The sequence below is a fragment of the Schistocerca serialis genome, chromosome 2 (assembly GCF_023864345.2).
Source record: "Schistocerca serialis cubense isolate TAMUIC-IGC-003099 chromosome 2, iqSchSeri2.2, whole genome shotgun sequence".
NCBI classification, from domain to species: Eukaryota; Metazoa; Arthropoda; class Insecta; order Orthoptera; family Acrididae; genus Schistocerca; species Schistocerca serialis.
The window spans coordinates 69,065,105-69,209,283 of NC_064639.1; the positions used below are offsets into that span (position 1 = coordinate 69,065,105).

Sequence of the window (144,179 nt, forward strand, 5' to 3'; positions counted from 1 at the left end):
AGTGTACCTTGAACATCAGGAAGCCGGGAGAACATCAAATCTCTGACATCGCTGCGGCCGGGAAAAGATTCTGCAAGAACAGGACCAATGACGACTGAAGAGAATCGTTCAACGTGACGGAAGTGCAACCCTTCCGCAAATTGCTGCAGATTTGAATGCTGGGCCATCAACAAGAGTTAGTGTGCGAACCATTCAACGAAACATTATCGATAAAGGCTTTCGGAGCCGAAGGCCCATTCGTGTATCCTTGATGACTACACGACACAAAGCTTTAGGCCTCTCCCGGGCCCGTAAACACTGACATTGGACTGTTGATGAATGGAAGCATGTTGCCCTGTCGGACGAGTCTCGTTTCAAATTGTATGTAGCATGCTGATGAACGTGTAGGGGTACTGAGACACTCACTCATGAATCCGTGGACCCTGCATGTCAGCAGGGGATTGTTCAATCTGGTGGAGGCTCTGTAAATGTGAGGGGCGTGTGCGGTTGGAGTGGTAGGGGACCTCTAATACGTCAATACACGACTCTGACAGGTGAATCTACGTAAGCATCCTGTCTGATCATTTTCATCCATTCATGTCTATTGTGCATTCCGGCTGACTTTGGCAATTTCAGCAGGACAATGCGACACCACATACGTCTAGAATTGCCTTAGAGCGGCTCGAGGAACAGTCTTCTGAGTTTCAACACTTCATCTGGCCACGAGACTCCCCAGATATAAGTTTATTGAACATATCTGGGATGCCTTGCGACGTGCTGTTCAGAAGAGATTTCCACCGCCTAGTAATGTAACGGATTTAATGACAGCCCTACAGGATTCATGGTGACAATTCCCCCCAGCACTACTTCATTACTTCATACATTCGTCAAGTCTACGCCACGTCATGTTGTGGCATTTGTGCGTTCTCGCGGGGGCCCTACACGATGTTAGGCAGGTGTGCCAGTTTGGCTCTTCAGTGTATAAGGTAACATTCAGTTTTTGGCTGCTTGTCTCCAGTTTCAGAGCTAAAGGCCTTGAGGAAGACGGTTTCAGTGTCACTACAGACATTATAAATAACAGGAGACCAAGTCCATTAATGAAAAGCTACAGACGTAGTTCACTATGTGTGTGGAGCTGACCAGCAGGGTGCTGACAGCATGGCTTAACTGCTACGAAATAACAAGATAGTGATCATACACTTACTGGCGTCACTATTCCCAGGTAAATAATTATTTTTGCTCCTAGGCATGTTTACATAAATTGGCTAAGCGTTGCGAATGCTTCTATCCCGTCACTCATTGATCCAAATGAAGAGGCAATACAAGATAGTAAAGCGAAAACGTTTAAGAAATTGTTCGTGTAGAAGGATAATGCAAGCATACCATATATTGAGCATCACACAGACTGCCATATGGGCTACAGTAACAAGCATTCCCGATACAAAGAAGTAACTAATGGGAGTCGATAACGAATGAATGGCGATGTCCGGAAGAAATTGATGTTGCTTTATAGAAGGAGCATTTAGAGGCACTTACCCTTTCTTACTTTGTATTTATCGCGAATCTCTGACCCAGCAGAAAGTTCCAGACAAATGGAAAATAGCGCAGATGACTCCTGTATATAGTAACAGAAAAGAGCTAATCCGCAAAATTACGTACCAATATCCTTAAAAGCTGTTTGCTGCAGAATTGTCAAATTGAACGGAATAATTTTGCTTGAGACGGAAAACTTCTGTCCACGAATCACCACTGTCTTAGAAAGCATCGCTCTTGAGAAACTCCACTTTTCCTCCACTTGCACGATATCCTGTCAACCATGTATGAATGGCAGCAGGCAATTCCTTATTCTTAGAATTTAGAATGCGTTTCACACGGCGTCCTTCTGCTGACTGACGACGAAGGTCCAAGCATACGGATAAGCTTCACACATATGTGAGTGGCTCGAAGACTTTCTAAGTAATAGAACCCAGTACATTGTCCGCGGTGGTGAATATTCATCAGAGACGAGCGTATCATCATGAGTGTCTCAGGGATGCGCGACAGCACCATTTTTATTCCCTATATACACAAATGATCTGATGGAGAGCAATATGCAGCTGTTTGCTGAGGCTGCTGTGGGGAGCGGTAAGGTGTCGTCGCTCAGTGACTGTAGGGAGATACAAGATGACTTAGACAAAGTGCACAGTTTGTGCGATGAATGGAAGATGGCTCTAAACGTAGGGAAAGGTAAGTTAATACCGATGAGTAGAAAAAACAATCCTGTAACGTTCCAATACAGCATAATTAGCGTGCTGTTTGACACAGTCAAATCTATTAAATATCTAGGCGTAACGTAGAAAAGCGATATGAAACGGAACTAGCACATAACTACAATAGTAGGGAATTTTCGGTTATTGGGAAGAATTTTACGAATGTGTGGTGCATCTGCAAACGAAACTGCATACAGAACTCTACTGCTCGAGTGTGTGGAATCCTACCAGCTCGGATTAAAAGAAGATATAGAAGCAATTCAGAGGCGGGTTCTTACATTTGTTACTGGTACGTCGGTCAACAAGTGAGTGTTATGGAGATGCTTTTTGAATTCAAATGGAAATCCCTGGAAGGATGACGACGTTCTTTTCTTCAAATACTATTGAGAAAATTTATAGAAACGGTATCTGAAGTTGACTGCAGAACCATTCTGCTGCAGCCAACATACATTTGGCGTAATGACCACGAAGACAATGTAACAGAAATTACGTTTCGTGTGGAGGCATATAAGCAGTCGTTTCCACCTCGCTCTATTTGCAAGTGCAACAGGAAAGTAAAAAGCCATTTTTTTGTACAAGTACCTTTCGCCATGCACAACTAGACGGCTTGCAGAGTATGTGTGTAGCTGTAAATGTAGTAGAGGAGCCAGGTAAAAGGAACAGTAAACATGACAGAAAGTGAACAACACAGTGGTGTGAAACTGTGAATATGACAGAAACTGAACTTTAGAGCATTAATCCAACCATAGAAACATGGTCGCTGATCAGGTTTAATAATGAATGGAAGTTTCAGTATTTGACCTTATGGTTCGCAGAAAGTTGTGCAATCAGCAATCATTATGTTGGCTCACGAATATGCGGTTGTGATCCTTAAAGGTAACAAATATTTTCTTTTCTAGGGGAGTGCGGTGATTTACTAAGCTGAAAGTACTGTTGAAGTACACGTTAGGATTTGTTTTAGGACAATATTGGAGTTTGGCAATTAGTTTTTAATACAAATAGAGACATCAGTAAAATTGCTACTAATATAAGTTTTAATATTTAATAGGATACTTCCACACGTAACTTCATGTGTTAATGATAAGTGGCATAAACCGAAACATTTACCTGATGAAAAGGTCACGATTACACTGGACGTGACTTGCATATCTCAGTAATACGCCTACATCGAAGTTTCCTGTGAAATACCATATGATACTGTTAGTAATGTGATAAAGCTTGTTCTGACACACTTTTTATACCAAATTGATATGCTAATTAATTAAACAACCACTCCCCCTCATGCCTCCCACAACCTTGTGTAATTCTAAATGATTTATATCCCTCTGGGAGTTGATCCCCTGTGGGTTGAGTTTTGCTCTGGGGATAATTTGTCCTTCTGAGATAACTTCACCCCTCCCCCTCACCACGACCCCCACCCTCTGGCAAAAGGGACACATTTTTATCACCTCTCACCGGTTCAGTTACGAGCATCTTTTCCTTCTCCTGGGAAATACCCCTGCCCTCCCCTCCATCACTTCTCCCCTCCCATACTCCATTAGGAAAATTGCGGTAAAAATGTCTGTGCTGAGCTGCTGGAGAGGAAGGATGTAGGGTAGTGGCTTTATTTACGTTATTTATTTCTGAGGATGTTGGATTGTCCTACAGTTACCTCCACACTCCGCCGCCCCCAACTCCCAATTTCCGCCATCTCTCACAAAACTTTTTCTGATTGTGTGTGTATATGTTCGCCTCGAAATTTGAAAACCGACTGGTCTAGCCCACAATGCCGCCACAAGAGAGTGCTCGAAACTGTCCTAAGGCGACCACAAACCGCCCCCACTTTCCTTCACCCCCCGGCCACACTTGTGAATTGGTAGGAAAAAGAGTGGAGTGGAAGGTAGTGTCTTTATTTTTGGTGGGAAATGTGTGTTCAATTGGTGAGGTGTTGCTGTTGAACAGAGTGGAGTTTAGTAACTGTATTACCTATAAGCATACAACTGAGGACTGCATATATAGTCTCCTACCTGAGGAATGGAAGGGGGTGATAATGGACAAGCATAAGGGAAATAATTTTCAGCAAATAATGGTGATATTGGAAGATGGACTGGGGATGTATTTCGCAGCTCATAGAGGCTACTGTCTATGCTAGAGCTGTTTGTGTCTTTTGAAATTGCCATTCAATCAAGTGGTTCAAATGGCTCTGAGCACTATGAGACTTAACATCTGTGGTCACCAGTCCCCTAGAACTTAAAACTACTTGAACCTAACTAACCTAAGGACATCACACACATCCATGCCCGAGGCAGGATTTGAACCTGCGACCGTAGCTGTCACGTGGTTCCGGACTGAGCTCCTAGAACCGCGATACCACTGCGGCCGGCGCCATTAAATCCACAGGACAGGAGACAACTTTTTGCGGTTCCACTACCCAAGATTGAATGAGCCAGAGGTGCTCATCTTGCTGTATGGGACTCAAGTGAGAACATTTGAAATTTTGGTCTCGTTTCTGGTTATATGTGTATGCATATGTTTACTACACTATGTGGTCTAGTCCATAATATCCCTCGAAATTATCAGGGAACTGTCCAACGATTGCTGCAACAAGAATTGTCTCCTACCAATCTACAACTGTACAGCTGCGGAGGAACTTGTAAACAGACACATGGTGAGAGGAGACAGGAGCTCAAACTATCACTGAAGTGAAGGAAGAGTGGCCTTCTACCGACTGCAACCGTACAGCTGCTGAGAATCATGTACACAAATACATGGTAAGAAGGGATAGCACAGCAAACTATCACTGAAGTGTAGAAAGGAGAATGCACGCTATCACAAGTGATGGAGAATGTTTCACTGCTCTAATTACACATCTAAATTGTCATGAAAAATAATCAATGCTCGTAAACAATGGATCATAATGCTACACGCACAACTACTGCAAAAACTGACGTGAAAAGTTCCCACGAGGAGAGAATGGCAGCAGCAGCAGCAGCAGCAGCAAGTGTCTTCACCTCAATGTACAGATTCAGGATATCCATCTTAGAAGAAGTCTTACATCCCCTCCTACATTGCCACTTCCTATAGGTAGGGATACTGCTTTCCAGGGCCTGTGCTATACTGTCTGATGGTACACAGAGAGATCCATTAGCTCCCAATGATGTGCTGTTTCCGATCTGCGGAAATCAGTAACATATGGGCAAAAGACTCAGGAAAACGACTCTTCCTCCAAGCAGTTAAACGTATTTCTCGAAAAGACTGACCTCGCAGGAGTAATAACAAAATATCTGGTTTGATTCTTATGCTCCCTACAACGAATATTGCACCGACAGACCTCACCTCACATCGTGTAAAATGTGTAGTCTTGTACTTTTAAAAACGAATGCTGTGATTGTGCAAATAGTGGATATAGTACAAAAACCAATGAAATCTCTAGCTAATTTAGTGTAAACTTACTCTCCAGGTGTGTTTCCTACGCTAGCTACAACGAGGATTGTACCGACAGTCTTCACCTCACATCATGTAAAGGTTGTATTTGCATGCTTTTGAAACCGATACTGTGAGAGTGCAAACAACGGATATATTGCAACAAGCAATAAAATCTCCACCTAAATAAGTTTAAAATCACTCTCTAAGTGTGATTCTTATGCTTGATACAACAAATATTGTATCTATGGGCCTTACTTCACATCGTTTAAAGGGTGGAGTCTTATACTTCTAAACGAATACGGTGACAGCAACAGTGCAAATAGCGGACACAATACCAAAATCAATGAAATCTCCAGCTAAATAACTGCAAACTTACGTTTGTGGTGTGAACGTATGGCTTGCTAAAATGAATATTGACCCAAGAATATTTATCCAGCGTTGAATATACAACAAAATAAATAGTGAACACCATCCAAATGTCATTAAACATGCATTCAGCAGGCAAATTTCATTCACTATAGTGAGCAATTCTGGTAGGACCAAACAACAGCTTGACAACCAATATCGAACATTCTAGGTTGGATGGAGGTGTTTTTCTTGAAAGTGGTACCAGCTTGTTTTAGGATGAGAGAAATATATTCCTCTTATAAGCGAACAACTACACACATCAAAAAAGGTTTTGCACCACCCCGGTTCCCAGAACTCCTGAAGGTAGACGTTGACTGTGGATATTGTATCGCAGACACAGTCCCTTTGACTGTTCAGAGATGTCACTAAACCCGCCCAAAGGTGTAAACAACCATGCATGAGCAGCGCCTATTAGACGGAGGAGGACCGACAACCGATCGGTTCCAGTCATTCCATCAGGAAGGAGGTATACGGCTCGTGAAATTTGTAGTTCAGCCATGCCTAGACGGTTAATACAGCGGTTCGATCGCGTTCGAATTGTTATTTGTTCCAGGAAGAGCTCTCAACAAGGGAAGTGTCCAAATGTCTCTGAGTGAACCAAAGTGATGTTGTTCGGACATGGAAGAAATACACAGAGACAGGATCTGTCGATGATATGTCTCGCTCAGGCCGCCCAAGGTCTACTACTGCAGTGGATGACCGCTACCTACTGATTATGGCTCGGAGGAAGCCTGAAAGCAACGCCACCATTTGCGTGCTGCCATAGGACGTCGTGTTACGACTCAAACTGTGCCCAATAGGCTGCAGGATGCGCAACTTCACTCCCGACGTCCATGGCGAGGTCCATTTTGCAACCACGACACCACGCAGTGCGGTACAGATGGGCCCAACAACATGCCGAATGGACCACTCAGGATTAGCATCACGTTCTCTTCACCGATGAGTGTCGCATATGCGTTCAACCAGACAATCGTTGGAGACGTGTTTGGTGGCAACCCGGCCAGGCTAAACGCCTTAGACACGCAGTCCAGCGAGTGCAGCAAGGTGGTAGTTCCCTCCTGTTTTGGGGTGGCATTATGTGGGGACGACGCCGACGTACGCCACTGGCGGCCACGGAAGGCGCCGTAACGGCTGTATGATACGTGAATGGCATCCCCCGTTCGATAGTGCGAACATATCAGCACCATATTGATGTGACCTTCGTCTTCATCGACGACAGTTCCCTCCCCCATCGTTCACATTTTGTGAATGACTTCCTTCAGGATAAAGACATCGCTCTACTAGAGTGGCCAGCATGTTTTCCATGCCTGGGATGGATTGAAAAGGGCAGTTTAAGGACGATGTGACCCACCAACCAGTCTGAGGGATCTACGCCGAATCGCCGTTGAGGAGTGGGACAATCTGGTGGGATTCCACGACGAATACAGGCATGCATCAATGCAAGAGGTGTGCTACTGGGTTTTAGAGGTACCGGTGTGTACAGCAATCTGGACCACCACCTCTGAAGGTCTCGGTCTACGGTGGTACAACATGCAATGTGTGATCTTCATGGGCGATATAAAGGTCGGAAATGATGTTTATGTTGATCTCTATTCCAATTTTGTGTACAGATTCCGGATCTCTCGAATCCGAGGTGATGCAAAACTTTCGAAGTAAAGAAACACACAATAGCAACAACTTTGTTAGGAGACAAAAAATAAAAACACCAACAACCGTCCTTATGATTTTATTTTAATTTGTCTCTACCAGTTTCGACGCTTCACTGCGTCATCTTCAGTCTGCTTTAATGCGGTGCAGGTTGATACGATTCCATGCATAACCCATCAGTTGCCAGCATTACTGGATTCGCAGATAGTGTGTCAGCACTCCAACCATCAACTGTCAACTGACACGAGAACCATTCAAATACTAATAATAAAATAAAAAATAAAAACACCTACAGCCGTCTTAATGCTTTTGTCACTATAGTAAACGGCCGTCATCCCATAGACGTCCTGCTAAAAGGATGGACATACAAAAACTTTGTCAGATTGTGGGTGCATCTCAGCCTTGGTTTTACAGAAAGACGAAACACTGGAATAACATCACACAACTATAGAAAAACATAAAAGATCTGATTGGACAGACTGGCGATCGTGAAATGTGTGCTGTCTACTGACAGCAGGATTGCTGGAGAATCGTGGCCACGCCGCCCGTATTGGCAGTCGTCCTCCCATCTCCAGCTGCTCATGGGTGATGGCAACAACAGTCTCTCCAACCTAACCATCAACTGATCAATTTACATAAGGGCATAACTGTCTAGCGCAAACACTCGCCATACTGAATCTTCTCAAATTTCCACACAAAAATTGGGGAATATATACGACACACACACCCGCTTCTGCCGCCACTCAACCAGCATACCGGCTAGTTCGCTACACAGCAACCAGCCAACCAGCTGGAATGTATCTTTGTACCCGCCAGCCATGTGAGGTGAAGCCATGGCTTCCGACCAGCTTTGTGACTACTCGTGCCACTGTCCACAGCACATTAGGAGACAAGCAGGTGCGATCTGAAAGTATAGTTCTAACTGCAGTCCAACCCGTGACATAGACTCCCCAGTTTAAACAATCCACTTCACCCAATCTGAAATGGGGATGTTGTCCACACACCTCGAATTTCTCATGTAAAATATAGATTTATTCCATTTACAGCGGTTATTTTCGAAGACACAAGAAACGGATCCATACACACGTTTTCGCGTCGCTTATCTGAGAAATAAAACCATCATGTGGATGTTGCTAGGACTGTATAAATTGGCATACTGCATTCGAATATTTGATGGGGAAAACACATCTCTAGGAAATACGACGTATTTCTCTCGGTAACATGGTTCGCAGGAGAGCTTCTGTTAAGTTTAGCGGTAGGAGACGAGGTACTGGCAGAAATAAAGCTGTGAGGACGGGGCGTGAGTAGTGCTTGGGTAGCTCAGATGGTAGAGCACTTTCCCGCGAAAGGCAAAGGTCCCGAGTTCGAGTCTCGGTCCGGCACACAGTTTTAATCTGCCAGGAAGTTTCATATCAGCGCACACTCCGCTGCAGAGTGAAAATTTTACCCTGTAGTCGGTACTGAGTTTGCTTCTAAATAAATAACTAGCACTGTGGATATGCGTACTACTCATGTGGATGAACTCTGCTCTACACAGAATAAATTACCATGGTCAGTTCACTATCGAGCAACATGTGGAGGCAAGATATGAGCTATGTTGAGATTTAGTCCCGAATCTATCTCCCCCTGGTCTTGCAGTGGCTCTGAATGATGCATAGTGGCGTCAGTCTGTTACAGCAGTGTAAATGATTCAGTGGGACGTGATTTGAAGCTCTATGATATTCTAACTTCGGTGTTTGGTCTGATTTGCCTTGTATTCGAAAATAACACATATAAATGAAAGAAATCTAGAGTCTGCACGATAAATTCTTAGTGTATGGACCACAGCATCCCCATCCCAGTTTGGGTAAAATGGATTTTTTAAAATGGGGTGTATATGATAATGGTGGAATTGAAGTTGAAACTATAATTTCAGGCTGTGCCTGCTTGTCTCACAGTGTGCCATGGCGAGCAGCAAGGGCTGTCATAAGGCTTTGGCTGACCAGAAGCGCAGCTTAGCCTCATGCGACAAGCAGGTACGAGGAAAGACCGGCTACTCGGCTCTAGCTCGCAGCCGTGCGCCAAGTCCGAACGTCATCGCTCTGGGTGGCTGAATAGTGAACGAGCCAGTATGCCGGTTGAGCGGCGGCAGAAGCCGTCGTTTGTGTTGCGTATATCCTCCGATTTTTATATGGAAATTTTTTCCCCATCAAACATCTCTAGGGAACACGACGTATTTCTCTCGGTAGCCTGGTTCGCAGGAGAGCTTCTGTTAAGTTTGGAAGGTAGGAGATTCAATCTGACGAGTGTTTGCAATGGATGATTATTCCCCTCATTCAAATAGATCGATTGATGTCTGGACGGTCACGACCATTCTCTCTCTGGTCTTTAAGCACCTGGTAGAGCTGGAGATCGGCGCAGAACTGCCACCATGGATGGCTTGGCCGTGCCTCTCTGACAGACCTGCAGATTATATATTAATACCTTCAGCAGTTGACCGGCGTTGATATACAGGGTGAGTCACCTAATTTTACCGCTGGATATATTTCGTAAACCACATCAAATGCTGACGAATTGATTCCACAGACCGAACGTGAGGAGAGGGGCTAGTGTAATTGGTTAATAAAAACCATACAAATATGCACGGAAGTATGATTTTTAAAACAAACCTACGTTTTTTAAATGGAACCCCGTTAGTTTTGTTAGCACATCTGAACATATAAACAAATACGTAATCAGTGCCGTTGGTTGTATTTTAAAATGTTAATTACATCCGGAGATATTGCAACCTAAAGTTGACGGTTGAGTACCACTCCTCCGCAGTTCGTTTGTGTGTGTCGGAGAGCACCGAATTACGTAGGGATCCAAAGGGAACGGTGATGGACCTTAGGTACAGAAACAGAAGAGACTGGAACAGCACATTACGTCCACATGCTAACACATTTTTATTGGTCTTTTTCACTGCCGCACATGTACATTACCATGAGGGGTGAGGTAAACGTACACACGTGGTTTCCGTTTTCAATTACGAAGTGGAATAGAGTGTGTCCCACTGGAAACGCGTCGACGTATGTGGTATCAGCATGATGGTGCACCTGCACATTCCGCAGTTAACACTAGGCTGACCCTTGACAGGATGTTCGACGGGCGTTTCATAGGACGTGGAGAACGCATAAATTGGCCAGCCCGTTCTCCTGATCTTACACGTCTGGACTTCTTTCTGTGGGGTACGTAATAGGAGATTGTGTACCGTGATGTGCCTACAACCCCAGAGGATATGAAACAACGTATTGTGGCAGCCTGCAGCGACATTACACCAGATGTATTGCGGCGTGTACGACATTCATTACGCCAGAGATTGCAATTGTGTGCAGCAAATGATGGCCATCACATTGAACATCTATTGGCTTGACACATCGGGACACACTCTGTTCCACTCCGCAATTGAAAATGGAAACCACGTCTGTACGTGTACCTCACCCATCATGATTATGTACATGTACGTCAGTGAAAAAGACCAATAAAAAGGTGTTAGCATGCGGACGTAATGTGCTGTTCCAGTCTCTTCTGTACCTAAGGTCCATCACCGTTCCCTTTGGATCCCTACGTAATTCGGTGCTCTCCGATACACACGATCGAACAGTGGAGGAGTGGTACTCAAGCGTCAACTTTAGGTTACAATATCTCCGGACGTAATTAACATTTTACAATGCAACCAACGGCACTGATTACGTATTTGTTTATATGTTCAGATATGCTAACAAAACTAACGGGGTTCCATTTAAAAAAACGTAGGTTTGTGTGAAAAAACATACTTCCGTGCATTTTATTATGGTTTGTATTAACCAATTACACTAGCCTCACTCCTAACGTTCGGTCTGTGGAATCGATTCGTCAGTATTTGATGTGGTTTACGAAATATATCCAGCGGTAATGTTAGGTGACTCACCTTGTATATCAACGGAGACAGGTGAAAATGGCCGGCCGGAGTGGCCGAGCGGTTCTAGTCTGGAACCGCGCGACCGCTACGGTCGCAGGTTCGAATCCTGCCGCGGCCATGGATGTGTACGATGTCTTTAGGTTAGTTAGGTTTAAGTAGTTCTAAGTTCTAGGGGACTGACGACCTCAGATGTTGAGTCCCATAGTGCTCAGAGCCATTTGAACAGGTGAAAATATGTGCCCTGACCGGGACTTGAACCCGGGACTTCCTGCTTAAATGGCAGACGTTCGATCCATCTGAGCCACCGAAGGCACAGAGGATAGTGCGCCTCCTGCGATTCCTGCATTCTCACCTTATATATCCACACACTACATTCGTAGTGTCCCACCCCAACACACCTATTACTCGTGGAAGGCATTCTTACCAAGGCCCGTAAGAGTTCGGGTAATATGTGTGCATCCGCACGGAAGAGGAAGGTCATGGCCGGTATTGCCAGACCTATATACTTACATGGATATGGTGTCTGTTCTTTGGGACATGTCCGTTTTAAAAGCATAAGGCCACGCCCTTTACACGACGTGAGGTGAGGTCTGTCAGTAAAGTATTCGCTGTAGCAAGCATAAATATTACACATGGAGAATGAGTTTACAGTTATTTAGCCCGATTTTTCAATGATTTTAGTGCATTACTCACAATATCAGTTTCAAAAAGCATAAGCCTACAACCTTAACACAATGTGAGGATGTCCGTCGGTTCAATATTTGTTGGAACAAGCATAAGAATCTCACCTGGAAAACGAGTTTCAACTTCATTTGCTGGAGATTTCGTTGATTTTTAGTACTATATACATTATTTTCATTGTCACAGTATTCGTTTTTAAAAGTGTAAGACTACACTCATTACACTATGTGAGGTATGGCCTGGCACCATATTATTCGTTGTGAGAGGCATATCTCACCTGGAGAAAACATTGTGGTAACACCTTATGCAGCAAAAGAGTTTTCGTGTTTAATCAGTCACTTTTTTAATAGTGATCTGACATTACAGCAGCTGAGCTGCTAAGGACGTCAACGCTTTAGGCAGACACCCAGTTTCTTTACTCCAAGAAGAGCAAGTGAACTGCGTAAAATTTCTCCACCATCTATCCCTCCGCCACCTTAACAGAATGAATCTCATCCTTCCACAATAAACAAGAACACACACGCACACGCACACGCAGCGCTTATTCGGTACAGTGCAGCGTCCCAAATCCCCACCAGACAACCTTTGGAAACTCTACCTGAAAAAGCAGAATAAATGCGAGTAATGATGGTCTATAAACACCAGCAGCAATGGAAGCTAGTGGCTGCAGGACTGCTCTCCACCTGTCGGGCAGACTGGCTTACAGTGAGCTGAGTATTATAAGGATCCGTGTGTGTCTCATTTTCATGGGAAGTATTATTTCAACGTTCTCGCTGCACGAGCCTGATTTTACTTAGCCGAGTACAACTTTCAGACAGTGACGACATATCCAGAAAGTTTGAAAGCACACTGCTGTTGACCGTTCACTTCATCAGCCATGATGGATAGTGAGGTATTTCGCTGTTGTTCCAAGGTGGTCAGTCTTTCTGAGAAATAATTTTGCTGGGAATGTCCTTTCTTGAGACTTTTGTCGATGTTTAACTGGTTTCTGCAGGCTGGAGGCAGTATATCACGGCCAGGAGATAGATCTTTATGTGTACCATCAACACAGACTAGAAAATGCCTGAAAAACCGGTATCCCTATCTGTGGGACGAATGAAGGTAGTAGGGCTTGTAAGACTGATTCTGAGCTGGTTAGTCTGTTTCCACATATCGAGGTCAATACAGGTGCAGCTGCCGCTGCTGTCTCCCTGTGAGACCTTATGGGGTCAGTGTTTGAGGTAGTTGTGATATTACAATGATTTAACTCAATTCTCAGTCCGTGTGTTCCATTATGACACATTGTTTACATGTGGTGGGCTTTTTAATGACAGTTTCGATGTGTAATTAGAGCAGTGATTCCCTCAGTTGTGGTAGTATGATTTGGCTTTCCCACACTTCAGTACCAGTATGCTGCCCTATCCCTTCTTACCAAGTATATGCATACAGATTTCTCAGCACCTATGCACTTGTAGATCGGTAGGAGGCAATTCTTCCAGTAGTGGCTGTGGGGCAGTTCCCCACCAATTTAGGGTGGAATTTGGTGCAAAACTCGTTCCAAGCGTCCTGAGTTGAGCGCTATCCACCAAGGCGAGCATCTCTGGTTCATTCAGTCTGGGATAGTGGTCAGTCAATCTGTGGCGTAGAGACAGCTTTGTACCATCCCATTTGAAAAAAGATGAACAGTTCCAGCACAGGCAATAGTCTCCATGATTTTTGAAATGTATCCTCAACCCAGCCTGCTATTTCACCATTATTTGCAGAGAACCATTCCCCTTTCGCTCGTTCATTATGACTTCCTTCCTTCCTCATGTAGGAGACTATGTATGCAGTCCTCAGTTGTTGGTCTACAGGTAATACACTTACTAAACTCCTCCCTGTCCAACACCAACGTCTTATCAGTTGAACACATTCCCACCAAAAATAAAGATAGTACCTTCCACTCCAGTTTTTTACCCACCAATTCATAACAACGGCCTGATTGGCTAATTTCGAAGCTAATTTGCTCGGAAATGGTGCAACGTTTCAAGTTTTATTTCTTAACAATTATGTCTCTGCACATACTACTCTGCAACACCATTACAAGCTTTTCACTCTGTTTCTGACCACACTGCATGAGATCGCTGCGCAGTACGCGTTTCTTTTCATAAACAGCTTTTTGCTCGTTTTAAATGCACTGACAAGGTATTACAATTTATTTGGTTAGATGCAATTGCTCATATCTCTTCGCTTTCAAGTAACATTTTTCTGGTGTCTCAGTTTCACTTGAGAAACATTACACCACTAACAATTATTGGCTGGCTCTGAGCACTATGGGACTTGACATCTATGGTCATCAGTCCCCTAGAACTTAGAACTACTTAAACGTAACTAACCTAAGTACAGCACAGAACACCCAGTCAACAGTTATTATCGGCAGTATTATGTATCAAACATTTCACTCATATCTTAATGATAATCTTCCTTGTTACCTTTGTTGTGTATACGTTAAAGATTTCTTATGAGTACCATATAGTGTCTGGTAGATACGTACAAACTATTGGTTACATAAACAGTATAGTCGTGGAGGGACTGTAGTGGAGTCATAACAGACTTTTTTTTATCTGCAACTATACAGACCAAGTGAAGACAAACAACGGCCTTCCGTCCCGTCTTATCCGTTTACGAATTTTCCTGCCGTAAAGTTTCAATCGTGCTAACAGAATTTATTTCAATGCCCATAGTTTTGTTTCGATTCGCAGCTTCGTGCTGGCGACACATCGGAATTGTCTGTCTTGGATCCGCACAGGGTAGAAACAGAAGCAAAACTGAACACGAGAGAACCAAATGACGCGTGCATCCATCGTCATAAATGAAGTAGGTGGGAAGGGAAAGCGGTTTTCAACTGACTATATTCGTCGGAAGATCGACCAAAGTGCTGCATCGACAAAATAATTTACCACTCTTAATATTTTCGTTGAAATTCCATTTCCGATCTGGTTCATTTAGCAAGGCGGAAATCAAAATATGCTAATGTAGCCTGTAGATGAAACTTATCAGTGTTAAGTTAATTAGGTGGATAATGGAAGCTGCAGGTGATTTTACCGCACAAACAGTTTTACTTAGGCTTCTGCTCTTTGCTGTTTTGTTCAATCCATTATGCTATCGATTTCAAGGTTGTATCCCTAACATATTCAGAATTCCACAGCTTGCATGCGGAATATCACATCCATTTCTTACCGAGCGAGCATTCGGTACGACGACTGTTCGTACCCGCATCCAGCCATCCTGATTTAGGTTTCCCGTGATTACCCTACATCACTTCAGGCAAATACCGATTTCCAGCTTTCCCCAATCAGAGCTTGAGCTCTGACTCTGATGATCAACTTGACGGACCGTTTAGCACTAATCTCTTCCTCCTCCTCCTCCTCCTCCTCTTTCACTCTTGATTGAGACTACTGATTAATATTAATTGTAACCGTTTACTTCATAGTATTGGTATTTACCGTCACTTTGCACTGCTCCTGACCATACGAGCACAGCTTTTGTGCCTTTTAACTAACGAAACAGCGCAGGTTGACCCGTAATGAATGAGCTCACTTTTCCACGGCTTCAGTAGACTTACTGAGGCAGCAGAGTGGTAGCAAGTAAATGTTTATCAAACGATTACGGATAAGGTGATTAAGTATGTTTCCCGGGACCTGGGTACAAGATGCATCTCTGGCAGAAGCCGGAGTAGGCAGTCATATGGCACCGAAATCTACAATACGATACATACAAGAACGAAGGACATAGGTGTAAGGAAAATTGATTACACAGTGCGGCATCGAATATTCCGTCAAACTGTCGACCATATAAAATTGATTAGGCAACAGATATCTCGAACAGCCACGGAACAGCGAGTTGTAGATTTGGCTATTACAAACATAAAGTAAATGAATGTCATTACTTTCCAAAAATGAAACGACAGTGCTCCTGAAACTGTGGCGCAGCAGCGTGAAGGTTACGCCGCGCGGGCACCTGGACACGTACTGGCTACAGAAATGTATCCACAGATCAGCCCGACCATGCCATCGGTTATACTGAATGGGGCGATGGTGAACGCTGCCTCTTCCGAAGAATTATTCCATGTGTGTTTCCCGGTTCGAATTTTCAAAAAGGACAAACGAGCGCTAATAGCTTTTACTCTCGTAAAGATTCATGTGGGAAATATCAAAGTTAAGCTACTTTTAGCATTCGGATATACTGCAGTTAGTTTTTGTTGTCAAGACAGCCAGAAATGCTTAAGCATATTACTAAACAGTCAGGCGCGCAATAGCGTTAAGCATATCTCTGGTTCGCGTAACGTAACTATGAAAATATTCCACTTTTCAGTATCGACTTTGACTAAGTTTTAACTGTTCCCACATATTCCTAAACAATGAAAAACTCATAATCATGAGAACAAATTAATCACGTCTTTCCAATATTTTTTGGTTGCGTGTTATTCAATCCTTTATCTCTCCTTTGTAACTGATTATGATCTTGGTTCAGTTTTGATAACCAGCTTCAAGCATATACACTGCCAAACAAATATTATCCACAGCAGGTTTTTTATTTTCGCAGTGTTTATCTTCTCCGCTGGTTTACTGATAATTCTTCAAAATATATATAGTATGGTATATATTTCCATCAGACTACTGACTTCAGTGCAATACTGAGATGAACTGAACAGAATTACAATAGTAACAAGTCCTTTTCTGTATTAACTGTGTTATAAGTTATTCTGTGTCGAATCTGCTGGCCCAACGACTTCGCCCTCTGGCGAGGCATGCGTGTCGGCTCGGCGCGTGCAGCGACCAACTTCCGCAGCTGCGTTACCGTGCTGGTACCAGTCCGCCGTCGCTGATCAGCGTCCTCAAACACATGGAACATAAAAGCACAGAAAACACTACACACAGTACAGTTTTTACATAATTTACATTCATCACTTTATGAATATTAACCACGAAATTTGTTGACTACAAGCTACTTCATATTCTTACGGCATGACCATACATCGAACAGTGTTCTTGAAGGAAGCCAGTGCTTATCTGCAAAAAATGTGCGATATACACTCAAGAATACAACGTCAAGGTGGAGAGTGGATCACTAGAAAACAAGAGGAGGAGTAAGTGATAGCAGCCGACATGAAGAAATTTAAACATTTTTAGGACAGAGTAAGTATGAAATGAGAAGGTAATGGGAACACAAGTGTGAAAAAGCGAACATACTATAGTTGAAAGAAAAGGCTAGGATCAATGGCGCCTCTTCTTGAACTGATGACACAGAATCTTCAAACTACTTCAATGAGTTGTAAGGGGAATCCACACTCCTTTTTAGAACTACGTGAAGTACTATGCTATATCTGGTGACAGTGACAATGTTTTTACTATACAATTAAATTATTGCAACAACTGAAAGCTATTGAAACGAGTTCACTTCAATTTTGAACAGAACGAATGAAATACAAACGATGTAATAGAGATTCAGGTGAACGGCATTCATTCTCCTTGGCAGCGCTGTATATGTTTTAAACTGCACAGTAAAGCAAAACAGGGCGTAAAAAGTTTTTGAAAACCTTCTCACCGAGAGTCACTTAACGCGAATGAAACTTACATCAACATGAATGAATCGTTAAAAATCTAGTCCACGTATGATGAACAGAGATGTGAAGGAATGATCAGACAAGCATTTTAATAAAATATTTAACAACAGATTGGAATAAAGACTCAAGATTTGACTGATTCTTGCGCATTCAAATCGTAGATGTTTCTGATGCTCGTAACTTCGTTGCCAGACTCGAACTGACAAACTTTGATGCGAGATCAGAGCAGAATAATTCTCTCTATTCGTTACCGTAATAAAGCTGCAGCAAAATATTCTCATAACCTTTACATTTCTGAGGAAATCCTTCTATATGGTCCTTACTAGTTTGACCAGAGCAGACGACTGCAGACCACTGTCTGCTTACAATCAGGTCACAAGCTTAGTCTTCAATAGCGATAGGAAACTCCTGCAGTACCGAAGAAGAACTAGCACAAGAACTCATAAATGCGGTGATTTTAACTTAAAAAAATGGCTCTGAGCACTATGAGACTTAACTACTGAGGTCATCAGTCCCCTAGATCTTAGAACTACTTAAACCTAACTAACCTAAGGACATCACACCATCCATGCCTGAGGCAGGATTCGAACCTGCGACCGTAGCGGTCACGCGGTTCCAAACTGACGCGCCTAGAACCGCATGGCCAATTTTAACTTAACTTCACAAACTAATCTGAGAGCGAAACACACTGCCTGACAATATAAGTGAAGTATACAAGAGGGGAGGAGGAAAACAAAATTAAACTCCACAGGTTGGGAGGATACGTAATGTTCCTTCAGTGATTACAAAGTCGAGTAAAATTTACACAGAACTTGGCAGTATGAGCCCATTTAACAGTATGACTGCCGGCCGGGGTGGCCCAGGGGTTCTAGGCGTTACAATCTGGCACCACACGACCGCTACGGTCGCATGTTCGAATCCTGCCTGGGTCATGGATGAGTGTGATGTCCTTAGGTTAGTTAGGTTTAAGTAGTTCTAAGTTCTAGGGGACTGATGACGTCAGAAGTTAAGCCCCATGGTGCTCAGAGCCTTTTGAACCAGTATTCACTAGTTCGGGTAGTAATTGTTCCATAATGCCGTTGTAGCCTCTCCTGAGGCACGCTGGTCCACAATTGTTATACCTGCTTCTCGATACCTTTGATACTGGCACTGGGACAGAGTTAACATCAGAACCGGGACACACATGTTGTGTAAGGGACAGATCTCGAGACCCTGATGGCCACGGGAATACCTCAGCTTCACGCAGACAGTTCATAGAGAAAGGTGCCACATGTGGAGCAGCATTTTCCTGTTCGAAATTGGCACCACGGTACTGTCGGATGAAGTGTGACACTTGAGTACGCAGACTGCCCATGATGTACCGTCATGCCGTCGGAGCTCCCTCAGGTGCTACCTTCCGTGACCAGAAGTCAGACCGCTGTTTCACCTGGCGTCTTGATGTGGGAGTCACCAGGTATGCCTCATCAGAGCATTCGAATAATGGAACCTCTCCCAAGGTCGCAGCCTGTTCGCCGATGATAGTCATGCGGAGCAGTGTAGAACTGAATTTCATTGCTGAGCACAGTGGTACGGCAATCATCAGCAGTGCACGCTTCCTGGGCACGGCAGAACTTCAAAAGCCGCTGTTCATGCAGTGGTGAGTAGGGAACCACTACGAGCTCCTGCCGAGATAACGATCTTATCAAATCCAGCAATATGTTACGCTTTGGTGTCAGGCTGCCCAGTTGGGATCCTTGGTGTCTCCACTCCGTCTCACCCAGGACATCAAAGCAAATTAAATTTCATTTACTTTACGACTAGGGTAACAGAATTTTTTGTCAACAGATTACCGGTTTCGGTCTATAATGGTCATCTTCAGATCTGCCACAAAATATGGGCTTAAAACAATAAATAGACCATAATGAAAAGTACTACAGATGTACGTTTGCATTTGTGCACTTTACGTATGAAGAGGCATACCTGTTTTATGAAAACAATGACCTAATGTCCTGCGGCCATAGTGGCATCATCAAATGTTAAATGCAAAAGTTCACCATACGTCATTTGTGCTAGCACCAGATTGGAGACGATAACACATACAGTGTGCAAATTTCTCTACCACACCTGGGGAGGTGATCTGGTTTAGTGTTAGGAGGACCTGTGGAGCTCTCTCGTTCGCGACAAGGTCGTCATGATCACAGGGGGAGTTGGTGCACTTCATTGACTCGTTCGACATGAGAGTGCTGGGGAGAGTTGCTCCTTATGCATTGGTGGTAACATCAAAGACTGGTACATACCTACATGAGGATGAGCTTGCCGTTATTACTGCAGGTGGGCGATCTCTCTGCCAGAACTGATACAGCAGCAATCTTAGGGACCAGCCTGTAGAGCACTGTGCCGCAACGTTTTCTTCGGTCTGTGTGTAGTGCGATCACAAGCCTCGACACTCTCGACTGACTACACTGCAACACGTCGGAGTCTGGGGGGAGGGCTACCCTGCAGGCTACATGATTTTCACTGCTCATCTCTCTAGAGGCGTACGTATTAGCGATGTGCTACACACATATGCCGAATCTTTTATTTGAAACATCAGAATTTTATCATGATGTCACATTAGCTAGTATTGCAATGTAGATTTTTTACACAGTATCTTAGGTTAGAATTCTCTATTGTGTCTCAATTTCTACCTATGTCTTCGTTTCTAACAATATGCTGTCACCTACTACTAATGGAGCACTGGCTTAACAATGATACATAATCGGTACCGTGCTGAGGGCATCATGTTTTCTGAATGATGCAATGTGATGTGCCACAACGAGACATTGTGATGCGGCGTTATGACACGATGTGACGTGATGTTCATTTGCTGTTGATACATAGCTCCAGTTACTAGGTGCAATGCATAAAAGTGTGAATGAGAGTACTTACCTATCCGTCTAAGTGAGGCCTCTGCTAGTGTCTGTAATGACGCAACATTAAATTATTAAGAACAAACGGCCCATATTATCACTTGACTCAAAACGAAAATATCTGCAGCTCAACTTCATGATGTCATTTGTGCCAAAATTCCTAATGCTGAATAAGATCCATTGCTGTTCGATATTATGATGAAGAACATGGTGCATGGACCGCGCAGAGCAATTTATCCACCGTCTCCTTGCATGGTACATAACAAATACACGAAAAAGTATCCCAGAGACTTAGTTCACGAAATACGCATTGGTGAAGTCGAAAACCACAAGATGGGACTCATAACGATCAGAATGAGAAATGTTGACGCTGTAATGGACAACAGATGGATTGTGCCATATTGTCCTTTATTATTGGAAACGTTTGAAACTCATATCAACGTCGACTACTGTCATTCCGTCAAATCGATCGAATACATATGGAAATACGTCAAGAAACGCAGCGATATGGCATGATGCACACAACGATGATGTGAGTCAATTTCAAACAGGTCGATGCGTCAGCAGCAACGAGGCTGTTTGGCGTGTTTCAAGTTTCCCAATTCACAGTCGCCATACCAATGTCGTTCGCGCTAGCGGTCACTCGCGGCCAGTCCGAACATTTCTCACAATGATTTTGACCACATGTTCACCATCCAACCCGAAATGTTTGTGGGAAAATGTCAGAAGACATTTTGCACCGTGTTCCTACCATTAGCAATCGCAATTGCATCGATTTTTCGGTCAATGTTTTCAATCAAGCTCTGGTTTAAATCGAGCACATATGCTTAATCATGGACAACAAAGAACTCATTCATCTTGCCATGATTCCTCTAGAATGTTCCGCACTTGATCTTTGTGATAACGATTTAGTGAGACAACAGAAGTACAATGCCAATGATTTGCGTTCATTTGCTGAAGCTAACGAACAACTTTCCCTTGCAGAACAAAAACTGGCCTACGACAACTATAAATGCCGTGTGAAATGGCAGAGGAGGTCTGCTCTTCCCCGATGCGCCTGGCGGCACTGGAAAAACGTTCATTAGTTTGCTGTTGGCTCCGATTCGATCTCAAAATGGAATTGCTTTGGCTCTTCCTTCATCGCTTATTGTGGCTGCATTATTAGATGATAGACGAACAGCGCATTCGGCGCTCAAATCGCCATTGAATATGCATTTCTCGGAAGTTCCAACATGTAATAATTCATAGCCTGAGTTATGAAAGTTTGCAGGGTAATTGTCTGGGACGCATACACCATGTCTCATAACAAATCTCTTGAAGCGTTTGATCGTATGCTCAAAGATTTAGGATTAAATGCCCAACCGTTCGGTGGCACTCTCATTTTACAAACTCTTCCAGTGATACCTACATTAGCGCCAGCCGATGCGCTCAGTGCTTGCCTCAAAGCATCGCATCTTTGGACACATGTGCGTAAACTCACACTGAAGACGAATGTGAGCGTACATTTTCAGCGCGATGCGTCGGCAACCACATTTTCGAAACAGCTATTGAATGCTGGTGAAGTAAAAATGCTACCGCAAAATTTCATTTCCATTTGAGTTCTGCGTCACTATACCATCCATGGAACAACTCATTCAGAAAGCTTTTCCACAAATTGTCACCAATTATAAGAATCGTACATGGATTTGTAAACGTGTTATTTTGGCAGCAAAAAACACTGACGTCAGTGCAATCAAGCACACAATTCAATAACAAATCTCAGGCTATTCTGCTGCCTACAAGTCGACTGACAACGGACGAAGATGTTAATTATCAAATCGAGTTTTAAAATTCGTTTCATCTTCCTGCTGTGACACCGTATAAATTGCCACTCAAAGTCGGCGTACCAGTGATTCTCTTGCGGAACATTAATCCACACCGACTGTGTACTGGAGCAAGACTTGCCGTCAAGAAACCGATGCCGAATGTCATCGAGGCAATTATTCTTAGTGGAAAGTCGGATGGAGAAGATGTGCTCATTCCACGCTTTCCCCATCATTAACACCGTTCGGTAAATGTACACATTATCGACAATAAAATAAATATTATTCTTTCTATCATCCCTAATTGAACAAGATCACTCTTAAATTTCAAGCCGTATTTCCACAATTATTTCTCCTGCAGCAGCAACGCGCCGGGTATCAGGTAGTAACTATTAAATCTGTTTACTTTAGAATGTCATTTACTTGCAATTAAATAGCGTTCTGTCGCGTACTTTTTTTAACGTCGCAGAATTATATGGCTGGCTATTCACTTCTTGAGACATACCGAAACACGAATTACATACGTACGAAATTCAGTTCCTTTACAGCAATGCTCTTTGAAAAAGCGAGCCTGGTATTTTTACTGCAATATAGATGTGCAAAACAACAGACACCACATATGTAATTCTTTTTCTTAAAATTCTTTATTTTATTTAAATGTTTTTCTTTCTTTCTTTATTTCTCTGTTCAAATGTGTGTGAAATTTTATGAGACATAACTGCTGAGGTCATCAGTTCCTAAGCTTACACTCTACTTAACCTAAATTATACTAAGGACAAACACACACACACACAGACACACACACACACACACACACACACACACACACACCGACACACACACACACACACACACCGACACACACACACACACACACACACACCGACACACACACACACACACACACCGACACACACACACACACACACACACACACCGACACACACACACACACACACACACACCGACACACACACACACACACACACCGACACACACACACACACACACACACACACCGACACACACACACACACACACACACCGACACACACACACACACACACACACCGACACACACACACACACACACACACCGACACACACACACACACCGACACACACACACACACCGACACACACACACACACACACACACACACCGACACACACACACACACACACACACACACACACACACACACCGACACACACACACACACACACACACACACACACCGACACACACACACACACACACACACACACCGACACACACACACACACACACACACACACACACACACACACCGACACACACACACACACACACACACACACACACCGACACACACACACACACACACACACACACACACCGACACACACACACACACACACACACACACACCGACACACACACACACACACACACACACACACACACACCGACACACACACACACACACACACACACACACACACACACACACACACACACACACACACACACACACACCGACACACACACACACACACACACACACACACACACACACACACACACACCGACACACACACACACACACACACACACACACCGACACACACACACACACACACACACACCGACACACACACACCGACACACACACACACACACACACACACACACACACCGACACACACACACACACACACACACACCGACACACACACACACACACACACACACACCGACACACACACACACACACACACACACACCGACACACACACACACACACACACACACACCGACACACACACACACACACACACACACACACACCGACACACACACACACACACACACACACCGACACACACACACACACACACACACACACCGACACACACACACACACCGACACACACACACACACACACACCGACACACACACACACACACACCGACACACACACACACACACACACACACACCGACACACACACACACACACACACACACACACACACACACCGACACACACACACACACACCGACACACACACACACACACACACCGACACACACACACACACACACACACCGACACACACACACACACACACACTGACACACACACACACACACACCGACACACACACACACACACCGACACACACACACACACCGACACACACACACACACCGACACACACACACACCGACACACACACACACACAGACACACACACACACAGACACACACACACAGACACACACACACACACACACACACACAGACACACACACACACAGACACACAGACACACACACACACACACACACACACACAGACACACACACACACACACACAGACACACACACACACCCACACCCTAGCCCAAGCCCGAGGGAGGACTCGAACCTCAGCCGGGACCAGCTGTACTTTATTTCTTTCTGTCTTTCCTTTAGCAATCAGTAGGTGGGATTCTGTTTATTGATATGTAGAAAGACTTTCTTTTCCACTATGAACACAGCAAATATGTATTGATCTTTTATAGCACAGTTGATCGTCTTTATGTTACGAGGGCAGGCAACTCCATAGTGAGCAAACCGGATACTGAAAAAAAAAATGAATCAAACATAAACCACTGAGGCCACCGCTACTTGAGCTCTGGTATTTAAACAACGTGAGCTACCGATCTGCTCCAGGTGCTGGACTGACATACTACGTGAACTAAAGGTGCTATATTGACAGGCTGTAATCTGCAACAAATGGTTAGCACATTAGCACAAATTCGGCCACCAACTTCCGACTGCCTGCACTAATATATGCTCTTTGTTCGATTCTAAACTGATATCAGCTCGAGCGCAAACGGTATTAATCTGCACTCGAGTCAAAACGACGCTCGCAACTACTTTTCCATGCAAATGAGCATCGTTCCCTCCATCGTTAACAACAGAGTAATAATAATAATAATTATTATTATTGTTATTACTGTTCGCCGCTGGTCGCTGGTGCTGGGGTGGACAGCTGCAGTCCTGGCTATTGCTTTGCCGCCAACCGCCTCCTCGCTGCTACACTTCTGCATTACATTTGTCTCCGTTGCAACAACATTAAAAAAGAATAAAAACCAAACACACAACATAGTTCTTTACAGACAACACATTTATTGGACTAACTGTTGACACCTCAACCGCACTGACATTCATCTGTAGGTAAGGTGAATTAAATTTGCACTAGAAAATTTGGATCCTTCCAAATTTTTTTATAAAAACGAATGTTTTAGTGACTTTTTAACCGTTTCAAGGGCCAGGGCCAATAGTTCCTTCTTAAGACTCATTTTCAAATGAATTTTTAAGTTATTAATTGTTTGATGGTCACACTCATTGTGCTGCCACAGGATTTGTTTCAATATATTGAAGATCCAACTGAATCGTTTGTTGAAGTACGAATGTATGCGAAATTTTTAGCCTTGCTTGTCTGACAAAATAAAATGTTAAATAAAAGGCTTGGTTGCTAAATGCTGAAGGATCCCCTGCATCCACGCTTACCTACTCCATAATTAACTACCACCATTCAAAATGTTGCACAGAGTAGTTGTCGCTAGATACATGAGTGTCTTGGTACAGAGTAATCAGTATCTTGTAGGCCTGGTAGATATAAGAATTTATCCTGTTGTATGCTTGTTAATACTGTACTTGTCACTGCAGCTTACTGGGTTTTTGCAGTATTCTCTTATTATAGGAGTAAGAAGCGTTTTGGAGCTGATGTATCTGAGTGAAGCATTTGTTGCAAACCGGGCAAGGGTAATGTGGCTGAGTTGCGTCATTAGATGTGGGAGATTTTGGACAGGCCATTAACCACCAGGTCACAAACAGTCTGGGAGGTGAGCACCGCATGCAGTGCAAGTCATTCTTACCTCAGTGTGGTTCAAGAATGTATTGCTTTATTGGAAGCTACTTCCCGTTCAAGGGCACAAATGTTGCTTTTTCATGCTCGGTAGACCATGTTGCTAACAGGGTTAGTGATGTCCGTTTACGTAATAAGAAGCCTAAGCCTACATCCGATGTACAAGCCTTGGACGACGAAATTCTTTTCATTCAACAATGTGTTTCGTTCCTTAAATGGCAGGAGGGGTGTGAAGTAGGTGAGGTCAAAGCTATACATAACTTGGAGAAGTTAAGTAAGTAAACTTCAAAACCCTCTCCTTTCTCTTGTCCAAAATATGCTACAGTATGGAGTCTAGATGAAAACAGTTGTTGAAATTACCCAAAGAACAAGTGGCTGTAGTCAGGGCCATGATATTGGGTTTGAGTGGAACCATAAATTCGATCGATATGAATTTCCACATCTCAAAAATGGAATGATTAAACTAGAACAATTGATTACATATTCTCTGAGGACTCCATATCGTGGTCTAAAGAGGACTGCCTCATTCATGACGATAGGTCAACAACTCTTGCAATACAAATATTATTAAAGGTATTATGTACGGAACACGAAGAACTAGTAAATGTGGTAATTCACGCCCAAAAGGGCGTTTTTGCCCCTCAAGTTGTATATCCAGTTCAAACTGTCAAATGTCCAGGACAAATTCAAAATGAATCAACAGAAGGAAAGTTTCCAATACCGCTAACAGAAGAACATATTGGTTACATATTGTTAAAGATTATGGATCTTGACTTATTTGTAACCAGTGACGTATTAGGATGTGTAATTATTATACCACTAACTGAGGAGATTTCAGTTTGTATATAAGATGTTACAGTTAGCAAGTAAAATCAATCCTGGTACAGACCAATATGCTTACATACAAACAGAAAAAGAATATTTGTTGATAGATAGCTCTAAGAAACTGTACGTTCAACCGTCACCTGGTCAATTAAACTGTAAAGAAATGGACAAACGAAGAAATATATGTAAAAAACAACTTGGGTTAATTTCAGTGCGTAAACAGAAGGACTGTGAAGTAAAATTAGTATGTGACACTCACGTATGTAGAAATTATGCCAAGAAAATTGTCTCATTATAAAGAAGTTTAGGGAATAGTGTAAGTACTAGTGAGCGGTGGTAGGTAATAATTAAGGAGGAAGACATGACCGTGTTGTGCAACACGTACCTATCTAAGGATATTAAATTAAATGGCATAGGAACAACCAAACTTCGGAAAAACTGTAGAGTACACATATCACACCTTATATTCAATCAGACAAAGTGATAGAGATGAATTACACGAGGGGAGGTGTAATACAAAATGTAGAAATGAACTTAGATTGCTGTGACGAAAAATCAGTATACAATATGAATTACATCACCACCAACTTAGACGACTTACGAATAGTGGATAAGCGATAGGAAGAGGTTGATAAATTCATAGATCAAGAACATCTTGAATTAGAACTGGAAAAGAAGGTCCAAACTTACTCCATTGTTACATAAGTTCAATCATTTTTGTTGTTGTATTGCTATACCGCGCAATTGCTATAAGTGTTTGTACAATAAACTGCTTCTGAGCCTGTAGATGGGAACTGCCACTGGACTATTTGTGTAAATGCGACTGTAGTGCAACCACCTGAATCAAAAGGAATACCCTTACGCTCAGTAGACACAGACGAGGAAATTGTAATACATGAAAGACATCTGAGCAAAAAGATTGACAGAGTGGTAGTAACGAATAGACGTTAAGATATAAATAGTCTTCAGGGGTTTCCCGTCGAATGACGTAGCACAATTTCCGACAAGTGGAATTTGCACAGCGTCATCCGGTGGCAAACCCGTGAAGACATTTTACAATATATCTGCCTGTAAAGCTTGAAGAACCAGACGTTAAGATGTTTTCCTTCACGTGTAGTATAAGAGAAAATTTATGTAAAAACTTTGTAACTATAGTTTAAATGTTTTAGCAGCACTTTAGGTAGTGTACATTGATTTACTTTTGGAGGGAGGCGCTGGGATCTTAGAAAATTTCATAACGTGTCAGATCGTAACGAGAATAGTACGCATGGTTCCATGGTCAGGCCAATCTGCCAATGTGACAGATGGAAAACAAACAGGATATCGGGTGAAGATAACGTTTCCCGAAGGAAGGTTGGTCAGAAACGCAGTAAGCATTACGTTTGACACATCGCCAAAGGCGCCGGGGGACAAGGTCTGTGCAATAAGAGAAAGGGTTTCGACACCCGTGATGGAAGAATCTCGCATGGAATTTAAGAGGATAATCAAACATTAAGGTGATCACCTGTCGTGGCATGGTGGCAAGGGAATGTTCCAGACAGATACTGAAGAGGGCTGTGTGCATCCAGAATGGATTAAGAAGAAGAAAAGAAAAGGTTAGCCTGCGGCAGATGAGGGAGTCAGTGGCCAGTTTCAGTGTCGAGTATCCAGGTGAGAGTGACGCTCCGCTGCAGCATCTGGTGGAGCAACAGGCACTTCAGCTACGAGAATACTGTGACAGGCTGTGGTGGACTCACAGCAGCTGCAAGCTAAGTAGCGTTTTACAGCATTCATTGGCATAGTGCTGAAGGGGGACTGCATGTCTCTGTCTCAAGAAGCTAGAACAGAGGAGTTCCAGAGAATACCAGGAACAGGTTGAGGCCTGGTACTTGTCTCTTGTAGCTGTCCTTGAGTACTAGTGAATTACTGTAGAGTGCTGATGACTGGTTTTGGAAAAGCGCTGGTAAGTTCCAAGCCAATTCGTATACACACACAAGAAGGTAGCATAAATATTCGGGGAACGAATACGAGCAGGAAAAGATATGGACAATATTAGTGTTATGTACCTTCTGCTATGCACTTTAATCTGGCTTCCTAACATGGCATTTTGTTGTAAATGTACAATTATCCAGTAACATCTAACTTTTTGTTATGCAATATCTGATTCATAGAAATGAGTGAGTAATCATCTATAAACGCCAGGTCCCGGGTGTTTCCACACTCGCATAACCTGTACTTAGTTGCCACTCTGTGTTATCTCTTCATACGTCCACCACTGCGCAAAATAATTTTTCAATGCACTATGTGCAATGAGAGACGGCGATGCGACATCGCCGTGTACAGAAAAAACATTCGAAACGATATTACTCGCTCATGTATGTGTCCCAGCTAAATGAGAATGGTTCCACTGCGCATAAAATAAAAAAGACTAAATAAAGATGCATGCGCCACACCGGATATTGAAGCATAAGGACAATCCGCTTATCAAATACGGCAGGGGTGTCCAGGTTGGAGTGAAATTAAAATTTAATTTATTTGATTTATTTCACTGTCTCTGGAGTTAATTTCGATGGATATCGATACTGGTATTGTCCGCTGTCGATACTGTAGGGACCCACATGAGCTGCCAGCCGCGTACAGTATCGAAACTCCGCGATCAGCAAACATACAAATAATCTGATTTCACTGCCTGCGCAGACAGTTATCTGTCACTCAAATACAGATAATGGATTATCGCTATGAGTAAATAAGCAGCCATTCAGCTGAAAAGAGGAAAAAAATGCATACGGACAGCCTCAAAGAAACATGAAAACTGAGTAAATCTACTGACTTGCCATACACACACAATATTTACTTTTGACCTTGACAGTCGCCAGTACGGGAAACCACCTTAAATCACCTCGGCGTAGAAGGCGTACTGAACGTGTCGTCACAGAGCTGAACACGAACGCATTAGACTTCTGATTAAAACTGTGTGCGTCATCCGCATTCAAACCTAGAACCCTGCCCATCGCGGCCGTACTCTTACCGGCTCAATTTTTAAATTTACTGTAGTGTATAACTGTGACAGTCACACTGTCAGATTATTGTCTATACATAGTCATTGACGATAGTTTCGACAAAACTGTGCTTGGCCTTTAAAGTGAGAATGTTACTCTAAGAACATATAATCGATTAACTGCTTACTGGCGGTTAAAATTTTTTCCATGTTTAAATGATCAGTCTGGTGTCTGGACTGCTTTTCCTATTCCTTTTCTTATAGTTTCGTGTTACGAGTAAACCTACTGTTACGCTACACAGCGTTCCAATCAAAAGAAATGCCGTATGCAGGTATACAGTTGTGGATACTGACGAGAAAGAGAGGTATCATTCTAGATATTTAGCCAAAGTTTCATAGAAGAAAATCAAATATATATATATATATATATATATATATATATATATATATATATATATATATATATATTTGGTGTGTGTGAGTGTGTGTCGTAACACTGTCCTCAGTATAACAGCTTCGGAGCCAGTGTGTGGGCTGTAAACGGTGTGACGGGACTAAGATTTGCCACTGACTAAAGCTACAGCAGGATAGGAGCAATTTTGAACAGTTCAGTGATAGGACAATTCTGATCAGAATCGATGGCAAGGCAAGTTCTACAGCAATACTTGAGCTATACATGCTGACATCAGAAGCGGAACATGAAATGACAGAAGACATGTATGAGAGTAGTGTGTAATTCAATGAGAAAAAATGTAAATGTCATATAGCGTTGTCGGCTGGGAGATCCCGCGGTGTGGGTACAGCCGGCTGTGCGAAAGGCTGCCATCCGCGTACACGGGGTTCTTTCCTTGCAGATACGTGGGAGATGTGACGTACATGTATTTGTGGAGTGCTGCTAAGTGTAGTGGTGCGTATGTGGTGTTGCGTTATCTTTAATATCGTATGGTGATGATGATGAGACAAGAAAGAGGGTGAAACGCAGTGCGAGTAGTAGTCCTCTCTTCTCGAGTAGTACCAAAGAGACCGCCGAATTTGAGGTCCCCATCAGATGAACGGATCACCACCAACACTGTGTCTGATTAAGTGAGAGCTGCGACAGAGGACAGGTTTGGAATTTAATTCACGACATTGGTGCAAAAGCTAGTGATCAGCAGTTCTGAGCCGCCACCTCTCCCCCTTGCCAGCCAAATACTGGCAGCCAAAACTGTCCTCCACCAGGATTCGAACCGGATTATCATTCCCAGTCGATCACCACTGCAAAGGTATGCGTTAGCGATTTTGGCTACTTTCTTGGTTGTTATTTTTTCTTATAGTTCACTTATTCTATTTCTGTGTGTGTAAAAACATAAACGCCGTTGCTAAAAACATTAAAAACATCATCTTCTCGCGGAGGGGGGGGGGGGGGGAGTCATGACTCCCACTCTCTTCCCCCTGGGTCCACACTTGTTCTTCTGTGGGCCTGCTTCCTCTAACACCTACTACAGAAGCAGCAGTACAAAACAAACACTAGTGCCGAAAGCGTAATAGGGGGAGAATGGTTACAAGAAAATAAGACCTTGGTAGTATGAGAGAGGAGAAACGCTAATTGATTTCTGCAACAAATTTCAGCTACTAATAGTGATTACATTGTTCAAAAATCGCAAGAGGAGGTGGTGTTCTTGGATAAATTATCCATAACCGTTAGGGCAACACTGGCTGATTCCATGTTTGTGGTTCTTGGAGTACTTCATCTTTTTATTTTTTGATACTTTTCATTTTCTGGGGAAGGTAGGATATCCGAGCAACGACCCATTGTAGATTCGGGAACTTTTCACCCACTTAACAGAGGACAGCTGATGGTGGGGAAGAGGCAGTCCCAGTTGGGAATATTCAGGAGAGTATTTTTCAGTTCAGACGTTTGCCTTACCGTTGAGAGAGACCTCCCGATCACCTTGGTGAGAACGGCCGGATGTGGACCATTTTGAATTTAGTCCTAATAAATGTCTTCCACGCAAAAATATAAAATCTTAGTTCATGTGCTGTGTAATTGTTTGTGTATGCACGGAATGGAGTCAGTGACAGGCTCGACATGTGACGCGTACCTGAGCAGCTACCGGTCGCCGATATATGTTCAGAAGATGTAAGTGTGAGATATGGGACTGTCTGGTACTGATTACTGCGACAGACATGAAGAGCATCCATTGATATCACAGGTTACAGAAAAACAGACTTAGGCAGCATACAACACAATAAGTTAGTTAGTGGTAGCACGAGTGGGAAGAACCTACCAAAGGAAAGGAAGAGACGAGGTTGATCTTTAAAGGCCTGTCGACTTCGGGATCGTTATAGACGGATCGCAAACCTTGGTTCCTATCCTGCGTGATTTTCATCCATATCCTTCCTTAATCATTTTCGCATTTGCCTTGAGCGACGTAGGGAAATCATGGGAAACCTAAATCAGGATGGCCGTACGTGGTTTACTGTCGTTCTCCACTGTGCCAACCACTGCAGTATCTCTTGTGGTAACTTACCAGTGCTATAAGAGTTCATCACATATTACGTCATATCAATAAAGGATTAAAACTGAAACACTTTAACCAAAGTCAGAGCACGGTGGTCCTACTTCTCGTTTATGATCGTGGTCGCTATTAGCAGTGGAATGGTGTACTGATCTTTGTACATAAAGGCAGCGTCTTGGGCGACTGACTCGTCACCCCCCAGCCCAAACTGCTGAGGACAGAAACTTGAAATTTGGAGGAATGATGATCTTTCATTGTAGATATCGTTAAGGGAAAGACCGTTCGAAATACCACTCCTAAAAGGGTGAGATGAAGGGGATGAAAGGCTGCTTAAAAGCATGTCACGGTTAAGACAATTTTGACGCTAGAACAACGAAAATCTGTTTGTGTTCTTTTTTGTCTCACGGAGAAATCACACACTACAGTACATATGTAAATCCAGCCTGTAAGGGGCAAAATAGTGGGTGAAAGTTTTCTTGAAAATAAATCGTTGTTAAGGAACTACTTAAGTGTTTTTAAAGGTATATTTAAGAAAACCAGTATTTCACTTTAGCGTTGGAAATTTAAGAAGTATGTGTTTCACTGTTTTCGGAAACTCGAGACAATAAAGGAGTGTAATACGAAATAAAAAGTTTTATGAAATTATTTCATTATGAAAGCATTTTCAAAGCTATGGACCTTTGGCTTCTTTGACCTAAATTAAAATATACATGTTTTATAGTTTTTTTGTAAATTCGACACCTATTGTGGTGAAATAGGGGACCAAAATTCTTAAGAAAGTGTTTCGTTACATTACAATAATTTTAAAACAGAATCTGTGAAAATAGGTGTATATTATGACATGAAGTTTTCTATGGAAGTGTCACCACAAGATCACAAAAAACATAATTAACAAACACCGTGGTCTACAGCTACCTAAACTAGTTTTTGATTAGAAATACATTCGGAAAACACCATGCTTCTCTGTTCTTAATCAGCGCGAAAATCTTAGACGCTGTTGCAGTTTGTGCAAAACAAAAACAAAAGAAGTCTGTGTGAGAAGCAACGAGGACTAAGCTAACAGAATGCTGCCTGAAAAATTACTGCAGTTCATCAGATGTGTCTGTTGAAGTTAGTTTGTTCCTGTTCAGTGTGCAGCATTCATTTAATGTTAGTGCTTCTTTAACACAAATTTTAAGTCCATTAAATATTTATATAAGTGTAATAAAAAATTTCCATTCATGATGGATGCACAATAGGTTCTATTTCTTTATTATTCAAAACCGCTATTTCTAAACAGTGCCCTCAACTGAGGATGCTAGGACTAGTTTTTTAAAATGTCATGGGTCGTTAAATCATATAGATGGACACGGAAAGGGACTTACGTGAAATCTTCACGGGTTGTCAGCCGAGTAGTGTCGTCGTCTCGTAGCAACGTTTGAATGGAATGCATCTCCATTATATTGAGGCGAAGTGTCGCGATATCGTCGGTCGCTGGCTGATCTCTCTCTCCACTCATTCGCATCTTATACTTTGCCCTCTTTGGGGAAGCATGTGCGGGAGTTTGTAGCCTTTCGGCTTTTACTCCTCTGTGTACTTGTGTGTGTGATTTTATCTGTGGTTGTTTGGTGTCTGTGAAATGTGATGAATGTTCTGTATGTGTCTGGTACTTGCCTGAGGTTGGTGAGATGATTGGTAGTATGTGGGAGGGAGCAGGATTAGGGATTCGATATTCGGATTTTCTCTTCGACTTCGTCGTCGAAGATCGTCATTGGGCGTTTGTGATTATCGTGGGACATGTCATAGCGACCTAGGGAGTGGATGAGGCCGTTTCCTGATCTGGAAGAGCCTTCATAGAAGGCCCTCGCCAGATCTTGGAAACGCTCTCTCTGGAGTGGGGTTTCAGCTGCGGCGTGTAGGTAATCGGTAGGGAATCCGAAGGGTAGATGCAGTGCCCTCCTGAGGGCGCGGCTCTGCAGCCTCTGGAGTTTGTCCAGGTGCTGCTTCGCCGCATATCCCCAGACAGGGCATGCATATTCCATTACTGGCCGGATCAGGGCCTGATAAACGTTCACTCCTACAGAGCAGGGAAGGGAGCTGGTTGAACGCCAAGGTACTTGGCGGTTCAGCGCCAGGGGAGTTCGGTTCCGTTTAGGTGAAGGTGAAAGATGAAAGTGAAAGGGGGGCGATGTGGACGTTTGCGATTCCGAGCATTCGGGTTATCAGCATAGCGTGCATCTTTTCATTGATGGTGATGCGCCAGCTACGAGCCTAAGTTTCTGTGTCATCTAAAACCCTTTGTAGCCTACGGATGACCTGGTTCTTGTTCACATTTCTAATGTAGAAGGCTGTGTCGTCTGCTTACTGTGCGGGGTGCACCAGGGGGGCCGTTGGTGGGCCCGCAGTGTAAAGACTGTACAAAATGGGCCCCAGGACCGATCCCTGTGGCACCCAGATCGAATACGCCTTTTGGTGGAGGTGGCAGTTTCTACTTTGACGGAGCAAGTTCTATTCATGAGATAGCTTTTGATCAGCTTAATTATGCTCCTGGGGAACCCTTGTGTGTACAACATGTAGAGTAGCCCTCTATGCCATACTGAGTCAAAGGCTTTGGCTACATCTAGTGGCACTATCCCACAGTAGCCTCTGTGGTTGAAGCCCTCTGTGGCTGCTTCAACCACTCTCATGACCTGTTGTGGGGCAGAGTGGTTCTGCCGGAACCCAAATTGTCAACCCGGCAGAAGTTTCTCCCTGGTAATGTGTCCCTGTATGGTTATTAGCAGGAGGCGCTCATAGATCTTGCAAGAGGCTAATCGGCCTGTAGTGTTGCGGGAATAGAGGATCTTTCCCTGGTTTATGTATAGCGACCACTTCCGCATGTTTCCAGCAAGCTGGAAACTCACGGGAACGAGTAATCTCGTTGAAGACGTTCTCGAGGAGTGTGATCGCCGAGGGTGGGAGGTTTTTGAGGAACTGATTAGTGACACTGTTCTGTCCTGGCGCCTTTCTTGTGGGGAGGGACCTAATCACTTTTGCCACGTCTTCGGGGGCGAGAAGTGGGTTCGTCTTCTGGGTCCTCCTCAGCAATGAGGAAGACAGCCAGTTGACGACGGACCACAACTTCATGCTCGTCAGCCTGGGGTTCTGCCGCTTGAAACTGTTTCTCGAAGGAGTCGGCCAGGGTATTGGCCTTTCTAGCATGGCTGTAGGCCAGACCCCACTCGCCCTGCAATGGCGGCATCCTAAAGCGTCTTTTTGTGAATTGCTTGGTGGTTTGCAATAGTATGTGATCGTCAACTTTGAGAGCTGTGAGGCGATTTTGCCATTGCTGGTTTCTGCGCTCATTGCACGCTACCTTCAGCTCTCGCTGTAGATGATTGAGCAGCTTCCTAGTTGCCTGATTTCTGGTGATCTTCCACTCCTTCTTGAAGGAGAAACCACTTCCGCGTATGTTGCCCTTGGTGTGTCTGGTCTTAGTTTTACCCAGCCCTTGTCCATGTGTTGTTTCTTTGTGCGACTGCATGCGTTGGTGGTATTTCTTTTGCATGTGTCTGTGTGTGTGTGGGGGGGGGGGGTGGCCTTTGCGCCCTATGCCTGCTGTGAGTGTCTTTCGTGGACCTCACAACCTTGGTAACCCGCTGTGGGGTTTTTAGCACACAGCGCCACCTTATTTGTGGGTTAATGTGTTTCATTGCCCAGGACCTCGTGTCATGGGCCTCGGCACACTTTCTGCATCTTATCACCGTGGTGCAGTGTGTGGTGATACGATTCAGGCCCTGACACATTAAGCACAGCACTGTCTTGTTTTTGCGGCGCAGTGACTCAGTGGTGACAGGCACAGCAAGGACCATTTTTAACTCCCGTTTGTTATGCGGCATATCTGGCAGTGTGGCCTGAAATAGCGGCCACTTGCTATCTATGTTGCCCATCTATCCGCGTTGACAACGTTCCACTGGGCATTCAAGTCTGTTTTGACTTCCTGGGGGGACAGTCGTCTTGGAAGATATCTGATTACAATATTATTGTTTCGAGTTTTTGTTGTGGGGAACGTGTAGTGGGGTATGTTTCTGTTGTTGAAAAGTGTTTTGAGTGTGGTGTAGTCTTCTAGTGCTCATTGAGCGCTACCTTCAGGTCTCTCTGTAGACGATTGAGCAGCCTCCTGGTGGCCTGATTTCTGGTGATCTTCCACTCTTTTGCTACTCTGTTCTTATGTCGAATTTGAGCTAGCAAGTGTTCCGGGAGCTGTATTTGCGGCGGTGGGCCATCCCTTTGTGGAGGGGTGGCTTCTTCCGCTGCTTGCAAGATGGTGCCTGTTAGGTCTTGTAGCGCTTGTTTTACTGTTTCGGCAGTACGTGGCGAAGCGATATCAGAGGCGACAGTTTCTTGGTATCGCTCCCAGTTTGTACGTTTGTACGACGTCTGGTACCGTGGGAGTGCTACCCATTCTCCCACATCGACCTCCAGAATCTCTGGGTTGTGGTCGGAGGACATTCTGTTGATTGTCCTTGCGGCCACAAACCCTGCGATCCTCCTAGTGAGAGCTATATCTATCACGTCGGGCCTGCCTCCATTTTTTGGAAAATGTGTGGGCTCGACTGGACCCCATGTTTCGAAGTGGTGTGTGCGCGCTAGTTGTTGCAGTTTGGCGCCTGCTCTGGAGGTTACTCTAGAATTCCAATCAGGATGTTTGGCATTGAAGTCTCCCCCTATTACGAGTTTGCCTTCAATTTGCCCTAGAGCAGCTATGTCTCCCTCATCTATCTGGTCATGTGGGGGTCGGTAGACTGCAACAATTGTTAGGGGTCCAGTGGCAGTGGTTACTTCCACCGCCAATGCTTCGATTTTGTTGGTAGCTGGTAAGAATAACTGGTGGTGGGGGATCCCTCTTTTTACATATATGGCCACTCCTCCGCCTTGGGTTGGCCTGTCTTTACGGTAGCTAACATAGTTGGGAACTGTCGCTCTTATTCCCAGTTTTAGGTTGGTTTCCCCATCATGCATATGTCGATGGAGAACTCCTTCATGAGTTCTCTGAACTCGACCTCTTGATTAACAATGCCGTCTGCATTAAAGGCGCACATTGTCAGGCCTTGAATATTTGGTCGTCTATTCATGATGGGGTTTTGATACTACTGAGGAAGTCGCAGAGGGGAGCGACTGCTGGACTGTTTCCTGAAGGGCGACGAGGATCTGTGTGTTCTGCTTCTGGGCTTCCCTGAATTCCTTCATCATTTCCATGACGAGGTTCATGGTCTGCACCATTACACCTATCAACTGATCCATGGGGGGGGGGCTGTGGGGTTCCCTAGAGCTTCCTCTTCCTCCATCATGGTGGACCTGGTCGTTGTTGCTGTGTGTTTCCCGGTGTTGTTCTCGTGATAGTGTCTGGTGTTGTGATGATTGGGCCTCGCTTTCATGGTTCCTTGGAGGAGAAACCACTTCCGCATAAGTTGCCCTTGGTGTGTCCGGCCTTGGTTTTACCCAGGCCTTGTCCGTGTGTGTTGTCATGTTTTGTTTTCTTGTATGTCTGGGTGGGTTTATGGTGTTTTGTTTGTGTGTGTGGAGGGGCGGCCTTTGCGCCCTTTGCCTGTTGTGTGTGTCGTTTGTGGACCTCACAGCCTTGGTAACCCGCTGTGTGGTTTTTGCCTCACAGCGCACACCTTATTTGTGGGTCCATGTGTAGATGTGTACATGTTCTTGTGTCGTGGGCTTCGGCGCACTTCCTGCACCTTACTGGCATGGTGCAGTAGGCGGCGATGTGATTCAGGCTCTGACACCTGAAGCACTGCACGTTCTTATAGCGCAGCGGTTCAGTGGGGACAGGCACAGCCGAAACCATTTTTATCTCCCTTTTGTTCTGGGGGATGTCTGGGAGTGTGGCCTGGTATAGTGGCCACTTACTGTTGATGTTGCCCATCTGCTGGACCGCCTTGACGGCGTACCCCTGGGCAGTCAAATCTGTTTTGACTGCCTGGGGGGACACTCGTCTTGGGAGGTCTCTTATCACTATGTTTTTGTTTCTTGTTTTAGTTGTGGGGAACGTGTAGTGAGGTATGTTTTTTGTGTTGAATAGTGTTTTGACTGTGTTGTAGTGTTCGGGTGTGTGTACTGTGACTTTTATTTTGTCTCCTTCGGTGGGTTTTGCCTGGAAGCTGGCTCCCCCGATTTCTGGCTTGAGCAACTCGAAGAGGTCCTCGTAGTTACGAGGAAACTCTGCGAAAATCGGGGGGAGGTGGTGGGCGACTTGGTTCTGTGTTTTTGATGTGTTTTCTGTTGTCTCTGGCTCATCAGCAACCGCCTGAAATCTGTTCAGGGTGGGTTCCACTCCCTGGGCTGGCGGAAGCCTCGGCTGGCGAAACGTTTTCTTCGCCAGCACGAAACCATCCGAGTCCTGCACGGTTACACGGTTCCCTTCCAGTGCCGGTGTTTCCTGGTCCCCTCCCAGTGCGACAGCAGGTGCTGTCGGGGGCGCAGGCTCCTCAGAGGGTGTGGAAGTGGTTGGGGTGGGGGTGGTAGATTCCTTCTTCCCCTTGGAGTGCTTCTCCTTCCTATCCTTCCTTACACGCCGCTGCTTGGATGTGGTGGACTTGTGTGTGGGGGATTTTAGATATTTGGATCTGGTGGAGGGCTGGGACGAGGTGGTGGGTTTGGGGAGGATTGCGATCGGCTGACGGGTCGTCTGCTTGCTTTTGTTCAGGGAAAGAATGAATGAGGAAACGGTTTTGGTGGCGCTAGCAAGCAGGAGAGGACTTCGGAGAGGGGAGGGAAGGGTGGGATTACAAGTACTGACGACGTATGAGGTTGTTGGTGTTCTGTGTAGGATGGCATTATTTGCTGTGTTATTTTCCATGTCCGGAGCGGGGAGGGAGGGCGCTGCCAGGGGGGTGCCAGTTACAGCCTTCGTTGACACCGTTAGGTTTCCCGACTGCATTGCTGGCCCTACTGTGTTCGTGGACGCGGACGTCTGGACGGCGGCGGCGGAAACCTTTTCTGCGGTTCCGCGGCCGGCTTCCAGGTCCTGGCCCACAATTTCCCTACTCTTGGGGGGAGCAGAGCCTGGCTCTGCGGCAGCTGGGGCGCTCGAGACGGCCGACGGCGCGGTCCGCGGCAACAACAAGACGCGGTTTTTGTCGACAGCGGTTGACCGCTTCGACCCCAAAGCACCACTGGAGCTCGACATCCCGCAGAACGAAAAAGGACACGACAATTCTGCTGTCGGGCGTCGCAATACAATGAATCCTGCCCGCCGTTGCTTGCTGTAGACCCGTACGCGAGTTACCGCCAATGCTTTAATAAAAGCAGAGCCGAATAATCTCCTGTTTTGTCTCCCGTGCAAGCGGGGGCCTATGGCTGCCAGTGAGCGAGTGAGAGGAGCGATGCTCAACCTTCGTCTGCTACTCAACGAGTGTCGGGATATCGTCGGCCGCGGGCTGATATCTCTGTTGGACCTCTCTCCGCTTCCCGCCTCCGGCCAACCACGCGTCCGCGGAATCGCGCGATGCGCCTGGACTGGCCGGTGGTTCGGGGGCACGCGTGTGCGTGGTTCGAGTCCCGGCGTCCGTCTCTGTCTGCTCCGTCCGTGGCCCTTGGTCGAACGGAACGTTCTTCTCTGATTTTTCTGATTGCAGTCCACTGTCGCGGTTGATTAGGTTGTTGTGTAACCGTATTTCAATGGACTCTTTGATTACGGAGTCCCAAAATCTGTTTGTACTGCGTATTTTCTTTGTGTCCCTGAAATCGAAGGTGTGCTTCTCGTCAGTACTATGTCCCTCCACAGCAAAGTTGTTGGTCTGACCCAAGCGTACATGCCTTGATGTGTTCATTGCGCCGCTGTGAGATACAACGTTGCGTCTGTCCTATATATTGCATCCCACATCCGCAGACATAGTAGGTCCTTGGTTGAACCGAGACGGTATTTGATTTTTCCCGCTGCGCGGAAAACGGTCTTCACTTTGTTTCTTGAGAATTCTCGCGATCTTGGCCGTTGGAGGACCCGCTTATGGTAAGAACGCACTGCCCATTGCTTAGTCTTCATCCGGTATCTCTTCACTCTTCTTATGGTCGATCTTCAGAGATCTTATCTGTCTCTCACTGTAGCCATTATTCTTGAAGGTGTCCTTGAGGTGTTGCAATTCTCCTGGCAAATTTGCCTTATCGCAGATGGACCTGGTCCTGAGTGTTGAGTACAGAATTGCGCTGCGCAGGGTGGTGGCAGCTATTGGCATTAAGATAGAGGTCCGTGTGTGTTTTCTTTCTGTGCACTGTGTCTCCCAGCGTGCCGTCCACGTTTCTTGTGATTAGAAGAGAACAGAAGCTTACCATTTCTGGATATCCTGTCTCCATAGTAAATTTGATATTTCCATGTATACCATTGAGGTGTTGATGGAACTCTAGCAGTTTGGTAGTTTGGCCACATGGCAGGGACGAAGTATCATCACCATACCTGTAGAAGGCTTTTGGATTGTTTTTAGCAGTGTCCAATGATAGCTTTTCGAAGTGTTCCACGTAAAGGTCGGCTATGCCTGGTGCTAGGGGGGAGCCCATAGCTACACCATCTATCTCCTCGTAGAACTTCCCTCCACATTTGAAATAGATTGTGGTCAGCACGTGGCGGAAGAGCTTGATGATATCCTCCTCAAAGTGTTCATCGGGTAAAGCCAGGGAGTCTTCTATTGGTACTCGTAAGAATAAGGATGTCACATCGAAGCTGACTAGTAGATCTTCATTTTCCAGCCGCATGTCCTGTAGTACCTTCACAAACTCAGCCGAGTTTTTCACATGGTGTGGACCATATCCCACAGAGGGTTTTAGCATCTGTGATAAGTGCTTAGCAGGCTTTGCAGCAGCCCCCTTTTCCGCTCTGGACATGGAGAAAAAACACTAAATGCTGTAACACACGAAACGCCGACATCCACATACATCGTCAGTGCTTGCGATCCCGCCTCTCCTCCCCTTGTCCTGGGTCCGCTCCTTCTTGCCAATGCCACCAATAACCCAAATTACACAGCATACTTCACTAAAGAGAAGCACAAGACCCGTTAGGAGATTGAAATCCTCCCCAAACACACCGCCACAACCCAGCCCTCCACCCAATCCAAATTCCTAAAATCCCCCCCCCCTCCACACACACACACACACACACACACACACACACACACACACACACAAATCCACCTCATCCAAACAGCGGCGATCAAGGAAGGACTGCAAGGATAGGCACTTTAAGAGTTAGAAAAGGTCCACCACCCCCACCCCTACCCCAAACACTCCCACACCCTCTGAGGAGCCAGCGCCCCCGGCAGCACCTGTTGTCGCCCTGGGACGGAATCAGGAAACCACCGTCCTGGACGGGAACTGCGTAACTGGGCAGGACGCGGAGGGCTTCTTGCTTTCGAAGAAAACCTTTCACCATCCGAGGCTTCTGGCGGCCGAGGGAGCAGAACCCACCCCGAACAGTTTTCAGGCAGTGGCTGATGAGCCAGAGACATCATACAACACAACAGAAACACCTCACCCACCACCTCCCTCCGATTGTCGCTGAGTTTCCTCAAAATTACGAGCTCTTCGAGATATTAAAAACAGAAATCGGGGGACGCAGTTCTGAGGCCAAAGGTGACAAAATATAAATAACAGATCTGAAGGTAGCGCTCAATGAGCACAGATACCAGTAATGGCAAAACCGCCTCACAGCTCTCAAAGTAGACGATCATACACTATCGCAAGCGACCAAACAGTTTACAAAACGACGCGCTAGGATGCCGCCACTGCATGGCGAGTGGGGACTGGTCTACAGCTATGATGGAAAGGCCAACGCCCTCGCCGACTCAGAGAAGCAGTTTCAAGCGGCAGAACCCCAGGATGAGGAGCATGAAGAGGTAGTCAGTCGACAACTGACTGTCTTCCTGAACGCCGAGGAGGACCCAGAGGACAAACCCATACTATTTGCCCCCGAGGACGTGGCAAGAGTAATCAGGTCCCTCCCTACAAAAAAGGCACCAGGGCACGACAGTGTTACTAATCAGTTAGTCAAAAATCTCCCACAACACCAATCACACACCTCGCGAACGTCCTCAACGAGATTACTTGATCCCGTGTTTTCCCAGCTTGCTGGAAACATGCAGAGGTGGTCGCGATACACAAACCAGGGAAAGACCCTCTATTTCCGCAGCACTACAGGCCTATTAGCCTCCTGCCAACTCTCAGCAAGATCTATGAGCACCTCCTGCTAAGACCCATACAAGAACATTTTACCAGAGAGCAAATTCTGCCGGATATCCAATTTGGGTTCCGGCAGAACCACTCTGCCCCTCAACAGGTCAAGAGAATGGTTGAAGCAGCCACAGAGGGCTTCAACCACAGAGGCTACTGCGGGATAGTGCTACTAGACGTAGCAAGAGCCTTTGATTCCGTATGGCATAGAGGGCTACTCTACAAGTTGTACACACAAGGGTCTCCCAGGAGCATAGTTCAGCTGATGAAGAGCTATCTCACGAATAGGACTTTCTCCGTCAATGTAGAAACTGCCATCTCCACCAGATGGCGTATTCGTGCTGGGGTGCCACAGGGATCGGTCCTGGGGCCCGTATTGTACAATTTGTACACTGCGGACAGTCCAACGACCCCCTGGTGCACACTGCACAGTACGCTGACGATACAGCCTTCTACACGAGAAATGCGAACAAGGACCTGGTCATTCGTAGGCTACAAAGGGTTTTGGACGACACAGAAACCTGGGCCCGTTGCTGGCGCATCACCATCAACTCTGAGAAGACGCAGGCAATGCTGATTACTCGTAGGCTCGGAAGGCGCGAACCTCCTCAACTTCCCCCCCCCCACCTCCACCTCCACCTTCACCTAAATGGAACCCAACTCCCCTGGCGCAGAACCGCCAAGTACCTTGGCGTAACCTTGGACTCTCGTCTTAAGTGGAAACCCCACATAGACGAGCTCCACAGGAAGGGCTGCGCCAGAATGTCCATCCTATACCCTATCCTGAACACAACCAGCTCCCTTCCCTGCCCAGTAGCAGTAAATGTGTACCCGGCCCTGATCCGGCCAGTAATGGAGTATGCGTGCCCTGTCTGGGGATACGCGGCAAAGCAGCACCTGGACAAACCAGAGGCTGCAGAACCGCGCCCTCAGGAGGGCATTGAGTTTACCTCTTGGATTCCCCATATATGATCTGCACGCCGCAGCCGAAATCCCACTCCTGAGAGAGCGTTTCCAAGATCTGGCAAGGGCCTTCTGTGGGGGAACTTCCAGATCCGGAAACGCACTCATCCACTCCCTAGGTCGGTATGACATGTCCCGCGATAAGCACAAGCGCCCTATGGCGATCTTCGACGACTAAGTCGAAGAGAAAATCCCAACACCCAATCCATAATCCTGTTCCTTCCCATATAACACCAATCTTCTCGCCTACCTCAGGCAAGTACCAGACACACACACAACAATCATCACAAAACACAGACACCAAAAACTATAGAAAAATCACACACACGTTCACAGGGGAGTAAAAGCCGAAAGGCTACAAACTCCCCCTCACACTTCCCCAAAGAGGGGAAAGTAATAGATGGGAGCAGCAGATATCCCGACATTCCCGCTCAGACTGCGGAGGTGAGCTGTTGCTGCTCGAGACACCGATCGCTGCTGTCGCTGTTGCTGCTCGAGATGTCGGGACGCGGAAGGGGACGCACAGCTGCAGTCCTGGTGGAGTTACTGCTCACGCTAGCAGGAACGTCCGGCAACAGGAAGAAGAAGACCGTAGTGCAGTGCGTTCGCTGCCAAAAACTTGGCCACGTCGCCAAGCACAGTAGCGGCGCAGTCGCGTGCCTGAAGTGTGCGCAAGCACATGACACACGCAACTGCAAGAAGGAGAAGAGTACTCCATGTACCTGCGTCAACTGTGGCGGCGCACACGCGACGAACGCCCGTTCCTGCGCCTACAAGAGGAATTGGCGCGGACCGGACAAGAAGACGACGCAGAAGCAAGTGGCCACCACACATGAAGAGGGGGTCTCTCCTACAAAAGAAGACGTCTCCAGGCGTCTAAAGGACGCTGTACAAGAAGCCATGCCCGCCTTCAAATCCGCCACGGCGCAAGAGAGGACGGCCATGTTGGCGAGGCTCGGTGTCAGATTGCTGTGCTGTCGTAGAACTTCGCTCAGCCAAAGAAGACTCCGCCACCAGAGAAGACATCGCCACCCAGACGACTCCTGCTCGAGAGAACGCAACGGTGGCCACGCAAACCGACGAGCCTGCTGAAGGGGAGGCGACACAGCAAAATGACACCGAAGCAGCTGCACAAGAGGAAGAAGAGTGGGAAGAAGCACCACTCCTCCCGCTTCCGGACATGTACAGCGCAAGTGCTGTTCTGAGGAAGATTGCTAGTTCGCTTCGCTACGGTACATACCCTCAGCACGAAAATCCCTATCCTTTTGTCCCACAAAACCACCCAAAACCGCCACCACCACATCAGGGTCTTACCTATCCAGAAGGTCATATTGGACTCACCAGGGAGGCTGATGAGCTCATTAATTCCTACCCTGTCATCACCACCCTGCAGATGAAGGGTCTAATCTGTTCTCTGCACTACAGAGAACAACTGAAGACAGACTACGCTACGTATCAAACTAACACCGAGGAACAGTCCTCAGTCACCAGTAAGAAGAAGAAGAAGAAGAAGTAAAAGCGTCACATGGACAAGGACAAGAAATGGATTATCGGCACTCCTTGCCAGTTCCAGATATTACCAAAAAGTCCAAGAAAGAAGTTTCATCAAGATTCTTAGGGGAGTAAAGGCAAACAGGTCACAAACTTCCACTTGAACTTCCTCACAGAGAGGAAAGTCAAAAAGCAGCAGAGAGACGGTACCCCGACACTTCGCCTGAAGATGATGGAGACGCATTCCATCGAAATGTTGCTAAGAGACGACGACGCTACTAGACTGAAAACCTGTGAAGAGTTCATGTATGAAATCCGCCGAGAAAACCTGCACTCAGAGGGAAAGGGGCTGTCAATAAATGAGCAGTTATCATTTATGATTTTAGAATAAGCAGCTTAAGGCCTTATGAAAAAGAAGTTAATACTGGTGTACTAGTAGTACCGCTCGATGCTCAAGATGCAGTCGATGACGAAGGGATTGGTGATGAAGAGGTGGTAACAGCTCTTGTTGGTTATGTTATAGGTGCCGCCACGTGTGCATGAAAATGAAAAAGATGAGAGTTCAGTAAAGGTGCTTGCTTACCGGAGACAAAGTCTTCATAATCATAAAGTCAAAATTCCATAACCATGAAAGAAGGCAGAAGACAGTCAGAATTATACAGTCTTGAAAGAGTAGAGAAGACAGACAGCTGTCACATATTTGAACAACGTTGTTGGTACTCAAATGACTTTACTGCGAAGTATAAAACACGACGGGAAGGTGCACCTTACATGTAGACGAGATAAACAAAGAAGACGTGAAATAAAACATTGCACAACCAAACCACGAACATAATGGTAAATCCGAAGGCTCTGTGTTGTGTGTTTTCACACATTACATATCCAAATGTAACCAAAATTTTTATTTTAAAGATTTTAAAAGATTTCTGTAAGCAAATTATTTCGATTGCAAGTATGTTAGAAGAGTCTTTTTCAATGTTGGTATGTCTTTATTTTCAATTGCTCTGAAAATAATAACAGAAAACAGAACTTTTCACAGGTTCCAACATTCTTTCAAAGTCCTAAAATTCTTTTCACCGAATTCCAGCGTCCTCATATGAGGACGGCCTCTACCTTTTAATCTAAGAGCAAAAATCAAATAAACAAGATGAAATCTTATTAGAACGGTTAAGATTGGATGTTTAATTTATAGCACAAAATTAAATTTTACATTGATTTTGAACTCAGTAAGGTAATCTTCCTCGCGTTCAGTTCTGATCTGTAAGTGTGGTTTTCAAAAGGTCGTCTCTTTCATTGAGGAAAGAGTCCGCCATTTACGTAATAGGAGCAGACTAAGTTATGTTTCGACAACCTTCAAGTCGTCTCAGATTCACAAAACACCATGATATTCACTTTTCTTTGTCTCTCAAGGTAACTCACAGAATCAAGTCTTGACTCCCAATTCTTGCGCAACCTAGATAAAGTTCCCGACATTGACGCTCTCCATATCTGCGCACCCATTCTGGCCCGTCAATTTAAACACTCTTGTTTTTAACAAAGTGATACTCTTGTTTTAATATACATGCTACAAATGTTATTAATATGCCTAACTGTGCCGGTGCATTTCATAAAATACCGAGCACAGTTTTTGCACCGTACATTTCATATATTCATAAAATGTTACATGGAAACAGACAATATACAGGATAATATTTTACAGTTTGTTACCAATTACGTATCGACGTAGGTGATACTCCATGTAATGAAAAGAGAGAACAAAAGAGTAAGATACATCAACAGACAAAATTTTAATTAAACACAAATGTACATAAAAATACTGCGTTATAATATGTCGCACAGTAATCGTGACGATAAGATAAAAGTATTTTGGCCACGTACAGAACAGTAATTGTAGTCATTTTTCACTCGATCAGTACCTGAGTACAGTAGGGCAGAGAATCGGTAACGCCAGCCTCCTCCTCCTCCTCCTCCTCCTCCTCCCTCCCCCCCCATGTACTGGAAGCAATTCTATATTGTACAAAGAATGTGATGAGGGGAAACGAGGTGGCACAAGTAGAAAGCGGCAGCCAATCCGCGAGAAAGCTTTGGATTTGCAGCGCGACTTCCAAGGGGCTGTCACATCTGCTGTATTGTGCCTTGAGACATTCATTTCTTTGTGGACAGGGAGAAACAGGAGTTTTCATCCCCATTCGGAGTCGCCTTTGTTGGTTCTACTATATGTGTGTGTGTGTGTGTGTGTGTGTGTGTGTGTGTGTGTACCCGGGCGTGCCTTCGGTTGTCGATTCAGAGAGTGACTGTAGCTACACGTCTGCAGCATTCATCAAGATACTCCCAACCATATCCAGGAAAATTAGGTTCAAACGTTTACAGAAACATAAAAATGGGGCCGTAAAACGTTTTACCCATTACTGCTACGACGTATACTGTGGTTTTCTACACGATATTTCCCAACGAACTCCCATATCAAGCGCATAGAGACATCATTCAACATTAAACGTAAAGAGAGCTGCCATTCCCAGAATAATGTAAGTATTTCAGCCAGCAATATCAAACGTATGCCGTGGTACAAATATCTACTGTAATGGATTACATGGCTGTATGCATACTGTTTCTACACCAGATATGCATTCTCCTTGATTATGGTACGTGGCGCCTGATTTGGCCGACTGGTCTAATCGTGCATTTAGTTCAATTCGTGGGGCAACTGGATGTCACATAGGCCTCATGTTGGACTGCATAATCGTCGTAAAGGTTCCAGGCAAACACGACCTAACGACCTATCAGGACACGGGAGAATCGCAGTATCGTGCACCATGCGCATCATAACCCTCCCGCCGGGTTGGGGGAATTTCTTTGCCCGGGGACTGGGTGTTTGATGATGAAATGATGAGGACGACACATTCTTTAACGCGATGAGTTTGGACTGTATAGGGACTGGGTCTTTGCTTTGTGCGGAACTCAAGTGCGCGGTAATCACCACCTGTACAATCATCATCATTATGGTAACCCTTTCACATCCGCGTCAACCATTCGAGTAACGGACTCCCCGCAGCATTCTGTGTCGTCTCAGATCACTGGTCGGAAACTAGCAGTAGCCTGACTAGGGAATCACCGTCACACGTGTAGGCTGCCGGGAACTCCAAAAGACACGAACGGCTCAATTTTCTGTGGTACCCTGATCGGGAAACAAGTACTGCTGATGAATCACCCTTATGATGTGTGCGTGACATGGAGGTACTCACGAGGCCTGCAAGATACCCAGACCTGTCGCTGATAGAATACATGTGGGACAGCTCACACGGCAGCTCCGTGCAAGTGCCTACATCCAGGATTCTGTGGAGCAGTTACAATAATTGTGGGACAGTTTGCCTCAAGAGAGAATACAAAAGCAATATGACATCATTCCGAAACGGATTTTTGCATGCATCCAGGCCACAGGGGTGCAACGTCATATTGATAAGTGGGCTCGTAACCCCAAGTTCGTTGTAATTTTGACCCCGTTTTGCAGTCACTGAAGAACGTCATATACGCTCTTAGCCAGTGAAGTTTTATTTCGTTTCTTTGTATCCTTATGGGACCTTCACTGTTTCACGCAGTTCATCCTGCAGTGATGTGTCCACTTTCTTCATATAGGAAAGGTTTCTGATCACGCCATCCTGACCTCCAATTTTGAATTTCTCGCAATAACTTATTTCAGTCATAATTTTAGCCATCGTGAGTGCCCCATTTCCATCAGTATGCAATTTATCCACGCCTGAAACAAAACCACGATGGGTCATGTCAGAGTATAACCGCTCTTTTAATTAAGAACAATATTATCAGGGATATTTTCACATAGCGGAGAGGTGATCGATAATATCGGTAGTAATTAATAGCATTGAAAAAGTTTTAATTAAAATTATCGATATATAATCTCTCATCAGAATAACGCCCACAGCAAAGTAGCGCTTCAGGGAAGTCAAAGAGGGTTCAACGCGGCTACTTTTGTTTCTAAATCCTACCATACAGAAACCATGTGCAGGTATTGTTAGTTAGCTCTCTTGTCTTGCTTTCTACGCTCTGAATAAGTCTACGTAATTGCGGCGTACGATATAACTGGTGTTTCCGTGTGATATGCTACGGAAGGGGTCAGGGCACTTCTGTTAAACTGCAAGATAGTTGACTATAGTTAACCTTTACGGTACAAAAATTTGCCGTAAGGTCACGGATTAAGAATATGTGAGAAAATGTATGCGCGAGAGAAAGTAGCGCTCAGTATTAAATTATATTACGTGCCGACTATACAAAGGGATGTTAAACTGAGTATATGAACGGAACTGGACACTTAGCTTCGTGAGAGTAAAAGCGTACGAAGTTCGAATGACTGTATCGATGTATAGTCCTTGCTATGGTATCTTTGAGTTACAAACTATAAAAATCACGGACATTTTAGCTGTCGTAATTGCTGAGAATAATTATAGGATCGAACCACCTTTTCCCTCTATACAAAACGCAATCATTCATGATCATTTAATTGTTATTGAATGTTGTTAATAAAAACCTAAAGTGATTTCCATAATTACGCGTGCGTTAGTAAATAATAAGTAACATCCAAAGACGTTATTAACTATGTTGTCTTCGGTAACGCAGCAACAAATGAATTGGATCGACCGAGCAAAAAGTTAACATTGATTACTAGTATTAAAACCAGAAATTTTGTCGCCGTTAAAGTGAAGATGTTTATGACTGCTCCATCTGAGATATAGATATAACGAACAGTCGGACGTATACAGTAGATAACAACAAGATCTTACGTCAGAAAAGTTTACGGCTGCAGATCGACCTAGGGCAGCTACAAGACGAAGGATTAAGGGGGAATCTCTCACCAGTGAAGACCGTACACACTAGGTAGGTATGATACAACGTCATAAAGTCAGGTACTTCCTCAGGAATCACTAGATATAGATTCTGAGGCATTTTACTACTTGGTATAAACTGTAATGTTATTACCTTACGCCACTTTCATTGAATACTAAACGTGAGTTCAGTCTTCGTTCGTATTTCTACACAGGATATTATTCAAACATAAGTCCTCTGTAAGTGATACGTCTCGTGACAAAGGTTCAGAGTACCAGCGATGTAATCTTTGGTTGTCAGTAGCAAGGTCGTTGCTAGTGTAGCATTCAGTGAGAAGTAAGCGAGGAAGTCGGGTGTTGGTGATGCGGCTGAGCGGTTTGGAAATAACTAGCAGAACACAGAGATGCAAAGGCAAAGGGTGTTGCTTTTTGGAAATATGATTTTGTAAATATTGATTTGCTCCATTACTTTCTCGCACCTAATTTATCATTACTGAAACAGGCAAATATTCAGCACGAGTTTCTCTTTATTCATTCGGCTCAGTTTGATCGTCGATACGTGGTTGAACAAGGTTATCTGCTCACATAGTTTGGACTCATTCCTATATATTCATCACTCCTTTACGACTTCATTAACTAATTTCATGGCAGGGCCATGTTTGTAAAGATGGTTGTAACTTTTAATGAACGAGGTTCGTAATACAGTCTTGAACGCTAGTCTCTTTGAATTCGTTTAGTAAGTCGAGTTCCTTCCACCATCTCCTCAAGCAAGTTTAATTTTCTATTTCACAATAAAAACAGTCTTGGTTGCGAAAATAGTTAATATCAGGTGGTTGTAATTAAACTTTGCCTATTGGTCACATTATAACACAAACTAATTACGTGTCCCAAACTTGGTAGCATTAATATCCAGAGTATGGGGTGCATGACTTCCATGCGTGACAGCGCCACCGTCCAGTTCCACCTATGACCACCAGATGCCGTGATCAGTCATCATGATTCATAGTCTCACACATCTGACCAGTCGCAGAGCACTTGTTGACGTGACGACATGAGCTTGGACAAATGGAGATGGGCATTATTGGTGAAGTTCTATTATCAAAACAACAGGAATACTGCAGCTGCTTTTCGAGAATATCGCTGGGTGAAAGGATTACGGAAGGGTCTTCTTTCTCCACTTGCTGTGCAGAGCGTGATGAAGAAGTGCGAATCAACTGGAGAACTGGGCGTCGCTCCGGGAAGAGGCCGACGACCGGTTGCACCAAAGGTGATTGACGATCGGTTATTGCGCACAGCGTTGTCTACCATAGCAACAGCTATTTCACCAGGCAGTGCGCTGGCTGTGCCACGACCACTGGACACCCAATTCTCAGGAGGTATCCGCACAAGATCCATATCTTACAGCAGCTTGTTCCACAGAACGCACAACGACATGCTGACTTCGCTCTTGACTTTCTCGAAAGGACTGATGTTGACGAGGGCAGGCGCTGGACCATCGTATGGACAGACGAAGCTCATTTTTCTCATATGGGCGAGGTGAACTCTCAGAATTGACAAGTGTGTGGATATTCACCTCCAGTCACTGTGCATGAAGTTCTTCTGTGTGGTGAACGTGTCACCGTATGTCGTTGCCTCACGGTTGGCACTTAAGGACGAAAGACGTGCAGTGTGATTGGCCAGCATTACTTTGACATGCTTCGCCAGCATTTCATGCCCACCCTGCAGGACAGAGACGCATTGAACTCAACAGTTTTCATGCAAGATAGCACATCACTCGTGAAGTTTACCTGCTTCTCTGAAACAGATAAGTAAACGATCGAATTATCAGCCGATCGTTTCAAAATGTTTCGCTGGCACGATTAGCTGATCACACTCACTGTGATTACGGGTTGTGGGGCTACCTGAAGTACAGCGTTTACCAGGGGAACATTCACACATGTACTAATCTGAAGTGCAGCCTATAGAGAGGTAGCCAGCATACCGACGGACATGCTTCATTCTGCTGTGTCGAATGCAGTCCTGCACTTTCAGATTCTTCTGGACACTGATGGGCGCCATATTGAGAAACGTTTGTAGCAGTAATGGTACCGGTATGTAATGGTGTGATATACTGTAGCAGCACAATGCAACGTAGCTACAACTTATATGCCTATGTTCATTTGTGACTGTAGACTCGATAAGCAACACAGAATCTGACATTCACGCAACACGCACACAGTGTCGTTTAAGCTGTCAACAGATCGATACACGAAATACTTACAACTAACGTTTCGATAAGTTATCTGATTGCGTATTTGAATATGAAAAACTACGGGAACAATCGAAGATGTAACAATGAATACCTAAGCTATCTGACTGCGTTTTTGAATAGGAGTTTACAAGTGATAGAGAATCTGAGTTCTGCAACGGAAGTTACTGGATTAGAGTACGTGAGCTGTCTTTGCAAAGCTTACGGCCAAAACCGAGACACTGACTCACTCACCTCTTTAGATGACTGCCTTTTTCCTTTTGGCTCACAGGAATTCGTAGCAGCATGCAGCTAAAGAGTATTGTTACTATGAATGAATTTAATAAAAAGGAGTTTCCTTGGGTCATGTTAACTGCTAAATAACTTGTTAGAAGATATTTCATAACTTAAGTCTATTTAAAACTTTAGAAATCATCATGACCAATAACAGACAATGACAGTGACATAGCAACCAATAATGGCTGAGTGCCATATTAACAAATTATTTCAATTTCAAACTTACTTCAATTCAAAGTTACATTAATATTTAATAACCACAGCATACTTATTAATTAGATGTGGAGAGTAACTACTATTATTTGGAGGATGAGGAGGCTTCTTTAACTGAGAAGGAAAACATGGGATTATTGCAAACTCGGCTAACCCTGCAGTTGCGCTTTACGCTATGCTTGCGAACTTTACCTGGGTTCTGAGCACTATTGGACTTAACTGCTGAGGTCATCAATCCCCTAGAACTTAGAACTACTTTAACCTAACTAACCTAAGGACAGCACACGAACTTTACCTTGAGTTCCATCTTCAAGGTGGCCGAGCAGTTCTAGGCGCTTCAGTCTGGAACCGCGCGACTGCTACGGTCGAAGTTTCGAATCGTGCCTCGGGCATGGATGTGGGGCGATGTCCTTAGATGTCGAGAGTAAAAATCTGAGCGCAAAACATGGGAGCACGATTCTAACCATTGTTGTGAGACAAGGTCTGCCTGCGAGACTGGAAAGAAAATGGTTCAAATGGCTCTGAGCACTATGGGACTCAACATCTTAGGTCATACGTCCCCTAGAACCTAGAACTACTTAAACCTAACTAACCCGAGTGCTTATTTATCTCCTATTTTACACAATGCAAAAATATAGCGTTACGTTGGCTATATTGTTTTTAATGTAATAGAGAGTTTTGAAAATCTCCTTACAACATTCAAAGTGTTACAGTTGAACAGATTCCACATTCTTTCTCTTCGAAATATCCTTGTCATTAACGCTACCAAGTTTGGTACACGTACGGTAATTAGTTTCCGTGTTATAACGTGTCGAATAGGGAAAGTTTAATTGTAATCACCTGGTCTTTATGACCCATTTCATGACTTTGGGGCATGATCAGACTGCCTATAAAACCAAGAAACCAATCAATTAGAAACAAACAAAGGAAGGAGAGTGGCCGTATCTTGTACGACTACGCAGGGGAATGGATTAAATGTATTTTATTCAGAAATAATTGGAAACCGGTTACTGCAGTTCCCTGTCACAATTTTTATATGAATTTGCCTTTTCAGGCAACCAAGATGGTGGTGGCCTCCTTTCGGAAAGCTGTTAGTTTTACATAGTTTTTGTATTCTGTAAATTGTGCGTTACGCTGGTCATGCTCGTCACCTGAGTAACTCTTTCCTTACTATGTGCGGTGTCAGCATATCGATCTGTAACAAAATTATTTGTGTGCACGCCGAACGGAGACGGTGTTTAGCGGGGTTCATACTGCGTTTATTTTTGTCACCGTGGCTCTATTTTGCTTTGTAACGTCAGAGTCAGTTTTTGTGCTCAAGGTAACATGGGATGGTCGCTGAAATTTGTCCGCCACCTTCCTGTACCTTTCTGATGTTACACTGACCGTTTCCTATTCTTTTATCTAGGTGCACGTTGCATTTTATACGCTTTGTGGCGGACTGATTACAGATCCATTTTGCGTTTCATATGGCCTTATGACGGATCGGTTATATATCCAGTCACCTCCGTAGTCGTAAAAGACAGCACCATGCCTCTTCCTCTATTTCTCTATTAAACGAGAAACCAATAAATTAGAAAGAATCTCTTGATGCCCCAAAAGGGTGAAACGTGACATTGATATTAAATAATTTCGCAACAATGGCTGTTTTGTATTCTGCAATAATTCGATACTGGTTGCTGTAGCACACTGCCACAATCGGCTGGAATAATTTTTAATTTTCTATTTGTGTGTCGCCGCACTGCACTCAGCGGAACACAGTTGCATAGAACATGATGTGGATAGCATGGTTGTTTTTTGTTGCATTCCACTTGGCACAGTTCTTTCATTAGCTGATTTGCTGTGTCTTTGTATTTTAAAATCGTCATTTTCGGGCAGTACCGAGTTTCCCCTGTCACCAGGTAAATCATGAAAATTTATTAGAATCAGTTTAACATCAGTCAGGAACAGCCAGATCTTACACAGGCAAGCACAGCATTTCAAAATTATCTTCAGGATCAGCCTAGGTTAAGTTCAGTTTAGATTTCATTTATTATGCAGTCATTCTTATTCTTACTGCGCAGTTTTACATTCGGATATATTTATTTGCCGTTTAAAATTTTATTAAATGGGGTTGCTTGCATAAATTTACTGGGTATTTTCAGAGAATCGTTTAGGATAATTATTCATTCAGAGTTTAGTTTGTAATTTTATGCGCATTTTTTTGTGTGTTGGTTTTGTGTGTTGGAATTGTTAATCACTTAGTGTGGCGTCACGCGATGTACCACGGTTCACTGTACTGCACGATACAGAATTTCACAGGACAGTTTCTTTAGTATTCGGATTTACTTTTCCTAATTACTTTATATAACTGTTAACCGCAATACGCTTACACCGTTTGAGATGGGTTCGGCGATTCATTTCACCAGACACACTTTACGTTAGAAAACCAGCAACATTACTCAGAGTCAACAGTACAACACACATACTCACTAAAGTAAAGGGTAAGAAACCAGTTTTCATAAACAAAAATATAAACAAAACAGCTACATTATGGCGAACGGTCTGCCTAGGATGAGAGGTTTTAGGAATATTCTGTGATTATCGTTATCAGTTGACGGTATTGTGTCGATAGTGAAGCTAAAACTATCACTTTTACACTTACTATGAACAAGCAAAGCAGAGTGCGTGCATGTTGTTGTAAAGAATTATGTACATTTTTCTTGATGTATTATTATTTGTATTTTCATAGTTTGTACTATTTTAGAGATTTGTACGGGTTTTTACGTGACATTTCGTAAAAAGAAATTATGTTGTGTGAGGTCACTGAAGTGGTGATCATACGAATTTCTGTTTCATGTACGCAGGATGTTTATTAGTTATCGGGTTTTTAATTAGTAATTCATTATCTGGAACAATTTATCTTTGCGTGGACAGTTCGCAATTGAAAGTTTCATTTTTGTGGATAATAGAAATCTTACTTCATTTTTGTGACAAAGGCACTAAACACTAACAGTTAGCAACACTACATCCAGTGCTCATGTGAGAGGAATGACGGAAGTTCAAAAACGAGGATTATGCACTGGGTAAAATTAATTTTGTCGAACAGTTATCACAGATCAGTAACGATATTGAAAATTCCAAAAACCTTATAGAAGTGCAGGCTCAAACTAATTCATTAATGAATCAAAGTAATAGATTGGGCACTGGTACTGGAGGTTTGGATTTGAGGAAGAATGAGTGGGAAAATGAGACGCCAAAATACAGAAGCATTTCACAACAAACTCAGGCGCCAGCTGTAGATTCCCTCTTTTGCGTCAAGTTCTTTTGCGCGACCTGTACCGGTGTCGCCTTTTGTTGGCAATAATGTAGAATAAGGGAATATCAGTATAATAGGACTGTTGCTGTCGATGGAAGGAACAGGAAGAAAAGAGTTGATAGAGGTGAAAAGAAACAAGTCGCCATGTCCGGATGGAATACCAATTCGGTTTTGTAAACTGTACTCTACGTCATTGGCCCCTTACTCAATCTGCGCTGGTCGAGAGGTTCACGATGAATGCAAAATGCCAAGCGACCGGAAAAAAGCGCAGATGACTGTATATAAGACGGGTAAAAGACCGGACCCGCAAAATTAGAGAACTATATCCACAACATCGATTTGCTGCAGAATTCTAGAGCACACTGAGATAGATTATAACGAATTTCCAAGACCGAAAACGTCATGTTCACAAATTTACACGGCTTTAAAAAGCATCGCTCGTCCGAAATCTACCTTGCTCTTTTCTCACACGGTATACTGCGAACTGTGGATGAAGGGCAACAAGCTGATCTCCGAAAAGAATTGGACACGGTGCCGCACTGCAGACTGTTAACGAAAGTACGTGAATACGGAATAGGCCCCCAGATATGTGAATGGCTCGAAGACTTCGTAAGTGGTAGAACCCAGTGAGGAAGGTGTCTAAGATAAGTGGCTGTAGGCTGACACAAAATTACCTATACAAAATTTCTAGTTGCTGTGATGAATGGCAGCTGTAGAAAAATGTGTGTTAATGCGAATGAGTAGGAAAAACAAACATGAAATGTTCGGATACAGCATTAGTAGTGTTGTTCTTGACAGTCATGTCTTTCAAAGGTATGAAATGGAACGAGTTTGTGGGGACTGTGGTAGGCAAGGCGAATGGTCAACTTCGGTTTACTGGGAGAATTTTAGGAAAGTGTGCTTCATCTGTAAAGTAGACCGTATATAAGACGTAAGTGCGACCTGTTCTTGAGTACTGCTAAAGTGTTTGGGATCTGTATCAAGTCGGATCGAAGGAAGACATCGAAGCAGTTCAGAGACGAGCTATTAGATTTGTTACCGTTACGTTGCATCAGCATGCAAGTGTTACGGATGTGCTTCGGGAGCTCAAGTGGGAATCCCTGGAGGGAAGAAGACATTCATTTGGGAGAACATTACTGAGAAATTTTACGAACCCGACATTTGAGGCTAACTGCATAACGATCCTACTGACAGCAGTATACATTTCGTATGGGGATCACGAAGAAATTAGGACTCATCTGGAGGCATATAGATAGTCGTTTTCCCTTCTCTGTATCTGCGAGTGGATCAGGAAAGTAAACGACTAGTTGTGGTACGGGTACCCTCCGCCCAGCACTGTGCGGTGGCTTGCGCAGTATGTATGTAGATGTAGATGTAGATGTAGGTAAAGAGAAAAGTGGCAGGAAATACTAGGAAACAGGAAAAGCCACAGGAAGAAATAAAATCACGGATACAGAATTTGTCAGTTCAAATAAGGCAAGAGGTTAGTGATGAACTCTACCCTAGTCATTCTATTATTTCTTTAATGTTGAGACAGAACTGCGGTCACAGAACGAAACAAGCTTACAAATAGATAAAAGGGTAGATAAGATGATTTCAAATATCGAAACTAATCACCCTGCGGATAAAGAGGATTTGTTAGTTAAGATAAGTAGTGTAGTTCCGAGTCCCTTGATGACTCAAGTAAAAGAACAGAACGAGAATCTTGATACCACGATTAGCGTAATAGGTGAACAATAGAAGCACAGTAATTAAAATCAGGAGTAGGGAAAGGACAACTGGGTACAATTTGTAAGAAAGTTGACGAACCAACTACAGAAGTAACAAGTTTGCTGACCACCACAGGCATTCCGACAATACTTTACCAGTTCATTTTTCTTAATATGTGTGAAATTTTTATGGGACTTTCATTTTTCTTAAACAGAAGAATACCAAGCTTTGAAACAATTTATATTTGGTAAAATGAACGGGAGTTAAATATGATACGTGATCAGCTATCCCAGATAGAAAGGAAACTTGCTCGAAGCGACGATGGTAGTGATTTTATCTAGTTGTATTCAGACAACTTAGATATTCATGGAGACTCTGGGCGTTTAGGTGGACCATCTCGGAAACAAAATTGCTTTCGGAGACAACATAGTGGTCAGCTGGTGTGATGTAAGAAAGACCATTCTAGTGCACTGAAGAATGACGATTTCGATTACTATCGTTTCCTGACGGTTACAAAATGTGAAGTATTTCGAAATTCTGGCAGTAGAATTCATTTACAACCTTGGGTGAACCAATTCGCATTTTCATTAACACCTAACCAGCAACCTGGTCATAAACTGGAATTCATGTGCGGATACCTAGGAAGTGAACCAGCCACAATGATGCGCTCTATACAGAGAGAAGGTTAATTTATGGAGAATTTTATCACCCATTCTAATCCGCATATTTGTCATAGGCTACACAATACCTCGTGGAATTATTATGCTTAAAGACGTTGATCAATAACTAGTTTCAATCCCCGCGTGTTATTTTGAAGACATTGTGTGGCGGAATCAATATCTGTGAAACAATCTGCGTTCATGTGTATTTGTTTGACAAAACTATAGACACATTCAAGACACGTTACACTTGCATCCACATACAAAGACGATTTTGAAAAATTTCTAGGTTTTCAGGAGGAACTAGATCTAGATAATGATGATAGCTTGGTAATAAACAGTCATGGTACCTACAAACAACACATCTTAAATGTAAGGTCCACTGTTCAAAGTGCCGTCAATGCGAACAAGAGGTGACCGAGACGTGTAATCAATGGCACCCCATACCATCACGCCGGGCGATACGCCAGTATGGCCATGACGAATACACGCTTCCAATGTGCGTTCACCGCGATGTCGCCAAACACGAATGCGACCATCATGATGCTGTAAACAGAACCTGGATTCATCCGAAAAAATGACGTTTCGCCATTCGTGCACCCGGGTTCGTCGTTGAGTACACCATCGAAGGCGCTCCTGTCTGTGATGCAGTGTCAAGCGTAACCCCAACAATGGTCTCCGAGATGATAGTCCTTGCTCCTGCAAACGTCGTCGAACTGTTCGTGCAGATGGTTTTTGTCTTTCAAACGTCCCCATCTGTTGACTCAGGGATCTAGACGGGGCTGCCCAATCCGTTACAGCCATGCGGATATGATGCCTGTCATCTCGACTGCTAGTGATACGAGGCCGTTGGGATCCAGCACGGCGTTCCGTATTACCCTCCAGAACCCACCGATTCCATATTCTGCTAACAGTCATTGGATCTCGACTAACGCGAGCAGCAATGTCGCGATACGATAAACCGCAATCGTGATAGGCTACAATCCGACCTTTATCGAAGTCGGAAACATGATGGTACGCATTACTCCTCCTTACACGAGGCATCAAAACAACATTTCACTAGGCAACGCCGGTAAACTGCTGTTTGTGTATGAGAAATCGGTTGGAAACTTTCCTCATGTTAGCACGTTGTAGGTGTCGCCACCGGCGCCAACCTTGTGTGAATGCTCTGAAAAGCTAATCATTTACATATGACAGCATCTTCTTCCTGTCGGCGTGCTACAGACGCGAAATATAACCATCTTCGTGGTATAACAATTTTAATGGCCAATATATTATATTTTTTCCTTGTGTCTTCTGTATATTTTCCTTATATGTACCCGTACTGGACGTGGTTTAACATGCCGCTGGGTTTTATTAGTATTAGTCAACGAAATTACACAGTACATTCGTAAGACAGATTCGCGGGTATAATTTGGAAAATATAGGGTCATTACCTTCCCCTTCTCCCCTAGGGTAAAAATTCACTGCCTTTGGCTGCAGATTTAGTAGACCGGATTCAGCTAGTCAGATAATTAAATTCCCCGTGGGATGCACCACATGCGACAGATGACAAGTTTTACGCTTCTTGAATGATTCTCGTTGATTTCGACTCAACTCCCAGTGAATGCTTTCTGTTGACAGTGGGCGATGGTGCGTCAGCTATGGCTGGATGTTGACGTCAATCACCTGCACTTTGTTAATTTTCATTGATGCTGATGGTCTTTTTTTTTTTTTTGGGGGGGGGGGGGGGGGGGGTCAGCAGTCTTCTGACTGGTTTGATGCGGCCCGCCACGAATCCCTCTCTTGTGCCGACATTTTCCTCTCACAGTAGGACTTGCAACCTACGACCTCAATTAGTTGCTAGATGTATTCTAATCTCTACAGCTTTTGCCATCTACACTTCCCCCTAGTACCATTGAAGTCATTCCCACATGTCTTAACATATGTCATATCATTCTGTCCCTTCTCCTTATCAGTGTCTTCCACATGTTCCTTTCCTCTCCGATTCTGTGCAGAACCTCCTCATTCCTTAGCTTATCTGTCCACATAATTTTCAAAGTACGTCTGTAGCACCACATTTCAAATGCTTCTATTCTCTTCTGTTCCGGTTTTCCCACAGTCCATGTTTCAGTACCACACATTGCTGTACTCCAGACGTACGTTCTCAGAAATTTGTTTCCCAAATTAAGGCCTATGTTTGATACTAGGAGACTTCCCTTAGCTAGGAACGCCGTTTTGGCCAGTGCTAGTCTGCTTTTGATGTCCTCCTTGTTATGCCCGTCATTGGTTATTTTACTGCCTTGGTAGCTGAATACCTTCACTTCATCTAATTCGTGACCATCAATCCTGAAGTTAAGTTTCTCGCTGTTCTCATTTCAGTTACTTCTCATTACTTGTATCATTCTTCGATCTACTCTCAATCCATATTCAATAGGCCTACTCATTAGATTGTTCATTCCGTTCAGGAGATCAAAAAATTCTTCTTCACTTTCACTAAGGATAGCACTGATATCCTTCCACCTCGAATTTTAATTCCATTTCGTATCATTGATATACTGTCACCTTGAATTGTAGTTCCACTTCTGAAGCTTTCTTTTATTTCCATCATTTCTTCTTCGATGTACAGATTGAACATTCATGGGGAAAGGCTACATCCCTGTGTTACACCCTTTTTAATCAGAGCACTTCGTTCTTCATCGACTACTCTTATTATTCCCTCTTGGCTCTTGTACATAGTGTATATTACTCGTCTCTCCCTATAGCTTACACCTATTTTTCTCAGAATTTCTAACATCTCGCATCATTTTACATTGTCGATGGCTTTTCCCAGGTAGACGGATCCTATGCACGTGTCTTCATTTTTCTTCGGTCTTGCTTCCATTATCAACCACAACGTCAGAATTGCCTCTTTCGTGACTTTACCTTTTTTAGAACCAAACTGATCGTCATCTAGCACATCCTCAGTTTTCTTTTCCATTCTTCTGTACATTATTCTTGTAAGCAACTTGGATGCACGAGCTGTTAAGTTGATTGTGCTATTGTCTTCTTCGGAATTGTGTGAATGATGCTTTTCCGAAAGTCAGATGCTATGTCACCAGACTCATACATTCTACACACCAATGTGAATAGTCGTTTTGTTGGCACAGCCCCCAATGATTCTAGAAATTCTGATGAAATGTTATCTATCCCTTCTGCTTTATTTGATCTTAAGTCCTCCAAAGCTATTTTAAATTCTGATTCTAATACTGGATCCCTTATCTCTTCTGATTCAAATCCTGTTTCTTCTTCTATCACATTAGACACTTATCCGCTCTCTCCTCTGCACTTAACAGTAGCCGGCCAGGGTGGCCGAGCGGTTCTAGCCGCTACAGTCTGGAGCTACGAGACCGCTACGGTCGCAGGTTCGAATCCTGCCTCGGGCATGGATGTCTGTAATGTCCTTAGGTTAGTTAGGTTTAAGTAGTTCTAAGTTCTAGGGGACTGATGACCTCAGCTGTTAAGTTCAAAAATGGTTCAAATGGCTCTGAGCACTATGGAACTTAACATTAAGAGTGCAACGGGAGTTCTACTGTTATCATCCTTCCTTTTAATCTCACCGAATGTTGTCTGTCCTTCTGACAATCATTTCTTTTTCCATGTCTTCACATTTTTCCTGCAGCCATTTCGTCTTAGCTTCCCTGCACTTCTATTTATTTTATTCCTCAGCGACTCGTATTTCTATATTCATGAGTTTCTCGGAACATTTTTTTTTACTTCCTGCTTCCATCGTTCAGCTAAAGTATTTCTTCTGTTATCCATGGTTTCTTCGCAGTTACCTTTTTTGTACCTACGTTTTTCTTTCCAACTTCTTTTCAGATATGTCCATTCCTCTTCAAGTGTTCTCTAAGGCTATAGATACAGCAATAAGGAAGACTCCAGTAGGCTACTGGAGTCTTCCCTATTGCTGTATCTATAGCCTTAGAGAGCTTCAAGGGTATCTCTTCATTCCTTAATACTTCTGCATTCCACTTCTTTGCGTATTGATTTTTTCTGACTAATGTCTCGAACTTCAGCCTCCTCTTCATCATTACTATATTGTGATCTCAGTCTGTATCTGCTCCTGGGCACGCCTTGCAATCCAGTATCTGATTTCGGAATATCTGTCTGGCCATGATGTAAACAAACTAAAATCTTCCTGTGTCATCCGGCGTTTTCCGACTACACCTACCCCTCTAGTGATTCTTGAACAAAGTATTCGCTATTACTAGCTGAAACTTGTTACAGCACTGAATTAGTCTTTCTCCTCTCTCATTCCTTGTCCCACGCCCATATTCACCTGTATCCCTTTCTTCCCCTACAACTGCATTCCAGTTTTCCGTGACTATTAGATTTTCATCTACCTTTGCGTATTCTACTACCCTATCAGTATCCTCATATGCCTTCTCCATCTCTCCATCTTCAGCTTGCGATGTCGGAATGTATATCTGAAACATCGTTGTCGGTGTTGGGTTGTTGACGATCCTGATAAGAACAACCGTATCACTGAACTGTTCACAGCAATAGACACTTTGCCCTACCTTCCTATTCATAACGAATCCTACTCCAATTATATCATTTTCTGCTGCTGTTAATATTACCCTATTCTCATCTGACCAGAAATCCTTGTTTTCTTTCCATTTTACTTCACTGACCCCTACTACATAGCTTGAGCCTTTGCATTTCCCTTTTCTGATTTTCTAATTTCCCTACCACGTTCTAGCTTCTGACATTCCACGCCACGATTCGTAGAATGCTATCCTTCCGTTGATTATTCGAACATTTTCTCATGGTCACCTGCCCCTCGGCAGTCCTCTCCCGGAGACCCGAATGGGGCATTATTCCGGAACCTTTTGACAATGATGAGAATATCATGACACTTCTCAATTACAGGCCACATACGCTGCGGATACAGATTACGTGTTTGTAATGTTATAACATACACAAGCACTTGCAGGCGCAACCAAGTGGAAGTCAATTCATCAAAACAAACAGAACTTGCTAGAGACTAATGCGAACCTTCTTCTGCAGAGGTCTCCTCGCAGATACAGGTAAAGTTGAACTACTCCGCAAGCCTCCGCTGGCTCCATAAGGCCAGCGCAGCCGCAGTAGAGCCAGTTCCTCGCCAAGTTAGGACCAGCTCTGACGGACCTCACCGACGCTCATGATGAATGGTCGTCTACAAGTTATTTGTTTTTGTGTGTATATAGTGATTGTTCGAGAAGTGTAGTTTAGTTTCAATAAACGACAGTATACTGAGTGCTCTACAATACTGAGTATTCTCCAAATGTAGTGGTTTCCATTGCCTTCTGCTTCCTCATGCCGTTGATCACTACCGAGTGCCCTGAACCTCTGCCCACTCCTTCACCCTCTTTTTCTTTTTTTGCAATCTCATTTTGTTCGTTATTGAGAATTTCTCTCAAGGCATGTCCGAATTTGGAACTCATTACAAGCACATCTGCCGACGGTAGGCTATCTACAGAATCACAGATTTCATAGTTATTGCTCAGCACAATATTCTGTTCAACATTCATCTAAGACAGGAATTGGATTTTCGTACTCTGTAACACCCCAGACACCAGTTGAAGACCGATGCGATGAGCTCGTCCTCTAGCTCTTTATCATTCGAAATGAGCACTCTTTGCAAATTCAAAGTTATCTATCAAAATTGTGCTAAAGGAACATGCTGAATTATTTACAGAATATTAATAAATGAAGACAGCTTTCCAAACAGAAACAAAGCTGTAACCATTGTCCTTCACAAGGAAGTGGACAGACAAGTGATTATACTGCACGCGTGTCAGGCTCTTCTTTGTAATGTACAGATATTTACTACAATTATCAACAAAAGCATAAAAATGTGACCCATCAGCCAACGCAACAAGTAGGATTTACAAATGGATGTAGTACAATGTTGCAAATCATTAACGAAATTAGAGAGCGGACTCGTGAATATGAATATCATTGAAGATAAAGCAAAAACCACCCATGGCAGACAGCAGCGATAATTTCTCGTAATAATTTCACACTTTTGTCCTACAACAGTACATTCATTATTTTCTCATACAAAAAACTCGTACATTACCTAAAAGGTCTTTGCAATTTACTCACTTCAGGAACGGTTTTCCTCTATACACTACAGCATCATAAATGTGAAATGTTGAGCATGAGCTAGAATAAATTAGAATAAATACAAGATGCCAGACATGAGTTTACATAGGACGTCAGTAATCAAGTGATTTTGTGGACTGTATCATTGAACAACATGGTACATTGATAGAATATTCACAATAACATTTGTTGTAGCTGTTGAAATATTCTAATGCTTAGCCTAGATCTTGTTAGAAGCTATACACTTAAATCTAAAGAATTGTAGCAATGTACAACCAAGGTTTCTTCTGTAGTAAAGTTTCGTTTTTCTCTTTGGTTAGCCAAGTTAACTATGACGGTGTACGTATTCTTTCGATTGGTACAAAATTTCATGTACCTTTGGCTTCTTAACTCTACTTCGTCATTGTAGGGAGGAATAGAAATATTCAGCCTCATTCATAACAGAAGTGTCTGCACCTTCAATGCCATCGGAACACTTCTCGGGAAAATTTAGTGTTCTTCAACGCTGTTCTCTGGGTCTTCATATTAAGCTAAGTGAGGAGCAAAAGCTAATTTATTTGAGTTGTTTAGCCGGAATGCTTTCATGTATTCTCTGCATATTTTTAAACCATTACCAGTTTGGGCAGTAGGAAATTTGCTGCAAACGAACGGCTAAGCTTATGAACACCAAATTTATTGTGTGCTTAATCTTTGTTTAAATAGTTAATTTTTTATGTGTCTTTCTATTATTTACGAAGAAACTAATGTGGATTTTGTAGTACTGAGCAGGATCGGAATTTGATACGACACCTTCCAAATGCCGACACATTTCATCGGTTTGTGGAAGGAGGTGGTGTGGGGGGGGGGGGGGGGCGCAACTGTGCTAAAGTCGGTTTGTCTAAGATATTATTTTTATTAATGCTGTTGTGAAGAAATTTAACGAGGATAATTTTTTCCTTCAGTGATGTTTACCAAAACAATCAAGGTGTTCTCAAACTATCATGGACAAAACAGTGAGGTAACGTCTATGAATCCCACAGTGGGAATAGACATTCATGTCAGTTGGCCTTGTGGATTAATGCACTGGCCCATCCTACGTCAGTGCTGCAGCTACCTTCAAGTTTCATGAAGGTTGTCTGACAGTAACAGAATCATAATTTAGAGATAACACAAACTGCATTCCGCGTACATTATTTCCACCACTCTTACAAGTTTTCTCGTCCTTAAAAAGGGAAAACGGAGAAGAAATACGTGTTGATGGAACATGTGGAAGGAAGGAACGAAGATTGGGTTTAACGTCTCTTCGACATCGAGGTAATTACAGACGGAGCAGAAGCTCGGATTATGTCAAGAATAGAATGGAAATCAGCTGTGCCTTTCAAAGGAACCATCCCGGCATTTGCCTGGAGCAATTTAGGAAAATCACGAAAAAATTGAATCAGGACGACCGGACGCAAATTTGAACCGTCGTCCTTGCGAATGCGAGTCCAGTGTGCTAGCCATGGTGCCATCTCGCTTGGTGCAACATACGTAAACAACTAATGTCTAGCTGTTGACATTCTACACATTCAGTTTGTGACGGAAATAAACTGAAAACACAAACGGAAGAAATTCATAGTTTAGGCTCCACGTTCGAAAGGAGGTAAAAAGTGAAATGCAACAATATAAAAATAAAGGCTAACCAAGGTACCGAATAGCAAATAGCAGAACTTTTAACAACGAGCTTCACAGATCCAATTTATGAGTCCTATTTATTGTAGGTCGTTGAAAACGATGTCTGGATAGAGAGCAAAAAGAAACGTAAGTGCAAAACTGGTGGTAGATGACGTTGGGAATATGGAGCAACAGCACCGATGCACACGGCTGTAAATATTTTGTGGATAGAAATGTCCAGACGACACTTTTATCAACGTCGAATGCCAGATGGAGGACGAATTTTCATATTAAGCAATTTATTGACTTCCATCACATTCATTAGAAACGAAATTTTGTTTATTTCTGACATTTCAAACGTAGGACTGTTAAGGTAAATTGCACATCACTTGTAGAATAGGGGGGACTGATTATTACCGGTATCAAAATCGTGACAGACAAAGCTAACGAAAACACCACTCACGGATTAGAACTTGGGCGTGTTGGCCGGTTGCTGCCTACAAGGCAGTGCGAGGGGGCGGTCTATGACGACATAGTGGTCACGTGTCCCCCGAACAATCACTCCAGCCGCTACCGCCAGTAGATCACTCCTGGTGATGGCGCTGCTTCTTTATATAAGAGGCTCTTTTGGCCTCAAGAGGCTTGGTGGGCTCTTGTTCCACACCTCACCACCTCAGAAAAAAAAAAGAACTCTGAGAAGCTACAAGAGATCGAATCCTGTTCCTTCTGCTACGAACGTCATTCCCCAACTTCTTTTTAGCTCTGTATGTTTCTTCACCGCTTTTCTCCTGCCGTTATGTCACATGACAACTTTGAAATTTCTTGGATGAATATTTTACTCCGTTTTTTAATACAAAAGTGGCCAGCTGCCCAAAGATGCAGAGTTACCTTGTCTGCTGCGGGCGATTACATATATATCTTCTTCTTATTCTTCTTCACCTCTCCTGTCAGCCTTTGTCCCACTTCAATGGGGGGTCAGCCGTGCTACAACGGATTTGGCAGTGGTTGTTGCAGAGGGTGTCCGGATGCCCTTCCTGCCGCTGCCGCCACCCCCCCCCCCCCCCCCAGGACGAATCAGTGTATCCCAGCTGTCTGCATTTAGTGTAAGCCAAGAAATAGTGCAAACGTTTTCAAATGTCTGCGAGTCATGTAACTGAGGCGGAACGTTGGGACCAGCCCAGTATTCACCTAGTGGGATGTGGAAGACCGCCTAAAAACCACATCCAGGTTGGCCAGCATACCGTTCCTCGTCGTTAATCCGCCTTGTGGTTTTCATCTGGGGCCGGCGCCTACCTGTGTTCAACGTATTAGTGCTCTCGCCTACCCTGGCACGTTAATATGAGTTTTGTGCAGATACATACAGTTAGTTAGCAAAAACACTTCGTCATTCATCATCGTCTTCATTTCCCCTCTATTCAACAGCTGGTCCGGTTGGGGTATCAATGGTTCTTCACTATTTTACTCGTTCTTTCCACCATTCTTCTTCCAGAATTGGGTTTCATAGCAGCTTTCTCCTCCTTAAACTCATCTTTATTCTATGAATACATCTTGTTCCCGGTTTTCCTCTTGGCCTCTTGCCTCAGTCTTTAACTCCATCATTCTTCTTGGTATTCTTACCTCTCCCATCCCCTTCACATGCCCAAACCATTTTCATCTATTCTTTCAATTTTCTCAGTCAACTTCTCCAGTCCAGTTTCCTTCCTAACATCTTCATTTTTCACTGTCTCTCGTCGTCTTACCATGAAATGAGATGGTATTACGTCATTAACGTTTATTTTCATTTTACGCTGAAGTTTGCTTTCTTTATATGCCGCGATCAGTAACATTAATGTGGCCATCGTGTATGTTCGACGTCAACGTGCCATGACGACACACAGAGGGCAGGCGACAAGACTGGCGTTGCGGGGTATGCAAAGCGCTTCGGGAGGACACGGGAAAAAAGTTCAGTAGTTGTGATGTTGAAACGAACCGATTTATCCAACTGCCAAAACAGCATGATCACTGGTTTTCTTGTTAAGAGTGGAGGAATTTCCATCTACTTAGTAGGACCGTAACTATACCTCGCAGACAGGTGCGTGAAAAAAACACACAGATATCGGCAATTGATAATGGACGTGTAGTTCGACACAAAGAGGCCGGTCCGAGTAATCGACGAACCGCTGGACATCTGACTTGGGGCAATGCCACTATACAACGATGTTGGAATGAATTGGCGAACCATGACCGAACGCAGCGTTGAGAAGGAAGCGGTCGACCTAGAGAGACAACAGAACGTGAGGGCCGAGCAATCGCCAGAGAGGCACTCAGCACCCCGATTACATCCACATAATAGATCCGACGCGCAACTGGTGCTTCAGTAACAACAAGGACCATTAATAGACGGTACACAGAAAGTGCGCTGACCTCTGAGCGCCCCTTTTGCCGACTACCATTGACCATCACCATCAAGCCCGTTTACAATCGTGTCAGGCACATTCGGTCTAAAATCTCACTGGCTGGAGTATAATTGTCTTCCGTGACGAACTCAGCTTCCAGCTAACCCTCGAAGAACAGCGACGACGTTTTCTGGAGACGTCTTGGACAGTGGAAAAACGTTGTTTGGAGTGACGAATCACGGTACACAATGTAAACCGTTTGGAGTTTTATGGGCAGGACCCTCTAAACAGCTAGAGACTTTTACGATCTAGCGCGCCGACTGGACAGAATTTGGCACTATATCCCTCAGGACGACATCCAACAATTCACTTAATCAATATCAAGCTGAGTAAGTGCTTGCATAAGATGTCGAATAATGCTTTAATGATTTGCTCAGTTTGTGAAGCTCTCTGTCTTGAATCAGTCATCCAGTTTTGTGAAACTATTATCATTTGTTTCTCAATACTGGCACATAACATCTACCAATTTCCGCCTCAATCAGATAATTCCTTTCTGGTGCGTCGTTTCTTTCCCTTGTCTTACAGTATATTGCAGCAAATTGGAGTCGGAATAGGGCTGATCATATTTAATTCTGCATCAGACATATTGACACCCTCCTTGTCAGATGTGCTGCGGATGTACAGTAAGTGGCTACCCTTAGTGCAGCCCACATTTGAAGTGCCAGCAGTTCCTGAAAGGAACAGATTAAGCCGTCTATCATTACCATTTAATAGTGAAAGAGATACAGTACTTTTCTGGTCTCTCATTAATTCACCACTAGTAACTACAACACATCCACACGGCTTTACAGTATGCTCTCAACTACAGACCGAAGCAAGACAACACATTTGCCGATTCACTCTCAATCTCAATAGGTCACTGACTTCATCACACGAATTAAGAATTCTCCGCTATTGTTTATAACAACGTATTTTACATGAAAACTCATTTAACATTGAAAGGATCCTGTAGCCCCCTTTCATTAGTCCGGTAGCCCATTTTCAGTAGTATTTCTCTATCCTTACTTGTTTCTATTTTCTCATAATTATCATAGTGGTGTGATTGAATGAATGTGGTTGTGTGTCACGTTGCTAGACCGCGGCGTAGTCTGCTGCAGAAAGTCTGCGATAGTCGTACAGATTCAGCAGCAGTTGTACAGAATAGCCAACTCTCGTAGTGGTCAAGTAGGCAAAGAGGTTTGCGCTACTGGTGAGAAATCCACCTGCGTTAGGTTGCTGGAGGAAATGGCATCTTTGGGTTTTCCGGGCCACGCGGAGCGCGGAAGAGGCTGGAGAAGAAGCGGGAGGCAGTCTGCCGCCGGTACGGGAAGCGTCCACAGCTGTGCTCCAGTCGAGGAAGGGTGAGTTAGACTGACCGCGTGGCGCGTTGTTACTTGGCGAGGGGAGAGCTGTTAGCTTTTGGTCTCGCTTTTCACCTCTGAAAGATTGCTTTGCCTTGTCACAGCAAGGAATGCAAAACTTTGCTATAGAAATTTACTAAAGCTAAAATCTGCCAGACTTAGAGCCACCGGAAGAGCGCCACACAAAAGTGTCGATAAGAAGTGAGCACTCGCTTCTGTATGAATGTCTGTTTGCCTTCAGCTGTGCCTGTATAAGCTTTCACCTTTCTAAATATTTATGGCTTCGCCTTCTCGTAAATTTTCCTTGCTTTGTGTGTCGTTCTACCACGTGGTTGGCTCCCCTCGGACGAAAATCATAGTTGTTGGGCTACCGGCATCACTAACTGTCCGATCTCATGTTTGTCTTAAGTAATGTTAACTGTTCATGACTCTGTGATGTGATAGTTGCAATTTGGGCACTATACCTAGAAATCGTGTCTCCACAAACCATGTGGGCACGCGGGTGTACTGCGAAACGTGTACCGTTTCACGAGTTATTGCGATCATTTATCAGGCAACAGCAGTTGTATGAATGATTCACACCAATGATTTTAGGTGTAGATTATAGCGGTGAACGTTTCGACGCTTTTCTTCAATGTTATCAGGAATTGTGTACATGCCTCACATCCATGTCTTACGAATAAATGATGTTATCCGCAATTTTCTCTTGTTTTCCGAGGTTACGTTTTTGCACCTAAGCCACTCACCTCGTAGCTTTCCTGTTAGCACATACAACGCGTTTCCTTACGCACAGTTCCTGTGATTAGTTTCCCTTTATTTTAAAAAAATGGCTTAGATTAAGTCCTATTTTCAGGTGTGTTGCTCGGAGCTGATCTTCTGCAAAGTGTTCTTGCATGTGCTATTTTATTTTAAATGGTTGATTCTCGTGAACAGTGCACGGGAAATACTATTAATTACGTCGCATCCTCTGTGAACGATATCACGACGTGCGTATTTTTATGAGTTTTTGGTCTGTGATCAAATTAATTTATTTTCCGACTCGGCCAAATCTTTGATTAACGTGTGAAGATTAGGGTCACCACCACTCTACCCATACAACTAATTTCACAAGCAATAAGTATTTACATTCCCAATAATAACGTAATAACCCGTAGAAACAGGTTAGTTACAACATCTCTAAATAAGTACTCAATAAACTGGCAAACCCGCTATATAAACACGAGCTCAGTGAAGTTCTAGAAAGGTATAGTCTGTAATTGAAAAGCTAGCAGCGCATGTGGTGGACGAAGTCGCGTATCCCATGATGAGTAAGTCAGTTTCCCTTCAGAATTGTAGTAGAGTGTGGAGAAATGTATGTGGATTCTATCCATACACTTCCTTTGCGCCAGGATTTTTAGTAATTCATATCTCTGTCTTCCACATAGTGCACTAACACTGCCGGCCGGAGTGGCCTAGCGGTTCTAGACGCTACAGTTTGGAACCGAGCGACCGCTACTGTCGCAGGTTCGAATCCTGCCTCGGGCATGGATGTGTGTGACGTCTTTAGGTTAGTTAGAAGTTAAGGTCATCAGTCCCCTAGGACGTAGAACTACTTGAACCTAAGTCCCATAGTGCTCAGAGCCATTTTGCATTAACACTACATAAAATAAACAATCACAGGCATGTCCGCACACTCCGTGACCAGTCACTCAAAAGGCGAGTTGCGGAAGGATCGGATTAACTTTGTGAAACACCCTGTAGTTGTTTTTTGTGACGTAGTACGGTACACAGAGTGGGAAACTGGCTGTTCGCTCTTCATTTTGCAGATCTATCAATGCGTGAACTGCATCACTATAATTTGGTGAGGTAACCTCCGTCACGCTTCTAACCTTTACCCACGTCTTGCTATACTGTTACACCGTCAGCACACAATTTATGCCTGTATGGAGTTTTACTACACTTTTTAGATGTTTTACACACTTAAGTAACTTTTCTTAACCCACTTCATTTAAAAATAAACATCAATTTGTTACCATTAAAGTACTGTTTTTAATAACCTGCAATTTTTTCATCCCCTGCAACAAGGACACTATATATCCTGTAGAAACAATGAATGAGATTGTTTTTGGAGGAAATTTAATTCAGTTTAATTTTGTACCAGGAAACGTTTTCGCTAGAAGCCGCGGTTTTCGATATATCCATGGAAAACCTTAAACACTGGCCTTTACACATCCCCCCACTCCAACGGCCCCAACCCGTCGCTCAGGATTTTTAGAATGTTATTCATCACACTCGCCCCTACCACTGTCGAAAAATTTTCGACCACATGAATTTTTTCCCTGTCGAAATTTCTTGATCCTTGTTGACTGGGCTATGAAATTAGGCGGCGACTTGTCAGTTGCTGTCCACGAGAACAAGTTTACATCTTGAGGCGTCACTGAAGCCTCATTAGAACATTAGTTTTGGAGGTAAAACTGCTGAACAGGAGGGACAGTGTCTAACGTCGTTCACTGAAAAACATCTCCGTGTCGGCTTAAAGATGTTCTCCCAGAGCCACAATTCACAGTGGCTTAGTGATAATGAAATACGAATATCATTTATTACAAGAGAAGTGTTGGAAACGGAAGATAGACACTGTTAACTTCTCACTGTAATGTCACCTCTCTAGTAACTTCACACAAGGTGTTCATTAAAAAGTTGTGGGAATATTTAATTTTGCACAGGTGCCACTTATTCTTGCCTATCTGGTATAACACCAAAAGCTATGGTCATCATTGTTAATTACTATAAATAGTACGACACAATTAGTAGTTACACTGAAAATAATCATTATATCTGTAGTAAATTCATGCATTTCAGACGAATGAGATTGTAGCGGAAGAGCGCTCTAATAATGTACAAAAGTACTACAAGAATTAAGTTCGAAATTTCTTTTGAAAACTGCCTTAACCTGCAGTCTGCTTAACAAAGGAAAGACTGTGTTAAAATAACGCTTAACTCTAAGAATGATGTACTATGCTATTAAATTTGTAATTATTGCAGTGCAGCGATGCATGTTTGACTATATTTCTTATCCAAAAAGTTACATGTAGTCTGGCTATTATCTGACCTAGCTGCGGTTTATACTTTTACGCCGTTTTGACAAAAGTCATGGGATACCTCCTAATATCGCGACAGACTTACTTTTGGCCGACGTACTCCAGCAACTCGACATGGCATGGACTCAGCAAGTCGTTGGAAGTCGCTTGCAGAAAAATTCAGCCATGTAGCTTCTATAGCCGTCCATATTTGCGAAAGTATTGCCGGTGCAGGACTTTGATGGGACAGAATCGAAAGGTCAGATCGTGCACAACGTTCGATGACATTCATGTCGGGCAATCTGGGTGGCCAAAACATCCGTTTGAATTGTCTACAATGTTCTTCAAACCAATAGCGTGCAGTTGTAGCCCGATGGCATGGCGCACTGTCACCCATTAAATTCCGTAGCAGGTAGCCGAACATAGCCAGTTCCAGGCGATGATCGGTTCAGTTGGACCAGAACACCCAATTTATTACAGGCAAACACAACCAACACCATTATGGAGTCACTACCGGCTTGCCTTGTTGACAACATGGATCCATGGCTACGTGAGCTCTGCGCCACACTCTAACCCAACCAGTCGCTTTTGTGTGGTGTCACCACCAGACAGCACACTTGCTAGGTGGTAGCCTTTAAATCGGCCGCGGTCCGCTAGTATACGTCGGACCCGCGTGTCGCCACTATCAGTGATTGCAGACCGAGCGCCGCCACACGGCAGATCTAGAGAGACTTCCTAGCACTCGCCCCAGTTGTACAGCCGACCTTGCTAGCGATGGTTCACTGACAAATTGCGCTCTCATTTGCCGAGACGATAGTTTAGCATAGCCTTCAGCTACGTCATTTGCTACGACCTAGCAAGGCGCCATTATCATTTGCTATTTATCTTGTAATGTATGTACCGTCAAGAGCTATGTTCACCACTTCTGGATTAAAGTTAAGTGTTCCAACAGCTACGTACGTTATTTGCTAGACTCAAATCCTTTAACTATTCCAGACCTCACGCCAGCCTGCGTGAATACCTCTCGAACTTCGCACTGTTATATTTGTTCTAAATCTGATTCACAGGAAATGCCTGATTATCACACAGGGTATTTTATTCAAGATTTCTTAACTTTCCATTATTATTTAATATTTATTATTGTTATTTGATTGCTTATATATGCATTTATGATTGCAGAGCTAAATGTGTGCAGAAAAGGATTTTCATGTCCACCCCTTCTCATCACCATTGCAATGTAGGCTTTGGAAACTAGATATTACTATCTGATCCGTTACTCAAAACTGTTTTTCGGTTGCCTGTTTATTTTCGCGACATGCCGGTATACGTCTACTGCACACAGGGCCTGTTTAACACCCGAGCGATACAGGCCTGCGCTTGGAGCGCCAAGCTGAGAGGGGCGCCCGAGGGTTTTATTTTTTTTTTAAATAAATAAAGGCACTAGAGGCTCCTGTACCGGAGTACAGGACGTACTGCAATTAGCAGGAGCTGCTTAGGGCAAGAAGCTTATAGGGGCACCCAAGTGCTGGATTTGTGTTCAGTGCTGGAACAGGAGGGAAAATTATGACTGTGAAAGTGTAAGAGGAGAAAGGGGTGAAGGGAGAGTAGGGAGGTTGTGAAATAATCAGTCGCTTGCGTGGAAAAATGTTCTAGAATCGGTCTTGTACGTGGCCTGTACTTAACTGATATAACAAGGCCGCAAAGCTTAGATAGCCCCACAGTGGTACACAGATTCCTCGTTCGAAAGAGCAGTGGGTGCCTTCTATGTATTGGTGCCTGTCACCAGCATTTTAATGTCCAATGGCAATAAAGCAATTCATTTATTTGCCTTTCTACGTTGAGACCTGTGGTTTGCGTCCCACTGCGCTCCTCTTGAGCAGCCTGTTGGCAATCTCAGAATCTAATTAGAAAATTCTGCTCGATATTCACCGGCGTGTCCCTCCATAAGAAGTGGAGGCACTGCGGCCTCACTTAAAACTTTCCCCTCCTATATATTGTCTCCCAGCAGCCCGCGGCCACCGAAGGGAGCGGGCTGCGGCCCCAGCTGACGTCGTTCGCAGAACTTTGGAAGCAGCTCAGCGGGCGCCGGTGCTCGTTGCTCCATGGCCGCCGGTAATCTGCAGCTGAGGAACATTTCGAAGAGGAAGGACTGAGCTACTTAGAATTTCTCATTTAGTTAACAGTTCACCGCATTCACCTAGGACTAACTATTGTTGCCTCGGGTTTTAAGGGCCAGTTTATAATGTGCGCTTGAATTTTTTTCTTTGTCGTTTAATGCAGTTTTTGATTGCCTTCGCTTTAATATTGTGGCCTGTTTGCGACAAGTGGCGAAATTTGTTTCTTCTTTTAATACAATGACACGGGCATATTAATCAACTTTGGGTGGTTGGTTGGTTGTTTGTTTGAGGTTAAAGGGACCAAACAGCAAGGTCATCAGTCCCTTGTTTCAAATAGACTCCATTCTGCTAACGGGACATCTCAGAAAAGTCAGAACAATAAAACGGAAAAAGGGGAAACGTAAAAGGGCAGTCACGTTGTCAATAGTAAAAACAAATGAGGGAAGTTGGCAAGAGAACGAACCCAACACTATGCTGAAGCAGCATAGGCAAGACCACCTGTGACTTAAAAGGTACAACTGCTATAATGCAGAAAGTACGTATGGGAATAGAAAAACCAACAAAGCCTTAAATAGAAGGGGTAAAAACAGAGTAAAAGGGAAAGAAAAGAGGATTCCGGTCAGGGAGGTGAATCAGGAATCTCTGAACACTGCCTACAGTGGGTGACACCCAAACACTCACCGCCCTGCCCCAACACCAGAGGGAGATTAAAAACTTTAAAACTGAGAATAAAAACCACTCTCCCGGAGGAAACCTAGAACCAGAGAGACCGTCCGGGAATCGTCAGCCAACATCAAAGGTAAAGTGTGGGGGAGTCTGTACTTAGCACGCAGAGCCAAAAGAAGGGGGCATTCAACCAAAATGTGGGCCACTGACTGGAAGGCTCCACAACCACATAGCGGGGGTGGCTCATCACGCAAAAGGAAACCATGGGTCAGCCTGGTATGGCCAATGCGGAGACGACACAGTGTGGTCGATTCCTTGCGGGAGAGGCGAAAGGAAGAACGCCATGGGCCTGGATTCACCTTAATGGCACGAAGTTTATTAGACAGTGGAGTAGCCTCCCAAGAATTGGCCCATGACTGTGCAAAGTGGGATCTGATGTGAAGCCATAAATCCGCTGCAGGAGGGGTTACAGAAAACGGGGGGTAAGTAACTGCTCCCCCAGCCAAACAATCAGCGAGCTCATTACCCGGGATACCCACATGGCCCGGGACCCATAGGTAGTCAATGGAACAAGCAGCACGGTGAAGAGATGGTCATGGATGGCAGAGACCAAGGGATGGCGCGAAAAACACCGGTCAATAGCAAGAAGGCCACTCATCGAGTCCGTACATAACAAAACGCGGTTGTGTTGGGATTGTTTAATAAAGGTAAGGGCCCGGGAAACTGCCATCAATTCCGCAGTAAACACCCCACATGAGGGTGGCAGTAGATGATTTTCCGTTCCAACAAAGGACGTGAAGGCATACCCAACATGATCAGCAGATTTAGAGCCATCAGTGTAAAATACAACAGCATCCCGAAACTCCCATAAAATTTGGCGGAAAAAGGAATGGAACACCACCGGGGGGATGGAATCTTTCGGACCGCGGCGGCGATCCATCCGAATTCGAGGCCGAGGAACTAACCAAGGAGCGGTGGAGGGGAGGGAGCGAGGAAGACAGGACAAAGAAGGAAGCCGAAAATCACGGTTAAGAGACGCAAGGCGCAGTCCAACCAGTAAACCCGCCCGAGGGCGGGAGTCAGGCGGGCGACGTCCATGGTCTGGGAATAGGATAGAATAGGAAGGATGAGCGGGAGAAGAACGGATAGTAAGGGCATAAGACACCAGAAGCTGGGACCGTCGAACAGAATGGGGGGGATCCCAGCTTCAACCAGAAGACTATCAACAGGGCTAGTAGGGAAGGCACCGGTGGCCAAACGGATACCACGATGGTGGACCGGATCCAGCACTTGCAGCGTGGAAGGAGCAGCTGAACCATAAACTTGACAACCATAGTCCAAACGTGACAGAACTAGAGCACGATAAAGACGGAGGAGGAGGGAACGGTCCGCACCCCAAGAGGAGTGGGCAAGGAAGCGAAGGACATTGAGTTTACGGAAACATCCTACCTTCAGGAGTCTGATATGGGGCAGCCAAGTGAGCTTGTTGTCGAAAAGAAGGCCTAGGAAACGAAACTGTGGAACCACAGGCAATCTTTGTGCAGCGAGATAGAGCTCTGGATCAGGGTGGACCGTAGTACGGCGAAAGAAGTGGACCACCCGCGATTTTAAAGGAGAGAATTGAAACCCGTGTGAGAGGGTCCATGCAGAGGCACGCCGTATAGCCACCTGGAGCTGCCGTTCTGCAGATGGCATCGAGGAGGAACTAACCCAAATTCAGAAATCATCCACATACAGGGCAGGGGCGACCAAGGTACCGACAGAGGCCACAAGTCCATCGATAGCAATGAGGAAAAGGAGGACACTCAAGACAGAACCCTGTGGGATGCCCGTCTCCTGGGTCCGTGGAGAACTAAAAGCAGTACCAACTCGAACTCTGAATGACCGATGGATCAGGAACTGGCGGATAAAAATGGGGAGTGGGCCCCAAAGACCCCACTGATGAAGGGTTAGTAAGATGTGATGGCGCCAGGCCGTGTCTTAGGCCTTGCGAAGGTCAAAAAACACTGCAACCAAATGGCGGCGCTGGGAAAAAGCCTGCCGAACTGCGGATTCGAAGCGATGTAAATGATCGATTGGAGATCGTCCCTCTCTAAAGCCACACTGGTAAGGGGACAATAGATCCCGAGATTCGAGGACCCAAGTGAGCCGACGGGCTACCAGCCGTTCAAGTAACTTACAACCAACATTGGTCAAACTAATTGGCCGATAGCTGTCAACAGATAGGGGGTTCTGACCAGGCTTAAGGACAGGAACCACAATGCTATCCCTCCACTGAGAAGGGAAGTCACCCTGGAGCCAGATACGGTTAAACACCCGAAGAAGATGGTGCCGTTGTGGAGCACTGAGATGTTGAAGCAGCTGGTTATGAATGGAATCTGGGCCAGGGGCCGTATCGTGAGCAGAAGATAGAGCAGAAAGAAATTCCCATTCTGTGAAAGGTTCGTTGTAAGATTCTGACTCACAAGTGGTGAAACATAAGGTGACAGCTTCAGCCTGCTGTTTTTGATGAAGGAAAGCAGCTGGATAGGAGGCCGACGCTGATGCCACTGCAAAATGGGTCGCAAGATGTTCTGCGAGAACTAATGGGTCCGTACAAATGCCATCTGGGAGGTGAAGGCCTGGGAGGGTGGACTGCCGATGGCAACCTTGGAGAGAGCGAAGTGTAGCCCATACCCGTGACAGAGGGACAGTGGAACCAAGGGAAGAAACGAATCGTTCCCAACATATCCGCTTGCTCTGTTTGATTAAATAACGGGCTTTAGGGCGAAGGCGCTTAAAGGTAGAAAGGCTGGCTACAGATGGGTGCCTCTTAAAGTGTTGCAAAGCTCGACGGCGATCACGGATGGCAATGGCAATGGCCGTACTCCACCACGGGACTTGCCGACGACGAAATTGTCCAGATGAGCGCGGGACAGCAAGGTTAGCAGCGCGAACAATCGCGTCAGACACGTCACGTAGGACGTCATCAATACAACCCGACAAAGAGGGAGGAAACTCGACCTGTGCAGTATATAGAGGCCAATCGGCGCGGTGGAAAGACCAACGAGGTAACCTCTCCATCGGGGAGCGGGAAGGGAGCGTGATAATCAACGGGAAATGGTCACTATCACAAAGGTCGTCGTGTGGCGACCAGTGTAATGAAGGGAGGAGAGAGGGAGAAGAAAGAGAAAGATCAATGGCAGAAAAGGTACCATGACCAGCACTGAAATGAGTAGGGGAGCCATCACTAAGAAGGCACAGGTCGTGGTCTGCAATAAATTGGTCTATAAGAAGACCTCGTCTAGATGGAAAGGCACTGCCCCACAAAGGATGATGAGCATTAAAATCCCCAAGGAGGAGGAAGGGAGGAGGAAGTTGCTGAAGAAGGGTGGTTAAGGCAGCAGATGTAAGAGTCCTGTCAGGAGGGAGATAAAGATTGCATACTGTGACTGCAGAGTCCAAGTGGACCCTAACAGCAACCGCTTCCAATGTAGTTTGGAGAGGAATCCACGTGCTAGCAATGTCTGTACGGACCAACGTACAAACGCCACCAGAAGCCCGCAAGGGTCTGACCCGATTTCGACAGAAAACACGGAACCCACGGAGGGTCGGTGAGTGAGCATCAGTAAAATGAGATTCCTAGAGAACCACACAAGCTGCTGAGTAGGACGAAAGAAGGGATTTCAATTCCGGAAGGTGACGACAGTAGCCATTACAATTCCATTGGACAACCACAGAACGATGGTTTAAATGAGGGCTGAACACGCTAAATCCAGTCATACCGCCGGGTCCCCACCCGTCACCGACAAGGAGGGGGCGACATCCATAAACGACAGGTCAGAATCCGGTTGTGAAGTCGAGGAAGGGACCTCCGGTGACACCAGAGGCTCTTTGTCCCGGGACTTATGTTTCTTCTTCTTTTCAGGCTGAGATCAGGAACAGAAGGAGACCGGGTGACCTGGGTGCCGATAGACCGCGGCTCTCGCGGTCGCCGCGCTGCAGCAGACCTTTGACCTGGAAGGTGCCGGGAAGGGCCATCCCGGGAGAAGCGCCCTTGACCGGCAGACGCCGAAGGAGTGGGACACTTCTCCGGCTGGGGAGGGGGAGCAGCGCCCAGAGGAGAAGGTGTGGGAGCCGCAGCGGAGGGGGGAAGGAGAGGGGTCCGGGATGGGGGTAAGGAAGGGGGAGGAAGGGATGAAGATGTAACCAAGGCGTAACTAGATGTCATAGACACAGGGTGCAATCGTGCATATTTCTTACGGGTCTCTGTGTAGCTTAAACGATCAAGGGACTTATACTCCTGTATCTTTTTTTCTTTCTTATAGACTGGGCAATCTGCTGAACGTGGAGAATGACTGCCATGACAATTTACACATACAGGAGGGGGAACACAGGGACTCCCCTCATGGAGTGGACGTCCACAGTCACCACAGAGAGGGTCCTGGGAACAGCGAGAAGACATGTGGCCAAAACGCAAGCACTTAAAACACCTCATAGGAGGTGGGATGTACGGCTTCACATCACAGCGATAGACCATAATCTTAACTTTCTCAGGAAGGGTATCCCCTTCAAAGGCCAGGATAAAGGCACCAGTATCAATACGATTATCTTTAGGACCCTTCTGAACACGACGAACAAAGTGAACACCCCGCCGTCCGAGATTGTCCCGAAGTTCCTCATCAGTTTGAAGGATGAGGTCTCTGTGAAAAATCACACCTTGTACCATATATAGAGACTGGTGAGATGTAATGAACACGGGAATTGTGCCAAGATGGGTACAGGCACGAAGGGCCGCAGATTGGGCAGCCGAAGCAGTTTTTATCAGCAACGAACCCGACCGCATCTTGCTCAGGGAGTCCACTTCGCCGAACTTGTCTTCAATGTGTTCCACAAAGAATAAAGGTTTGACACTGGTGAAAGTATCTCCATCAGTCCTGGTGCAAACTAGATAACGGTGGAAAGGTTTTGCCCCTAGACGTCCGCCCTGATACCACCCACTCCGATCAGGGGCTCTCCTCACGGGCGCCACCCAGCCACAGCAAGGGCCGTCTGGCACGGCGGCCATTGCCGGGAGTTCCGATGCTCCAGGATGACGAGCAACCACTCCAAGGCATGCATGAGGTGGTCACAGCTCAGGTATCAGAAGTGTGATCCCTGTGTGTTCAGGGGGCTCAACCAAAAGGGTACATAGCGACCCCACCACACGGGCTGGCTACCGTGCTGGCTATGCACCCTAGCATCAGACAACGACGTAAAAGAAAAGGTGGAATGTACTAGGAGGGCACACGTCGGAGACACTAGGTAAGGTGCTCTTCCCCAAATGGCTCACACTACGGAAGAGAAATTTTGGAATGGAGGTCAAACCCCAGAGGGGGACCAAGGAATGCCAAAAGGAGGAGATGATTACGCAACAAAGCCGGAGTGTAAAACCAACAGAACCAGGAGGATAGCGGGGGCCAACATAAGCAAGGACACCAATAGAGGGAGAGGAGAGGGCGAGGGGAAAGGGGTATGGAGGGGAAAGGAAGGGAAGGGAAAGGAAAAGCAGCCCGGGAGAGAAAGAAGGCTGCAATGGCTCGGGGCCCCGTGCTCGCCACGCACGTATCCACAAAAGAGTTGTGGACCCCCTGGGGGGTTAATCAACTTTGTGTTGAAACAGTTCCGCCATATCATATAAGTCTGATTAAGCTGTCACAACACCTACTTAAGCGAAACCATAGTAAACAGCGGTGTCACAGTAGTCTCGCAACACCATACTTAAAACGCTCCTCATGGCAACATCACAACTGGTCGTTGTGTTTAAATTTCGGTGGTAGCAAATTGCTTCATGTGAAACATTCTAACAGGCTCTAGGACCGCCAACCAGAACACCAAACCTTTTGTTAAGATCCGTTTCGGTACGTTTCTGTTGAAGAGACATGACAAAATCTGAGAGAGAACAAGTCCAGCTTCCATTACAGCTATATGCAGCTAGTTCCACAACTATGTCAGCAACTTGTTTCTAAATTTTCTTTCTGCTTTTTTTTTTTTGCGGTCACCTTATTCCTACAGCCTTAAGTAAGGAAAAATGCGCGTGTGTCTTCCTCTTATTCTTCTTTCCCAGCGTTACATCCAGAGAAAGGCCCGGGTCTTGCCCATCACCTGTCACCTCCAATCCTCTCTCTACTTCGTCAGCCTTCTCTACTTCGGTACTCCTAAACTTTCTCAGATCTGTCTCTACATCATCCAACCATCCCAATATTTTCTCCTCACTCAGCAACTACCCTCTATCTTTCTTCCGTTAGCCCCTTCTTTGGCACTCGCTGTTCTTCCATTGTCCGCGTATGCCCTAACCACGGTAACCTTCGTGCCTGTACATAAGTGGTGATTGGAGAATTTTTATAGAGTTCATGCAGCGCTGCATTGGTCCTAATTCCCTAAGCACTGTTTTCAGACAATGCCCGACATATCTTGCGTAATACTTTGCGTTCCCATGGCAAATCTGCACGCAACTGTTTATAATGATTGAAATACAGCTAGCTTTTTGCTGTTGCGAAAAACACGACGACACTGCATTCACTAGTTCTTTTAACAGTTCCATTCCCTTTTCTGACATGTGGACCAACCTCCGACGGCTCTCTCGGAACAAGATCCATTCCCCAATTTCCGGCATGACCGTAGTAGACGATGTCATACTGGAAGGTATTGCTATCTCCAACACATTGGGCTGCCATCTTTCTGAGATTTCGAGCTCCTCCAACTATCACTGTGCCTTTCTCCATCGGGTGATACCTTTCTCCTCTCAGAATCGTGAGTGCTACAATGCCACCCTTACTATGAGGGCGATAGATCATGCTCTCTCTATCGTCTGGCCCTGGGGTGGAGGATCGGGATGAGCACACATTCAGATCTTGCAGCACCTTTCTCTATCGGGCAAGCACTTTCTACTTCATACGTACAACCGCATCTGGGCCGAGGGCACGTCTCTCAGACGCTGGCGTGAAACTACTGTCATACCCATATCTAAGCCCAGTAAGTACAAACAACTTCCTTCTAGCTGCCGCCCCATTTCTCTCACCAGCTGTGTTTGCAAGGTGATGGAACGTATGATTCATACCCAGCTGGTATGCTGGCTCGAGTCCCACAATTTACTAAACACTGCGCAATGTGGATTTCGAGCGTTCTGTTCTGCAGTTTATCATCTCGTCACTTTGCCCACCCATGTCGTGAATGGTTTTCTTCGGAAATCCTAAACTGCGGCCGTGTTTTTCTATCTGGAGAAAGTATAGAACACCTGCTGGAGGACTGGTATCCTCTGTACTCTCTACACGTGGGGCTTCCATGGCCGCATTCCCTGTCATCTTCGGGAATTTTTAAAAGACCGTATGTTCAAGGTACGTGCGGGTTCTGCCTTTTCAGAGACCTTTATCTAGGAAAACGATGTGCCTCAAGGTTCTGTCCTGAGCCTCGTCCTCTTTGCTGTCGCCACTGAGCCTACAATGGCCTGTCGGCCAGCAGGCATCTGCGGCTCTCTTACGCCATCACTTGCAATTCCCCCAAGGACTTCTCATTGCGGGGCATTTTCAGCGATGCCTCTATCGTCTTCACTCATAGGGCATCGACAATGGCTTTGGTTTTTCAACGGAAAAAACCGTTTCTATGAATTTCTGGCGGCGGAATTGGTTTCTTCCACCGTCTTTACATCTTGGGATTGTTGCTCTTCCGTTCCTCGAAACTACGAAATTCCTGGGGCTAATGCTCGATAGGAAGCTTTCTTTGTTCTCCCACGTGTCTTACCTTGCAGCCCGCTGTACGCGGACTTACAGTGTCCTATGTGTCCCCAGTAGTACGTCCTGGGTAACCGATGGAACCACCCGCCTTCACTTCTACTGGTCCCTTGTCTGTTCGAAAATAGACTACGTATGTTTCGTTTATGCATCTGCACGTCCGTTCTCCTTATGCTGTCTTAATACTATCCACCATCGTGGCATCCATTTGCAACTGGATCCTTTTACACTAGCCCAGTTGAGAGTCTGTATGCAGAAGCTGCCGAACTAGCGCTGTCCTACCGCCATGACTTTCTCCTCAGCAGATATGCATGCCGTTTGTCTCCCATGCGTGGCCACCCATCCTATTCCTCCTTTTTCGATGACTCGCTTCGATGAGTTCGCTTTCGGCTTTTCCTTCGGCAGATTGACTTCAAGCTACCTGTAACTTTCCCGATGGTTGTGAACCCTTTACCACATTGGCTTCGTGCGGCGGCCCGTATTCACTTTGGCTTTCATTTACTTCCTATGGACACTACTCCATTTTCGCTCTATCGCCTTCAGTTCCACGGCCTTCACACGGAACTTCAATCAGTGTACACAAAGGTACTATCGCGCTGTCGGACTGACCGTTGTGTCGGGTGTGCCTTTGTCTTAGCCGCCGACGTTTATCGGTATCGGTCTCCAAATCACTGCCCAGTATTTACAGCAGAGCTCTTGACCCTGTATCAGGCCACCCCATACATCCGAGGACACAATGCCCTTTAAAGTCTGTGTGTGCTGTACACCATCCATCCTTTAGTCCAACGCGTCCAGGAAAGCTGTCACTTGCTCACTCTTTATGGAGCCACTGTGATGTTTCTGTGGGTTCCTGGTCACAACGGTCTGACAGGAAACGAGGCTGCTGATGGTGCTGCCGAGACTGCAGTCCTCGTACCTCAGCCCGCTGGTTCTTCCACTCCCTCCGATGGCGTGTTGCCGTCTGTCAGCAGGAGGTGTCACCTTGGCATCACTACTGGTCCTCCCTTCATGGGAGCTCTGGGTTATTAAGCCTCTCTCAGAGGCTTGGACGACCTCTTCTACTCCCTCACCCCGTGAAGAGACCATTTTAACGAGATCTCTTATTGGGCACTGTCTTTTTAGCCATCGCCACTTTTTAAGTGATGCTCCTCCACCACTTTGTGCTCAGTGTTAGATGGCAAACACAAACGAGAACGCAAGTGGAGTAAAAAAGCATTCCGTCAGGGAATGGCTGACTATCAGAATTATAGGCCGTTTTAGGGATAGACGCGCGGGCTGTCGACCGCGATTTACTTTTTATCCGTCGTAGCAATATGGCGAAGGACATTTAATTTTTAGTTCTGGAACCCCGTATCTCTATGCCGTGTCTTATAGCCCTTTTTCCACGTCCCTATTATTAACTGTCTTCTCTTCCGTATATTGGGATTAAGGAGTAGTCGTTTTTATGTCATCTCTGTCTTCGTGTTCGTGTTCTACAGTTTTGACAAGGTCGCGTATGACCCTAGCTGTTTTTGAGCCCTAAAACAATCTGACTGGCTGCTTTACATTCATTACCTGTATTGCACGAAGCACTTTACAAAAATTCTACATTCCCTGACCAAAAAGACGTGAAGCACCCAGAAAACACGGTCGGACGTCAATGTAGTTTTCTAAACGTACACAGCCGTTGGTGGGTATGTAAATGTGTAGAGTTGCAGTAATCTACGACAGGCACAACGTCTACCAGAGCGCATTAGTGCTCCTCGTGTTTATTGTTGTTACTATGCCTCGTACTTCATGTAAAAAGCGTGAACAGGTGTCATATTTTCAGTGATCACTGTGGCGACCCGTATTCCTGTGTGGCAACGTTATAAATACCTGACAGTGTTTGAAATGGACCTGGTTATGGTCTGTGTTTCACCATCTGGTCAAATAATGCAGTATCCTGATTTTTGGGGCGTACGTATGCGACAGTAGCCGATGCTGGACACCAGGGAATGAGAGCTCAGAAATACTCATATATTACCTCTCGTGATGACATTTTTCAGCAGGACAATGTTTGTCAGCACATGGCACGAGTCTCCATGAACTGTATGTGTGATGTTGGGGTACTCCTGTAGCTAGCGAGGTCCAGATGTCTCTTCTATAAAACACCTTTTTGACAGCTCGGACGTCAATTCCCGCCCAATGCCAGTATCTGGCTTATCATAGACCAGTTGCAACAGTGGTGGGCCAGGCTGACTCAGAAGAGGATACAACGGCCTTATGACAACCTCGGCAGCCAAACTGTGCTCGCATCGAGACCAGCGGATCTGCACTGGTAAGTGGGTTCATACTGTTAAGTGCTTTGTAAATTTGAGTAGTTTTTGTAATTTCAGATACGAGGGCTGAATGGAAAATGTAGGGATTATTTCTGCTTTTGATTTATTAAAATATTTCCACCCAAAACCAATTAACGGAAGTGGAGGCATCAATGTTATTCTTAATTACCAATATTCACTATTGCATATAATCAGAGCCGTCAGATAAGAAGTCGACACTCTCTTTTTCGCAACCAAACTCTCTTAGTTCTCTCAAAGTCTTCATCAGAAACATAATGATGTCCCCACAGATCATCTTTCATTATTGGGAACGGATGGAAGTCCGACGGTGCTAAATCTGGACTGTATGGAGGATGCTGAACGGTGGTGAGATTCAGTCTCTGAAGTTCTGCTGTGGTGTCACATGAAGTGTGTGGTTTGGAATTGTCATGCAGCAGGAAAACATTTCCCTTTTCCTTTCGGACCCAACGACGCACAGTACTCACATCAACACAATCACCATAAACTGCATTCATTCTCTGATGGATCTCCTGTGTGGTGAGACCTTCTGCTGTCAATAATTCAATGACTGTACATTGCTTAAATCTCATTGACTGACCGTCTGTGTAGGGTTCCATACTTAACACTGTGATAACACAACGGTTCAATGCTAAGGCTTCCCGCCAACTGGAGCTCTAGAGAAGAGGCTACTGAACAAACCAGTACCTGGGGCATACCAACGCTGCCGACTGTTTAAGAGTTATGAAGGAGGAGGCAGTACTTTTCAGTCAACTCTCTTACTACTAACTTTCTCAGCCCACGAAATTTCAGTCCTCCTCTTTGGCCGCTTCACTTCTGTGGTCGGGCAGTCTGTTTCAGCATCGTGGTACTCTAATTATCACTTCAAAAACAAAATCTTGGTTGAATACATATATCGCGTTTCACCTCTCCAGTAAAAGTATTAAAAAACCACGCTCCCTCCCGATTTCAGAAATTATTCTACAGAATTTTATTTCAATATGAACAACATCTGACAGTCGCATCAGTTACCCAAAAATGATTAGATGAAACGCCTTATCGTAGTCCATAAACAGTGGCTTCAAAATATATCGGCAGCCAACAGGTATCAGAAAGCGCAACAAGACAATTTTTGTTCAGAGGGAACCTACGAAGATGATAAAAAGGAAATTGGAACTGAAGTACAGACTTTCATATTGTGTAGTATTATGTTCTCTGCAGAAACTTAGATTGGAATCAAGAGTAACGACATACAGCAAAATTGCGTCACAGGTACTTCTATATTACATCTGATGCCCTCCAACTGCAGACATTTACGATTATAGTAAGTTGTAACATACAATAACAGTGTTACCATTTTGTGCTGCTTCCCCGTTGCAACGATAACGAAGTAAACCAGGATGATTATCTGTTTCTTTTTATTAATTAAGCCATTGAAATTTTCAAAACAGCTTTGTTACATTTTTTACTGTGGAAATAGAACTAGCTTCGAACCAAACCAAAGTAAAATAACGAAAAACTGTATCGACATTACCAGCTTCCTTTATTTGGAATGCAGGGTCCGAATATCCTTGGACTAAGCAGCATTACATTACTCAACAGATTTCGTGGATTACGATGTCATTATTTCCTAGTAATGGCCAATACGCAAAAGAGGATATTCGGCAAATTCTCTGAACCCGATAGCAGTGTAGGTGCTAGATAAACCTAAACTTTAATACTAACGCCATGAGAAGCGTTCAGAGAGATGGCGAACATTGTTACAGTTTTGATTAGGAAGAGAAAAAGACGACAAACACAGCAGTATCAATTTTCATACGTGCCTATGCATAAACTAGATGCTTATGACCATCTCAGCTAATTCTTCTTAGGCTGCTCTGCAGTAGCAAATTGCGTGACAAAGAGAAAAGAACTTCAAAATATGAGCAGCGAAAAATTCAACTTCCTTGCCCACCTGTCAGCAGACTTTCCTTTTCTCCCCCTGGATATTTATCCACTGCGGTGGAAACAGCCGGTATTTTCCGGCCAGTCTCGCCAGAAGGTGCTCTCCCGTGAGTTATTGTGGTGGTGCAGGGGGATGAGGGGGGGGGAGGGGGGGGGAGGGGGTGGTGGCGGCTTCCTGCCGGCCAGGAGGGCAGCTCGCGGAGCCAGCGGCGGTCGCCTGCCTACGGTGGCAGCTGATTGTTCGTATGTCAATTCCCTTAAATCACAGTATTTGTAGAACACGGATGACGGTACTACTGTTGTAGCAACATATTCCCACAGAGTGGAAATCGTAGCCATCGTGATTTCGATGCAAGTATCACGAGGCGCCCATGAGATACCAGGAAGAAGTCGGGCCTCCCGTAGATCTGATGAGCCACCACCGCGCCTCTAACCTGAAATAGTGTCGCCAGAGGCCGGGTGGTTGGATCCTGCCCACTTGTAAGAATTTCCTTTAGAAGTAACGTCGTCGTGCTGCCTACTCGCAGCGATACAGCCCGTGTCAACCTTCGGGGAGGGAGTCTTCCGACTCCTGTGAACTGTGCCTAAGCGTGAGGCCCACGAGAAAGACAGCCCGTGGTGCGCACAGCACAGCACGTGACACTGCAGGTCTTACGAGGGCCGGCAGCTGTCCGCGGTGGTGAGAGAGTAAGTATTTCAGACGAGCTTAATAATTCTTGACAGCCTGTTTCAATTCATGTACGCTCTCTTTAGCACACGACGAAATCAAGACCTTTAGTGGCTATCGTTTCAATTAGATATTTGTTTCCCGTGTGCGTTGCAATGAGCCGAGCGTTGGCGACGTGTGGCGGGCCAGCCGACTAGCGCGGACAAAAGTTCGTCGCAGGCCCCGTACAACAAGTTGGTCCGAATCTTGAACTGTCAGAACTGTGTCAACAAGTGTATGGGAACTTAGGTTCACTAGTGACTGTAGTGAAGCCATAGTATGGCCGGTATGAACATTTATAATTTGCCACTCAGTAATCGTGGGTCATTTAGTGTGTTCTGAACGTAGGACCACGTGCGTAATTTTATGGCTACAGCTGAGCCTGGCAAACAAAGAGAAGGCTGTTGTAATTAATGAAGTATTACTTACGCAGAATGTTCTAATCATCTCAATTATTACTAGCCACCTCAGTTTCCAAGAAGTCAGTTTACCAAGGGCTAATTTCGTTTTGTGTCTCGTGTATATGCAGGTTTGTAAATATGAGTAAATGAACAATAAAGGAGTAGTATTTCAATGTCTCTATTGATTTTATCGTCAGACATATACATAACTAATACACGATACTAATACTTGCTATATCGACCATGAAAGAAAGGAAGAAACATATATTAACATCCATTTTATCTGGCCAGTGTGATGACAAAAATGATTAAATTATAGAACACCGACAAACTGAGTGATTTCTTGGAGAATTGCACTTTAAAGTACGACGTAGATACCGGCCAATACACATCCATAATCTCTTACCCCTGTGGCAGCCACATGTAGTAAGTGTTGCTTCACGCAGTGGAGAATGGTAAAACAGAGGCACGCCGGCGATTGAGGCGTTGCGAAGTAAGTGCGGCACAGATAGCCTTGCTGACAGCAGCAGTCTACCAACAAGCTGACGCAAGGACGCACACAGACCGAGCGCGGAGCGAAGCCTGGAGAAGTGAGGCCAGCACGCTAAGTTACGCTGCAATATACTGCGGGAGTAATAACAATAAGCTACCACCAAGGGTAAAAAACGGCCTCCTGCCGGATATAAATAGTGGAGCGCAGCCAGCAACAGACAGAAGCCATTAGGAAGCAGTTCGGATCTGAAGACGGACGTGGCCCGTGTCCGAATGTTCAGCGAGCTGGAACAGACTTCCGGAACCGAAGATTGGAGTCATCCGTTCGCCGCCAGATGTCAGCCTCAGCTCTGGGGGTCGGCCCGAGTCCGGTCGGCATCATGGCTGACTGACTACAGCGAGAACTTCCAGCAGGACCAGCCGCCGCGGTCACAGGCGGCGCCGGGGACTGACGCCCGGACTTCACGGCAAGCTGGCCCCACGGCGCGTGGTCCTTCCATGACAGGATTTTCGAAAGAACTCTTTGAGCTCTGTTCAGAACTGTGCTCAGAACTCTTGTACTTATTTACATTTTGCGGAAATTGCCAAAGAATGTTTTCGAAACGAAAATTTTTTCGAGTATTGTTGCTTCCTTCGTAACATTTTGCAGAACTATTGAAATTTTGTGCAAAGAACTCTAGAACTATGGCACATCTAACAAGAACTGTGAAAAAATGTATACTTCTCGAAAAAGTGGTGCTAACTTCACACGACTCCTGCCGTGACGGGACCTCGTGAACATCGCCACTGATGGCTTCCCAGCAGCCGGTGCAGCAGGCGTCGGCAGCTGACCACGAGTTCATCTCAACCACGGGGCATCCTGGCTTCAGCAGAGCACTGGTGGCGTGCGTGGCACGCATTGTTGGAGAATCTACACAGCAGCAGCCAGGCGGAGGGATCCGCAGGGCTGGGCAGCGACGACGAGGGACAAATTGTAAAGAAAGTTCAATAAATAATTGTAAAACTCCACGCTGTCTCAGTCTTTGGCGCAGCCACTGTGTCTGCTGCTAACAAGTACTGCAGAAGCCGTTCACACCCCCAAGGAGTTAAGTATGATTTCTGTTTGGATCGATTTACTTTCACAAAGAAGTGATACGAGAAAGAAGGTTGATAAAGATTCAAATACTGTGTGCATAAAGTCTTTGCCATAGTTACAGTAATAATCCAGAGATTACTACTGTGACAACCTTTTGAAATTTAACGCAAGCGATATTACACAGTTTCGATTGAAAGGATGCTCATCAGGCAACATAGTATTGTTATAGCTGCCTGTATAGTACCACACTTACACCTTCAGCAACAAAAATAATTTATAAAAATTCACGTGCTACTATCATCAAGAGGAAAACGCATTCAAAACAAGTGAGTTGTCTTAGTACATGCCCATTTCTTATGCATCCCTCTGGTGTGCAGAGAGCATTCCACATTTTATCCTTTTTTATTATTGAGGTCGCCGTAAGAGTGGTACCATACAGGCTGGTTTAACAATTTTCTGTTATTTGATGACGATATTTATATACTAATCTCTAGCAAATATCACCTGGGCTATGTCACATTATAATCGCTGTAGATTGCGACTGCTACATGCGATTTGGAATACGAGAGCAGGCGTCGGTCTGCACTGACTTAAGCGGAATAGCTAAATTAATTCAACACCGCAACAATTACGCAGAAAAGATGTAATGGTACATGCTCCGTATATTGCATTTCTTAACACGTGGCAACACTGTCGAACAATATCTTCGAGTTGGCGAAGGAGAAGATCTATTGCCTCTGTTTGACTTGTTGGAACCTTTCTGGTTGGGAGGAGAAGACTCAGATCTGAGTTGGCTGGAGGGACATAGAACAGAATGAACACTCTCGTGAAGACTTCCTGTTTGGCCTGCCAGTTGCCTAGCTGGTGACTTCGCCCCGTGAGGCCAACGTTTGGTGGCTATTTGCTGGAGAAGGAGACAGGGACGCTACCATGATGCTGGGCGATTTCACAACTGTGGTGTTAAATTTTAGGTTGCATGTATGCATGGTCATGCCCTCTGGAGCGAGGTATGGCAAGAACAGTACTGTAAGCGCCAGATGGTAGAACGCAATGTTTACGAGTGTGACAACTTGCGAGCGACCAGGTGAGGGACTTTTTGCATTACTTGGATCTCCCAGACAGCCTGCTCATCGAGATACATGGGACAATCACAGGAGGAGGCAGTACCGTCGCCATTGCAGCTGATGAAGTGGGCAGAAGGAGAAGGCCAATTGCTCTTATGAGCATTCCTAACACAAGGTACACATTTGGCTGGGTGTCGACAGGACTCTCGAGTGTGGTTGTAACGATGACACTGGTAGCAGTGCATCGGATTCAAAATGTACAGTCTGACTGATAACCTCCTAACCTGCTTTGATCTTTGTTTCTCATTTTTGAGAGAGTGGTTCTGTCAGAGTGCGTATGGACACTAAGGAGGCTTCTACTTTTTTCATCACCCAATGGATTGCAATGACATCCTGATCAGAGAGGTACGTTTTGATTTTTGCCTTGGTCAGACCATCGGACAGCCTAATGCAAATAACACCATGGGAAGAATTCAGCGTTAGACGGGCCTCAACATGAACACAGTACCCATGGAGGAGCGAAGCTGCAAGCAGTTGTTGTGCTTGAGACTCAGAAGTAGTCTCCTAAAGCGAAGTTCCATTGCATAAAGGAGAGCAGGATTTCACAGGACCATCAATTGCGCCAACACATATTTGCTACGGTAAATCCGTTTATTATTCAAAGGACTGGCCATCTTCAAAACGTCAAACCACGAGGAACCTTGGTGGAGTTTCTTTGAATCGTTAGCCTCATCCTGTTTACGTTTCATAGCCGTTGACTGTCAACATGATTGAGTCATTGCGAGAAAATCTCCATGAGTGCCAGCACCTCTGATGGTGTGTTCCTTCCACCTGGGGGTCCCCTACAGTAGGGGGTGCAGCCGCCTTATGTGATCGTACACACCTCAGGTCACACCTCCCAAACACCTGACAGGGAGACAGATCGACAATTTGGGAAGATAGCACCTCTAGCCTGGGAGGAGGGGGGCGGGTTGCTGGTGGCCCGTCCCAAGACATATGTGCGAACCTTTCCTGTCGACCTGGGGCTGAGAATTATGCATTACCCAGTCACCTGTTACGCTTCAAACACGTGGGATGGCCTTCAGGAGCGCACAGAGAGGAAGAAGGAAAATCGGAACCCCTAACACCTTAGCAGAGGAAGGATAGAAGAAGGTGGAAAGAAAGAAATGAAAGGTAACCGTGGTCGGACTATTTTAAATGATTAAGATTGTGGGTAAAGGTCAGTGTACTAACATCATTTATTTTTCCAAGACATTTTATAAATTATACTAAACCTGTTAGTTGTTTAGAAAATTCAATCTATAACCTGTTATTTACTACTCCACTGGATGGATCCTGGGTGGCAGAGACAGTTTAACTAGGTGAACGGTGAGCCAAATACCCTGCCCCTAAAAATGTGGATAACGCAAGCTGAATTGATCTGACACTGAGCAGAATTTGACTGATCAAATCTACTGGAGTTTCCCTACATTGGTGCAGCTGAGAGCAACTGGCAATTGAGATCTGTACGCCCTGTCAGTGCCTGAGCGGCGGTACGTTACCCTGTTTGAGTCATGCGGCGATGTAACTTGCAGCTGGCGAGAGGTGAGACATGGAGGCGGCTCCTGTGAATCGATCGCTGCCGCGAAAGAAATGCAAAATACTCATGGTCTAGCGATCAGGCAGGCGGATCGCAATTTACTCTCAACCAGAGCCCTGAAATCACGGTAGACTTACGTGGGTGACATCCGTTCGCTGGGCGTACCAAGAATCAATTTGGTTCACTTAAACGGCAGAGAGCACAAGGATACCAAACGTCAAGGCTGGTAAACCAAAAACGAATAAGTGTCCCCTCAGCAAATGGTAGTCCGAGACGTACTGTAGGTACAGTAAGAACTTCACCACAGGCTCTCCAGCCTAAACTACTCGCAAGTGAAGTCAGTCTCAGGACAGGTTCCAAGTACCAACCACACATGCCAGAATTTCGACAAGAAAGGTAAGGTCCAGACCAAAGTCACGCACCCGAGTGCTTCTCACCTCTCTGGGGAAAAACGGAATTTTTCTCCTGAAAGTGCACGAACGACACCGCCTTCACCCCATCTAGAGCCAATCAGAAGGTTCTAGAGCCAATCAGAAGGTTCTACTTGCCCTGGTTCGTCATGAGTTTCTGCTGTCGTTTGGGAGGAGAGATTTAGCGCCTCTAGAAGAAACCTGCATCCCTGGGAAAAACAGAAACCGCCAATTATTGGCTTTTTGTAAGTTTTTGCAGAGGGGGAGGTTTTTTTTCTGAAGTCGTGTCTCTTCCCATTGCAACAAGTGAACAGAACAGATACAATCTCAAAAATCTTTGTCTAAATCGCCTGTGCCTTGGAGCTTGTTAGTCCTAGCTGTGAGGTGTAATAAAGATTCTCCCAACGTTTCTCATATGCCAGATTTTTCTTATACAACCAACGCGGCTGGGGGATGTGGTTCACTGGCCTATTTGCACTATCCACGAACACGAAATCAGGTGAATTTTTATTACGCGTGGCTCTGCACACAGTCCCCGGTATACAACTCCACTGTGTAGACGCATTCCTTCAGACCGTCGCCCCAGCCCAGGCTTCCGCTGGCGCCGCAGCAGATAGGTCAGTTCCTCATCGAGACATTGTTATGCTGGAGTGCTGTCTGCCCTGTATGGCTGTGGGTCTGCCCGGCAAGATTTACTAAGGGATGGGCTCGGCGCCAACTTCTTTCAACTCCCAACAAGCTACGAGCTAAAAACAAAAATATCTCATTCTTTTAGCGCCCTACCAGGCTCCATCAACATCTGCTCTCTAGAGTCTCGCTCAAGGTGCGTCAGGTTGTAATGACATCTTTCCCTGTTTTCCTCTCTCAGAGAAAAGGAATGGAAAAGTTATTCTCTAATAATTTTCTGTATGCGAAAAATAGATGAGTGTTCTGATATTGAGTACCTAAAAGTCAGAATAGATTTTCAAAAACAGAACAGATATGTTTCCCAGGGGAGGGGGGAAAAGGACAGCAGGAGGGTGGACATGGAACATGGAAGGGAAAAAATGCTGCTAAGGCCCCCCAAAAGCGGCGAGCCCTATGGTTGGCGAACAGTGCTGACTACCTCCCACGGAATCCACATACTCAGGATTCAGTAGTTTTGCTGTCCATGGCGGGGCAGCCTTGATCTGCCTGTCGGTGACAGTCAACTACGTTTTCAGTTAAACCATTACCGTGAATTTTATATTGCTGTCAGTTAGTACCAAAATTTTGTTAATGGGCGGTGAAGGGATTGACTCTACGGCGCCGATTGAACGGGCATCGCCACAAACTTCCTGGAAAACGGCGTGGTTTCAACTTAGCCATACTATTCTGCCAGTGGCGCTGGCGTCCTCGTGGTATCAAGGGCTACACGACCTGTTATCCAGCAATGAGCGCCTATTTCGTATGGGATCTGGTGTCATGGATCAATGCAGTCGTTGTCCCGCCATGGACCCGTCACAACATAGAAAAGCTAATTGTCTCTTCAGTATGCTTCGTAAGCATGACAGTTAAATCTAACTCGATCAGCAGAGAGTACCTTGTGCTTGCTATCCTCTTGCGTCCTGACTCCTCCCACTTTCCGACGACGAAGTTAAAATTGCATGGCTGTTGGGCTACTGTGCTCATTACATTGTAGATGAAGGGAGCGATACAGACAACTCCCCTTCTGCCGGTATATAGCCAATGCACATTTGATGTGTGTGCGCCTGCTGCAGTATCGCATTTTAGTCCCTAGTATGTTGAACCTCGTATTTCGTCGTCAAGGTAACGACCGAGTCACGCGCTCCTTGTGGCTTTCTAGTCATGGCAAGTTTTTGAGGTATATTGTTTCGAGCCTATCTCACTTTTGTGGCACAGTTTATCTTCTTTAACCCTCTAGCGGGCCCGCCGTTTTACGTAACACGGCGGGCGTGCGGCGCACTTTGTACACATAAAAAGAATAGGTTTCCTTACGTTACCAAGATAAGTCATCTATGATGAAAATCACAGTTTAATCTTAGTAGTTTAGCTCATATTATGTAAGTTTTTCTCCTGGTTGAAATAAACTATTTCATTGAACAATAATGAAGAATTCGAAGCGTTTAGCAGTGCAGTTGCATCAGATCTCGGTCAGCTGCTTATTCGATCAGTAATTATGTTGCTAGTTCGTAACTGGGGCCGTTTTTTTTTGGAACTGATTGTAACTTTTTTTCTCGCAAAGCTCGCTTTGTATCTTACAGTACTGCTGCTCCCTTCGACGTACGATAACAGAATTTATCGCTGAGTTACCTGAAGTAATACTGAAGGAATAGATATATGTTTGCAGTTGTGAAAGAAAAATGGAACCGCACAAAATCCTTTATTTTTGGTTGGCGCACTTTATACACAGGCGCGCCCGCTCGAGGAATAAGTAAAAAAATTAAAAATTGGTAGAGGCGTTTGACATCCAGACCCTGGTCGTTTTCGGTACTTTGTTGTGAGTTTGTGTATTCCTTTCTTTTTTTCATTCGAAATTGAGAAAAAAGAAGTGGTTGACGTTTGGGCTCTGGGGTCGGTGGGTCTCTGGATCGAGTCCCACTCTTCTGCGTTTTGTTTCGTTTTGCTTTGTAATTGTATATATTTTCTTTAACTCTAGTCATGTTTCGTATACATCATGTTTGAAGTTTCTTTTTTTTTTTTTTTTTTTTTTTTTTTTTTTTTTTTTTTTTTTTAGGGCGCAAAACTTCTATGGTCATTAGCGCCCAGCCCGTGACTTAGGAAACAGTAAAAAACCGAAATTGAAAGCCAGCAGCAATGGGAACAAAGTCATAAAATTGGAGAAACTAAAAGCGGAAGGAATGCCTAAAAATCTACTACAGGGTTGGTTGTCCCCCCCCCAAAAAAAAAAGCTTCAAATGACTGACGTCATTTCACTGTCACTAATAAACTGGAGAACGCGGTCAGCTGAGCGCGTGTCATCTGCTAAAATCGACGATAGATCAGGTGATAGCTGTAGACGAGAGCGTAACGGATTAAAATAGGGGCATTCAATTAAAAGGTGTCTTACCGTCTACAGCTGAGAGCAGTGGGGACAGAGTGGGGGAGGATGGCTAAAAACACAGTGCCCTATCCGGAGTCTAGCTAAAATTACCTCCTCCCGACGACGCGTTCGGGAGGAAGAGGTCCAAGCGCAAGGAAGGGCTTTCACTTCCCGCAACTTATTATGGGGAAGTGTTGACCAATGCGCATCCCATAAATGAGCAACTTGGCGACATAAATCGCTCCGTAGATCGGTGAAGGGAAGCGACTGAATAGCTGGCCGAGGAAGAGATACTGCAGCCTTGGCCGCTATATTGGCCGCCTCATTCCCACAGATACCAGCGTGTCCCAGGAGCCAGAGGAACGCCACCGAGACGCCCCCAAGGTGGAGCAAGTGCAGACAGTCCTGAATCCGGTGCACCAGAGAGTGCACAGGGTAAAGAGTTTGGAGACTGAGGAGAGAGCTGAGAGAATCTGAGCTGATTACGTACTGTATCCGCTGTGGCGGCGGATGTAGTGGACAGCCTGAAGAACGGCGCAAAGCTCCGCAGTATAAACCGAACACTGGTCGGGAAGCCGAAAGTGATTTGGGGTGTCGCCAACGATATAGGCACTCCCTACACCTAACGATGTTTTCGAGCCGTCGGTGTAAATAAATGTGGCGTCCGTCATTTGTGCACATAGAGCAGCAAATGCCCGACGGTAGACAAGTGTAGGGGTACCATCCTTGGGAAATTGACATAGGTCTCTGAGCAAGTCGATCCGGGGACGGAGCCAAGGCGGTGCCGTACCCCAAGTTGTCAAGAAGGTTTTAGGAAAGCGGAAGGAGAGAGAATGGAGCAGTTGACGGAAGCGGACTCCCGGGGGTAGTAGGGAGGAGGAGCGGCCTGCATACCCGACATCAAAGGAGGTGTCGAAAAAAAGGTCATGGGCTGGATTAGCAGGCATGGAAGACAGATGGATAGCATAACGACTCAGAAGGACTGCCCGCCGATTGGACAGCGGAGGTTCAGCAGTCTCAGCATAAAGGCTTTCCACAGGGCTGGTGTAAAAAGCTCCAGACACTAAACGTAATCCACGGTGGTGGATAGAGTCGAGACGCCGAAGAATAGACGGCCGAGCAGAGGAGTAGACTATGCTTCCATAATCCAATTTCGAGCGCACTAAGGCGCGATAGAGGTGGAGAAGGACCACTCGGTCCGCTCCCCAGGAGGTACCATTCAGGACACGGAGGGTGTTAAGGGAACACAGACAGTGAGCCGAAAGATAGGAAACGTGGGAGGACCAGCACAGTTTTCTGTCAAACATAAGACCCAAGAATTTAGCGACGTCGGAAAACGGAAGGTTGACAGGACCTAGATGTAAGGAGGGCGGAAGAAACTCCTTACGTCGCCAAAAATTAACACAAACGGTTTTACTGGGTGAGAAACGGAAGCCGGTTTCGATGCTCCACGAGTGGAGGCGATCGAGACATCCTTGAAGACGTCTTTCAAGCAGGCTGGTCCGTTGAGGGCTGTAGTAGATCGCAAAATCGTCCACAAAGAGGGAGCCCGAGATATCAGGAAGGAGACAATCCATAATAGGATTAATGGCGATGGCAAACAGTACAACACTCAGCACGGAGCCCTGGGGTACCCCGTTTTCTTGGGAGAAAGTACGGGAGAGAGTAGTGTTAACCTGCACCCTAAATGTGCGCTCTGCCATAAATTCGCGAAGAAAAAGGGGCAGCCGGCCTCGAAAGCCCCAAGAGTACAGTGTGCGGAGGATGCCAGTCCTCCAACAGGTAACGTATGCTCTCTCCAGATCAAAAAATATTGCTACCGTTTGGCGTTTCCGGAGAAAGTTGTTCGTGATATAAGTGGAGAGAGCAACAAGATGGTCAACGGCAGAACGATGCTTTCGGAATCCGCATTGGGCTGGTGTTAAAAGACTGCGGGATTCCAGCCACCAAGCTAAACGGTAATTCACCATACGCTCCAAAACCTTACAGACACTACTCGTGAGAGAAATGGGGCGATAGCTAGAGGGGAGATGTTTGTCCTTTCCAGGTTTCGGAACGGGAACGACAATAGCTTCCCGCCATCGCCTGGGAAAGGTACTGTCGGTCCAAATTCGATTGTAAAGGCGAAGGAGGTAACGCAGGCTATGGGTTGATAAATGCAGCAACATTTGGACATGGATACCATCCGGTCCTGGGGCGGAGGAGCGAGAAGAAGAGAGGGCATGTTGGAGTTCCCGCATGGAGAAAAAAGTATTGTAGCTTTCGCGATTTTGAGAGGAGAAAGCAAGATGGCGCACTTCCGCTGCACGTTTCTTCGGGAGAAACGCTGGCGGGTAATTTGAAGAGCTCGAAATCTCAGCAAAGTGCTGACCCAATGAGTTAGAAATTGCGACGGGGTCCACTAAGGTATCATGCGCGACAGTGAGCCCAGAGACCGGGGAGAAACTAGGCGCACCTGAGAACCGTCGAAGCCGACTCCAAACTTCCGAGGAGGGAGTGAAGGTGTTAAATGAGCTAATAAAGAATTTCCAGCTTACCTTCTTGCTATCGTGGATGACGCGACGGCATCGCGCACGGAGCTGCTTATATCGGACACAGTTGGCCAAAGTTGGATGGTGACGGAAAATGCGAAGAGCACGTCGCCGCTCGCGTATAGCGTCACGGCATGCCTCGTTCCACCAAGGAATTGGGGGGCGCCGGGGCAATACGGAGGTGCGTGGTATTGAACGTTCCGCAGCTGTTAGAATAACGTCGGTAATGTGTGTGACCTCATCGTCGACGCTGGGAAAGCGACGGTCATCGAATGTCGCTAGAGACGAAAAAAGTGTCCAATCGGCTTGGGCAAACTTCCAGCGTCGCGAGCGCATATATGGCAGTTGAGGCTGCAGTCTAAGAACACATGGAAAGTGGTCACTCGAGTGTGTATCATGAAGGGCGAACCATTCGAAGCGCCGAGCTAGCGGAACAGTACCGACCGCAAGGTCCAAATGAGATAAATTTGTCGTGGAGGCAGACAAAAATGTAGGGACCCCAGTGTTGAGGCAGACTAGATCTGCTTGGTGGAAGACGTCTAGCAATAGTGAGCCATGTGGACAAGGATGTGGAGATCCCCAAAGCGGGTGGTGGGCATTGAAGTCCCCAACCAGCAAATAGGGGGGTGGAAGCTGACTAAGAAGATAAAGGAGATCAGCTCGTGCCATTGGTGTGGACGATGGAATGTATACCGTTCAAAGAGAGAACGTGTATCCAGAAAGGGAAAGACGGACGGCGACAGCTTGGAAGGAACTGTTTAAGGGGATTTGGTGATAATGGAGGGTATCGTGGAGCAGAATCATGAGTTCTCCATGGGCTGGAGTGCCTTCAACAGAGGGGAGGTCAAATCGGACGGACTGAAAATGATGGAGAACAAAGCGGTCATGGGGACGCAGCTGTGTTTCCTGAAGACAGAAGATGACCGGCGAGTAGGATCGTAAGAGGATCGACAATTCATCCCGATTGGCTCGAATGCCGCGGATATTCCAGTGGATAATGGACATAGGGTGAACAGAAAATGGAGGAATGTGACCAAGGTCGCTGTCAACTCAACGACAGCTCAGAGCTTGCGACCGACAGCATGGAATGGCATTCAGTCGAAGGCAGAAGATCCTGATCCATAGGTAGGTCAGGAGCACCTCCAGCCACCAACGATCGGCCAGTTGACCGGCCACCAGCAGTGCGCCTCGGCGACACAGAAGACGGCCGAGGGCGATTTCCGCCAGGTGGTGCTGTAGATGGGACACGCCTTGGCGGAGAAGGAGAGGAACTGTGTTTCTTCGTAGCCTTCTTGGAAGTATGATGTTTAGATGAAGGGGGAACCGATGGTTGTGAAGTTGCAGTACGTAAAAACTCTTCACGAGGATGGTCTTTTTTCGAAGACCTGGCGTCTGACTTTTGGGCTCGAGATTTAGCAGAACCCGATGAAGGGTGAGCCATTGAGTGGGCAGGCGAAAGTGGTGAGGCTGAACGGGCGATCTTTGCGCTGGCCGATCTGACTACCGTGGTACTAAAGGTGAGGTCGCAAGTCTGCGTGGCCGCCTCCTTTGTTGGCCGAGGAGAAGCAAGGACAGTGCTGTATTTTCCTTTCTGAGGCACAGTGGGCTGTCGACTGGCGAGTAACTTTCGAGCAGCAAAGGTCGACACCTTTTCCTTCACTCTTATTTCCTGGATGAGTTTTTCGTCCTTAAAAACGGGGCAATCTCGAGAGGAAGCAGTGTGGTCACCCATACAGTTGATGCAGCGAGGGGATGGAGGTGGACAAGCACCCTCATGGGCATCCTTGCCACACATAACACATTTGGCCGGATTGGAACAGGACTGGCTGGTGTGATTGAACCGCTGACATCGATAGCAACGCGTAGGGTTTGGGACATAAGGGCGAACGGAAATTATCTCATAGACTGCTTTGATTTTTGATGGGAGTTGAACTTTGTCAAATGTCAAGAAGACAGTGCAGGTTGGAATGATGTTCGAGTCAACCCTTTTCATAACCCGATGAACAGCTGTGACGCCCTGGTCAGACAGGTAGTGCTGAATTCCTTCGTCAGACAATCCATCGAGGGAGCGTGTATAAACGACTCCACACGAGGAATTTAAGGTACGGTGCGGTTCCACCCGGACAGGGAAGGTGTGGAGCAGAGAAGTACGCAGCAATTTTTGAGCCTGGAGGGCACTGTGTGTTTCCAACAACAGGGTGCCATTCTGTAATCTGGAACAAGACTTTACAGGACCCGCAATTGCGTCGACACCTTTCTGAATAATGAAAGGGTTGACCATGGAAAAGTCGTGACCTTCGTCAGACCGAGAAACAACAAGGAACTGTGGCAACGTTGTAAGAACCGTCTGTGGCTGAGACTCAGTGAACTTACGTTTGTGAGCAGACATAGTGGAAGGTGAGGAAACCATTGCGGAAGAATCCCTCATGATTACCGGCGTCTCCGATGGCGCGCTCCTTCCTTGTGGGGGCCCTCACCGAGGGCACACCCGCCTTAGGTGATTGTTCTCACCTCAGGTCACACCTCCCGACAAACGGACGGAGGGACCAATCGGCACTTTCGGAAAATATCAGCTCGGGTAATCACCCCTCCCTGGGCCTGGCCGTTACCAGGGGGTACGTACGTGTCCTACCTGTCTACCTGGGGCGGGGAATTACGCGTTACCCCGTCACCGGCTACGCATGGAAGTGCGTGGGTCGGCCTTCAGACACGCACAGGGAGGAAGAAAGACAAAGGGAAAGGAAAGAAGAGGGGGGTCTCAAACGCCGCAGTGGAGAAAAGGGCAAAGAGAAGAGGGAAGGAAAAGAGAAGGACAGGGGAAGGACGAGGACTTGCAAGTGTAGAAAGCAAGGAATTTGGAACAGTTTCGAGCGTCCGTCTCCGGACGTAGGCGCAAGCCATACTCCCAGAGGGGGAGAAAGGGAAGGAAAGAGCCAGAGGTGAGGGGTGGGGGGGCGAAGATGGGGGACGGGGAAGGATGCGGAAAGGGAAGGGAAGGTATGCAGCCCGGAAAGGAAGGAGGGCCACATTAGCTCGTGGTCCTGTGCTCGCTACGCACGTGTCCACAAAAGAGTTGTGGACCCCCTGGGGGGATGTTTGAAGGTTGGTATGCATGAACTTTATTATATTTTGCGCTGCCCTTCCTCTCCTGACAACTACATGCTGCCTGCGACGAACTGATTAATGTATAAGGACCTCTCCATCTCGTATAGTAGTTGGTATGAGCGTGTGTCGCCACACCACAGGTGCAGAAAACTTCTGAAATTCAAAAATGGTTCAAATGGCACTGAGCACTATGGGACTTAACATCTGAGGTCAGCAGTCCCCTAGAACTTAGGTTGTTAGGTTTCAGTAGTTCTGCCATGTCCGTTTGTATTCCTTTCTGCCTGCTTCATTTACTGCATTTTTATATTTTCTCCTGTCATCAATTAAATTCCGTATTTCTTCAGTTACCCAAGGATTTCTACTAGCCCTCGTCTTTATCTACTTGATCCTCTGAGGGATGAAGTAGTGAAGGCAGCAAAGCTACCCATTATTCTTCTTCTACTGTATTTCTTGCCCCCATTCCTGTCAACTGTTCCCTTATGCTCTCCCTGAAACTCTGTACAACCTCTGGTTTAGTCAGTTTATCCAGGTCCCATCTCCTTAAATTCTCACCTTGTTGTAGTTTCTTCAGTTTTAATCTACAGTTCATAACCAATAGATTGTGGTCAGAGTCCACATCTGTCCCTGGAAATGTCACAGTTTAAAACCTGGTTCCTAAATCTCTGTCTTGCCATTATATAATCTATCTGAAACCTGTCAGTATCTCCAGGCTTCTTCCATGTATACAACCTTCTTTTATGATTCTTGAACCAAGTGTTAGCTGTGATTAAGTTATGCTCTGTGCAAAATTCTACCAGGCGGCTTCCTCTTTCATTTCTTACCCCCAGTCCATATTCACTTACTACGTTTCCTTCTCGTCCTTTTCCTACTCTCGAATTCCAGTCACCCATGACTATTAAATTTCTGTCTCCCTTCACTATCTGAATAATTTCTTTTATCTCATCGTTAATTTCTTTAATTTCTTCGTCATCTGTACAGCTAATTGGCATATAAACTTGTACTACTGTGGTAGGCGTGGGCTTCGTGTCTATCTTGGTCACAATAATGCGTTCACTATGCTGTTTGTAGTAGCTCACCCGCACTCTTATCTTTTTATTCATTATTAAACCTACTCCAGCGTTACCCCTATTTGATTTTGTGTTGATAACCCTGTATTCACCAGACCATAAGTCTTACTTCCATAAAATGTACAAACAGTGTACTTACATGTAATCACACAATAGGTGAAAAACCTCTGAGCAGAAATGCTCTTGTCAAGTTGTAATGTTTATTCTTGTGAAAATTTCACTATAAATATATAACATGTTCCACCGAAATGCAATGGCAGTCACGAGGGCTGAGTGGCGATACTCTCCTCAATTAGACGCTTGAACATCGTTTTCCTTTCCAGTTTTATATTTTCTATGTACATTTGGAACTACATTTCACTTATAAAATAAGACCGTTACGGTATGTTGTAGCTTTCATGCGCTGATTCCTGTCGTTGCCTGTAATGTTAAATTGTCTATCCAGTGCCTCATTTGCTTTTGTCTGTAATCCGATCACTTTTTGCTAGAAGGCGCGAATCTCTTTTCGTGTGCAACTCGTGGCTGCCTTGGCCTGTTAGCCGTCTAGTTTGACGACAGCGGCGGTTTGATGCAGTTGTTTAGCCCTCGTGGCTGCCATTGTATTTCGATGGAACATTTTGTTCCAATTGACAAACATATTTTTATAGTTTAATTTTTATTCATGTGATAATTTCAATTTAACAAGAGCATTTTTGCTCAGATGTTTTTCACCTATGGTGTGATTACATGTAAGTACAATGTTTGTACATTTTATGGAAATAATGCCATTAATTATATTTTGAGCTAGGTAATCCTGTGTAATTTTTATTCTGATGAAGACCTCCTTAGAGCTGTCGAAACCATGGTCAATTTGGCAAGAATTTTATGCAGCCGAGGTGGCTATACGTACATTCTGCAATTACGTTAACGCACGGTTGCTGGAATTCACCCAATAACAACTTTTAAAATTTCAATTTAGAGAATCTGAATTCGAAGCAGTGCATGCGCCCTTAGCTGCTACCATCGTCGGTCCGGCGTAGTTGTCACCAAAATATTATCAGGTAGATTAGGACGTGAATAGAGAAACGTAGGAAGCGATTTATGCCTCGTTCAGCGATCGAATGGGATGGGAAAATTAATCGATAATATTTACACGATGTTCACTCCATTATGCATGATACAGTAGGTATGTCTGTAAACCAGAACCTGCCCGTATAACCATCTGATGTCAGAGAAAGAGATTCGTGTGACATCTACTCAAAGTAATTTTCGGAAAAGACATTCAGAATAATAACTAGAGAACCAACTCGAGAAGGATACATCTCAGACCTCCGACCTACAAACAGTTTACATAGAGGAAGCTAAGTTCAGGTCTGAGTCCATATCAGTAGTCGTAAGGATGGCATGACAACTATGGTTACGGGTATCAAAATTACGTTAAGAAAGGTAGGAAAATACTTTTGCTTAGCGGGAGTGACGCTCATATTAAAAATTCCATGCATTTTGTCGAAAAACTGAGGGAGATCACAGTTAGTCCAAGTGACATTCTTGTCAGTTTAGATGTAGTATCCCTGTTCACCATGGTCCCTGTTGGTGAAGCTCTTTCTTACATAGCTGATAAGTCGAGGATAGACAATGTCAGAACAAAGCTATTATATCAGTAGGAAACATTTTCGATATAACAATAAGTTTTATGAACAAATTGATGGGGTGGCCATGGGTAGCCCTCTAATCCCAGCTATTGCTAATCTATTTATGGAATTTTTCGAACAGGTGGTGCTGCAGTCGGCCAAAAAAGCCCTTCGAAATGGTATCGATACATGGATGACACCTTTGTGATATGGAATCATTGTGAAGAGGAACCGAGTGATTTTTTGGTGCACATAAACAGTTTCAATCCAAAGATACGATTCACCATGGAGAAAGAGAGTAATGGACAACTAAATTTTTTGGATATATTGGTTATTAAACGGGCAGATGGGACTTTAGGGTACAAGGTATATAGGAAAGACACACACAGATCGTTTCCTACATAAGAATTCGAATCACCATCCTAGGCAAAAGAGAGCAGTCATAAAAACCTTAGTGGACAGAGCTAATAACATCTGTGAGCCAATTTACTTGTAAGATGAATTAAGCCATTTGCGAACAGCTTTCAAGAGAAATGGGAACACTGACAAAGAAATAGATCGAGCACTCCACCCTAGAAGAAAAGGGTCTGAAAATACATGACGACTACAACAACCATTGGCTGGAAACGTTTTTCTTCCATTTATTCATAACGTCACAGACACTATTGGTTAAGCCTTGGCCAAGTTTCAAGTGGAGACAAACTTTCACTAATTTTCTTGGTAGGTCGAAAGATTCATTGATCTTAAAGATGCACGACACCCCTTGCTACCCCAGGTGTGTATAAAATTCCGTGTAGCTGTGGCATGGTTTATATTGGAACAACTATAAGGAGTGTTAATATCCGTGTTGTGTACATAGTTCCACGTAGTCAGCAGGGCATACTCTAGTGGGAAAGTTGTGTATGTGCCAAGCACAACAGCGCAGGCCCAGCGCTCGTCCATCTCCGCACTACGAGATGGCGCTGCCATAGAGACGGACCAAATTCTGCTTCCGCCGATCCGTGTATTAATATATGACACAGCCAGTGAGATTGCTGCTAACATAGAACCTTTTCTCCTCGCGGATCACACTCGTGCAGTGATACCTGAATGCGCGAGGTATTATAACGATTAGTCAGTCTGCATTTGTCTGCACCAGTCTACAGTCAAGTTTCAGTCTGCGTCTAGTAAGATTATACATTTATGTTCATGGCTATGTACAGGAAGCTGATAGACACTTTTAAGTATCAGAGACATATGTGAGCATAAGATTAACGAACCAATACCAAAGGAACTTCAGATTATCAGTTGTAAATGGCATCCAGAACCTAGTTAAGCAATTTTTATGCTTGTTATTATTATAATAAATGTGTGTGAAAATTAATCAAGTTCTGTTTAAAGTTGGTCACCGTCAATCTGCTACTCTAAGCGTGCAAGTGGCATTTCTATCGTCTCACCTAACATCAGAAGATAAACATGCCACGATAAGACCACGAGACATATTGCTGACACTCGCCTACTTCGTTAGAGCGACAAGTCAAATAATCTGATGGTGTGTGTACTGAAGGTCTTACAGCACGCACACCACAATATGAAAGGAGAGTACCATGGACCCAAAATAGCTTATTGCAAAACGACGCTAAGAAGAGCCTATTGCCAGGCATTTTGGAATAATTGCCAACTTCAAGTTTAAGCACTTGGAAACTGTTAACGTTAAAGCTGTATTACGAGTAGGGTCCTATCATGTCATTATTAGTTAAAAGCGAGTGTCACTGTTCGTGATAAAGACACAATTTCTGAGCCAATTTAATTTTGATTACTCGTTTAGTCAAAATTATGAAAACTAACTATCAGGCTCAATTATTTTTTAAAAGATAATGTACTTCCTTGGTCAACGAAACCTTCACTTAAAAACTCACTGAAATTACTTTTTCATAATCACTGAATATTAATACTGGTTTTTTAAGATTATTGTAGATCAGAACATTTATGTCCTTTGTGTGATCAATAATGGCTGCTCTCATTTCCAACATACATAAAGTGTTATGCAAAATATGTCTCATTAGTGCATAACTTTCATTAATGAACTACTGATTAAAGTTTGTATAACAGAAAATATTTAAGAGCAATTACAGTACTAGAAATTTTAACAGTAGACATTATGGTAGGCTGCGCAAAGCTATTTATTACCGCAAACTGAGTGGCAAGCAATTAGCAATTATTGCAACTACTTTGTGCAGTTTGCCTTCCTTATTTTACAATTAGTTTTACTTCATGTTGCAATCCGAGATTTTGAACTTTAACTCAAGTTAGCCTTATTGTGCCCGTTCCCGCCTCATTAGTGACCGTATTCAATAACCATTACAATCTAAACTAAAAAACATGTAACGCCATTATCTGAAATTTCACTATTTCACAGTTTTTCCCCCCCATTTGTCGAAATTCTTCTGATCGTTGTTGCGTGGAACTAGTCAACCAATAACGATTCGATTATAACTGATTCTACTTTTATTTTGATTTATTTGTTCTCCGGGACTGATGAAATGTGTTACTAATGTCCCTGTTGCCTGGGAAAAGTCATCAATTATTTCTGTTATCTGAAAGTGTCGGTCCCTTATCAACTACACCCGATGATATTAAATGTCCCTGTAGACACCGTCTTTTAGAATTCCCCACAGAAATAGTCTACACGCGAATAATCCGGGTAACGGACCGGCCATGTACAGATCACCTGCGTCCAGTCCAACGATTTGAAACAAATCGTGAAGACATGATGTGATGCCAACGTGACGGCTATTTCTGTCCAGACCATAGTGCACAAAGTAATACATGTTCCTTACTGTAGAGAAACGCCTTCTAGCATCTGTAGTAGGTATGATCAGATGGTTCGCTAATCCACGCCACACGTTTCCACGCCATGGACGTTGAAGTCCCACCTGACGAAGCCAACGGAGCTTATAAGAAACCAGTAGCGCATGTTCCAGCGGTTTAGCTGGCCATGACTGGTAATCCACGATTCCCTTCCCGTTGATGTAGTATTAAAATAAGGGTCTGTCCTTTCATACGATGATAATGCTACATGTTTGAACTACACAGTAGCTTTTCACTGAGCGCTAGTGTAAAGGCTCAGAAATCTAAGACAGGAGCTCAACCTGAGAGCAGTGTATTTTATTTTTCATTGGCTGCAAGTTATGATAAAGGATTGTTAGGTCTTTTCGAAAAAGGAACCATTGACACGTTCGATGTTGCTTTTTCCAATTTTGGAAATTTGTTGTAAAGTATTATGGGACCAAAATGCTGAGGTCATCGGCCTTAGGCTTAGCGTAACTTAAAGTTAGATTAAGCAGCACACACACACACACGCACACACGCACACACGCCCGCGGGAGGACTCAAATCTCCGACGGAGGGAGCCGCGGGACCCATGACAAGACGCCCCAGACTACGCGGCTATTTCTTTTTCTTTACGGATGTAGTCTGTATGCCATCGATTTTCGACGTGTATTTGTGGTTAATCGACTAGTATGTTTTTATTCACAACGACAGATGGTTTCGTTTTATTATAACATTTTGGTTGTTTTCGCTAGTATGTATTTCACCGCCTACTTTATGCGAGATTCTCGCGCATTACACTAGAGCCCTCTCTCGTTAGATGTTCCATAGCGCAAGCTTTACCTGTTTGACACTAGGACACAGGTAAATTGTTTCTATATTTTATATTTTACATAAATGTTTTTAAATGGTCTGATACGTTTTATTTATTAAGACAGAAAGTTTGAATTAACACAACTTTTAATAATTTTTGATGCGCTTATGTATGTATTCATGGATTTTAATATGCATGAGTGTCTGGCACATACAAGTGCCCTCTCTCGGCGAAACCATCTGCCCTAGTGCTTTCAAACACTTGTCTCCATAGTTCATAGGCGAAGTAATGGTTCTAAACTGTTCGCTTTGACCCTGTGCCTATAGTCATGTTGTACAAATGGGGAAGATGTCTCAATTATTGACGACGCCTTTGGCACAATTGTTTTATTAATCTCCATTGCATGATGTAATTTTAGTAAGTAATTAAAGATTTTATGCCTGTATTACTCAGGTAATTTCACTATTACTTAAGCTTTTGTGTTTCTCACTTCCGATTCGAGGGTTGGATTCCCTCTCTTCTTCATCGAAGAGTTTCACTGCCTGGGCTACTCTCAGGGTGCTTCCTCGACGTGGAAGATCCCTGCCGTGTCGTCTGCTTGCCGTCCATACTGCCTGCCGGTGCTCGCCGCCGCCGCTTGGTCGCCGCCGTCCGGTCCTCGCCGCCGCCGCCGCCGCCGCCGCCGCCGCCTGCCGGGGCTCACCGCCCCCGCCTGGTCGCCGTCTGCCGGTGCTCGCCGCCGACGCCGCCGCCGCCGTCGCCGCCGCCTGCCGGGGCTCGCCGCCGACGCCGGTGCCCGCCGCCGACGCCTGTGCCCGCCGCCGCCGCCGTCCTGACCCTGGTCTACGGCCGTCTTCGTCTTCATCCGTCTTCGTCTTTGTCTGTCCCCAGTTTCTGTCTTCTCCTCTTCGTTCTGTTCGTTCTTGTTTCTCTCTCCCGTCATGTCCGCCCCACCACCACTGTCACTACTACCACCACCGCCATTGTCTATACCTCCCCTTCCGCCGCCTCCACCACTATAACTTGGTGTGCCCAGTCCCAGTCCCACCCCCCTCCTTCCATTCCACCTCTCCTCACTCTCCCTTCACCCTCTATCTTCGTCGCCCCCTCTCCCGCTTCTTCCTCCCGCTCCTCTCGTTCTGATCCCTTCCCCCCACTCCCCCAGCCTGTCACTGCAGCTCCGGCTCGGGTGGTGGCCCGTCGGGCCACTGCCCACGCCCAGCTCTCCCCGTCACCGTCGCCGTCGCCGTCGCCGTCATCGTCATCGTCATCGTCATCGTCGCCGTCATCGTCGCCGTCGCCGTCGCCTTTACCGTCACCATCTCCGGCGCCGACTCTGGCCCCGGGACCTGCCCCTCCCCGCCACATTCCCGTTGTTCCCATCCCCCACACCTCCTCCACCGCCGTCAAGCGCTCCGGTGGCACTCCTGCTTCCTCTGCTTCCAAAAAGGCTGCGCCTCGTCCTCCTTCCCCCACCCATGATGCCGTCCATCGTCATCGTCGCCGTCATCGTCGCCGTCATCGTCGCCGTCATCGTCGCCGTCATCGTCGCCGTCATCGTCGCCGTCACCGTCGCCGTCACCGTCGCCGTCATCGTCGCCGTCATCGTCGCCGTCATCGTCGCCGTCATCGTCGCCGTCATCGTCGCCGTCATCGTCGCCGTCACCGTCGCCGTCACCGTCGCCGTCATCGTCGCCGTCATCGTCGCCGTCATCGTCGCCGTCATCGTCGCCGTCACCGTCGCCGTCACCGTCGCCGTCATCGTCGCCGTCATCGTCGCCGTCATCGTCGCCGTCGCCGTCGCCTTTACCGTCACCATCTCCGGCGCCGACTCTGGCCCCGGGACCTGCCCCTCCCCGCCACATTCCCGTTGTTCCCATCCCCCACACCTCCTCCACCGCCGTCAAGCGCCCCGGTGGCACTCCTGCTTCCTCTGCTTCCAAAAAGGCTGCGCCTCGTCCTCCTTCCCCCACCCATGATGCCGTCCATCGTCATCGTCGCCGTCATCGTCGCCGTCATCGTCGCCGTCATCGTCGCCGTCATCGTCGCCGTCATCGTCGCCGTCACCGTCGCCGTCACCGTCGCCGTCATCGTCGCCGTCATCGTCGCCGTCATCGTCGCCGTCATCGTCGCCGTCATCGTCGCCGTCATCGTCGCCGTCACCGTCGCCGTCACCGTCGCCGTCATCGTCGCCGTCATCGTCGCCGTCATCGTCGCCGTCATCGTCGCCGTCATCGTCGCCGTCATCGTCGCCGTCATCGTCGCCGTCATCGTCGCCGTCATCGTCGCCGTCGCCTTCGCCTTCACCGTCACCATCTCCGGCGCCGACTCCGGCCCCGGGACCTGCCCCTCCCCGCCACATTCCCGTTGTTCCCATCCCCCACACCTCCTCCACCGCCGTCAAGCGCCCCGGTGGCACTCCTGCTTCCTCTGCTTCCAAAAAGGCTGCGCCTCGTCCTCCTTCCCCCACCCATGATGCCATGGAAGTCTCCCCGCCTGTCCCTGCCCCCTCATCCTCCTCCTCTCCCCCTTCCTCCTACCACTACCTCCTCTCCCGTCCTGATCCCTCTCTCCTTGAAGCCCGGAACCTCACCCTCTTCCTTCGCCAGCATTGTCCTGGTGCCCCCATCTCCCTCCTCACTCCTCGCCGCGATTCGGTCCTCATCTCCTCCCCCAGCCCAACCCTCCACACCTACCTCCTTTCCCGCATCCCTGTCACCCGCTTTGGCCCTCATGCCTCTCTCACCCCTGCTCCTTCACCACCTCCCTCCCGCCAACCACAACCTCCACGTCGCCCGCCAACTCTCACCGCCGTGATCACTCGGCTTAGTCCAGTGATCACGGAGGAGGAGGTGTTGGCGGAGCTCCAGGCGCATCCCCATTTGGAGGTGCGTGCGGTTCGCCGCATACATAACGCTGCCGGCCCCACCCGCCTTATGCGGGTTTATTCTGAGCACGCCCCCTCCATTGACCGTCTCCTGAAGGAGGGTGCCCTCCTTTTTAACCAGCGGTACAAGGTCGACCCCTCCCGTTCCCCTCCTCAATCCCTGCACTGCCAGAGGTGTCTACGCTGTAACGCGCACCCCACAGCTGAGTGCCGCGAGGCCCCCACCTGCCCGCATTGTCGGCAAGCGCACTTCATCAGGCAGTGCCCCAACCTCCAATCCCCTCCTTCCTGCAATACCTGCAATCTCCCCCATCCCACCTACTCCCAAAAGTGTAAAGCCCGACCCCCTCCAACCACTCCTGAACTCACCGTCCCTGTCCATCCCCTGGACGCCCCCACCCCTCCTGGCAATTCCCTTCGACGCCCCCACCCCTCCTGGCAATTCCCTTCGTCCCCCCCCCCCCCCACCGCTGAGGACATCATAAGGTTCCTTACCATCGTCCTCCAGAATGTTCATCCCTTTCAGCGCCCACACACCCTCCAACAGATCTCCCTCGCCGCCCGTTCCATATTCCAACTCAAGATGTACGCCACCTACTCCAACAACCAGGCCCATTTCACCTTCTCCCGCCTCGACACCCTCGTCTAAATCCCTATCATGGCGAGACAGCAACGTATCCTTTTCAACAACATCCGCTCCCTACCCGCCAACAGGAACCTCTTCCTGCACACCCTTGCCACCCACCGCGTGGATGCCTTCCTCCTTAATGAAACCTTCCTCCAACCCCACCACACCATTCACACTTCACCCTACCTCCTCCACCGCTCCGATAATCCCCTCCCAATTGCGCGTGGCGGAGTTGCCATTGGTCATCACCGCCAGATCCCCGTTCGGCTCCAACCTCTCCTTCCCGACCCCACCGAACACCTGATCCTTAGTCTCTTCTTCCCCGGCCTTACCGTTACCTGCGCCACCATCTATGTCCGCCCCAACGCTCCTATTCCCTTCGACTTCCTCTCCCATGTCGATCGTACCTTTTCCTCCTACGTGATCGCCGCCGACCTCAACATCCATAGTCGTTCCGCTACCCAGTTATGGTGATGGCATCGGTTCCTCTCCACCCTTCAAGGTGACCTCGTCCCCATCCCCCGGCATACCCGTCCTGAATCCAACTCCACTCCTGATGTTATCCTCTCCTCCCCCAACCTCCTTGGCCACATAACGGTGGATGTCCTGGAGCCTATTGGTAGCGACCATCTCCCTGTCCTCCTCACCGTTTCAGACGGTCGTCGCCCTCGCCCCGACCCTCGTACTGACCCTCACCCTAAGTATGTCCACGACTATTCCCGAGCCGACTGGAATGCCTACCGGGATACCCTTTCCACCCAGGTCGATAGCCACCCTCTCACCTACCACCACCCTGCCGATGTCACCCATGCCGCCTCCTTTCTCCAGCAGACCTTGTCTGAGGCCGTGGAGGCCCACGTTCCTACTGTCGCCATCCACCCCCACCGTCCTACCTTACCCCCACAGGCCGTTCTCCTCCTCCGTGAATCCCGTCGTCTCTACCGTGCCTTCCTCCGCACGCGTGACCCGGACACACTACGACGCCACCGGCAACTCCAGCGACACGTTCGTAATTTGCTCGCGGCTAAGAAACGCCGGGACTGGCGACAGACATGCACCCGTTTAAATGCAACCCTACCAATCAACTCGTCCAAGTTCTGGACGGCCTTCCGTCGCCTTACCGGAACTAAACCCTCCCCCTACTATCCTCTTCTCCACGATGATCACCCCTTCCCTGACACCCTTAGTAAGGCCAATCACTTTGCCTCCTACCTCTCCAATGTCTTCTCCATCCCCGACGATCCCCAGTTCGATTACTCCCTCTTCCCGGATATCCGCGATCGAACTGACACCTCTGTCCCTCCCCTCGCTCCTGGTTTCCAGTACTTGGACAACATTACACACACGGAACTCAATGCCCCTATCACTACACAGGATCTCATTGTTACACTCCGCACCAAACGCAACACCGCTCCTGGTAACGATCGTGTCACCTACCGTCACCTTCGTGAAGCTCCTGTCTCTTTCCTCTCCACCCTGGCCAGGCTCTACAATGTAGTCCTGTCCACCGGTTACTACCCCGACCTGTGGAAAACCTCCCGTATCCTCATGTTCCTTAAACCTGGCAAACCACCGTCCGCCGTCTCCTCCTACCATCCCATCAGCCTTACCTCGGTCTTCAGCAAGGTCTTGGAATCTATCCTCACCCGTCGCACCCACCAGCATCTCCGCCAGCACCGCCTCCTTCCCGTCACCCAGTGTGGCTTTCGGCCGTCCTTCTCTTCCGACGACCTTCTCCTTCACCTCACTCATCTCCTTTCCGAACAGCTTAATTCCCGTCGCTCCGCAATCTTCCTCTCCCTGGACCTCGAACGTGCATATGACCGCGTATGGCATTCCGGTCTCCTCTTCAAGCTCCAAACCTTCGCCCTTCCCATCAACTTCGTCCGCCTGATCGGCTCCTTTCTCTCCCGCTGTCCTTCCTATGTCACCATCCATAACACCGATTCCTACACCTATTTCCCCTCCGCCGGTGTGCCCCAAGGCTCCGTCATCTCCCCCCTTCTGTATCTGTTGTACACGGCGGACATGCCGCCGCCGTCACCCCCCGTCCACCTTCTCCAGTTTGCTGATGACACCGCCTTCCTTGCCCTTGCCCCCACCCTACAGCGCTCCCAACGCCTTCTCCAATCCCATCTTGACCGGTTCACCGCTCGGTGCAACCAGTGGTTGCTCAAGGTCAATCCTTCCAAAACCCAGGCGATCATTGTAGGCAAAACCACCCCTTCCTTCCGCCTCCTTGATTTCTATCTCACCGTCTATGGCCGTCCCATCGCCCTCACTCCCACCCTTAAGTACCTTGGCGTCACCCTCGACCGTCGCCTCTCCAGGACTCCCCATCTCCAGACAATCCAAGCCAAGGCACGTTCCCGCCTCCGTCTCCTCAAGCTCCTTTCCGGCCGTACGTGGGGTCTGGACCCCTCCACCATCCTCCACACCTATAAATCCCTCATCCACCCTATCCTTTGTTATGCCCATCCAGCATGGATCTCCGCTCCCCCTACCTTTTATAAATCCCTCCAAATCCTTGAACGCCATGCTCTCCGCCTCGCCTATCGCATCCGTCTCCCCTCCCCCACGCGGATCCTCTACGATCTTATCCCCTTCCCCCACCTCCTCCTTTTCCTTGAAAGGATACGGATCCTGTACACCTCCCGCAAACTCGATCCTCCTCACCCGCTCGTCTCCCCGATCCTCTCCCACCCCCGCCCGCTGCCGCGCCTGTATTCGCACGTCCCACCCGGTCTCCACCTCTCCACCCTCCTTACCCTCTCCCAAGGTGGCTTCCGCCAGCTCCCCCTCCCTGATGATGCCTCCTCCCTTCCATCTACCCCTCCTACCAACTTTGATCCTCCCGCCCTCCTCCTGTACTTATTCCTCCGGGCACCCTCCCTCCCTCCTCTCCCTTTTCCCTCCCTCCTCCTTTTCTCCCCCCCCCTCCTCCCCCGGGCCTCCCCTCCCCTCTTCCTCTCCTCCTGCCCCCGACTCCTCAGCCATTGGCATCCTTTTTCTCCCCACTCCCCCACCTCCCCCTTCTACCCCTTCTACCCCTCTTGGCAGGTCCCCGGACTCGCACACGTTACGTGGACATTCGCGCGCCGGAGGTCGCCGCCATCTGTGTTTAGTGTGTGTGTGTTTAGTGTGTGTGTGTTTAGTGTGTGTGTGTTTAGTGTGTGTGTGTTTAGTGTGTGTGTGTTTAGTGTGTGTGTGTGTGTGTGTGTCTGTGTGTGTTTAGTGTGTGTGTGTGTGTGTTTAGTGTGTGTGTGTTTAGTGTGTGTGTGTGTGTGTGTGTGTGTTTAGTGTGTGTGTGTGTGTTTAGTGTGTGTGTGTTTAGTGTGTGTGTGTGTGTGTGTGTGTTTAGTGTGTGTGTTTAGTGTGTGTGTGTTTAGTGTGTGTGTGTGTTTAGTGTGTGTGTGTTTAGTGTGTGTGTGTGTGTGTGTGTGTTTAGTGTGTGTGTGTGTGTGTGTGTTTAGTGTGTGTGTGTGTGTGTGTTTAGTGTGTGTGTGTGTGTTTAGTGTGTGTGTGTGTGTGTGTGTGTGTTTAGTGTGTGTGTGTGTGTGTGTGTGTGTGTTTAGTGTGTGTGTGTGTGTGTGTTTAGTGTGTGTGTGTGTTTAGTGTGTGTGTGTGTGTGTGTGTGTGTGTGTGTGTTTAGTGTGTGTTTAGTGTTCACCGTCCCCTCCATCGTTCACCAGTGCCATCATCATCTTCAGTGGTTGTGCGTCGTCTCATCAGCTGGCAGTGTGGATTATCGACGAGTGTGAACGGCTCCGTGATTGTCTCTATGTGTCTCCTGTTTTATTGCCCACCGCTCTGTGACTTATGTGTCTTCTCCCTGTTTTTGCTGCTTGTGTCTTCTATGGCTGAAGAGCAGCGTAGTGTGCTGCTGACAGCCTGCCTGTTGTACAGGTTTTAAAATAACAAAGTAAAAAAAAAAAAAAAATCACTTCCGATGCTAAGGCTTTTCTAATGAAAGTGTCTTCCTGTTCAGGATTTTTTACTTCTGATGAAGATATATTCGTATGTACCGAAACCTTGGTCAAGAATATTAATAAATTTTTATCCTGCAACTGTTTTTGGCTGTCATCCTTTATCGTGAAAAATTTCAACACTTGCTGTTTTGCAGCCATGTTTAAAATCTTCAAATTGATACAAAGCACTACGGGCCTTGACCACAGATGTTATCAGTCCCCTAGAACTTAGAAGTACTTAAATCTAACTAACGTAAGGACATCACACACATCCATGCCAGAGGCAGGATCCGAACCTGCGACCGTAGCGGTCACGCGGTTCAAGACTGAAGCGCCTAGAACAGCACGGCCACACCCGCCGGCTTAGAGAGTGGATTCTCAATGAAAGACCTGAGTCAAAACAAGGCCCCAGGAGTAGACAACATTCCCTTAGAACTACTGACGGCCTTGGGAGAGCCAGTCCTGACAAAACTCTACCATCTTGCGAGCAAGATGTATGAGACAGGCGAAATACCCTCGGACTTCAAGAAGAATATAATAACTCCAATCCCAAAGAAAGCAGGTGTTGACAGATGTGAAAATTACCAAACTATCAGATTAATAAGTCACAGCTGCAAAATACTAACGCGAATTCTTTACAGACGAATGTAAAAAATGGTAGAAGCGGACATCGGGAAAGATCAGTTTGGATTAAGTAGAAATATTGGAACACGTGAGGCAACACTGACGTTACGACTCACCTTAGAAGAAAGATTAAGGAAAGGCAAACCTACGTTCCTACCATTTGTAGACTTAGAGTATTCCGGTCCTCATTGTCAAAAGCTTTCTCTCTTTCAAATTCTGAAGGTGGCAGGGGTAAAATACAGGAAGCGAAAGGCTATTTACAATTTGTGCAGAAACCCAATGGCAGTTATAAGAGTCGAGGGGCATGAAAGGGAAGCAGCGGTTGGGAAGGGAAAGGGACAGGATTGTAGCCTCTCCCCGATGTTATTCAATCTGTATATTGAGCAAGCAGTAAAAGAAACAAAAGAAACAAAAGAAAAATTCGGAGTAGGTATTAAAATCCATGGAGAAGAAATAAAAACTCTGCTGTCTCTGACAGAATTACAATGTCATCGGTGAACCTTAAAGTACTCGAAATAGCTGTTGAACGGAATGGGCAGTGTCTTGAAAAGAGGACATAAGATGAACACCAACAAAAGGAAAAAGAGGATAATGGAATGTAGTCGAATTAAGTCGGGTGATGCTAAGGGAGATTAGATTAGGAAATGAGACACCTAAAGTAGGAAAGGAGTTTTGCTATTTGGGGAGCAAAATAACTGATTATGGTCGAAGTAGAGAGGATATAAAATGTAGACTGGCAATGGCAAGGAAAGCGTTTCTGATGAAGGGAAATTTGTTAACATCGAGTATAGATTTAAGTGTCAGGAAGTCGTTTCTCGAAGTATTTGTATGGAGTGTAGCCATGTATGGAAGTGAAACATGGACGATAAATGGTTAGGACAAGAAGAGAATAGAAGCTTTTGAAATGTGGTGCTACAGAAGAATGCTGAAGATTAGATGGGTAGATCACATAACTAATGAAGTATTGAATAGGATTGGGGAGAAGAGAAGTTTGTGGCACATCTTGACTAGAACAACGGATCGGTTGGTAGGACACGCTCTGAAGCATCAAGGGAACACAAATTTAGCATTGGGGGGAGGGGGGGGGGGCAGCATGGAGATTAAAAATCGTAGGGGGAGGCCAAGAGATGAATACACTTAGCAGATTTGAAGGATGTAGGTTGCAGTAGGTACTGGGAGATGAAGAAGCTTGCACATGATAGAGTAGCATGGAGAGCTGCATCAAAGCAGTCTCAGGACTGAAGACAACCACAACCACCGAGCAACCACAACCACCGAGCAACCACAACCACCGAGCAACCACAACCACCGAGCAACCACAACCACCGAGCAACCACAACCACCGAGCAACCACAACCACCGAGCAACCACAACCACCGAGCAACCACAACCACCGAGCAACCACAACCACCGAGCAACCACAACCACCGAGCAACCACAACCACCGAGCAACCACAACCACCGAGCAACCACAACCACCGAGCAACCACAACCACCGAGCAACCACAACCACCGAGCAACCACAACCACCGAGCAACCACAACCACCGAGCAACCACAACCACCGAGCAACGCGCATAAAATATCTTGTTCCGTAATATTTGGGCAATTTAAACCGACAAACTGAAATACGAATAACGAGCACCTCGACTGCTTAGTGCACTACACTTTTTAAATTAAAGAAGGTCTTTGCACCATTTTAAAATGTGTAAAATTCCAAAATAGTCATCTGATAAGCAGTAAGGTGAAGTTTACACAGGTTTGCTTTAGCACGAGTTTTTTGAGCAGAATAAATGCTTACGTAGTGTACTCAGCTTGGCAGGACCGTACACGCACACACGCACACACGCACTTCCTCTGTCAGTCTGTGCGACTCTCTCCTCTCTAGCGCCGACGTGCGAACCCTTTTAAGAGTAACCGCGCTAAAGTACTCTAATCGGAGTTTTACTACCTTGCATTAAATCGCATCTACGATATTAAAGCTGGAGCACGGTAGGTGGCTCGATGGCTATGTAAGAAGATAAGTCATGTTCAGATCGCAAAGGTAAACAGACTTAGGTTTGTCACAGCTGAAAAGGAAAACAAATGATGACTATTTCATTTAGAGAACTACCCTATGCTGCAGCACTGTCCCTGAGAAATAATAATGGTGATTTGCGTCAAGAACTGCTGAACGCCTTCAACTAGTAACGACTGTCGTCGATACTGTAGGAAACTTGTCAGATACCGTTTTCTTGTTTTCCACGAACCGAGATGTTGGCGACTGCTCTTTTATTGTTTGATTGGCAGTCGTCTGTGTGGATATAGTCATCACACGTGAAGAATAGTACTGCAGATTGTATGAACTATCTGTGTTTCATTTTCAATATTTAAATTAAAAAGTAGATTTGTGTGCCGGCCGTAGTGACCGAGCGGTTCTAGGCGCTACAGTCTGGAACATCGCCACCGCTACGGTCACAGGTTCGAATTCTTCCTCGGGCATGGATGTGTGTGATGTCCTTAGGTTTAAGTAGTTCTAACTAACCTAAGTTCTAGGGGACTGATGACCTCAGAAGTTAAAGATCTCAAAAATGGCTCTGAGCACTATGGGACATGTTTTTCCCGAAAGACGAAAGAGGCAGCGCCAATTGACGGTAAATTCTTTGAGAATTGGACACGAACACTTTGGCCGACTTTTCAGCGTGAGCTGATGATTTTCACTAGAACGAAACCGGCAGTGAGTTAACAAACATAACTTATTTGAGTAACATCCGCATGTGAACCGATAAGTTGATAAGCTGCCACCGCCTTGAGTTTTTGCACAGCTCTGTGAGTAGTTAGCAGCAATGCAGGGTGTTAATTGAATCTCCATAGAAGCTACCACCACCCTTGAAAATACCGCCTCCGGATGGAAACTAAGCTAAGTTACAGATCATTCACCACAACCCTGTTTAATTTCTTTCACATTCGCAACCAAGTTATCATCTTTCAGCCTAACCTTGACTTCGGGTTAAGCTACAGATTACTCTGTCACCGAAACCATCTACAGGAAACCACCTGCAGCAAACCACTCTTTCCAGCATGATATTTAGGCTATCCCGAGATGTCTCTCCACAGAAGTGATAGTGCACACAACTGTCTCAAACTCAATATTTAAAGTCTAGCTTAGGTTGGAATCTCACATTTGTTAACTTTGCTAACGCACACAAACCAAACTGTCAAAGCAACCTGGCTGTGCCGACAGACTTATCTGTAACTTAGCAAAGAAGGTAGCAGTTTGGTTCTGAAATGGCGAAGTCGACGAATGTGAAAGCAAGTATCTCGACTGTAGTGCCACTACCAGGTTGAGAGTAAAATTTGTGAGAGCGTGAGGTGGAACACTGCATTGCGTTGGCAGGTGAGAACGGCTTGTCGACATTTGGGTTAAAGGAACAAGCATGTGAAAGTGATGCAGAACAGGATAGCCTCAGCCAGCGTAACATGCCAGTGCAGCAGTACTGCATGGCGCATGCAAGGCGATGTCTCCGATATCGGTGTTTCAGTGGTATTGCTCTTACGTGAACAAGAGCGGCGTAGTGGCGCAACAACCGCTCTGGTATCGGGTATAAATAACCGCTGATGGTGCTGCTTGACTAAAGGTGCATCTGCTACAACAAGAGAACACAGGGGCACTGCCAGACGAGAAGACAACAAGAACCTGCAGCTGCTACTGGAGGCAGCGAGTCCTGCCAGGGTACCTGCTTCCAGAATTATCTCTGCAGACTGCGTTCGGTGCACAGCGCAGCGACCCCACCGATCCACTCCAGCAGCAGCCCGATTCCTGCCAGGATGCAAGAGGGTCGCATCCCAGGCACTACTGTCGGCTTCCAAACGCTCACAGACAACTCTTGCTGCTCACCTCGATCGCCTGGTTGCGGCCGTACATCGGTGAGGGGCTACTTCCGCTAGATTTCAGTACACGCCGCCGACGACACAGCTCTGGCCCACGCAACATACCCGAGGAGCCGGCGCCGAGCGTGGAGGTCAGCAATACGTGGGGCGCCACCACAAGTCGCAGCCAGCTGGGCAGACGACAGCCGCCGGCTGACCGACTGCCGGCCCACTCCCGTGGGGTGGCCTCCCCATCACACTGCGCAACCGATGCACGAATTGGAAATAAGATGTTTATTTAGTCAGAAGGCTGTGTGGATCAGGTGTGACTCTTGGATGGCAGGCCGCCGAGGCCCAGGAAGAAGCGTCACTCAAAATAGACACTACACGTCACAATATCACACAAGTGTCACTCTGCATGAAAGTCAACGTCTGCCAGAGCCCGCACAATAAGCCAGACCACATATAATAACAGGGTTCTGCCTCCCCGCCCTTAGCTCCAGTGCAAAGCCAAACACATCACTTTCGGCGTAAATGAAATCTGTTGTATTTCAAGATTTAAATGGTAACCTATTGTATTCATAGTATGAAGGCTTTCACGACCGGATAACCTATTGTATTGTTAGTTATGATTATGAACTATTGTTATTATCTTATTGCTCTGTTAAGTAGAAAGAGTATATTATATCCATATAACATATTTATTAACCTATTTCTATGGTGCTGAATTTGGTTTGTGCTCGACGTTGCAACAGATCAAGACGCTAGAAGGTACCTCTGCACATTCAGTGAAAGGGACTTTTCTTCATTACAACATTCGGGTAATGACATATTGAAACCGTCAGAGATTAGTGGAATTTTTTATTATGGTTTTAGGGCGGAAAATTATTGCTGTGATATGCGCTCATTTTGTGGCTTAGTAAAGCCTAGACAACCGAAATTAAAATCAACAGCAAGCGGACCGAAACTCGAGGGGAAGGGAAACTAAGCGGAAAACAAGCCCTTTTCAATAGCAGTTTTCTAAAATTTCTTTCCGTTTTCAAGGTGCTTCAAATGACCGATGTCATCTCACTGACACTGATAAACTTAAGGATGCAATCGACTGAGCACGTGTCATCTGCTAAAAGGGAAAATATATCAGGTAACAACTGTAGCGGATTAAAATCGGGGCACTCAAGTAAAAGGTGTCTCGCCGTCCACGGTTGAGACCAATGAGGACAAAGCGGGGGAGGATCGCCACTTAAAAGGTGTCGATGGCTAAAGAGACAGCGCCGAATCCGGAGTCCAGTAAAAGCCTCTTCCCTGTACTTCGATCTCTTCCTTCCGGCATCATCGTCGGGAGGAGGTAATTTTATGTCCCGTAATTTATTGTCGGGAAGGGCAGACCAATGTGTGTGCCATAAAAGAGCAACAGGACGACATAGAACGCCTTTTAGATCGGCAAAGGGAACCACGTGAACAGCGGGCCGAGGAAGAGAGACTGCAGCCTCTGCCGCTATACTGGCTGCCTCGTTTCCGCGGGTACAAACATGCCCTGGGATGCAGAGGAATGCCACAGAGACGCCCCCCAAGTGGAGCATGTGGAGCCAGTCCTGAATCCGGTGGACCAGAGGGTGGACGGGTCTTTGAGCAGTCAGTGCAAATAAATGTGACGTCCTCCAATTAGGCACGTAGAACAGCAAATACCCGACGACAAACTATAGGGGTGGGGGGCTACTATTCTTGGGAAGCTGGCAAAGGTCACGGAGTAGGCAGATCCGGGGGCGAAGCCAAGGTGGCGACGTACCCCAATTGTCAAGAAAGCTTTCGGAAATTAGTAGGAAAGGGAATGTAGCAGTTGACGGAAGCGGACAACCGGTGGCACCAGAGAGAAGGAGTAGCCTGCCGAACCTAAATACAAGGAGGCGTTGGAAAAAAAAAGGCATGGATCGGATGAGTAGGCATGGAAGACAGATCACTAGCGTAACGACTCAGAAGCGCAGCTTGCCAATTCGACAGCGGTGGTTCAGCAGTCTCAGTGTAACGAATCTCCATGGGGCTGACGTAAAAAGCTCCAGACGCTAAATGCAATCCACGGTGGTGGACAGAGTGTAGACACCGAAGAATAGTAGGCCATGCAGAGGAGTAAACTATGGAAGCATAGTCCAACTTCGAGCACACTAAGGATCGATATAGTCGTACTAGGACCACGCGGTCCGCTCCCCAAGAGGAACCACTCAGAACACGGCGGGTATAGAGGGCTCACAGACAGCGAGCCGGAAGATATTAAACGTGGGGAGACCAACACAGTTTTCTGTCAAACATAAGCCCCAAGAATTTGGCAACGTCCGTGGACGGAAGGTCGACAGTGCCTACATGTGGGGAATAGGGATAAAGACGGTCTTACTAGGAGAAAATCGGAAGTCGGTTTCGATGTTCCATGAATAGAGGCGATCGAGACATCCTTGAAGACGTCGTTCAAGAAGGCTGGTCCGTTGAGAGCTGTAGTAGATCGTAAAATCGTCCACAAAGAGGGAGCCCGAGACATCTGGAAGGAGACAATCTATAACTGGATTTATGGTGATGGCAAACCGTACAACACTTGGAACAGAGCCCTGGGGCACCCCATTTTCTTGGGGGGGAACTATGGAAGAGAGTAGTGTTCATCCGCAGTGTGCGCTCTGTCATGAATTCACGGATGAAAAGGGGTAGCCGACCTCGAAAGCCCCAAGAGGACATTGTGCGGAGGATTCCTGATCTCCAACAAGTACCATATGCCCTCTCCAGATCAAAAAATATAGCTACTGTTTGGCGTTTGCTGAGAAACTTGTCCATTATATAAGTGAAGAGGGAGCAACAAGATGGTCAGCTGCCGAACGATGTGTCCTTTCCTTGGGGTTCTGCTGTGAAAATGCGAAATAGAAAATCTGATTGGGGTTTGAATTTTGATGGAATAAGTTACGTATAAGGCGGACTTCGTATTAGTGATTGAGATAGTGCTGTAATTTGACTGAATGGCAGGCCGTGTCGGCAACACTACAAAACACGACTGTAAGGAAATAGCATCAGAAATAAGTTGAAATTTACCTTATAATTCTGTCAGAAACGTAGTATCTATTATAATATAGTCTTCGTGGCTGCATCTGGAATACTTCTTGATTTTCTTGTAGGATGTCCTGTTTTCATTGTTCGCTGGTCCTCCTCCGTCTGATGAAAATTTCTTTAAGATCTCACTGTCTGGATTAATTTATAAATTTGGCAATAACCATTGCGAATCACTACTGAAATAAGTTGAAGACGCGGTGTGTTCTTTTGATAATATAGATTTAATTTCCACTTAAAATCATTCTTTAACATCAGCGCCAAAAAATACACGTCTTAGACGTAAGAAGACAACATAACAAGAGAGTAATGAACTAGTTGTTAAAACAAGCACCTTCGCAAAAGTAAAAGAAGATCAAAATTACGTATGAAAATCTGTCGTTGGCGCAGCGCTCTTCTGCATGCGGGATCGTGAATCACATCTTTGCTCTGGCGGAGGCGCAGTAGTCAAAGTACCGTTACAGATGGTTTCGGAAACCGCATTGGGCAGGTGTTAAAAGGTTTCGGGACTTCAGCCATCAGCCCAAACGACAATTTACCATACGCTCCAAAACCCTGCTCGTCAGAGACATGGGGCGACAGCTAGATTGGAGATGTTTGTCCTTTCCAGGTTTCGGATTAGGAATGACGATAGCTTTCCAACATCATCTGGGAAAGGTGCTGTCGGTGCAAATTCGATTGTAAAGGTGAAGGAGGTAACGCAGACTACGGTGTAACAAATGCAGCAACATTTTGCGGTGGATGCCGTCCAGTCCTGGGGTGGAAGGGCGAGAGGAAGAGAGTACGTTTTGGAGTTCCCGCATAGAAATGACGGTATTACAGCTTTCGCGATTTTGTGAGGAGAAAGCTAGAGGTCGCACTTCTGCTGCTCGTTTCTTGGGGAGAAAGGCCGATGAGTAATTTGGGTCAACACTTCGCTGCGATTTCGAGCTCTTCAATGAGTTACAAATTTCGACTGGGTCTACTAAGGTATCTTGTGCGACAGTTAGCCCAGAGATCGGGAGAAACTAGACGTGCCGGACAACTGTAGTCTGTAGTCGAATTCGACAGACTACCAGCTCCTTTAACACCTTCACTTGCTGATCTGTAAAGTAGTCCCAGCTTGCCTTTTTGCTATCACGGATGATGCGACGGCATAGCTCACGTAACTGCTTATAGCGGATACAGTTGGCCAACGTAGGACGATGGCGGAAAACGCCAAGACCATGTTTCTGCTCATGTATTGTGTCACGGCACGCCTCATCCAACCAAAGAACTGGGGGGGGGGGGGGGGGGCAAAGGGGAGGTACGAGGTATTGAACGTTCCGTAGCTGTAAGAATAACTTCCGTAACATGAGTGGTCTGAGCGTCGACGCAAGGAAATTGACGGTCATCAAATGTTTCTAGAGAGGAGAAAAGTGTCTAATAGGCTTGGGAAAACTGCCAGCGTCTTGAGCACATAGACGGCAGTTGTGGTTGTAATCGAAGGACATGTGGAGAATGAATATTTTGCTCTTGCTGATACACGAGTTACCAATGCGCCGAGATAGCTGAACAATACCGACCGAAAGGTTCAAATGATAGTAGGTTGACTTAGAGGCAGACAAAACCGTAGGTTCCCCAGTCTTGAGGCAAACTAGCTCCGCTTGGTGGAAGAGGTCAACCAATAGGGAGCCTCTCGGACAAGGACGTGGATATCCCCAAAGCGGATGGTGGGTATTTAACTCCGCAACCAGCAAACAGGGAGGTGGGAGCTGACCAAACAGATGAAGGACATCGGCTCTTGCCATTGATATGGACAACGTAATGTATACGGTACAAAGAGAGAAGGTGTATCCACATAGGGAAACACGAACAGTTTGGAACTGTTTAAGGGGATTAGGTGATAATGGATAGTATCATGGAGAAGAATTATAAATCCCCTGTGTGCGAGAGTGCCATCAACAGAGGGAAGATCAAACAGGATTGATTGGAAATGAGGGAAGATAAAGTGATCATGGGGACATAACTTTCGTTTCCTGAAGACAGAAGACGACTGCTGAGTAGGATCGTAGTAGGATCGACAATTCATCCAGATTGGATAGAATTCCGCGGGTATTCCAATGGATAATTGACATAGGGTGGACAGAAAAGGGAAAAATCTCAACTTGGTTGCCGTCAACTAAACGACCACTGAAGGCTGGTGGCTGACGACGAGGATTAGCATTCAGCCAAAGGCAGAAGATCTTGATCCATAGGTTGTCTAGGGGCAGCTCCTGATCGGCAGTTTGATCGCCAGCAGTGAATCTCGGCCACTCATAAGACGGTCGAGGTCGGCCACCACCATGTGGTGCTGTCGAAGAGAGTCGCTGTGGCGGAGGAGGAGAGAGACGCTGTGGCGGAGAAGGAGAGAGACGCTGTGGCGGAGAAGGAGAGAGACGCTGTGGCGGAGAAGGAGAGAAACTTCGTTTCTTATGAGGCTTCTCGGAAGCAGGACGTTGTGATGAGGGAGGCGCAGATGGCTGTGAGGTCTGAGCAACTAAAAAATAGCCTACTCGTTAGTATTTTTTACAAGTCCAGGCATCCGATTTTAGGGCCCGTGATTTAGCAAAAGCCAATGAAGGTTGAGCCTTAGAGTGAGCAGGTGACAGTGGGGAGGTTGAATGGGCGATCTTTAGCGCCATGGTCGTCAGACCGGCGAGCCCAAAGGTGAGATCAAAAGTCTGTGTGGAGAGGACAGTACTATATTTAGAAGCTTGGAGGACATTGGGCTTTCTGGTGGGGAACAACTTACGAGCAGCAAAGGCACCTTTCCTTTCACTTGGATTTCCTGAATAATTCGTTCATCTTTAGAGATTGCCCCATTTTTAGATAAAGGAGCTTGGTCGACCATACAGTTGGTGCAACGAAGCGATGGAGATGGACAGTCACCCTCATGGGCGTCCCTGCCACAGGTAAAGCATTTGGCTGTATTGGAACACGACTGGTTGGTATGATTAAACTGCCGACACCAATAGCAACACGTAGGGTTGGGGATGTAAGAGCAAACTGAGATTAAAGCAGGATATGAGTTAATGTTGAATGGAAGCTGAACTCTGGTATCAACCCACACTCTCTTCTTGACATTTGACAGTTCCTTTTGAACCCGTTTCGTGACTATGTACAGCCATTACGACCTGAACAGACAGGTAATTTTGAATGCCCTCATTGGATAATCAGTCGAGTGATCTTGTATAAACAAACACACGCAATGAATTGAAAGTACAGTGCGCCTCCACCCGGACAGAGAAGCTGTGTAGCAGTGTAGATCGAAGCAATTTGTGTGTCTGGAGGGCACTGTCTGCTAACAACAATGTGCCATTTTGTAACCAGGAGCAAGACTTTACAGGACCTGCAATTTGTCTACACCTTTCTGAATAATGAAAGGGTTGACTGTGGAGAAGTCGACCTTCGTCAGACTGAGAAACAACTAGGAACTTTCTCAGCTATGGACAATTCTTGCGTCAGTGCCAATCATCTAGTTTTCCCTTGTGGGCAGAAGTTGTTCAAGTAGAAGAAACCATTGCGAAATTGTCCCTCATGATTGCCGAAGTCTCAGACGGCATGCTCCCACCTAGTTGTGTCCCTTTCTGAAGGCATTACTACCTCAGGTGTTTCTCCAAACCTCAGGTCACATCTCCTGAGAAACGGATGGAGGGACCAATCGGCACGTTTGGAAGGTACCAGCTCGGGTCATCACCCCTCCCTGGGTCTGGCCTTTACCAGGGGGTACGTATGTGTCCTACTTGTCTACCTGGATCGGGGAATTACGTGTTACCCAGTCACTGGCTATGCGTGTCAATGCGTGGGTTGGCCTTCAGACATACACAGGGAGGAAAGAAAGAGAAAAGCAAAGAATGGGAAAGCAGAGATGAATTCTCGAACGCCGCAGCGGAGAAGAAGGTAAGGAGAAGAATGAAGGAAAGGAGTAGGACAAAGTATGGACAGAGACTTTCCAGTACAGAGAAACAACGTCTTACAGTCACAAGCGTCTCTCTGCGGATGTAGGCACAAGACATACTCCCAAGGAGAGGGAGAAGGGGAAGGGAAGGTATGAGGGGGGGGGGGGGAGAAGGGTCGGAGACAGGGATGCATGTGGAAAGGAAAGTAAAGGGAAGGGAAGGGAAGGTAAGGTATGAAGCCCAGAAAGTAAAGAGAGCTCCACTTGCTCGGGGTCCCGTGCTCGCCACGTACGTATCCACAAAAGAACTGTGGACCCTGTAGTGGGTAGGCAGCAGTGGAGAACGCGACAGAAATGGCATTCACGAATTGAAAGAAGAAGTGTTGACCAAAGACAGTTTGTGCGCCTTACACGGGAATCGAAAGCATTTCTAGAATTCCTCTGCATGTTCGTTTTCATTCCCTCTTTCCAGGCGTTTCCTTACCATGTTTCATTATTGCGAATTAGTTTTTCTAACGACTCAGCTTGCCTGTACTTAGCACAAGCTCTCCAAGATTTGACGTACGAGTGGGACGATACATTTTAGATTGACACTTTTCAGTGATGCAGCCAGTAGAGGAAATTCCTGTGTAGCATGGTAGCACAGCATTCTTCGGCAGTGAGCTCCACTGAGGGAGAACGGGTTAGACAGCTCCTGCGACAAGTGGCTCTGATTTACGGCGCCTACCTTGTCCTGTTGTGCGGCCCTTATTAGGGGGCTTCCAATACAGGTGCTCGCAGCGGCGAGACGCGCAGCGGGGAAGAACAAAATGCCCGCCGCGCGCCGCGTCGTAAATAAATTTCCTTTGCATTCTAAATGGCTCTTTTTGCGACAGTTGCCCTGGCATTGATCATATACACTACTCTATGCTTGCACACCTGCCTATAGAAGCCAAAGACTCTCTCTTGAACATTTTTAATCAGTAGTGGATGAAGAAAGACCTCATATCAACATGGAAGACGCAAGTAATAATTCCAATTCCCAAAAGTGGTAAAGATCCAAATGTCGGCACTAATTATAGACCTATTGCCTTGTCGTGTGTTGCAAAAACACTGGACGAATGGTAAAAAGGAGACTAGACTGGTGGCTTGAAAAAAAGGCAACGGGACCATGGATAACCGGTTTCTGCTTAATATGGATATCACGTCAGCCTTCCGAACGAAAGAGACAGTAGTGGCAGCTTTTCTTGACGTTGGACAGGCTGGCAGGATTCGGAATTCCTTCACGGATGATCTACGGTATCGGTACCCTGATTACTCAAAGAACGATCTACGTCCGTTTCAAAGGTACCATGATCTGACCTTTCTATGTCTCCCAGGGCTTGCCGCAAGGTGCCATTTTAAGTCCTCTCCTGCGTACTCTATATACGCACGACCTAGAACGCATAATTACTCCCCCCACAAAAATCCTACAGTATGCTGATATATACATTTATTCTACTGCTGCTTCATATCTTCAGGCCAAAACAGAGAGCCAATCATCGATGTGTGCGATGGTTGTGGTTAATGCCATCAATGGGCTGGAGATCTCGGCTGAGAAATCGGCAGTCGTTCCCTTCTCCAAGTCGACGACAGCTAGCACGGAAGATCACATTTCCTGTGGCAAGTACACCTTCCAAATAAAATCTCACGTTCGATTTCTGGGCATGGTTTTTGACTCTCGGTTAAGCTGGGCGCCCCACATCCGATCCACCGTTATCAAGTGTGACGAAGGTTTAAATGTAATCAGATCACACACTCTTGTTGTGGTGTCACCGCCAGACACCACACTTGCTAGGCGGTAGCCTTTAAATCGGCCGCGGTCGATTAGTATACGTCGGACCCGCATGTCGCCACTGTCAGTGATTGCAGACCTAGCGCCGCCACATGGCAGGTCTAGAGGGACTTCCTGGCACTCGCCCCAGTTGTACAGCAGACTTTGCCAGAGATGGATCACTGACAAATACGCTCTCATTTGCCGAGACGATAGTTATCATAGCCTTCAGCTACGTCATTTTCTACGACCTAGCAAGGCGCCATCACCAGTTTATATTGAGATTATAATTCATGTATCAACAAGAGCGATGTTTTCCAATTATAGATTAAAGTTAAGTATTCCAAGAGCTTCGTACTTTATTTATTAGACTCAACTCCTTTAATTGTTCCAGACCTCACGCCAGTTTGCTTGAGCTTAAACGCGTGCATTTCGGCCTCCTCTAGCAACACGGTGTTGGCTCTTCAGCCAACACATCACTTGTCTGGTGGGGAGCGCACCAGAGTGTTTTATTAACCATGTACCGAGGGATAAATCAATCTCGATTAAACTATGGCTGTCAATTGTACCACACTGCGTCAAAGATTCATCTCTCCAAATTAGATACTCTTCAATATAGAGCCATTCGTACCTGTCTTGGCGTTGGTGGGCGTCGATCGCATGGCTCCCTTTTAATAGAAGCATTAGGCGCCAAATGTTATCGGACAAATTCTACATTCAAGGCATGGCCATTATGCACCGTTCCGTCTATCGAAGTAGAGACTGCATTTATCGACTGTGGATTGCATCCCACAGAAGGAATAAAGTGCCAGCCGTTTGTGCCAGCTTTGACACTTGGTCACCTGTCATACATTCTATACGGCGTTCAGCGCATCTACCTGTTTTTGAATATGATCTTCAAACGCTCTGCTCCCAGATCCCAGGCCATTAATTAAGTACGACCTGGCTGTACAGTACTAATGTCAACGTTGGCGTCAATCGTCTCGTTCAAGCACAATGGCCGGGTTTTCTCTGTGTATATACCGATGGCTCCAAAATTCCGCAAGGAGAGTGTACAGGATGAAGGTTTTGTGGATCTAGATCTGAGGGCAGAAAAAAGCGCAAACTGCCTACGAGTACTATTTTTACGGCGGAGACAGCGGCAGTTTTGGAAGCACTTAATTTTGTCTCTAGCACTTCCTTCCCCAAGATATTGATAATATCTGACTCGCAAAGCGTTCTTAAAAGCATTCAGTACAGTCGATGGAACAAAACAACCAACAGTTATATCTTGGATGTGATATCTGAATATATTCGCAGCACACGCACGGACCGGACGATCCATTTGTTGTGGGTACCTTCCCATTCTGGTTTTTCTGTATAATGATGAATTTGATGCATTAGCCAAACAAGCGGCAACCTTTGGCACCGTCCTGGATCCGCACCTTCCTTATACAGACTACTTACGTGAAGTCAAGGATCACGCGTGACAACAATGGCAGGAAATGTGGAACGTTTCTCAACAGACAACAGGCGGTTATTACGCAGTACTCCAACCTCGGATTTCTTCACAGTCGTGGTTCATGAGGACACATCTGGACCGATCCACGATTTCTACCATCATGCCTCTTTCCCACAACATCTACATCGGATATACGTTTACAGTCCACCAGCGTGAGAGTGTGATCGTGAGTCGGAAGATCATGTCAACCACATCTTATTTACGTGCCCCAAATCTGACCGTGAACTGTTGGTCTTTAAGACATTGCTGAGTATGGGCTACCATCTTCCTCAATCAGCTTCTTCTCTTTTGTGTACTAAAGACGTTCGTCTATATAAAGTGATAGTTAACTTTATCAAGAGTACTGGTTACAATCTGTCGGTTTTAATGGTGTACGTAAATTATAAATATGTTTTGCTGATGAAGATATTTCAGAATTGGTGTAAATTTTAAGCCAAGACAATTATTTTCCAATTCAATTCAATTTTTAAAACATTATGTACAAAACTGTAACAGCTAAGCTTTTTATTCTTGTGAACATGCATTTCTGTATTTGTTTATTCAATTATGTGTACATTGTCACTATGTGTTGCCGATGGCTAAATTAAGTACACACTCAAAGGCCAAATAAACAAAACAAAACAAAACAAAAAACATAAAAGAGGGTTGTTCCAGAGAGAAAAAGAGCCAAACAGCCCGTTTTTTCCTCGAACGCCGCGTTGGGTGCCACAAATCTCCAACACGGGACACGCTTACGACGAGTAGGACAAAAGCTGTTTCAGCGACAGGAAGCAGCGGGCAAAGTAAATCACTTTTCGTAACTACGTGTTCCCTGATATCGTCAGTTACAGAAGTTTATATTTCCGCATAGTAATATATGAAATGGGCGGTCTGAAACAAATAAATGACTCAAATCACTGCTCTAGTTCTCAGTCCATAAAATTCTTTGAACACTGGATCTGCTGATCCGAGTCTCACAAGTGCATTTTCTCATTGCGCCTGTCGTTGGGAGGCTGTTGATTGGTATCTGTAAGGCATCCTGCTAAATAATCCAAGTCATAATGTCGTGATAGACCGAGAGATAAATACGAACCCGTCTTGCACGTTATGAGCAGGTAATGTGTTCTCCATAGCTATCAGGATACGACCAGAGCAGCAGCAGAAACCTAGTTCGTACTCACCGACAACGTAAGTCGTATGCAATTAACTCAAGAAATGAACGCCATCTGCCTTTATCAGGCTTAGTGGTGTTTATTTACTTGTTTGTCACTTCATTTTGTCAGATCAGTCCTGAATAACGAAAAAATTTAGCAGTCAGGAGTAGTGTACCAGAAGTACTTAGATTCGTTATGGTGACTCCATGGGTTTGAGTACACTTTCTGCTGTGTGCATAGGACTGCGTCTGCTGTGCAAGGTATGGTCGGAATTGGCCACTACTCGGAAACAGTTGGATGCTGCGTTGTCGTTGCCCGGGTATGCGGTGCCTTTAAGGCATCTCCAGTGGTCCCTTGGGCTGCACGACATCCCAAATAGCGCAGCACTTTGTGAACTGGCCAGGTCTGGCGTATCGGAGTCACCCGGCTCGCTTATATCTCGGCCGAAGGCGAATGCCGCTGCGGACCACATGGGTGGCCTCACTTCCGCTTGGACAGCAGTACCGAACGGACCGCTGCTTCTGAGCGCTCCACCACTGCTGGAGGCTGAGGAGAGAGAGTGTCCAGCGGGGCGCGCACGCCTAGCTAAACTGCCGTGTTGCCGGTATAGCAGCGGTAAGAAAAGTTGTCGTGGTGGCGTTTGCCACAAGGTCAGTCGCAGAAAAGGGAGGACGTCTAAACCGAGGGAATGCCCTTCGGCGACTTTGCCTACTGAGTTAACAGAATGACAGAATGTCCGGACGATCGACCAACGACTGCCTGACAACAGACGAAACTTGGAGGAGGATCTGGGCAGCTCTGCTGAGGATGCAGCCTCCGGCAAGAACGATGCCCCCCGACACACCCGCACTGAAGATGAACTACAATGGACGCATGATTCCAGCATCATTGAGCAGGACGGCGGGAGTCTATGAGAACCCGTTCCGCCATTCTGCGTCAGATGCATGCATGAAGACTGGACGAAGTTCCCACGCTCATTCGGAGCCCCCCCGCCCCCCCCCCCCCCCAACACACACACACAAAGATATAACCGTCAAGTGCCCTGGTAACACACTGTTGGAGGCGCGAACTTAATGCTTGTTTTGTCGAAGACAGTCTTGAGAGCTTCATAGATTTTCTATCGTGTATCATCCTGGCACCTGGCTCTTCAAGGCGATACCTCGGATGTGTAATGAAGAAACTGTCCGCAAGAGACTGGTTATGCAGCTTCAGAGCCACATCCCCGAGCCCAGCAAACAAACAAACAAACAAACAAACAAACACACAGAAGAAGAAACCGCCGCTTTCAACCTAGCTGTGAGCGAGGGAAGCTGATCATCTCTTTGAGCTTAACTCGTTTCTAGCGTTCACTGTTCAGGTAGAGACTCTTCCACTGGCACTCGACACAAAGCGTCGGTGCTGGATGTGTCAAGAGCAAGGACACGTGGCATATTATTGCTGCAATGAGGCGAAGTGAATCAACTGGGCTGTCAAACACACAAGAGAAGCCTGCACTCCGCGTCATGCGGCCACCGCCACGCAGCTTCTGAACTTGCTTCTCCAACTGGTGCGGCTCTTCGGCCATCTCAGGCCACGCAAACTCCAGGGTGAAGCACAGGTTGAGAAACTAGGGGACCTCACTAAATGCTGAGAACGCCGTGAAAACGCCGTAGGAGACCAACACGCGACGGGACCGCGGTTTCGCCGTCGGAAATGACCATAAACGGGTTGGCAACCCTCTCTCCCCCTCTAACTCGCACACTCCCGCCCACCCATCCACCAGTGGGAATGGGGAGAGGCGGTCCGAATGAGAAAAATGAAAGTGAGTTTGACATCTTGCACGTGTTGGCTGGCTGTTGCTGACTCAGTGGCAGGAGGTGCCGCAATAGTGATCAAAAGGAAAAGAGCCCGGAGCACCAGAGCCGCCGTCGCCGCCCTACAGGAGGCCGAAAACCGCTTCAGGATGGCGCTCCATTTCGAAATGGAGACTGCACCTTTCTCCTTTATTTGCCGTTCGTGCAACGAGCATAGCAGGTGGCAGGCAAACGACGGACCGAGCGCATATACGCAAGAACTTTTAGACAACATAAGTGTGCGGATATAAATAATGTGATTGTGACTGTCATTTTGAATAATTGATATACGCAGGAGAAGACGGCAACATGATCACAGCATACGCAGACAGAAGAACAAACACAGCAGGAAGAGCCAACACAACGGGCGACGCAAACAGAGGAATCTTCACCCCAAAATCTGATGACCAACCAAAGTGCACGAATCAGCGAAATAATCGCGAAAGAAGAACAGCTGATGTTCCTCAAGAAACGTGTAGCTAATGAGAATATAAGACAATGTCGTCAAGCCATGAATCGAAGCCAGAAGACCGGACCGCAGTAGATGGGCGTACATCATAGGAAGTTGATACAATGTGTTATCAAAAGTATCCGGATTTCTCCAAAAACATGGGTTTTTTTGTATTACGTGCATTGTGCTGCCACCTACTGCCAGGTACTCCATATCAGCGACCTCAGGAGTCAGTAGACACCGTGAGAGAGCAGAATGGGGCGCTCCGCGGAACTCACGTACTTCGAACGTGGTCAGGTGATAATGTGTCGCTTGTGTCACACAACTGTACGCGCTGTTTCCACACTCCTAAACATCCCTAGGTTTACTGTTGCCGTTGTGATAATGAAGTGGAAATGTGAAAGGACATGTACAGCTCAAAAGTGCACTGGCCGACCTCGTCTGTTGACTGACAGAGACAGCCGACAGTTGAAGAGGGTCGTAATGTGTAATAGGCAGATATCTATCCATTCCATCCCACAGAAATTCCAAATTGCATCGGGATCCACTGCAAGTACTATGACAGTTAAGCGGGAGGTGAGAAAAGTTGGATTTCAAGGTCGATTAACTGCTCATAAGCCACACATCACGCCGGTAAATGCTGAATGATACCTCGCTTGGTGTGAGGGGCGCAAACATTGCACGATTGAACAGTGGAAAAACGTTGTGTGGAGTGATGAATCACCGTACACAATGTGGCGATCCGATGGCAGGGTGTGGGTATGGCGAATGCCCAGTGAACGTCATCGGCCATACTGTGTAGTGCCAACAGTAAAACTCTGAGGCGGTGGTGTTTCGGTGTGGTCGTGTTTTTCATGGAGAGGGCTTGCACTCGTTTTGCATGGCACTTTCACATCACAGGCCTTCTCTGATGTTTTAAGCACCTTCTTGCTTCCCACAGTTGAAGAGCAATGCGAGGAAGGTGATCGCATCGTCCAAAGAAAACTGACGGCCACAAATGTCTGTCTTCAGCGCCCCAGAAAATGAAAACAGCATAGAGAGATATCCGGACCGTGTGGAGGATGCCAACGGCTTCCCAGGTAACATTTATGCAGTGCAATCAAAGCAATTGTGGCAACTTGTGGGTGGGCATTATGCTGCATCAGAATGATTCTGTTCGGCAATATTCCTGGGCTTTGAACCTGACGCCACGTTTGTAAAATTACACAGTTGTCACGTACTAATGAATGCGCCATTAAGTCGAACCGCCCAGGAATGCTGACGGACGGCATTACTCCGCTGCAGGATAGTACCTTCCCATATCTTGTAGAGGATGTTTCGACTACGCTGCGTAATTTTCACTGGGAAGCATTTACGTACCCTCAACAGTCTCGATCTGTCCCGACTTGATTTCCATATTTATGGAACGCTGAAGAAAGACACTCGTGGCCGTCGATTTCCTTTGGATGAAAAGGTTCGTGCCTGGGTATAACCATGGCTACGTACGCATCCGCAAACATTTCTCCATGAAGACATTGACCATTTTGTCTCACAGTGGGATAAATCGTAACAGACCCGGCCGACACCCTCGAAATAATGAACATTTTACTTACTTTTCATCCCTCTGCCTCTTTCCTTCTACTGCCCATTATATAAAACAGTTCTAAAAAATGTAGCACGGGCGGTGGTTTTTGACTCAGATACCTGGTTCGATTCAGGTGGAGAAAGAAATTTTCAGCACCAGTGTTCTAGCTGGACAGAGGGGGGGAGGCAGCAGCGTAAGGTTCCTTACCACCACGTCTTGCGCCAGTATCCTGTTACAATCCTGCCCTCAACTTCTACAGAAGAGAAGTAACGCGACGCTGTTGATGTGGATCCGTACATCTTTTAATGAGTTTGGTACTTCTTTTGGTACCAATCTAGAAGGCTATGTTACGTATCAGCACCGTATTTCACCCTCTCCGTTCCCTCACTACCACAGAATACAAGCGGGAAACCACATTATACATACATTCATTATTGTCGCGTAAATTAGAGAGACAGAAATCTCATACACCATATGAATAGGGGTCATTAATAGTGGAGGAAAGAAAATCTTTCTGGATAGGTGACTGATAGGTAAGACACTCTGATTTAAAGTTTCAGTGTCATTCAACTGTTTCATTTTTTGCATTCAAATGGATCTCCCATATTTCCACTTAGTTTGTTCATCGGGCAAAACGGTAACATGGACAGACTTGCTTGTCTGTCCAAGCAAGTTCAGAAACTACTCTTAGCATTTACTGAATTGGATAATTCTTCAGAACGAAGGCACGTCGTTCTCCCTATTCGTGGTTGCAACCAAGAGGATACAAAACTCAAAGAAAAACATGTACTCACTAAAGTATTCAAGTACAGACAGTCATCTGGTTTTATGAGGCCCAAGAGAAATTCTCACTCGGTCCAACCTCATCATCTCAGTAACACTTACATCCAACATAGAAACTAAAATACACCCTACCTTCAATTATGTCTTTCTCTGTAGTGTTTACGCTCTATCCGTCCCTCTAGTGCCATGGAAGTTATCCCTGATATCTCAACACGTGTCTCATTAGCCTGTCTCTTTTTCTTGTGTCTTTCTCCATCCGTTCGTCGAAAAATCCCTTTACTCTGTTTCTGACCACCGGGTGGGTTGGCGCAGTGGTTAGCAGATTGGACTGGAATTCAGCTGGACAGGAGTTCAAATCCGCATCCGGCCATTCACATTTATATTTCCTGTGGTTTCCCTAAATTGCTCCAGACAAATGCCGGGTTGGTTCCTCTGATTATTTCAAGAATGGGGAAGGAAATCGACCATGTCATTTCAGACTTCGCTCCGTCTCGAATGACGTTGAATTCGAACTTCCTTCGTCCTTGTCACATCACCCAATTTTCAAGATTCTCCAGCATCACATCTCAAGAGCTTCGAATCGCTTTTTATCCGGTTTCTCCACCATCCACGGTTCACTTCCACACATTGCTGGCCTCCGAACGTACATTCTCAGATTTTTTTCTAATTAAGCTCTATATTTATTCCTGGCTGACATAAATGCAGATTAGCACGGATAAAGAGAATGATTCCAAAAGATTTCTGTCTGATTTTTTTCACATTGAATAAAAGTAATACATAACGGTTGAAAAAATTTCTCTCTCTTGACCTACTTCGTAGTCTCCAATTTTTATGGTAAGTACGTCGCTATTCCTCTTTACTTTCTTCAGTTTATTGTCATTCTACATTCGTTAGTGTGTTCATTCTATTCAACGTGTCCTGTAATTTTTCTTCACTACCACTGAAGGCAGTAGGGTCATCAGCGAATATTACCATTGACACCTTTTTACCTTGAAATACACTCCTTACCCTTCCTTTTATTTGTGTCACAGCTCTTCGATATACGTTGCACAGTAGGGGGCAGAAACTATATCCGTCTGACACCCTTTAATCCGTGCACTTCGTTCTTGATCAACCATTCCCATTGTGCTCACTTTGTTGTATATATTGTGTATTGGCCGTCTTTTCTTATAGCTTACACGTAGTTTTACCAGAATTTTGAACATCTTTCATCATTTTGCATTGGGGAACGCTTTTTCTAAATTGACAAATCCTTTGAATCCTATAAGTTGAATTTTTAAATGTTTTGCTTCCGTTTTCGAGCTTAGTGTCAGAACTGGAGCCTTTGAAATGCGGCAACCCATCTTTATTTTTCACTTCTCATTCACTTTTGATAGGCAAATCTAATGTAACCTCTGTTCAAGTCACACACAGCGAATAACCCCTTTTCGATTCGAGTAACAAATTGATAACAGTGATTGTAGAGGCGATATCATGTCATTCTCCCTTTTGAATCTTAATCAGTGAAGTGAATTGCTGTATGGGTAATTTTCTGTGGGTGATGTTTTAGAGCTATCTATAGTAGCTGAACACGCAGGTTTGCACGCAAACAGGAGGTCTCGGTAAGACAGACATCTCTTAGGACAACGCCCGGTTCTCAGAAGTCAAACGTCTGCCATCCACACTGAAGTGTACCTAACTCTTCCTACAATTTTTGGTGCAGCGAAGTCCGAGTCACTTTTACCTATAAAACGAGATGAACAACTTACAAGTCGTTAAGACCTGGCTTCGATCCTTAGATTAGACATCACTACCATTTCCTACGGTCAGAGAAAACAGGGCTGGTTGTCCTAAAGAACGCAGTTTTGGCGAAGATTTCATGCCGCAAGAATGACTTGGTATTTGAGTGTATGATTTCTAGGGAAGCCAGCACATTGGAGATGTCGTTGCAAATTCTTACACCAGATGCTGAGACAAACAACTGAACAGTTACGCCTTTGGCTTGAAATTATTGTAACGTTTTCGAATTGTTGGATATAGTCACTAGGCGTGAAACGAGAGAGAGAGAGAGAGAGAGAGAGAGAGAGAGATAGGGGGGCACTTTAAGAGATCACCTGATGGTGAACTCTGAGGCTGCTAACAGTCTTCATTTATGAAGTCACTCCTAGATTCGCATGTCGGCTTGCGCACTTCGTTTCTGCGACTCTGAAGGCGACTCTCAACTTCGGATGCAAAATTCAAATGGCTCCAAGCACACCTGAGGTCATCAGTCCCCAAGACTTTGAACTACTTAAACCTAACTAACCTAAGTACATCACACACATCCATGCCCAAGGCAAGATTCGAACCTGCGACCGTAGCAGCATCGCGGTTCCGGATTGAAGATCCTAGAAGCGCTCGGTCACCTCGGCCGGCCTTAGTCCACAGTTTAAGTTAATTGGTATCTTTAATTGTTGCTCTTGGCATCTGTACGAGCATTCCTTGTTTTTTACCTGTATCGATATTGTATGCGCTATAGATCTGCAATGACGGTATGTTAGTAAATTCAGTCTATACCGTTCTGAAGTCCGAGTCACTTTTACCTATAAAACGAGATGAACAACTTACAAGTCGTTAAGACCTGGCTTCGATCCTTAGATTAGACATCACTACCATTCGACTAGGATTGTTTTGCACATCATCAAAAATTGCCGTGTTTGCCTTTCAATATGTATTTGTTGATACCGTTAAGTTTGCTACTAAACGCGCGTTTTGCGTTTCCCACCAACGAGAAGGATTTAAGTTCTCTTGGTTTGTGAAAGATATTCCTCTAAATATCCAACGCTCTCGTTGCAAGTGGACGATACCGTGAAGAAAGACAAGATGTTACAAAGTGCGAAGCCTATCTCTACCGTTAATCCAACTTGCGAAAGGTCCCGGTCGAATAATGAATTCTGCTGAAGTTTTTCTTAAGCACTTAAAGTCAGCTTTATATTCGGTCTCTGAAAAGGGAAGTAACAAAATTACTTCGCCGGTTCATATCCTAAACACCACTATAGTTTACGGCAAGTTGACGACTACGCGTGTGTGAACAAACTCTCGAGGCCTGGCAGATGAAAGATAAAAAAAAAAATTAATAACTCAGTCCGGTTGGGATTGAGGCACCGAACTCGTGTCTTACCTTTTCTTGCAGAGCCTTCAGAGTACGAGTTAATCCCCTTGACCTGTCTGGCAGCAACAAATATGTCACTCCACAAATTTAGTTTACTATAAAAATAAAAATTGCAATTTTGTTATTGACAATTAATGACGGGTGGGGTGTTACAAATATAATTTTAACTACTTGATTGAAAACTGAAGGTCGGGAGTTAAAATAAATTTGTGCTAATCGACTGCATCTGTCATCATATGTAAAATCGGTAAGCGGATCTAAATCCCCTATTCAGTCACTCGTTGACCACGATGGCACCGAAACAGAGGACGATCGAAGAAAGGCAGAAATACTGAATTCAGTGTTCCGAAACTGTTTCACTGCGGAAAATCGTAACACGGTCCCTGACTTCAGCCGTCGCACGGACGCCAAAATGGAAAATATTGAAATAAACGATATCGGAATTGAAAAACAACTGCTATCAGTTAGTAGCGGAAAAGCATCCGGACCAGACGAGATACCCTTAAGATTCTACAGTGATTATGCTAAAGAACTTGCCCCCTTTCTATCAGCAATTTATCGTAGATCGCTGGAAGAACGTAAAGTACCTAGCGACTGGAAGAAAGCGCAGGTCGTTCCCATTTTCAAGAAGGGTCATAAATCAGATGCGAATAATTATAGGCCTATTTCGCTTACGTCAATCTGCTGTAGAATAATGGAACATGTTTTGTGTTCTCGTATTATGACGTTCTTAGATAATACAAATCTCCTTCATCATAACCAACATGGATTCCGCAAACAGAGATCATGTGAAACTCAGCTCGCCCTATTTGCCCAAGAAATTCACAGTGCCGTAGACACTGGCGAGCAGATTGATGCCGTATTCCTGGACTTCAGGAAGGCATTTGATACGGTTCCGCACTTACGTTTAGTGAAAAAAATACGAGCTTACGGAATATCGGACCAGGTTTGTGATTGGATTCAGGATTTCCTAGAAGAAAGAACACAACATGTCATTCTTAACGGTTCAAAATCTGCAGATGTAGAGGTAATTTCGGGAGTACCGCAGGGAAGCGTGATAGGACCTTTATTGTTTACAATATACATAAATGACTTAGTTGACAACATCGGTAGCTCCGTGAGGCTATTTGCAGATGACACGGTTGTCTACAAGAAAGTAGCAACATCAGAAGACTCGTACGTACTCCAGGAGGACCTGCAGAGGATTAATGCATGGTGCGACAGCTGGCAGCTTTCCCTAAACGTAGATAAATGTAATATAATGCGCATACATAGGGGCAGAAATCCATTCCAGTACGATTATGCCATAGGTGGAAAATCATTGGAAGCGGTAACGACCGTAAAATACTTAGGAGTTACTATCCGGAGCGATCTGAAGTGGAATGATCACATAAAACAAATAGTGGGAAAAGCAGGCGCCAGGTTGAGATTCATAGGAAGAATTCTAAGAAAATGTGACTCATCGACGAAAGAAGTAGCTTACAAAACGCTTGTTCGTCCAATTCTTGAGTATTGCTCATCAGTATGGGACCCTTACCAGGTTGGATTAATAGAAGAGATAGACATGATCCAGCGAAAAGCAGCGCGATTCGTCATGGGGACATTTAGTCAGCGCGAGAGCGTTACGGAGATGCTGAACAAGCTCCAGTGGCGGACACTTCAAGAAAGGCGTTACGCAATACGGAGAGGTTTATTATCGAAATTACGAGAGAGCACATTCCGGGAAGAGATGGGCAACATATTACTACCGCCCACATATATCTCGCGTAATGATCACAACGAAAAGATCCGAGAAATTAGAGCAAATACGGAGACTTACAAGCAGTCGTTCTTCCCACGCACAATTCGTGAATGGAACAGGGAAGGGGGGATCAGATAGTGGTACAATAAGTACCCTCCGCCACACACCGTAAGGTGGCTCGCGGAGTATAGATGTAGATGTAGATTACAAGACTCTCCTATCAGGCAGTGGTAATAAATTGCGTTTGCGTGGAGTAAAGCGTGATAACTCAAACGTAATTCCTATCGACAGACCCAGCCGTAATGCGAAGTGCGAGAAGAATTCTACAATGCAAGGCCCATGAAACCCTCGTGGAAACTTTAATTTGTTGGATCACGTCGGCAATCAGTGGCCGGAGCGGGCGCAATATCACCGAATACAGCGTGGCGGAGCGTCGTCGTCATGTGGACGTCGGCCGACCTCGTGGTGCTGCAAGGCTCCGCTCGTCTATTCACTCCTAGCTATCTTGCTCAGTACACAACAAATGGAACGATTGAGCTTGGAGATAGCTGAACCAAAACTTTCTAAGTCCTAAACTGCAGAGATGCTCACTCTCAGGCAAGCTGAGTAAAGAACGCCACGTCCGCACTCTAGGCAAGCTGGGAACGGAAGACCTCTACGGAGACTTCTCACAGTCCGCTCTTCGCCTCGGTTTCCCCTCCAGCAAAATCACTTATGACAATTGCAGCGCAAGTCGCGTTAATTATGCGTCGCTTCCCAGCGCCGACCAATATGCCTGCTCTGGGAAGTGAACAAATTCCCACAAAATTTCCCTTTCTCTCAACTTCCGCTATATAGCTCCTCCCAGGCCACCCATCAAGGTTAGCGTCTGCACAAACAGCCAGTTTTCCGGAATTCTGACTCCCACGAGAGTACTTCAAATTCCTTGGTCCTACCTTCCCATCAGAGACCGGTGTATTTCATTCTGCCGCTCTTCCCCTGATTTGCCTCAGACTCTGCGGACCGTGAATTCAGCGTGATGTTGCTATAGTCACGAACACGCATATTTTGACCTCTGTTGACCGCTCCCCCGTAGCTTTGCGTGGCTTTCTCGCATGTTTCACAGAAAACGGGATGACTGACATTTATCAACAGGCGTACAAGTTCTCCGTCTGTTTCCCGGTACACCAGCATGGAGTCGGGGTCAACCACCCACTCACTGTCACTCATCGTAAGGCGGCTGGTGGCCGCGCCACGTTCCCGCTTTCTCAGAGCTTGAGCCGCCCTAAGCTGCCTATTGTCGCTTCCCTTCGCCGTTCCCCCGTCAGCCACGGTCAACTCTAAATGTTTCCCTGGGGTAAACTAGCGTCCAGTAAATCGACTCGGTTTTTAAGTAATTCACACGACATGAAAACTTTGTGGAAACATCACCCGACATCATTTGTTGCAATACGTCCATACTATACCCTCTACAAGATGCATTGTGCCTTGTCAGTCATTTTTTTTGTTCAGCTCTACTGTTCGATCAATGTGAGTTAGGTGATCTTTAATGACTTCATGTAAGGGGCATAGTTCTTGCCATCTTACAAAATACAATGTATTTCCTATTTTTAATAATTATAAACAAGGAGAAATTATGTTAAACGGAATGTTACTTGTTCTGGAATCTTCTCTCTGCTATTCTTCATAACATCACTGCACTGCACTGCACTGAAAGCAGCAGTACCTGCACTGGGAGGCAATGTGTTGTGATTAGGAGGATGAAGTGGTGCCGTCAGTAGCCGTGTGGCTATCGAGGTTGTGTGTTCATATGTGGGTGTTTATCAACTTTGAAACATTTAATTTTTCATATAATTAATGTTGGCGTATCTCGTCAGTGCATTCAGTGGAAGAGTGTAAGTATTTCACCTAAGCCCCCTGAACATGAAAGATACCGGTACCTTCCGAAACATGTATCGTGGAGATTAAGTGGATGCCGAAGGTCGAACATACTATTGCCGGTTCAGGTTGGCACACTCTTCACTATTTCATCCGCATAGAGAAACAAATTCATAATGAAATATTAAATGTACGGAAAACCAAAACCTGCCACGCACCGATTACTCTGTCAATCCTTTTTGTGAGTGCGCATGTGTGCAGGGGGCTCTCCACACCTGGATGTAGAGGGCATTCACACGAGAAGTTGGAACCCGATTTTGACAGTACATGAAAACTGGTTATACGATCGGCATTGCAATGTACTGATACAGTTAGTGTAATTTACTATTTTACTTTTGATGTCTTAGTAAGAATTTTCCCATACAGGGCATTGTTAATTATTTTATGATACTTTATATTCACTACCGGCTTCGGTCTTCTGATCGTCTTAGATTTATTTGCGATAAATTCTCGGTGGTTTTGAATGAAAACTTGTACGACCTTTGTTATGAAGTAGTTAAATGAACACTACTGTCTTGCACAAGTGGTTGACGTGTTGTTACCGGTACCATTTGCACCAGCTCTTCAACAACAGGATTTTGGAGAGAAAAAGATTATGAGGGGAAATGCCGTTTTGTCCCTTAAGAGTGCGAGGTCATACTGCAAAAATGTTGAAATTGTGGAAAACAATCTGGATGTTTTAAAAAGGAAACAACGTGCACTTCTTTTGGATGAAGGTAACTTGT

The 144,179-nt window shown here is 45.8% G+C and overlaps 1 protein-coding gene across 1 annotated transcript; it reads left to right on the forward strand.

The window, feature by feature from the left end:
* Window positions 1–44,414: 44,414 nt before the first annotated feature.
* LOC126455733 (uncharacterized) lies at window positions 44,415–118,380 on the forward strand. The gene is made up of 2 exons (XM_050091502.1): window positions 44,415–44,860; window positions 118,014–118,380. The coding sequence occupies exons 1-2, from the start codon at window positions 44,415–44,417 to the stop codon at window positions 118,378–118,380; spliced, it is 813 nt and encodes a 270-aa protein (XP_049947459.1).
* Window positions 118,381–144,179: the final 25,799 nt, after the last annotated feature.

Coding starts and splice junctions, on each gene's coding strand:
- LOC126455733 (XM_050091502.1), top strand. CDS start 44,415: ATGTCGGGACGCGGAAGGGGACGCACAGCTGCAGTCCTGGTGGAGTTA. Junction 44,861..118,013: donor GCGCAAGAGAGGACGGCCAT/GTTGGCGAGGCT, acceptor GCATCAAAGCAG/TCTCAGGACTGAAGACAACC.